At 42.4% G+C, this 144,179-nt stretch overlaps 4 protein-coding genes, 1 long non-coding RNA gene and 1 pseudogene across 14 annotated transcripts in view; 1 reads left to right on the forward strand and 5 right to left on the reverse strand.

Moving 5' to 3' along the window:
• Window positions 1-5,149: 5,149 nt before the first annotated feature.
• LOC135541458 (KAT8 regulatory NSL complex subunit 3-like) lies at window positions 5,150-15,838 on the reverse strand (annotated as a pseudogene).
• A 14,099-nt stretch (window positions 15,839-29,937) lies between these two features.
• On the reverse strand, window positions 29,938-34,773 carry LOC135541459 (uncharacterized). The gene is made up of 4 exons (XR_010455970.1): window positions 34,653-34,773; window positions 30,680-30,767; window positions 30,459-30,564; window positions 29,938-30,233 (listed from the first exon to the last, which is right to left on the reverse strand). It is a non-coding gene; the product is annotated as an uncharacterized LOC135541459 (long non-coding RNA).
• Window positions 34,774-34,840: 67 nt separating this feature from the next.
• On the forward strand, window positions 34,841-87,469 carry LOC135541460 (anthrax toxin receptor 1-like). Its single transcript, XM_064967754.1, has 21 exons — window positions 34,841-35,272; window positions 35,724-35,811; window positions 37,811-37,919; window positions 38,120-39,819; window positions 51,606-51,677; window positions 51,880-51,951; window positions 53,320-53,401; window positions 53,577-53,610; window positions 53,769-53,848; window positions 61,056-61,124; window positions 61,251-61,331; window positions 62,353-62,413; window positions 63,073-63,171; window positions 67,876-67,945; window positions 68,055-68,133; window positions 68,367-68,462; window positions 70,033-70,074; window positions 71,926-72,021; window positions 72,282-72,449; window positions 73,138-73,218; window positions 86,069-87,469. The coding sequence occupies exons 4-21, from the start codon at window positions 39,659-39,661 to the stop codon at window positions 86,525-86,527; spliced, it is 1,902 nt and encodes a 633-aa protein (XP_064823826.1). The 5' UTR covers window positions 34,841-35,272; window positions 35,724-35,811; window positions 37,811-37,919; window positions 38,120-39,658; the 3' UTR covers window positions 86,528-87,469.
• Window positions 87,470-93,144: 5,675 nt separating this feature from the next.
• LOC135541461 (glutamine--fructose-6-phosphate aminotransferase [isomerizing] 1-like) lies at window positions 93,145-108,909 on the reverse strand. Its single transcript, XM_064967770.1, has 19 exons — window positions 108,826-108,909; window positions 105,380-105,487; window positions 104,947-105,054; window positions 104,652-104,777; window positions 104,431-104,489; window positions 104,184-104,318; window positions 104,035-104,096; window positions 103,841-103,920; window positions 103,629-103,743; window positions 103,289-103,452; window positions 102,043-102,138; window positions 101,758-101,855; window positions 101,448-101,568; window positions 100,997-101,154; window positions 96,416-96,530; window positions 95,588-95,715; window positions 94,860-95,027; window positions 94,184-94,345; window positions 93,145-94,060 (listed from the first exon to the last, which is right to left on the reverse strand). The coding sequence occupies exons 1-19, from the start codon at window positions 108,830-108,832 to the stop codon at window positions 94,016-94,018; spliced, it is 2,055 nt and encodes a 684-aa protein (XP_064823842.1). The 5' UTR covers window positions 108,833-108,909; the 3' UTR covers window positions 93,145-94,015.
• A 5,241-nt stretch (window positions 108,910-114,150) lies between these two features.
• Window positions 114,151-116,870, reverse strand: LOC135541521 (NFU1 iron-sulfur cluster scaffold homolog, mitochondrial-like). 2 transcript variants are annotated; one of them, XM_064967836.1, is made up of 4 exons: window positions 116,738-116,870; window positions 115,460-115,523; window positions 115,170-115,344; window positions 114,151-115,013 (listed from the first exon to the last, which is right to left on the reverse strand). In XM_064967836.1, the coding sequence occupies exons 1-4, from the start codon at window positions 116,868-116,870 to the stop codon at window positions 114,966-114,968; spliced, it is 420 nt and encodes a 139-aa protein (XP_064823908.1). In that variant the 3' UTR covers window positions 114,151-114,965. The 2 variants fall into 2 exon arrangements, with proteins under 2 accessions (XP_064823908.1, XP_064823913.1); XM_064967841.1 differs by having other exon boundaries at window positions 116,766-116,781.
• A 6,373-nt stretch (window positions 116,871-123,243) lies between these two features.
• The window catches only part of LOC135541468 (AP2-associated protein kinase 1-like), a 38,441-nt gene continuing 17,505 nt past the window's right edge, over window positions 123,244-144,179 (reverse strand). Inside the window, exons 12-21 of one of the 9 annotated variants that reach the window (XM_064967777.1) lie at window positions 143,971-144,179; window positions 142,988-143,181; window positions 142,521-142,708; window positions 142,309-142,404; window positions 139,879-139,974; window positions 136,114-136,218; window positions 135,855-135,926; window positions 134,210-134,371; window positions 131,698-131,808; window positions 123,244-126,641 (exon numbers count right to left, since the gene is read on the reverse strand). The exon at window positions 143,971-144,179 is cut by the window's right edge and continues 7 nt beyond it. In XM_064967777.1, the coding sequence (XP_064823849.1) occupies window positions 125,824-126,641; window positions 131,698-131,808; window positions 134,210-134,371; window positions 135,855-135,926; window positions 136,114-136,218; window positions 139,879-139,974; window positions 142,309-142,404; window positions 142,521-142,708; window positions 142,988-143,181; window positions 143,971-144,179 (2,051 nt within the window). In that variant the 3' untranslated portion in view covers window positions 123,244-125,823. Of the gene's footprint in view, window positions 126,642-127,866; window positions 130,936-131,697; window positions 131,809-134,209; window positions 134,372-135,854; window positions 135,927-136,113; window positions 136,219-139,878; window positions 139,975-142,308; window positions 142,405-142,520; window positions 142,709-142,987; window positions 143,182-143,970 lie in introns of those variants that run through there. The other 8 variants (XM_064967832.1, XM_064967811.1, XM_064967785.1 and 5 more) reach the window with 8 other exon arrangements.

Genomic DNA, 144,179 nt, shown 5'->3' on the forward strand with positions numbered 1-144,179 from the left:
TCTTTTCGTGACAGACTAACCAAGTGGATCCAGGTGAAAATTATGATCCTTCTATGATTTCACTTGGTAAATCCACTTCCATCTGTGTATGAAGGGGAGGAGACACATTAAAGAAGGATTTTTAAGCCTTGAGACATGGATTGTGTATGTGCCATTCACAGGGTGATGGGCAAGACAAAATATTTACGTGCCATTGAACAGTAGTAGGTACCATGGTAGTATGTACCAGCTGCACCGTTTTGAGTGTGTCAAGAATCAAATCAAAGTTTATTTGTCACGTGCACCTGAATACAACAGGTGTAGACCTTACAGTGAAATGCTTACTTACAGGCTCTAACCAATGGGTGCGAAAAAAAAGGTATGTGTGGGTGTGTGTGTAGGTAAGTAAAGAAATAAAACATTTGAAAAAAGGATAGCAAGGCTATATACAGACAACTGTTAGTCAGGCTTATTGAGGAAGTATGTACATGTAGGTATCGTTAAAGTGACTATGCATATATGATGAACAGAGATTAGCATAAGCGTAAAAAGAGGGGTTGGCGAGTGGTGGGATCCAATGCAGTTAGCCCGAACAGCCAATGTGCGGGAGCACTGGTTGGTCAGGCCAATTTAGGTAGTATGAACATGAATGTATAGTTAAAGTGACTATGCATATAAGATAAACAGAGAGTAGCAGCAGCATGGTAAAATAGGGGTGGTACGTCGACTGCGAGCCAGGAGGCACACAATGCAAATAGTCCGGGTAACCATTTGGTTACCTGTTCAGGAGACCTATGGCTTGGGGGTAAAAACTGTCGAGAAGCCTTTTTGTCTTAGACTTGGCACTCTGGTACCGTTTGCCATGTGGTAGTAGAGAGAACAGTCTATGACTGGGGTGGCTGGGGTCTTTGAGAATTTTTAGGGCCTTCCTCTGACACCGCCTGGTGTAGAGGTCCTGGATGGCAGGCAGCTTAGCCCCAGTGATGTACTGGGCCGTGCGCACTACCCTCTGAAGTGCCTTGCGGTCGGAGGTCGAGCAATTGCCGTACAAGGCAGTGTACAACCGGTCAGGATGCTCTCGATGTTGCAGCTGTAGAACCTTTTGAGGATCTCAGGACCCATGCCAAATCTTTTTAGTTTCCTGAGGGGTAATAGGCTTTGTCATGCCCTCTTCACCACTGTCTTGGTGTGTTTGGACCAATCTAGTTTGTTGTTGATGTGGACACCAAGGAATTTGAAGCTCTCAACCTGCTCCACTACAGCCCCGTCGATGAGAATGGGGACGTGCTCGGTGCTCTTTTTCCTGTAGTCCTGCTCCTTTTCCTGTAGTCCACAATCATCTCCTTAGTCTTGGTTACGTTGAGGGATAGGTTGTTATTCTGGCACCACCCGGCCAGGTCTCTGACCTCCTCCCTAGAGGCTGTCTCGTCGTTGTCGGTGATCAGGCTGTTGTGTCGTCAGCAAACTTAATGATGGTGTTGGAGTCGTGCCTGGCCATGCAGTCGTGGGTGAACAGGGAGTACAGGAGGGCATTGAGCACAAACCCCTGGGGAGCTCCAGTGTTGAGGATCAGCATGGCAGATGTGTTGCTACCTACCCTCACCACCTGGGGGCGGCCCGTCAGGAAGTCCAGGATCCAGTTACAAAGGGAGGTGTTTTGTCCCAGGTTCCTTAGCTTGGTGATGAGCCTTGAGGGTACTATGGTGTTGAACGCTGAGCTGTAGTAAATGAACAGCATTCTCATATAGGTGTTCCTTTTGTCCAGGTGGGAAAGGGCAGTGTGGAGTGCAATAGAGATTGCATCATCTGATTTGTTTGGGCGGTATGCAAATTGGAGTGGGTCTAGGGTTTCTAGGATAATGGTGTTGATGTGAGCCATTACCAGCCTTTCAAAGCACTTCATGGCTACGGACGTGAGTGCTTCGGGTCTGTAGTCATTTAGGCAGGTTGCCTTTGTGTTCTTGGGCACAGGGACTATGGTTGTCTGCTTGAAGCATGTTGGTATTACACTCAATCAGGGACATGTTGAAAATGTCAGTGAAGACACCTGCCAGTTGGTCAGCACATGCCTGGAGCACACTTCCTGGTAATCCGCCTGGCCCCGCAGCCTTGTGTACGTTGACCTGTTTAAAGGTCTTACTCACGTCGGCTACGGAGAGCGTGATCACACAGTTGTCCGGAACAGCTGATGCTCTCATGCATGCCTCAGTGTTGCTTGCCTTGAAGCGAGCATAGGAGTGATTTAGCTCATCTGGTAGGCTCGTGTCACTGGGCAGCTCGCGGCTGTGCTTCCTTTGTAGTCTGTAATAGTTTGCAAGCTCTGCCACATCCGACAAGTGTCGGAGCCAGTGTAGTATGATTCAATCTTAGCCCTGTATTGAATCTTTGCCTGTTTGACGGTTCGTCGCAGGGCATAGCGGGATTTCTTGTAAGCTTCTGGGTTAGAGTCCCGCACCTTGAAAGCGGCAGCTCTACCCTTTAGCTCAGTGCGAATGTTGCCTGTAATCCATGGCTTCTGGTTGGGGTATGTATGTACAGTCACTGTGGGGACGACGTCCTCAATGCACTTATTGATAAAGCCAGTGACTGATGTGGTGTATTCCTCAATGTCAACGGAAGAATCCCAGAACATATTCCAGTCTGTGATAGCAAAGTAGTCCTGTAGTTTAGCATCTGCTTCATCTGACCATTTTTTAATAGACCGAGTCACTGGTGCTTCCTGCTTTAATTTTTGCTTGTAAGCAGGAATAGGAGTATAGAGTTGTGGTCGGATTTACCAAATGGAGGGCGAGGTAAAGCTTTGTACGCGTCTCTGTGTGTGGAGTACAGGTGATCTAGATTTTTTTCCCTCTGGTTGCACATTTAACATGTTGATAGAGATTTGTTAGAACTGATTTAAGTTTCCCTGCATTAAAGTCTCCGGCCACCAGGAGCGCCGCCTCTGGGTGAGTGGTTTCCTGTTTGCTTATTTCCTTATACAGCTGACTGAGTGCGGTCTTAGTGCCAGCAACTGTCTGTGGTGGTAAATAAACAGCCACGAAAAGTATAGCTGAGAACTCTAGGCAAATAGTGTGACCTGCAATTTATCACAATATACTCTACTTCAGGCGAGCAAAATCTAGAGACCTCCTTAGATTTCATGCACCAGCTGTTGTTTACAAATATGCCCCCTCCCCTGGTCTTACTGGAGTGTGCTGTTCTATCCTGCCGGTGCAGCGTGTATCCTGCTAGCTGATTATCCATGTCGTCATTCAGCCATGATTCCATGAAACATAGGATATTACAGTTTTTGATGTCCCGTTGGTAGGATATTTGTGATCGTACCTCGTCTAGTTTATTGTCCAATGATTGCACGTTGGCGAGTAATAGTTAGTTAGTTGCCTTCTGCGGGTCCTAGTTGCCTTCTGCAGGTCCGGACGAGGCATCCGGCTCTTCGTCCTCTGCGTGGCTTCCTTTTGCGAATAATTGGGATGTCTGCCCTTTGGGGTGTTTGGAGAATATCGTGTGAGTCCTGCTTGTTGTTGTTGAAGAAGAAATCTTTGTCTAATCCGAGGTGAGTGATCGCTGGCCTGATATCCAGAAGCTCTTTTCTTCCGTAAGATACGGTTGCAGAAACATTATGTATAAAATAATTTACAAATATCACAAAAAGAAACACATACTAGCACAATTGGTTAGGAGACCGTAAAACGGCAGCCATCTCCTCCGGCGCCATCTCCTTGGCAATGCCAAGTGTGTATCCTGTGTGTATCAAGAACAGTCCACAACCCAAAGGACATCCAGTCAACTTGACAACTGTGGGAAGCATTGGAGTCACCGTGGGCCAGCATCCCTGTGGAACTCTTGACACCTTGTAGAGTCCATGCCCTGACAATTTGAGGCTGTTGTGAGGGCAAAAGGGGGTACAACTCAATATTAGGATATGTTTCTCATGTTTGTTCTAATATGTTCCTAACATTTTGTTCACTCAGGATATTTGGTAACAAAACTGTTTTAGAAAATGTGATAACACAAGTTAACATGTTTGCTGTTTGTGAGGAGAAAGACTTTCATCAGGATGTGTCATGGTCATCACAAGGAGGAGACCAAGGCGCAGCGTGATAAGCGTACATTCTAATTTATTAAACGAATGCAAAACTAACAAAACTATACAAAATAACATAACAAACCGTGAAGCAATATGCCTAGTGCGAACAGGCAACTAAACATAGAATAATAACCCACAAAACCAAAATGGAAACCAAAATCCCCAATCAGAGACAACGATAAACAGCTGTCTCTGATTGGGAACCAATTCAGGCCACCATAGACTGACATACCAAAACCCCATAGATATACAAAAAAACCTAGACAAGACAAAAACACACATACCACCCTCTGACCTAACCAAAATAATAAAGAAAACAAAGATAACTAAGGTCAGGGAGTGACGGGATGTTTACCACCCACAGCCTAGCCCAGTGCAGTCATTCTGCTGGGCTGTCCTCGCAGCGCCACAATTATATTTTTGGGGGCTCTGCAGCCCTGCTGCCAACACACAGAGATGGCATGGGTTACACATCTACTCTGATCTTTTAACTTGATCTGGGTGTCAAGCCTAGTTCAGGCAGAATTTTCCCCCAGACACAGCAAAGCAGGCAACGTTCCAACTGACATTCCTGAACAGCGAGTATCCAGCAGTGTTAATCCGATGGGGGAAAAATATTTAAATCAGATCAAATATTTCTTCAAATAAAACTAAGTACCCAAGGGCGTATTTGGTGTTTGGCTGTATTTTCATGTCTGGCTTGCTTTCCTCAATGACGGGAACAGTCCATGTCAGGAGACACAGTGAGGAAAGATCTCAATTGCATACTCCTCGCATCCTCTCTCCTTCTCAAAATCCATTGGATGAGAAAGCCAGAGGTCCCTGTCCTCAAATGGGTTTTGTGTAGAGGACGCGAGGTGTATGCAATTGAGATCTTCCCATATATACAGGATTTCTACTGGAGTATGTAAGGATAAAAATAACTTGTTTTAGTCTTAGCGTAAATGAATCATCCAGGTTCGAACTTTACACAGAATTACAAAAATAAGCCTCCAAAGACAACAGCAATCCTGGGGAAGGAGTGGAAGACTTGGATATCTTAACAGCAACATCCATTTCTCAATCAAAAAATAGGAATGAAAATATGGGTTATTTTCCAGTCTTTATTGCAATGATAGAAACAGAAACATATGCCGGATGTGAATATTACTGTCTTCAACTCTTCTACTCCCTCCAAAGTGAGTCTGTGGGTCCTTGTGCGCGTCTGGAAGTACGGCTGCTGCTTGCAGGTGATTTAATTAATAATGTAACATGAAGACCATCTTTACCGAGTGGACATACGTGGTGAAGAAATTCATTCTGAACAGGGCCATTAACATATTCTGTAGTCATGTGACATTTAGTCAATATTAAAATGCACTCATTTTTGGCCCTCCTGATTCACAATTCTTGTGACATCAATTTTGTATCAAGAGTTCCATGTATTCAAAGCAACATCATGCAAATATGAACATGCCTTTGATGGATTCTCATGTCAGCATTTTGAACATTTACATTTGACATATCCGCAAGCTTCCCTTGATTCAGAAACAATAACTATTAAACTTAACTTCATCAAACTTCTAATTCCAATGTCACATCCCCCCAGATCATGGTATTCATTGATGTTTTCCTTATGGCTCTTTCAAACATTATTAGTTATTATTAGTTATTATTATAAATTAGTACAAAAACACATCCCGTACGATACAAATCTATATACTCGATGTTACACGGCTGCAAGTCTGGCTTTTCAAATACTGACAACACCTAGGATCTTCATAGATGACTATCTGCATACACATTACTGATCATGCTGTCCACTATCTGTGTCACCCATCTGTAGTGTGGCCAAAGTGAACTGGCAATAGGGCCCGTCCTGCTATTCTAGCTTTCCCGAAACAAGGGGTTAAGGAGTTAACCCTGGGCATTCAGCGTGGCCGCCTTGGTTTGGCAGTTCGAGACGTACCGGCACTCTGGGTGGAGATGTGTGGCAGGCCGGGAGGCCACTCGCCGGCTTGGCCAGCCCACCGTTGTTGAGTAGCTGGTGGATGGCAGTTGTCTTGGTCAGCCCTCCAGTGGAGACCACAGGCACTGCCCGGAGCAGAGTGCTGCTGCCAGTATCTATGGAGTTAAGAACCTGACCCTGGGGCTTCCCACCGAGGGCCTAGGGAGAGAGGAGGTAGAGCCAGTCAGTAACAATGATTCAGCACACACAGACACAAGGATACTTTTAGCAGGTTTTTGAGGCTGGGTGTACCTGAATGCTGCCCATGCTAGCTGTTGTGCTGGGCAGGCTAGGGGATTTGGTCACCATCTCCTGTAGACTGAAACTTAGGCCGTGGAGGAGGCTGCTGGCGGAAGGTGCTGCACACAAACACAGCGAGAATGATTCAGCACAGTTCACATTTAGACACAGTCAATACAGGAAGCTCAACAACACAATTGCTGGTGACGACAGTTGAGAATCACCCCTATTTGTCTATTCAAAATAACAACCTTGAAAAAACAACCAGAGACATTGCAGGGGTAACGCAAAAAGTAATCAATAACATTGTTTGCTCAGATCGGTTCTCGTGAAGTACTCAAAGTCATGACATAAAACTCCACTTTAGTCCCATTCTTTTTACATTGATTCTCTGTTCCTCTGCATTGCAACTAACAAATCTGTGAAAATATACTGTACAACATATTTGGTTGTAGTTCACAGTGTCCTGTGAGATAGATCTGCTGCAGTGCCGAGTTAGGACAGTTGTGCAGGCAGGTAGGAGATACCTTGGGCAGTAGCAGGAGCTTGCGCCTGGACTTGTGAGGAGGACCCTGACACCATGCAACTCTGCAGATTGTGGAAAGAGCTGGAACCCGAGCTCTGGGAACTAGACACCCCTGTCAGACTACCAGACCTGCATTAACACACACAATCAATCTACTCAAAGTTGCTCTGATAAACAGAGCTGCTGTGATAGCTACCCTCCCCATAGTTTATTTTCTATACAATAACTTCCAACCAGTCCAGAACTCAATCCGTTTGCAACACACACAATAGCCCACCCAATTTTACCTACCTCATCCCCATACTGTTTCTATTCATTTACTTTTCTGCTTTTTTGCACACCAATATCTCTACCTGTACATGACCATCTGATCATTTATCACTCCAGTGTTAATCTGCAAAATTGTAATTATTCGCCTACCTCCTCATGCCTTTTGCACGCAATGTATATAGACTCCCCTTTTTCTACTGTGTTATCAACTTGTTAATTGTTTACTCCATGTGTAACTCTGTGTTGTCTGTTCACACTGCTATGCTTTATCTTGGCCAGGTCGCAGTTGCAAATGAGAACTTGTTCTCAACTAGCCTACCTGGTTAAATAAAGGTGAAATAAAAATATTTTTTTTTTAAACACCGCTGCTCAACGGGATAGAGTTTGGAAAGTTGGAGATCATGGAGTGTCAGGCCTACCGCTGGGCTGTGAGTAGTCTGGAGACTTCCTTGGCTCCAGATACAGTCTGTCCCACAGTCACATTCAGGGGCTTAGCAGAGGGTCCCACTGCATTGGAAAACAGACCATGAAGAGAATAAGCCAAATCTGATTGGACAACGCCACAATATGACATTGACAATGGTTTCGAATGAGTTTTGAAATGGTGGAAATGAATATGATCCATATAAGCCCTACACATATTTAAATTAACTTGGAAACTATTTCTAATTTTTCTTTACTGAATCATTCATTTAGTGGAGCAGAAAACTGCCCACACTTAAATCTGAGCCAGTTACCTTCCTGTGCTGCAGAGCTGACAGCACCCCCTGCTGACTCTCCATGCAGGATGGTCACCTTGATCTTGGCTCTCTTTGAGGCCTTGGTGGGAGTGGGGCTGGGCGTCTGCCTTCTCTTCAGATGGGCCATCAGCTCATCTCTCTCCAGGCTCTCAGTCTGCTCACTGGATACAGGCACTGAGACACAGACAGACATCACTGACTGGGATATACAAACCAGACCACTTCAACCCTGATAAACATTCTCAAAATTGTATGACCATGTAAAAAAAATGTACATCAATTATCTGGTAACCTAACGTAGAAGGCGTAAAATAAACATCTAAAACTAGTTCCCCTACATACTGGTCTTGACGAGAAAAAATCTAAGTAAAAATGGAAGGTTCTCTTCTGCATTGTTCAACAAGTCCAGTAAATGTGGAGGAGTTCAGATGGAGTGTCGCCTTGTTAACGTCCAAAAGTAGAAGTCGCGTCATAACCGGAAAAAAGGGAACTCGGCAGAAGCTAATGATCTGGCAGTAAGAGGGAGATGGCAGACAGACGAGAAAAGAGGAGATACTTACCAAAGACACAGGAGGGAGCGCCAGGGGGCAGATTTTTCCTCACGAGCATGTTTTGTTTCATAAAAGCAGCAAACTGGGCTGGAATGAATTAAAAGGGATGAAAAGATATCAGTTACGTTCCATTGTGCCCTTCTGTTGTCGTGACTGTTCTAACAAGATTCATGTCTAAGAAAACTATTTTCACCATTCAATATTTCATTCACATTTTCCAAAGCCCACATTGGCAATGGAGGGGACTGACTTATTAGAACAAACGCACACAAACATGTGTCAAATGTGAGAGCTGTGTGTGTGTGTTCATACACGCAAGTAAGCCCACAAACCATGTGCCTGCTTGTGTGTGAGCACCGTCCCAGACCGCTGCATATGGGTCTTGAGGAGTTGTGTGGCGGTGATCAGGCTGGACTTCTGTGCCGGGGACAGTCCCGAGTTCTTTGGCTTGGGGCTGGAGGTGGGACTGCTGCAAACACTGGACATGTCCTGAGGACACAACCAGAAAACACGGTTAATCAAATGATCAGCAATGTACACAGAGTGTACAAAACATTAGGAACACCTGCTCTTTCAATGACAGTCTGATCAGGTGAAAGATATGATCCCTCTTTGATGTCACTTGTTAACCCCCTAAGGTCAATGTCTGCACCCTGTGGAAATCGAATTAGCATAATAATACAAAATCCCCATAAGAATCTGTCAGCCTAAGATAGAGATGTTTCTTTTATTTGGATGCCGTCTCAAGCCATCCAACATGATCTCACTCAATTCACACAAATATGTACAAAAGGTATTTCAGCAGATTTTGTGTGTTTGTGTGTGAAAAGACCACCCAAAATGAGCGACTTCATTCGTAGGAAAATCATTTTTTGTGGGCAAACTTCGGAAAAATCTTTTGAAAGTTAGAGCAATGCATGATGGGCAATGATGTTCTACACTGACTTTTCTTTGACCCACAGTTATTTATATAATAAAACAATTAAGTGATAACGACCCTTCGGTAAGTATTCAGACCCTTTGGCTTTTTTCACATTTTGTTTCGTTACAGCTTTGTTCTAAAATGTATTACATTGAGGGGTAGAAAAACAATCTACACACAATACCCCATAATGACAAAGCAAAAACAGGTGAAGACATTTTTGCTAATTTATAAAGAATAAAACAGAAATATCAAATTTACATAAGTATTCAGACCCTTTACTCAGTACTTTGTCAAAGCACAATCTTTGCACACCTGTATTTGGGGAGTTTATCCCATTCTCTGCAGATCCTCTCAAGCTCTTTCAGGTTGGATGGGGAGTTGCTGCACAGCCATTTTCAGGTCTCTGCAGAGATGTTCGATCGGGTTCAAGTCCAGGCTCTGGCTGGGCCACTCAAGGACATTTAGACTTGTCCCAAGCCACTCCTGCGTTGTCTTGGCTGTGTGCTTAGGGTCGTTGTCCTCTTGAAAGGTGAACCATCACCCCACCATCACCCCAGTTTCATCAAGGATTTCACTGTACTTTGCTCTGTTCATCTTTGCCTCAATCCTGACTAGTCTCCCAGTCCATGCCACTGAAAAACATCCCCACAGCATGATGCTGCCACCACAGTTCACCGTAGGGATGGGGCTAGGTTTCCTCCAGACGTGACACTTGGCATTCGGGCCAAAGAGTTCAATCTTGTTTTCATCAAACCAGAGAATCCTACTTCTTTAGCTGTCTTTTGGCAAACTCCAAGCGGGCTGTCATGTCTTTTACTGAAGAGTGGCTTCTGTCTGGCCATTCTACCACAAAGGCCTGATTGGTGGAGTGCTGCAGAGATGGTTGTACTTCTGGATCATTCTCCCATCTCCACAGAGGAACTCTGGAGCTCTGTCAAAGTGACCATCGGGTTCTTGGTCACCTCCCTGACCAAGGCCCTTCTCCCCCGATTGCTCAGGTGGCCAGCTCTAGGAAGAGTCTTGGTGGTTCCAAACTTATTCCATTTAACAATGATGGAGGCCACTGTGTTCTTGGAGACCTTCAATGCTACAGACATTTTTTGGTACCCTTCCCCAGATCTGTAGCTCACACAATCCTGTCTCGGAGCTCTATGGAAAATTCCTTCTACCTCATGGCTTGGTTTTTCTCTGGCATGCACTGTCAACTGTGGGACCTTATATACACAGGTGTGTGCCTTTCCAAATCACATCCAATCAAGTCTCATAGCAAAGGGTCTGAATACTAATGTAAATAAGGTATCTGTTGTTGTTTTTTAATACATTTGCAAAAAAATGTAAAACCTGTTTTTTCTTTGTCATTATGGGGTATTGTGTGTAGATTTATGAGTTTTTATTTTAATTTTATACATTTTAGAATAAAGCTGTAACATAACAAAATATGGAAAAAAAATCATAGTGTCTGAATACTTTCCGAAGGCACTGTTTGTGCCATCCAGAGGATGAATGGGCAAGCCTATACATTTAAGTGCCTTTGAACAGGGTATGGTAATAGGTGCCAGGCACACCAGTTGGAGTGTGTCAAGAATGGCAATGGTGGAGAGTTTCACGCCCAACAGTTTCCCGTGTGTATCAAGAATGGCCCACCACCCAAAGGACATCCAGCTAACTTAACACAGCTGTGGGAAGCTTTGTAGTCAAGATGGGCTAGCATCCCTGTGGAACGCTTTCAACACCTTCTAGAGTCCATGCCCCGGCGGACTTAGGCTGTTCTGAGAGCAAAAGGTGTGTTTTGTACAAAATGTTTTGTACAGTCAGTGTATATAATTCCTAGCATTTCCTTGTTAGTTTTCCTAAGCGTGACTGAGTGATGCAGGATGTACCTCGGAGCCTGAGGGGGAGATAGGTACTCTGAGGGCAGGGGAAGAGGGGCGGGCCCTCTCCAGGTCAAAGGGTAACTCCCGCCAGGGCTGCTTCTTCTTCTCTGTGTCCAGGTCCCTCAACTCTCCGGAGCTGTGGCCGTGGCTCTCCGCCCGCTCCAGCACTCCCGACAGGAAGTCTGCTATCTCATCCTACACACGAGAGACAACAGGTATATATCTGCATCAAAAGCATTTCACTGACACTATATGTGAAGAGTTCGATGGCCATGGTTTTAATTCTCAAAATTCTTTGAAGTTTTCGTAGAAACTCCTGCACTTAGCCAACCATTGTCTGGATAAAACAAACATGGTTCCTTTCCAAGACAAGGACAAGAAAAATGGACCAACCTGAATGCAGCGATCCACCATGGTCTGTGTCAATCCCTCTGATTTGATCTTTGTTGAGTTGATTCTGAGAAGACACCATTTAATCATGACTGAGAAATAAACTAAAATGTCCTCAAATTCTTCAATTGAATAGCCATGCAGAAAATGACTGTGAGCAATCAACAAGTTTAAAATTGCTTTCTTAAATTCCAATGTCTTCATATATATTTCAATAGCGTGTGAAGACCACTAACCCTCCTCAGAGTAAACTCAGGGTAGGCTTAACCCACCTGAGGTTGTCTTCAGCTCCCCCCACCACCACCATGCTGTTGTCGACTCTAAGTTTCTCTCGGAACTCCTCCATGGCCTCTGTGCCACACTGCAGAGCGTTCTGACCAACCACAAACAGCACTGGGGTCTTCATGTCAAGTAAGGGGTCGTCCACATCCTGCCAGTCAACAATACAAATACAGTCAATACAAGTCTATGACTCACATCCCTGACCCGTGAAAGAATGTTGAAACTGTAAGACAAGTAGAAGCATCATATCCTAATGTCTCCACACGGCAGAAAACTTTTGAGCATATTTCCTTACCCCTCTTGCCCCATTGATTGTTAGCAGAGGAAAGCCAAGACACACCACAGCGGTCAGGTACTCCATGAGGGAGACCTGGGAGAGGACAACCACGTCAATATGTGCGCCAATGTCACATCCACCCATCACACACGTCAAACCATGGATTGGTTTTCAATAACCAACAGATGTATATCTTTCTGAGTATCACAGAGAATTCTCTTAGGAAATGTGGAAACCATATATACTTAACAAAAATATAAACGCAACGTGTAAAGTGTTTGTCCCATGTCTACGCCCTCCCAGGCCCACCCATGGCTGCGACCCTGCACAGTCATGTGAAATTCATAGATTAGGATCTCATTTCTTATTGACTGATTTCCTGATATGAACTATAACTCCTTGAAATAGTTGCATGTTGCGTTTATATATGTTCAGTATAGACAGAGACAGCATTCATAAAGCAGCCTTACGTGACAGGCGATGAGAGCTCCCACATTCCAGCCAATCAAGATAATGGGTTTGTGAGGGAAGTGACTGTGGACCTGGTGCATAAATGCATTGAAAAGCAAATGAATAGAAGCAAATGAAGACAGATCAGTCAGGTACATACAAACAACAATCTCAATTAGCAGCAACGGTCAAATCCATTAGGAACATTAATCTGGATACACAACTTCAGATTCATAGAACAGCCTTACCTCCATGACTTTGGCCCTGACTGTGGCCAACATGTGCTCCAGACACTGAGCGATACCCACATTGGCTCCACTGTTTACATGGGTACTTACTGGGATGACCTGGGATAGACACATTATACAGCAAGTAATTCAATTACTTTCCCAAAAGTCTATTGGGTGTAAATAAAACACAGAGATGCTGTCACACTTGAGTATGAATAGAATAGATACAAACCTTTCCCAAGCAGGAGAGTTGTGACTGCCAAAATCTAAATCGGCGCGGGGTAGAAAGAGCAGGATTGGTGGGACCTGATGGTACAATTAAGATGAGTGGGGAGCCAGGAAGCTTGCTCTGCAATACAAACAAGCACAAAGATAGGCATCTGGTTATCATCACATCATTTGGGAAATGTAATCAAAATAGTGCAAGTCAAAACAGTGGTCAAAGTAAGACAGTTAGCCGTATAAAACAGTATAAAGATGAAACTACTAAGAGCTTTCTCTTACTGCCACAACTATCACTTTCATCCCTATTATAATTTGGAATGTGTGTTTGTTTCCATTGTCCTATTCATTCTTTGACTGCAGTGAATTCTGATTGCTCCCAGCACCACTGACAGGGATATCAGCATTAGAGACGTACCGGTTTGTTGTGAGACAGAACGCCCACAGCTGGATCCCACGGCCTCTTCAGGAGCAGAGAGAGGGCTTCTGCACCAGCCGCTCCAGTCTTTACTGACGACGTCAGCAGCATTCTGTCAATCAGCAAGGGCAACTGCACAGACAGAGAGGAATGGTGAATCACCCTGATAGAATGTATCCCTCTATACAAGAATGCAATCAGCAAGGGCAACTGCACAGACAGAGAGGAATGGTGAATCACCCTGATAGAATGTATCCCTCTATACAAGAATGCAATCAGCAAGGGCAACTGCACAGACAGAGAGGAATGGTGAATCACCCTGATAGAATGTATCCCTCTAACATCAAAGTGTAATCACATTTTGAGAGAGAGAGAGACAATGAGTACCTTGCTCTTGAGTGTCTGCAGTACGTCCAGGTAAGCAGCCAGTAAGGCCAGACTGAGAGACTCTATCAGGGTGCTGTGTAGCCACTGGGTCAGTTTGGTGTCCCAGTTGACACTGGCCAGTGCATGGCGCACCTTCCGGGCACATTTGTCCACAGCAATCCTGCGCAATACTGGCTCATTGGAGGCCTACGAGTCAGAAGGGTGGTGAGATGGTGAGACAACAGGGCCAGGAACTTTGATAGTCATTCAAACTGAAACATGTCAATGCAATATTTTCGTGTTGAATCACATTTGAAACAAAATACGCACCACATACAAAGGCATTTAGCTGGTGTTTATGAACTCACATTTTCATTGGCAAGCCGGGCCAGTCGTTCAGCTTGCAGAGCTTTCAGCAGCTTATTAAATAATTTGTTTTGAGTGACCGACCATCCAGCCCTGTAATACAAGCAGTGTGTACCAGTATTGAAGTCTGAAGATGATCACTATTTGAAATGGAGATTGAGAGACATTAATAATTTAGGAAAAAAGTGTATACAAGAGCTGAGCAAACAAGGTAACTGCACCACAGAAGTCCGAAATAATGTATATTTTGAAAAGCTCTAGGGTTATTCAAAGGAATGTTGGGTAGAGGCCACTCACTTGTTGATGCGTTCGTCCCAGTCATCAGGGGGTGGGGGACCATCGGCAACTGTGCGAGCAAATAAAACATGTCGCTCACACTCCTTCATAACACTGCGTGCTTTCTGGTTGTCATAGAGTTGGATAGGTGTAGGCGTGACAGATTCCACATCTATTGACAGATCTGATTCCCTGCAAAACACACAAACGTACTACAGTCAATGATGTTATCCAGTTTTAGCAGTCACTTAATTATTGCCTTGATAAAGTTACAAAATTACATTTGTTCTGAGGCAGAAAGATAGACATGTCTTCAGTGTTGTCATATGTGTGCATAAAATAATTTGGGCAATGAGTCATTAATGAGGATTATGAGGGTTGACACTCACGGAGTGGCATCAGGTTGGCGACGGGGTGTGACGAACAGCATGCGCGTGGGCCGGGCACTGCTGGCGTCCGGGTGGGCATTCCATGGCTTGGCATAGCTGTGGTCCAATAACACCAAGTCCTGCTCATGAACAGACAACTGGAACAGCAAGGATGTACCCATCCTCTGCGCTGAAGTCTGGCAGGCCCCACTATGGTACATCCTCTACTGAGACCCCAAGGCTCTACAGCTCTGAGAGAGTGGTCCTTTCAACCCAAGCCTGAAGGGGGAGGAACCATGATCAATATCATATACGTCAAAACATAATGGGACATCACGTCATGTGAGTTGGACCACTCATCTTTAACCCACAGCTGGTTCGTTACAAGCACCCTTCTTATGCATTGGCTTAATAACCAACTTTGTAACGCTAGCTAGCGGCATTATTTTAGCTAGCTAGATTCTTTAGAGATGTTCTCATAATGTTGATAGCAAGCAACATGCGTTTGCTTCATGCATGGCGGAAAGCGATCTGTGCGTTGTTGACATTACTTTATTATGTAGCTGGCTAACTTGCTAACGTAAGCTAGCTACATGTCTAGACAGATGCGCTAACGCCAACTAGCTAGTTAGCTACCTAACACGAAATATACATTACACTAACGTTAGCGCATAGCTTACAGAAGGGGTAACTAACAATCATACCGGGCATTACAACGTGGCTACGTAGCTAGCTAACTTGGCGTGCATAGTCGCATTAAAGCTAGCACGCGCTATTCGTATTGGCTACTTACCTTTTCATACTACTACCATTGATAGCATTATGTGATTGCAATCGAAATCTAATTAAGTCCAAATTCAGTAAAATATAAACGTCAATCTAAATTCCGTGTAAATTGTCACATTTAAGAAGGACTACTCCGCCTCGGGTTTATATAAATCATTGATTATAGCCGACTTCCTTTTGTTTTGAGTGGGCGCGTGCCACTGTCAGTACACGGATGTAAAACACCGCCTGGGTAGCTATTTCCTACGGGCGGTGCATGTACTGGGGCCTTGGCCAGCGCCTGCTCTGAACCCTGAAAAGCAGTGGCTCTATGTAAGCCAGATGGTAAAGAATGTATTAAAAATCTACTCTGTACACAATTGTCAGCAAATTAAATAAAAACTGCATGGTGTATTTCCGTACGACGTTTACCAGTGCATGCCGTAGTAAAGTGGAGTTGTTTTGTATATTTTGTCCTATGCCTAATTGTCATGATGATGAGAGTTTAGAACACATTTTATGGAACTGCTACTACACACTGTAAACCATGTTATGTAATAATGAATCCATGTATTGATGTGAAAGCTGATTTGTATTTATATGAACTATTATGATTGTAAAATGTGAAAACAGTCAATAAATATGATTTTTAAACCAATAACCCCTTACCCAAATTCAAACCCTGGTGTTTTAGGTCCCCACAAGGATAGAAGAAGCCACCCCCCAACACCACCACACACACACACACACATACACAAAAAAATAGTCTGAATGATCTGAATGATGTTTTTTATTGATATTTTACTGGCAGTAAATGACAGACAACACCAATAATTTCCCCACGCCACCAAAGTACGGGCATGGCACAGCTCGATCATTCTTCTTAAATACGTCATATTTTCACCTCTTCATATCAAGTTCCGTCGTGCAGTCATTTGGAACATTGCAGGGAAATGCAGCCCTACACCAAACAAATCAAATTAGCAAATTATATTGTACAGTTCTTTATTTTCATTAGAGCCAACAGTGAACTACTTTTATTCCAACAAACTGAAATGGTAAAGACAACGTGCCATGATTATGACCATTTATAACAACATGTTTGTATCATGTTTCTTACGCATGGCAGCACATCTCATCCACTGTTCCTCCACCTAGACCCTAGAGAATGCCATGTACCATCCAAATGGTCCTGGCAATGGATCATGCCTAAAAAGACACTGTGTGATTCATCAGAGTAGGCTTCCTAACACAGCATCAGTTTCTGAAATGTAAAACATAGTTGACATTCTTTTCATTAATTTGTGCTCTACAGGCTAATGTAGGCCTATATGTTTTGTCTTGTTTGTTGAGGGGTTGTTGTCTTGTCCTTTGCCTGGTTTCATATTTTGAAAGATGACACGCAGCATGGGACAGTGGAGGCAGAGCAAACAGGATTACAGCTAGAGCTGTACCTATAGGAAATGAGAGAACAATCAATAAACCCCACAGATAGATTTTCAGTTACATTTTTGTTCCACATTGTGTTAGCAGTTTAGTTTCTCACTCACTATATGACTTTGCCTCAAGGCCCTTTACTTCTCAGCTTATTATCTGACATACCTCAAATGTAACTGAATTAGACATTGCCATGTTAATAATAACTTATTAACCACAGAAGAAGCTCCGTAAGCTCCGGAAAACTCGGACAGCGAGTACTACAACTACAAGGGCTTTTAAGTAATGGTCCTGGAGATGTGGGAATCTTCTCATGACGCAAGTTTGGCTCCCAACTCATTGCAGGCCAGATGCCACTATCAAGGCCGGAGTGCTTGGGACCCCAAACACAGAGCCCATATGTCTTCGTGGGATACCAGGCATTCCCTCTGAGGGTAAACCTGATGTGACCATATCCAGATAAGATATGCTAACTAAACTCAGCAAAAAAAGAAACGTCCTCTCACTGTCAACTGCGTTTATTTTCAGCAAACTTAACATGTGTAAATATTTGTCTGAACATAACAAGATTCAACAACTGAGAGATAAACTGAACAAGTTCCACATACATGTGACTAACAGAAATTGAATAATGTGTCCCTGAACAAAGGGGGGATCAAAATCAAAAGTAACAGTCAGTATCTGGTGTGGCCACCAGCTGCATTAAGTACAACAGTGCATTACCTCCTCATGGACTGCACCGGATTTGCCAGTTCTTGCTGTGAAATGTTACCCCACTCTTCCACCAAGGCACCTGCAAGTTCCCGGACGTTTCTGGGGGGAATGGCCCTAGCCCTCACCCTCCGATCCAATGGGATTGAGATCCGGGCACTTCGCTGGCCATGGCAGAACACCGACATTCCTGTCTTGCAGGAAATCATGCACAGAACGAGCAGTATGGTTGGTAGCATTGTCATGCTGGATGGTAGGGTCAGGATGAGCCTGCAGGAAGGGTACCATATGAGGGAGGAGGATGTCTTCCCTGTAACCCACAGCGTTGAGATTGCCTGCAATAACAACAAGCTCAGTCCGATGATGTTGTGACACACCGTCCCAGACCATGTTGGACCCTTCACCTCCAAATCGATCCCGCTCCAGAGTACAGGCCTCAGTGTAATGCTCATTCCTTCGACGATAAACGCAAATCCGACCATCACCCCTGGTGAGACAAAACCGTGACTCATCAGTGAAGAGCACTTTTTGCCAGTCCTGTCTGGTCCAGCGACGGTGAGTTTGTGCCCATAGGCAACGTTGTTGCCGGTGATATCTGGTGAGGACCTGCCTTACAACAGGCCTACAAGCCCTCAGTCCAGCCTCTCCCAGCCTATTACGGACAGTCTGAGCATTGATGGAGGGATTGTGCGTTCCTGTTGTAACTCGGGCAGTTGTTGTTCCCATTTTCAATGTCCTGGCTGAGGGAAGGAGGTTCTCACCCAAGATTTGACGGTACATGGCCCCGTCCATCATTCCTTTGATGCAGTGAAGTTGTCCTGTCCCCTTAGCAGATAAACACCCCCAAAGCATAATGTTTCAACCTCCATGTTTGACGGTGGGGATGGTGTTCCTGGGGTCACAGCCAGCATTCCTCCTCCTCCAAACACGGCGAGTTGGGTTGATGCCAAAGAGCTCCATTTTGGTCTCATCTGACCACAACACTTTCACCGAATTGTCCTCTGAATCATTCAGATGTTCATTGGCAAACTTCAGACGGGCATGTATATGTGCTTTCTTGAGCAGGGGGACCTTGCGGGCGCTCCAGGATTTCAGTCTTTCACGGCGTTGTGTGTGGCCAATTGTTTTCTTGGTGACTATGGTCCCAGCTGCCTTGATATCATTGACAAGATCCTCCCGTGTAGTTCTGGGCTGATTCCTCACCGTTCTCATGATCATTGAAACTCCACAAGGTGAGATCTTGCATGGAGCCCCAGGCCGAGGGAGATTGACAGTTCTTATGTGTTTCTTCCATTTGCAAATAATCGCACCAACTGTTGTCACCTTCTCACCAAGCTGCTTGGCGATGGTCTTGTAGCCCATTCCAGCCTTTTGTAAGTCTACAATCTTGTCCCTGACATCCTTGGAGAGCTCTTTGGTCTTGGCCATGGTGGAGAGTTTAGAATCTGATTGATTGCTTCTGTGGACAGGTGTCTTTTATACAGGTAACAAGCTTAGATTAGGAGCACTCCCTTTAGAGTGTGCTCCTAATCTCAGCTCGTTGCCTGTATAAAAGACACCTGGGAGCCAGAAACCTTTCTGATTGAGAGGGGGTCAAATACTTATTCCCCTCATTAAAATGTAAATCCATTTATAACATTTTTGACATGCGTTTTTCTGGATTTTTGTTGTTATTCTGTCGCACAAATAAACCTACCATTAAAATTATACTGATCATATCTTTGTCAGTGGGCAAAAATATAAAATCAGCAGGGGATCAAATACTTTCCCCCTCACTGTGTGCACTCTTCTTCTGGTTGATGTCTGTTTATATGTCATGTTGTGAGCTACACATTTGGTTTTGCTGTTTGGATTTTTATGTATTTCTTATTCACATTTTACAAGTCACAATAAAGACTACTATAACGAAAGTCACTTCATCAATGTTGTTTAAGTTTTTCATCTTTTTTAGAGGCTCGACCCTCAAGACATATACCTAACCTTGTGTCGTGTGTGGTGGTCTTTCAATGAAGACTTGGTAAATGGTTATGGTAAATGGTGAGAATGGCTGTCCAGCTGTAGACAATAAAGGCTAGACCATCGAGACATTAACCTGATCTACATAACATAGGGTTGTACATGGTCATGTGTAGTGAGTGGCCTTTCAATATAGACATTCCTGCTATGGTACATGGGTGAGTATCCAGGTGTATAAGGGCAGACCCCTGAGACATTAACCTCATCTGCTTATCTCATGTACAAAGCAGTACAAATTTACTGAGTGACTAATTCAAAACAGTAATGTTTTCTGTCACAAGTACAAATAACCAGACAAATACATTTGCAGACATTTTAGATATGTATTTACTCTCACAAGAGGAAAATAGTGATATGTAAAACAACGTAATACACAGGTAAAAAGTGTGATGAAAGTAACATGTGAATAAGGAAATACAGTAAGTTTAAATATATATACTGTATATATACATTTGAAGTCGGAAGTTTACATACACCTTAGCCAAATATATTTAAACTCAGTTTTTCACAATTCCTGACATTTAATCCTAGTAGAAATTCCCTGTCTTAGGTCAGTTAGGATCACCACTTTATTTAAGAATGTGAAATGTCAGAATAATAGTAGAGAGAACACTTTATTTCAACCTTTATTTCTTTCATCATATTCCCAATGGGTCAGAAGTTTACATACACTCAATTAGTATTTGGTAGCACTGCCTTTAAATTGTTTAACTTGGGTCAAACGTTTCAGGTAGCCTTCCACAAGCTTCCCACGATAAATTTTGTTAAATTTTGTTACATAATTCCTCCTGACAGACCTAATGTAACTGAGTCAGGTTCGTAGGCTCCTTGCTCGCACATGCTTTTTCAGTTCTGCCCACAAATTGTTTATGGGATTGAGGTCAGGGCTTTGTGATGGCCACTCCAATGCCTTGACTTTGTTGTCCTTAAGCCATTTTGCCACAACTTTGGAAGTATGCTTTGGGTCATTGTCCATTTGCGACCAAGCTTTAACTTCCTGACTGATGTCTTGAGATGTTGCTTCAATATATCCACATAATTATCCCACCTCATGATGCCATCTATTTTGTGAAGTGCACCAGTCCTTCCTGCAGCAAAGCACCCCCACAAAATGATGCTGCCACCCCCGTGCTTCACGGTTGGGATGGTGTTCTTCGGCTTCCAAGCATCCCCCTTTTTCCTCCAAACATAATAATGGTTATTATGACCAAACAGTTATATTTTATTTCATCAGACCAGAGGACATTTCTTCAAAAAGCACAATCTTTGTTCCCATGTTCAGTTGCAAACCGTAGTCTGGCTTTTTTATGTTGGACTTGGAGCAGTGGCTTCTTCCTTGCTGAGTGGCCTTTCAAGTTATGTCGATATAGGACTCGTTTTACTGTGGATATAGATACTTTTGTACCTGAAGGCTCCAGCATCTTCACAAGGTTGTTTTACTGTGCTGTTGTGGGATTGATTTGCACTTTTCGAACCAAAGTACGTTAATCTCTAGGAGACAGACGCTTATCCTTCCTGAAGTGGTATGACGGCTGAGTGGTCCCATGGTGTTTATACTTGCGTACTATTGTTTGTACAAATGAGTGTGGTACCTTCAGGCGTTTGGAAATTGCTCCCAAGGATGAACCAGACTTGTGGAGGTCTACAATAGGGGTCTTGGCTGATTTCTTTAGATTTTCCCATGATGTCAAGCAAAGAGGCACTGAGTTTGAATGTAGGCCTTGAAATACAGCCACAGGTACACCTCCAATTGACTGAAATGATGTCAGAAGCTCTAAAGCCTTGACATTATTTTCTGGAATTTTCCAAGATGTTTAAAAGCACAGTAATCTGTCTTTAAGCAATTGTTGAAAAAATGACTTGTGTCGTGCACAAAGTAGATGCCCTAACCATCTTGCCAAAACTATAGTTTGTTGTGGAGTGGTTGAAAAACTAGTTTTAATGACTCCACCTTGGCCAAATACATTTAAACTCAGTTTTTCACAATTCCGTTTAATCCTAGTAAATATTCCCTGTTTTAGGTCAATATGGATCAGCACTTTATTTGACTTCAACTGTATGAGAATGACTTCAACTGTAGACTTCAACTTTAGAGAATGACTTCAACTGTATATAAACTGTATATAAAAAAGTAGAAAACTGTACATAAAAAAGGAGGAAAAGGGAGAAAAAAACACAGTAGATTACCCACCACCCTAACATGTGAATAAGAAAAAACAGTTTTTGGGGTGAGACAGAGGGCTTTGTCTCACTCAGAGGGCTCTGTCTCACTCGAGAGCGGACGGAGCGGACACACAGTACTGATCAATGTTCCTGTGAAAGTACATTGTCATGTCCCTGAGAAACGAGAGACATTGATCAGCAGGAGTCATCCATCTGCTGCATAATGTCAGTGTCCAAAGGACCACAGCTGTCTTCCTCTTCCGGCCATTGGAACTGGGTTGGGGAGATGGGGCGGAGGTTAATGGAGTTGAAGGGCAGAGATCTAGGGTGCGCCTGGACGGTACTTTGGGTGTTGGTGAGAAGGGCCTGGGCGTTGGGAAAGGGACCGGGTGTCACAACTTCTGCCGAAGTCGTTGCCTCTCCTTGTTCGGGCGATGCTCGGCGTTCGACGTCACCGGTCTTCTAGCCATCATTGATCCTTTTTTCATTTTCCATTGGTTTTGTCTTGTCTTCCCACACACCTGTTTTCAATCCCATTCATTACCTGTTGTGTATTTAACCCTCTGTTTCCCCTGTCTTTGTCAGAGATTGTTTTATTGTCAGTATAGTGTGATTGTTGCATAGGTGCGCGTCGGGTCTTCGTACCCATGTTTGGTTTGTTTGTTCATTTATTGTTATGGAGCATACTCGTGGAACTTTATTAAAAGACTCCATTTTACACTCAGTTTGACTCTCCTGCGCCTGACTTCCCTGCCAAAAACCAATTGTCCACCACAGGGGCCTCGATCTGGCTCTGATGCCAAGGAGCCAGAACCGGCTGATACCCTAATACACATTGAAAGGGAGTAAGGTTAGTGGAGGAGTGACGTAGCGAGTTCTGAGCCATCTCTGCCCAGGGCACGAACTTCGCCCACTCCCCCGGCCGATCCTGGCAATAAGACCGCAGAAACCTACCCACATCCTGGTTAACTCTCTCCACCTGCCCATTACTCTCGGGGTGAAAACCTGAGGTAAGACTAACCGAGATCCCCAGACGCTCCATGAACGCCTTCCAGACCCTTGATGTGAACTGGGGACCCCGATCAGACACTATATCCTCAGGTACCCCATAGTGCCGGAAAACGTGTGTAAACAGGGCCTCTGCAGTTTGTAAGGCCGTAGGGAGACCGGGCAAAGGGAGGAGACGACAGGACTTTGAAAACCGATCCACAACGACCAGGATCGTGGTGTAACCCTGTGAAGGTGGAAAATCAGTCAAAAAATCCACCGACAGGTGCGACCATGGCCGTTGAGGAACGGGTAGAGGTTGTAGCTTACCTCTGGGCAGGTGTCTAGGAGCCTTGCACTGGGCGCACACCGAACAGGAAGAAACATAAATCTTCACGTCCTTAGCTAAAGTGGGCCACCAGTACCTTCCTTCAAGACAGCGCATCGTCCCAGGATGACCAGAGGAGGGTGACGTGTGAGCCCAATATATCAATCGGTCGCGGACAGCAGACGGAACGTACAGACGACCAGCTGGACACTCAGGGGTAGAAGGCTCTGCACGTGACGCCCGCTCAATGTCCGCGTCCAGCTCCCACACTACAGGCGCCACCAGACACGAAGCTGGGAGTATGGGAATGGGATCCATGGACCGCTCCTCTGTGTCATACAGCCGAGACAATGCGTCTGCCTTAACGTTCTGGGAGCCTGGTCTGTAAGAAAGAGTAAACACAAAACAAGTGAAAAACATGGCCCACCTTGCCTGGCGAGGATTCAATCTCTTCGCCTGCCGGATGTACTCCAGATTGCGGTGGTCAGTCCAGATGAGAAAAGGGTGTTTAGCCCCCTCAAGCCAATGCCTCCACACCTTCAAGGCTTCTACGACAGCTAACAGCTCTCGGTTCCCCACATCATAGTTTCGCTCCGCCGGGCTGAGTTTCTTCGAAAAGAAAGCACAGGGGCGAAGCTTCAGTGGCGTACCCGAACGCTGAGAGAGCACTGCTCCTATCCCAGCTTCGGATGCGTCCACCTCCACTATGAATGGCAAAGAGGGATCCGGATGAGCCAGCACAGGCACCGAGGTAAACAGAGTCTTCAGGTGCTCAAAAGCCCTGTCCGCCTCAGCCGACCACTGCAAGCGCACCGGGCCCTCCTTTAGCAGTGAGGTAATGGGAGCTGCCACCTGACCAAAACCCCGGATAAACCTCCGGTAGTAATTGGAAAACCCCAAAAAACGCTGCAACTCCTTTACCGTGGTTGGAGTCGGCCAATTACGCACGGCTGTAATGCGGTCGCTCTCCATCTCCACTCCTGAAGTGGAAATCCGATGCCCTAGGAAGGAGATGGATTGTTGGAAAAACAAGCATTTCTCAGCCTTGACATATAGATCATGCTCCAACAGGCGACCAAGCACCCTGCGCACCAGGGACACATGCTCGGCGCGTGTAGCAGAGTATATCAGAATATCATCGGTATACACCACTACACCCTGCCCGTGCAAGTCCCTGAAGATCTCATCTACAAATGATTGGAAAACTGATGGAGCATTCATCAACCCATATGGCATGAACAGGTACTCATAATGACCTGAGGTAGTGCTAAATGCCGTCTTCCACTCATCACCCTTCTTAATACGCACCAGATTGTACGCACTCCTGAGATCCAATTTTGTGAAAAAACGTGCCCCGTGCATTAACTCAATAACCGTATTGATCAGAGGTAGCGGGTAACTATATTTCACTGTGATTTTATTAAGACCTCGATAATCAATGCACGGGCGTAAACGCCATCCCTTTTTCACAAAAAAGAAACTCGAAGAGACGGGTGAAATGGATGGCTGAATGAACCCCTGATGCAGGGATTCAGAGACATATGTCTCCATAGCCTCCGTCTCCGCTTGCGACAGGGGATACACGTGACTCTTGGGATATGCAGCGTCTACCAGGAGATCTATCGCACAATCCCCCCGTCGATGGGGTGGTAATTGAGTCGCCTTCTTTTTACAGAAGGCGAGAGCCAAATCGGCATATTCGGGGGGAATGCGCACGGTGGAGACCTGGTCTGGACTTTCCACCATAGTAGCACCAACGGAAACCCCTAAACACCTACCTGAGCATTCTCGCGACCACCCCGTGAGAGCCCTCTGTGGCCAAGAAACAGTGGGGTTATGACAAACTAACCAGGGTAGGCCTAGCACCACAGAATACGCAGGAGAATCAATAAGGAAAAGACTAATCTTCTCCTTGTGACCCTCCTGCGTTATCATACACAAAGGTGCGGTTACCTCCCTGATAAACCCTGACCCTAATGGTCGACTATCTAAGGCATGAATAGGGAAAGGCATATCCACAGGAACAATAGGGATCCCTAAACTATGAGCTAGACTTTTATTAATGAAATTCCCAGCCGCACCTGAATCTACTAGTGCCTTATACTGGGAATGCAGTGAAAAATCAGGAAAAGAGACAGAGACAAACATTAGTGCAGCAGAGGGCTCTGGATGAAAATGGTGCCTACTCACCTGGGGTGACGCCAGAATGCCCTGCCTGCCCTCTCTATTCCCAGAGGAACCAACCCGGCACCGATCAGCAGTGCGCCCTCTGCGACCATGAATGGTGCTCAAGCGGGAACCCCCTCCGGTCTCCCTGCGCACCATCCCTCCCAATTCCATAGGTTCGGGAGAGAGGGTGCGGGAGGATGGAACAACCAGACCCCGATCTAGACGTCCACGAGTAGCCAGCATGTTGTCCAGCTTGATGGACATGTCCACCAGCTGGTCGAAGGTGAGGGTGGTGTCTCTACAGGCCAGCTCCCGACGGACGTCCTCACGTAGACTACAACGGTAATGGTCGATCAGGGCCCTGTCGCTCCATCCAGCGCCGGCAGCCAAGGTCCTAAACTCCAAAACAAAATCCTGGGCACTCCTCGTCTCCTGCCTCAGATGATAGAGGAGCTCACCCGCTGCTTTGCCTTCAGGTGGGTGATCGAATACTATCCGGAATTGGCAGGTGAGCTCCTCAAAATGGTCCAAGGCCGCATCCTCCCTTCTACAGACAGCGCTGGCCCATTCCAGGGCTTTCCCGGTGAGGCATGAGACGAGGGCGTAACTCTTCTCACGGTCAGATGGTACTGGGGAGGCCGTGGCTAGATATAAGTTCAGTTTGAGGAGGAAACCCTGGCAGCCGGCAGTATCTCCGTTGTATCCCGTGGGTAGGGATAAATGGATCCTCGATTCCGGAGAGGAAAAAACGTTCACGGGAGATTCCGGTTGTGGTGGTGGTGGCGCTGGAGAAACTCCCTGTCTCTCCCAGCGATCCATTTTTTGGACAATGTGCTCCATGACGGAGCTGATACAGTCAAGCTCCCTCGCTTGTTCCTGAACGCGTTCCTCCAGGTCCATGGGCATAGTGTCCTCTCCTGCTGACTTCATATATATTGGTCAGAGATTCTGTCATGCATAGGTGTAATAGGTGGCAGGGAAGTCAGGCACAGGAGAGTCAAACTGAGTGTAAAATGGAGTCTTTTAATAAAGTTCCAAGAGTATGCTCCATAACACTAAATGTACAAACAAACCAAACATGGGTACGAGGACCCGACGCGCACCTATACAACAATCACACTATACTGACAATAAAACAATCTCTGACAAAGACATGAGGGGAAACAGAGGGTTAAATACACAACAGGTAATGAATGGGATAGAAAACAGGTGTGTGGGAAGACAAGACAAAACCAATGGAAAATGAAAAAAGGATCAATGATGGCTAGAAGACCGGTGACGTCGAACGCCGAGCACCGCCCGAACAAGGAGAGGTAACGACTTCGGCAGAAGTCGTGACAACATGTTCTAACTAGGTCTGCTAAACATAAGATCACAAACACATACACACACACTGTACAAAAGATCTCGGCTTCATGACGAGTACGTTAACAGTGATCTGGCCTACCACCGTTGTGTCGTCAGCAAACTCAATGATGGTGTTGGAGTCGTGCTTGGCCACGCAATCGTTGGTGAACAGGGAGTACAGGAGGGGACTAAGCACACACTCCTGAGGGGTCCCCGTGTTGAGGATCAGTGTGTTTGTTGTTGCCTACCCTTACCACTTGGGGGCGGCCTATCAGGAAGTCCAGGATCCAGTTGGAGAGGGAGGCATTTAGCCCGTCTGGTAGGCTCGCGTCACTGGGCAGCTCACGGCTGGGTTTCCCTTTACAATCTTTAATAGTTTGCATGCCCTGCCACATCCGATGAGCATCGGAGCCGATGTAGTAGGAGTCAATCTTAGTCCTGTATTGACGCTTTGCCTGTTTGATGGTTAATCTGATGGCATAGCAGGATTTCTTATAAGTGTCCTAGAAGTGTCAGCTCTAGCCTTTAGCTCAGTGCGGATGTTGCCTGTAATTCATGGCTTCTGGTTGGGATATGTACGTACGGTCACTGTTGGGACGACATTGTCGATGCACTTATTGATGAAGCTGGTGACTGAGGTGGTATACTCCTCAATGCCATTGAATGAATCCCGGAACATATTCCAGTCTGTGTTAGCAAAACAGTTCTATAGCGTAGCATTCGCGTAATTGACCACTTCATTTCCGTATTAAGCGAGTCACTGGTCCTTCCTGCTTTAGTTTTAGCTTTTAAGCAGGAATCAGGAGGATAGAATCAGATTTGCCAAATGGAGGACGAGGGAGAGCTTTGTACGCATCTCTGTGTGAGGAGTAAAAGTGGTCTACAGTTTTTATTTTCATCTTCATTAAAGAGCCCATGCCTCTAGGAGCACTGCTCCTGGATAAGCATTTTCTTGTTCGCTTATGGCCTTATACAGCTCATTGAGTGCGTTCTTATTGCCAGCATCGGTTTGTGGTGGTAAATAGGAAGCTATGAAATATATAGATAAAACTCTCTTGGTAGATAGTTCGGTCTACAGCTTATCATGAGGTACTCAGGCAAGCCATACCTCAAGACTCCCTTAATATTAGACAATGCGCAACAGCTATTATTGAGAAATAGACACACACACCCCCACCCCTCATCTTATCGGACGTAGCTTTTCTGTCCTGCCGATGCACGGAAAGCCAGCCAACTGTATATTATCCGTGTCGTCCTTCAGCCACAACTCGATGAAACATATGATATTACAGTTTTTAATGTCCCGTTGGTAGGATAGTCTCGAACAGAGATCATCCAGTTTATTCTCCAGTGATTGCACGTTGGCCAATAGAACGGATGGGAGAGGTGGGTCACCCACTTGCTGATGAATTCTTACAAGGCACCCTGATCTGCTCCCACTTTATCTCCTTCTTTTCTTGTTGCGAATGACGGGGATTTGGGCCTTGTCTGGGAGCAACATTAAAGAAAAATCTTTGTCCAGTTAGAGGTGAGTAATCGCTGTTCTGATATCCAAAAGCTATTTTTGGTCATAACAGACGGTAGCATCAACATTATGTACAAAATAAGTTACAAACAATGCTGAAAAACGCCCACAAAATAGCACAAATAGTTAGGAGCCCCGTAAAACAGCAGCTATCCTCTCCGGCGCCATTTTGAACATTCAAATTGTTTTTTCTACACTTGTTTTCCAAGGTGGTGTTATTCTTCCTCACACATGAAATGGCTCCTCCAAACTAGAATAATGTCTTTGTATGGGTGCAGAGGCTCCTGGTTGTGCCCAGCGTTACCAGCTGTCAGCACCACCAGCACACTTACAGCACCAAGCAGGACTGTTAACCAGGAGCCTCTGCACTTCCTTATTTCTGTGTCTTCATCCAGTATTCTTCAGCATTGAATAGAAGTTATCCGAAAGGGTGCAGTGGCTGCAGTGGAAGGCAGAGAATGCTCTGTTGCTATGAATCCAGTCTGTCTCAATTGAGTCAGGAGGCTCTCATCACTGGGTCGGGGACAAGCACAGGCTACACACACATGCACTGAGCCTCACAGCAGCGCACTTCTCTTATCTTGTTCTTTTCTTTTGCTCTTTTCTTACTGTTGGGAAGTAGGACCAGGGGAAGTGTATTCCAGGCAGCTCCAGAGAAACATATGTAATTGTGTCTAACTTAAAGTCTCCATCCACAACTCTGACTTTATTTTCTTTTTTTCACATGGTTGAAGAGGTAATGAAGACAGAGGTGAAAGAAAGGCAAACCATTCCCTTCTACTGCCATCTATTGGTGACAATCGGTGTGACAAGGTTCTATAACAGGAGCTCATAAGATCAAGTCAAATCACATTTTATTTGTCACGTGCGCCGAATAAAACAGGTTTAGACTTTACCTGATATGCTTATTGTAAAGTCTACACTTGTTATATTCGGTGCATGTGAAAAATAACATTGTATTTTATTTGATATGATGAGCTCTTGGTATGGAACCTTGTCACACTGATTGTCACCACTAGATGGATAGTTTGTCTTTCTGAGAGTTTCAGTCTGTTTACCTGAGGAGTACACTATAAAGCAGCATAAAGGTTAGCCAGCTAACTTGCGTAAATATACTGAATTAATTTTTATTGTGAAGAAAGATAGGCTTGTAATGGTCTAACTGATTTAACAAACGAAAAGACATGTACCTTTAGCTTTTTTAATCAATTAAATTAATTGTCATTTCTGGTTGCTTATCAAAGTTAGCTGGCTAACTCATTGATTATGCTTTGTAGTAAACCCCTCTGGACTTCAAACCTGTTACGTTCAGTTTCTTCTAAATTGGGAATAGATTAACTAAACATTTCATAACCACATAACAAATAAGTCAATGACCTGAAACAAACACTGTCAGTAAATGTTGTGTGTGGACTTCAGGGGGACATCTGAATTTAAGGTCCATTATGCAACGGTGCAACACTCCAAATAGCCATTTTAAGTCGTTTATTTACTGGCTTAAACTAGACCTTACAAAAACACTCTCCCATCTTTGTGTATTGATATTTTTCCAGCAGTAAATGACAGTTAACATCTATCATGATGTTCTTGAAGTAAATAAAGTATGGACACCCTAAGGTGAGGTGCTGAGTAACAGAGGATGATCTTTACAAATGAAACAGAAAGTTGCACACTAACACGTATATTTATTTTTAATTTGTATCATGATGTTTTTACCATTTCATTTCAACCCATCCAATTTGTCAGACACCAGAACATTCACATTTGACACAAAGTAAGCTGACAACATATTTCATTCATTGTATACTGAGAACACAGCGAAGTAAACAATTCACTTCCCCACAGAGCCGAAGATAGGGCATGAAATGGAGGGATCCCTCTTCTTAACCACCTTGAATTCACATGCCTTTTGGTCCCACTCCTTCATGCAATCATCAGGAAAATCTACGGGAGTCATATACCTGCAATCAAACAATCAACATCAGCAAATCATTTTGTTGTGTCAATAGAATTTCACTCTCCCAGTCTATTAATAATCCCCTGAGAAACCTTGTGTGGATATTTTGAGAAGATAACAATGGGCAGTATATTCCTTTAGTGTGATAGATACAGACTGGGAAGGCTGAGGGCCACATAGACCATGCATTTGGTGGGTGCTAGAATAAGGCTGTGTTTACTGTACTTACTCCTGGCAGCATTCTAAACAATCACAGTCCATGCAATCACTGTTCCTCCAGCGGGAACCAGCAGGATGCCATGTTTTGTCCTTGTCGTCACGACAATGGGTTTTGCCTGAACAAGAAAACAATTTAACATATTGTGTAGGTTTGTTGTCTTTTTCAATGTACTAGCGTAATTAAAAAATGTTTGTGTTTATGAAGGTGGTTAGCTTAGTCTTTTACTTTACCCGGGTCAGAAGTCATAGCTTTCCTGTAGCAATAAGCATGGAACAGTGGAAGTAGTGCACACAGAATTAAAGCTATGGCCAAGGACCTCTTCACAGGGAGAAGGGAGGGAAAACGTATGTTATTGAGGGGAATAAACAAGCCATTGGTCTACAGTTGAACCTTCTAAACATTGAAGATAAAGAACTAGAACTGACACATTTAAACATGTTAAAATAATAGTTAATTGACCCTACTCTAGAAAATAAATACCGGTAACTTTATTTTTCAGATGTCTTTTCTCTATTGTGTCATTTAAATCCAACATCCATTCAGACTTAAACAAAGGTGATTTTTTTTTATGTCCACATTATCATATCAAAATGAAACCCCATTAGGCTACTTGCAGTGCATTCGGAAAGTATTCAGACCCTTTGACGTTTACACATTTGGTTATGTTACCAGCTTTTTCTAAAATTGATCAAATCTTTTTTTTCCATCATCAATCTACACACAATACCCCATAATTCCTCTTTGGAGATGGGAGAACCTTCCAGAAAAACAATCATCTCTGCAGCACTCCACCAATCAGGCCTTTATGGTAGAGTGGCCAGATGGAAGCCACTCCTCAGTAAAAGGCACATGACAGCCCACTTGGAGTTTGTCAAAAAGCTGCTAAAGGACTCTCAGACCCTGAGAAACAAGATTCTCTGGTCTGATGAAACCAAGATTGACCTATTTGTCCTGCATGTCAAGCGTCATGTCTGGAGGAAACCTGGCAACATCCCTAAGGTGAAGCATGGTGGAGGCAGCATCATGCTGCGGGGATGTTTTTCAGCGGCAGGAATTGGGAGATCGAACATATCTGAAGAGACCTGAAAATAGCTGTGCAGCAACGCTCGCCATCCAACCTGACAGAGCTTGAGAGGATCTGCAGAGATGAATGGGACAAACTCCCCAAATACAGGGGTACCAAGCTTGTAGCGTCATACCCAAGAAGACTTGAGGCTATAATTGCTGCCAAAGGTGCTTTAACCTCTAAGGCATTGGTGTCCCTAAACCAGGACGGCTGTTGCTAACGTACGCTAATGTGACTAGCATGAAGTAGTATACAACAGCCAACTTTCCAGGACATAGACATGTCTTAAATGGGCAGAAAGCTTAAATTATTGTTAATTTAACTGCAGTGTCCAATTAACAGTAGTTAGTTTAGTTTAAAAATACCATGGCATTTAAGGAGAGTGTACAACAACAAAAAACTTGTATCACGGCAACTGTTTTGATACATTCACCTCTGAAGGTAAATAATGTACTTACGTTCAGTAATCTTGCTCTGATTTGTCATCCTGAGAGCCCCAGAGATAAAATCTAGCATTGTTTTGTTTGATAAAATAAATGTTTATGTTCAAATGTAGGAACTGGCGCCTACAGTTTGACCCCACTGCTGTCTCTGGATCCACACGCACCTCGCCCGGCCATCTAGATGTCTGAAAGTTAGTGTATAAGCGAATGATCCATCATGTATGACATTCCCGGGAGCGTGTAAACTTGAATTATTTATTACCATAGCTATTTTGTATGTTCTCTATAGTTATGTACTTGAAAGTGTATCAATTGACCAATTAGGTACATTTGGGCAAACTTCTAGCAGACACAATACAAAATATTGTGCAGTAATGTAATTCTTCACTGGATCAGTCTGAAACATTGCACACACACTGCTGCATCCTATCTAAAAATATGGCCTTTCTCTTGCATTTCAAAGATGAGGGAACAAAACATTTTTTGAAAACGCATGTTTTCTTGTTTGCACAGTATAATATTTTACTGTGAGGACAGACGCTAGGAGACGAGAAGTAATGTGCGTAATGATGGTGACAGGTGTGCGTAATGATGGGAAGCCTGGCACCCTCGAGCGCCAGAGAGGGGGAGCGGGAGCATGCGTGACATTTACCTGATATAATATGTTATATTCTCCTACATTAATTTCACATTTCCACAAACTTCAAAGTGTTTCCTTTCAAATGGTATCAAGACAAAGGAGATGATTGTGGACTTCAGGAAAAAAAAGCACGCCCCCATTCTCATCGACGGGGCTGCAGTGGAGCAGGTTGAGAGCTTCAAGTTCCTTGGTGTCCACATCACCAACAAACTAACATGGTCCTATTAACAAAACCTATTCCCCCTCAGGAGACTAAAAAGATTTGGCATGGGTCCCGAGATCCTCAAAAGGTTCTACAGCTGCACCATCGAGGGCATCCTGACTGGTTGCATCACTGCCTGGTATGGCAACTGCTTGGCCTCCGACCGCAAGGTACTACAGAGGGTAAAGAGAACGGTCCCGTACATCACTGGGGCCAAGCTTCCTGCCATCCAGGACCTCTATACCAGGCGGTGTCAGAGGAAGGCCCTAAAAATTGTCAAAGACTCCAGCCACCCTAGTCATAGACTGTTATCTCTGCTACGCCATGGCAAGCAGTACCGGAAGGCCAAGTCTAGGTACAAGAGGCTTCTAAACAGCTTCTAACCCCAAGCAACAAGACTCCTGAACATCTAATCAAACAGCTACCCAGTCTATTTGCATTGCCCTCCCCTCTCCCCCTCTTTTACACTGCTGCTACTCTATGTTGTTATCGTCTATGCATAGTCCCTTTAATAACTCTACCTACATGTACATATTACCTCAACTAACCAGTGCCCTCGCACATTGACTCTGTACCGGTACCCACCTGTATATAGTCTCGCTATTGTTACTTTACTGCTGCTCTTTAATTACTTGTCACTTTTATTTCTTATTCTTATTTATTTATTTATTTCACCTTTATTTTACCATGTAGGCAAGTTGAGAACAAGTTCTCATTTACAACTGTGACCTGGCCAAGATAAAGCAAAGCAGTGTGACCAAAAAACAACACAGAGTTACACATGGAATAAACAATCATATAGTCAATAACACAATAGACAATCTGTATACAGTGTGTGCAAATGAAGTAAGGAGGTAAGGCAATAAATAGACCATAGTGGCGAAATAATTACAATTTAGCAATTAACACTGGAATGGAGGTGACCAAGAACCCGATGTTCACTTTGACAGAGCTCCAGAGTTCCTCTGTGGAGATGGGAGAACCATCCAGAAGGACAACCATCTCTGCAGCACTCCACCAATCAGGCCTTTGTGGTAGAGTGGCCAGATGGAAGCCACTCTTCAGTAAAATACATATGACAGCCTGCTTGGAGTTTGCCAAAAGACACCTAAAGAAACAAGATTCTCTGGTTTGATGAACCCAAGATTAAACTCTTTGGCCTGAATTTCAAGTGTCACGTCTGGAGGAAACCAGGTCCCATCCCTACGGTGAACCATGGTGGTGGCAGCATCATGCTGTGGGGATGTTTTTCAGTGGCATGGACTGGGAGACTAGTCAGGGTCGAGGGAAATATGAACAGAGCAAAGTACAGAGAGATCCTTGATGAAAACCTGCTCCAGAGCGCTCAGGCTGGGGCGATGGTTCATCTTCTAAGAGGACAACGACCCCAAGCACACAGCCAAGACAATGCAGGAGTGGCTTCAGGACAAGTCTGAATGTCCTTGAGTGGCCCAGATGGAGCCCGGACTTGAACCCGATCGAACATCTCTGGAGAGACCTGAAAATAGCTGTGCAGCAACGCTCCCCATCAACCGAAGAGAGCTTGAGAGGATATGCAGAGAATGGGAAAAAACCCAAATACAGTTGTGCCAAGATTGTACCGTCATACCTAAGAATCGTTGCCAAATGTGCTTCAACAAAGTACTGAGTAAAGGGTCTAAATACTTATGTTAAAAAAAACTCAAGGGGTCTGAATACTTCCCGAATGCACTGTATGTTACTGGAGTTACAGTAAATTACAGTAAATTAGCAGGAACACAGCTTCTGGTGTTGTTACATATCATGGAAAATCAACCAAATATAAGGCCTTCACCTTCAATATCCTGAAAACGTAACATGCAAAATTACCTACCATGATTCACACCAATGTAGACTGGATTGTAATGTAATTCTACAGGAGTTCTTGTAGGGAAGTACATGCTTTTAAATAATGGGTATTTTGGAACTGCTAATTCACCTTTAGAATTAAATAAAGGGGTGGGGATGGGGAAAGAGTAAACACAGGAGGAGTTAGCTTCAGGGTTAGGTGTTAAGATTAGGGTACGGGTTAGGTTTAGGATTAATAGGAGTAGAAGTTTGAATGGAAATACATTTTAGGTCCCCATGAGAATAGAAGAACAAAACATTTGTGTGTATTTGTAAAGTCTGGGTTGAGCCAGTAAACAAGGAACTTCATAGCTTCAAAATATGTCCAATAAATTATATATTTTTATATATTTTTTCTCTGAATTAATTTTACAACTAAATATCATACACACTAAGGGCTACTTTTATGTTGCTTTGTTGCGTAGAGGACCTTAAATTCTGATTTACCAAAAGTCACGTGCACCATTTACTGACAGTGTTTGACCCAGCCCTTGTTGAATTCCAAAGGTAAACTACATCCAAAAGACCCACAAGCCTGTGAAGTTCACTACCCTGAAAGATCCCTAGAATTACTTTAGTATCCAGTCTACATTCTTGTGAATTATGGTAAGTTTCTTAAAATTTGGCATGATATGTTCAAGTTAGTAGGAATTTGGAGGAGCTGGAACCGTCCTTGAATTTGGTTGATGAAGCTGTGTTCTTGTTCTAACTCCTAATGACAAATAGGTGATGGGGTTTCAGTTGCACATTTTATAATTTTATCACAATGTGGACATAATAAATAATGCTGGCAAAATGAATCTTTTGAACACCCCCACATATGTGTTTTAAGTCGGAATGGATGGTGGATTTAAATTACATAGTAGAGGAGGGCATTGTACAAATATTACGTTATTGTATAACCTAGGGTAGGGTCAATGATAAGCTCAAAATGTAGAAATGTGTCAGTTTGGTTTTGATAGTTGTTTATCTAGAATTGTTTTGAAGGTTCAACGCCAGGCCAATGGCTGTTTATTCCCCTCAATAACATATGTTTCCCTCTCTTTTCCCTGTGAAGAAGTCCTTGGCTCTAGCCTTAATTTTGTGTGTGCTGCTTCCACTGTTCCATGCTTTTTGCTACATGAAGCCTATGACCGTGAAGCCAGGTAAAGAAAAAGACTATTACCCCCCCCCCCCCCCCCCTCTCTCACTCACATACACATGCACACACACTATATACAGTGCCTTGCGAAAGTATTCGGCCCCCTTGAACTTTGCGACCTTTTGCCACATTTCAGGCCTCAAACATAAAGATATAAAACTGTATTTTTTTGTGAAGAATCAACAACAAGTGGGACACAATCATGAAGTGGAACGACATTTATTGGATATTTCAAACTTTTTTAACAAATCAAAAACTGAAAAATTGGGCGTGCAAAATTAGCGGTTAGCTAAGCAAGTTGTTGTATTTTGAGGCTTAGTCTTTTGGGGTTTTTAAAGCTAATTTCCTGCAACTCTACAAATTTTGCCATGGGGAATAAAGTATGTTTTCTGCAATTCTACACATTTTACCATGTGTGGGAGAAAAAACGTAGCAATTTTATAACAATGCAATTATACTAATTTTGCAATTGGGCAGAGAGACATTTTTTTCAGTTTTACAACACATTTTCTGGTGGTTGAGAGCATTTTTAGCAGTTTCAAAGATAATTTCCTGCAATTCTACACATTTTGTATCCATGTTAATATGATATCTGAGTGAAAATGACTAACAAAATCAATGCGTCCCAAGTCGGGATTTGGCCATGATTACTACAAGTTAAGATGGCTGATTAGACTAACTACCAATCTAAAAATTGTTAGCTGACATGGCTAATTGAGTGACTGTCTGTGACTGAAATAACAAGACAAAAAGTGCTGATACACAACTAAATTTCGAAATTACACCTGGTGTATTCTACTATTCTTACTTTCAATAGTAAGTTTAGTAAGTTCCTAAAATATACAGTACAAGTCAAAGTTTGGGCATACCTACTCATTCAAGGGTTTTTCTTTATTTTTTATTATTTTCTACATTGTAGAATAATACTGAAGCCATCAAAACTATGAAATAACACATATGGAATCATGTAACCAAAAATGTGTATTCTTAAAAGTAGCCACCCTTTGCCTTGATGACAGCTTTGCACACTCTTGGCATTCTCTCAACCAGCTTCACCTGGAATGCTTTTCCAACAGTCTTGAAGGAGTTCCCACATATGCTGAGCACTTGTTGGCTGCTTTTCCTTCCCTTCGTGGTCCAACTCATCCCAAACCACCTCAATTGGGTTGAGGTTGTGTGATTGTGGAGGCCAGGTCATCTGATGCAGCATATGACCTGGTAGAGAAATGAACCTTCAATTATCTGGCAACAGCTCTGTAGGACATTACTGCAGTCAGCATGCCAATAGCATGCTCCCTCAAAACTTGAGACATCTGTGGCATTGTGTTGTGACAGAACTGCACCTTGTAGAGGGCCTTTTATTGTCCCCAGCACAAGGTGCACCTGTGAAATGATCATGCTGTTTAATCAACTTCTTGACATGCTACACCTGTCAGGTGATGGATTATTTTGGCAAATGAGAAATGCTCATTAACAGGGATGTAAACAGATTTGTGCACAAAATTGGAGAGAAATTAGCTTTTGTGCTTATTCCTGGGATCTTTTACTTCAGCTCAGGAAACATGGGACCAACACTTCACATGTTGCGTTTATATTTGTGTTCAGTATATACCGTTTGAGAATTTAGACTTGAGCTAGCAATTTTTGATAGACTGGTTTTTGTCTGGACAACAAAAATGGTTGCTTAGCAACCATACACCAACACTGGAACATCCATCTGTGGAGAAAAATAGAGATAGAGTTCCAATTTGCATAAATTTATGATTGATGATAGCTATGGGGGTTACCAAATCAGAATCAAATCCCCTGATCTCCTCAAGCTCATTAATGACAGAATGGTGATATTTGAAGATTAAAGAAAGGCCAGTCTCTTTGCAAATAACAGGATTGCTAAGGAGTGGAATGTTGGCTAAAAAGAATGATGCGCAGGCTACATCAAATACACATGCACATTGAAAAAGTCAATAAACATATACAGTATGCTATGCTATTTTCTTGTTTAGGCATGATCACCCATTGTCGTGATGACAAAGATGAGACATGGCATCCTATTGGTTCCAGCTGGAGGAACAGTGATTGCATGGACTGCACTTGTAATTCATGCTGCTCGGGGTACAACTTTATACTATCACCTACAAAATGCCCTCAGCCTTCCCAGTCTGTATCTATCACACTAAAAGAATATACTGCCCATTGTTATCTTCTCAAAATATCCACACACGGTTTCTCAGGGGTTTATTAATAGACTGGATGAGTGAAATTCTATCTATTGATTTACACAACAAACTTATTTGTTGATTGTTTGATTGCAGGTATGCAACTCCTTTAGATTTTCCTGATGATTGCATGAAGGAGTGGGACCAAAAGGCATGTGAATTCAAGGTGGTTAAGAAGAGGGATCCCTCCATTTCATGCCCTATCTTCGGCTCTGTGGGGAAGTGAATTGTTTACTTCGCTGTGTTCTCAGTATACAATGAATAAAATATGTTGTCAGCTTACTTTGTGTTAAATGTGAATGTTCTGGTGTCTGACGAATTGGATTGGTTGAAATGAAATGGTAAAAACATCATGATACAAATTAAAAATAAAGATACGTGTTAGTGTGCAACTTTCTGTTTCATTTGTAAAGATCATCCTCTGTTACTCAGCACCTCACCTTAGGGTGTCCATACTTTATTTACTTCAAGAACATCATGATAGATGTTAACTGTCATTTACTGCCGGAAAAATATCAATACACAAAGATGGGAGAGTGTTTTTGTAAGGTCTAGTTTAAGCCAGTAAATAAACGACTTAAAATGGCTGTTTGCAAGGTTGCAGTGTTGCATAATGGACCTTTCATTCAAATTTCCCCAAAAGTTTAAACAACCTTTACTGACAGTGTTTATTTCAGGTCATTGACATATTTGCTTTGTGGTTATGATATTTTTAGTTAATCTATTCCCAATGCAGAAGAAACGGAATGTAACAGGTTTGAAGTTTAGAGGGGTTTACTACATAGCAACCAGAAATAACAATTGATTTTAAGATTGATTAAATGTTTTTTCGTTTGTTAAATCAATTAGACCATGCCCATTTCAAGGTTATCTTTCTACACATTAAAAAGTTAAAATCAGTATATTTATGCTGGTTTATAGTATACTCACTCCTCAGGTAAACAGACTGAAACTCTCAGAAAGACAAATAAGCCATCTAGTGGTGACAGTCAGTATGACAAGGTTCCATACCAGGAGAATATCAAATAAAACTGTATTTGTCACATGCACTGAATGGTAAAGTCTACACCTGTTGTATTTAGTGCATGTGTCAAATACAATTAGATTTGATTTGATCTGATGAGCTCCTGGTAGTGATTGACACCACTAGATGGCAGTAGAAGGGGATAGTTTGTCTTTCTCTCACCTCTGTCTTCATTATTGCCTCAACCATGAGAAAAAAGGAAAAGAAAGTCAGTGAGTCGTGGAAGGAGGCTTTAAGTTAGACACAATTACATAGGTTTCTCTGGAGCTGCCTGGAATACACTTCCACTGTCCTACTTCCCAACAGTATGAAAAGAGCAAAAGAAAAAGGCGAGATAAGAGGAGTGTGCTGCCGTGAGGCTCAGTGCATGTGTGTGTAGCCTGTGCTTGTTCCCGAGCCAGTGATGAGAGCCTCCTGACTCAATTGAGACAGACTGGATTCATAGCATCAGTACATTCTCTGCCTTCCACTTCACCCTTCTGGATTAGTTATGTTCAATGCTGAAGAATATTGAATGAAGATACAGAAATAAGGAATCCTTTGTTCTCCACTTGTTTTCCAAGGTGGTTGTTAATCTTCCTCTCATGTGAAATAGCCTCCAAACTGGAATCATGTATTTATATGGGTGCAGAGGCTCCTGGTTACCAGTGCTGCTTGGTGCTGTAAGTGCGCTGGTGGTGCTGACAGCTGGTAACGCTTGGCACAACCAGGACAGAGGTCAGGGTGAACCATCCTGCTTCGGGGGCTTTGACCTCTACTTCGTTCTGGACAAGTGAGTTTGTCATTCAACCTTCTATTTCCACCTCACCTTTGCTGCTTGTCATGTCTATTGGGGGCAGAGTTCAGTTGGGGAACTGTTGGTTGTTGAGTGCACCTTGTAAAATCTGTAAACTTCGACTTTAAGGGTAGGTAGATAGTGACCATCTTATTTCATATTTTACCAAAGCACAATTAATGTTTAATTTGCAGAAACATCTCGTTGTCACATCTGTCGTTGCCAGTCTCAGTGTTTTCAAATTCTGTCATGATGTCATACTTAGACACGTTCAGGAATGTCATTGTTATTATCATGCCCCCTGGGGCCATATGCAGCAATTTACATTTTATTTTGCCATATGCTGGTAATAATGCCCATGAAAATATCACAAGCGTTTTCTCAATGGTTATTACACTTATCAAATAAGCAATCTGATATTACATAATTGCTATATTTATTTATACTTTATACAATGTTGAATGCAGTCTGACTAGAAATGTAATATAACCTAATGGGGAAAACATATATTTTTGGTTCCTGTTGTCACGCCCCTCTCCTTGTTCGGGCGACGTTCGGCGATCGACATCACCGGCTTTCTAGCCGTCGCCGTTCCATTTTTCATATATCCATTTGTCTTGTCTTGTTTCCATACACACCTGGTTTTCATTTCCCCAATTAAGCTACTTGTATTGAACTCTCTGTTTCCCATCATGTTTTGTGTGTAATTGTTTTCATTTTAGGTAGTGTTAATTTACGCGTTCTACTTTTATGGTCTGTTTGTTTCATGTAGTGCTCTTGTTTTTTGGAACTATAATAAAAGTGTGCCTGTTCATAATATTTGCTCTCCTGCACTTGACTTCGCCTCCAATACACTATCCTGACACCTGTATCTTTGACAACCAGTATCTTATACAAGATGAGTATGATGGTGGGACAATGATCGAGCATTTGGTCCAACTATCTGTATTTGTCTCTTGTGAATTTTTGGTAAGCATGGGTAAAAGGCCAATGGAATTCCCCTTTGGGCCGGGATGAATGATGTGAGCTGATGCTTTCTTGTAAAGTTCTAAGGCCACCCTTTGTGGTCCATGATAGATCTGGATTGCTGGTGAACAGTGGCACATTTGATACTCCATCTGTCACATACAGTAAACATGTATAAGTTGTGCAGGCTGAGCTCTAGTTGAATCACAACAGTCAAATCAACAACAAAAAATAATCCATGCTTTACTACAGTTGGGCAAAGAGGCTGAATTTAGCTAATCCAACTACAATCATTGGATTGTATCAATCATTTATGCTACTCTGAGGTTCTCAAATTCAGTGGAGTTTCCCTGTCACTTCTACAGTAGTGTTAGTTCACCCAAATTACATATTGGTTTCCTTAACCCCCACTAAAAAGGCCTGATTATTGTGAGCAAAGACAAGACAGACCTAATGATTGGGTAAACAAATGGAGCGTCATCTGGTTCTAATAGATGTTGCTACCTTCTGGACTTCAATACTTTAAAACTATAACTTATTGTTTGGATGATTATCTGTCTAATGTGGAAGAGCAGGCTTCAGCTTCTTCCTCTTTCATTTGGGCCTGCCTTTTCCTCTTCAATTGTTTAAAAAGTCTCTTACTCTTGGATGATTGATTTTCAATTTTCCCCTTAAATCAGAATGCCAACTCTAGGCAGACATTTCTGTGGTGGCACAACATTTAGCTAAGTGGAACTTCAGACAGATATGGAATTGTAGGATCCAAAAGACAGATGTAGAGAGTATGATGAACATTTACATACACTACCTACTGCTGTGTGTGTGTGTACACATTGTTTTAGCTAACAGAAGAATACATGTGAATACAAGAAGAATATTAGACACCCAGCACTGTTACTCTGTGCATTCGCTTGGATTTGTACTTGCTGTCCCCCTAATTCTGTTGTAGTCATTCCTCTGCTGCGCTCTTCTACCTGCTCTTCCTTTGTTTGAATTGATACCTGCTCCCCCCCCCCCTTTTTACCAACTGTCCTTCATTCTCTGTCTGTTCATGACTCCTCTGTGTCTGCAGAACCCTTTTTCCATTAGGTCCAGATGTTTCAATGTTTCAGCCTTTTGGCTGCGTTGTCTGTGCTGAGACTTGTATCCTGTTAACAATGGAAAAAGAGATAATAGGGCAGTGAAATAAAGACAGTAATTCAAACAATGACAAACACACAGACAGAATGAAAGAGTATCTAACCTACCGTCTGGCAATTTGATGGTGAGAAATGTTTTCTTCTCTATGATCATTTGCAGTCAAAAATGTGATTTTCATGTTTTTATATACATTTACACACTATGAGTTTGGAATAATACTACTGTGAAATTATGATAATTCCTTTTTAGTGTAAGCGGCTTGAAAAGACTGCCTGAAATTTTAGCCTGTTATTGTGGGATGGAGTTGTGGCCTGCCTGGTGACATTATCAGGCGGTAAATTACACTAAGAGACCAAAAAGAAAGAGTTCCAAACCTGTCTGCCAATAACAGCTAGTTTTCAGTTTTCCCCTCCCAACTCAGACCACTACCAGACAGTCCTAGCAAAATTCTTGCTTGAGAAATTTCTCTTTGCTAAGAACCCAGCTAGCACATTTAGTTCCTTGGACGTTGTGTGAACACACGTTTTTGGTTTTGGGAACGGAAGTGAAAATATAGCCTTTTCTGATCCATTTTTTTTTTTTAGGTTGTAGGGAGGTTCTGAGAACGTTATACTCTGGTTCCTTGACCGTTTTCCTGGGAGGTTTTATGAACAATCTGAGAACAGAAATGATAGATTATTTGGAAGGTTTTTTTAAATAACTTCCTTAAATTTTCCTTGAATGTTTCAATAAGACTTTTAATAAAACTGCTAGCTTATTTTGTGTTAACCCTTTTAAATTCCAAGCACAGATAAAACACATGGAAATTAATCACGCAAACACATTTTTTTATTATTGTGATTACGGCATCAGTGAGATTCAAACCGATAATCTCTTTTCTCTATCCATGGACTTAGTACACTGTGCCAACAGGATGGAAACAAGCACTAATTAAGATCAGGTGTGGCCAATTAATGGGGGAGGCCAACACACCTGAACACACTTAACAAAATAGAGGATAGAGAGTTTTGTTGATGCCGAGAATGGAATGTATACGTTTTTAAATAATATTTTTAAATAACATACTTAGAATGTTACTAAAGTGGTCTTAATATCCTCTGAACAATTTGAGAACATGACTTTAAATACAGTCATGTGAAGAAAAAAAAAGTACACTTCCTGGAATGTTGAATTTTTTTGTACATATTTGGACAGGTGGCTATGTAATCTTCACTTCAACACTATTGACAGATAAAGGAAAACTAATTTAACAAATGACACTGAAAGATTATACTTTGCAATCATTCATTCATCAGATCTACAGAAATGCAATTCCATAGTGCGGAAAAAACAAGTGAACCCTTTGGCTGAAATAACTCAATGTAGCCGTTTCTTGGAACAGTATCAGTCTCTTACATCGACTCAGAGAAATTTTGCCTATTCTTTACAGTACTGCTTCAACTGTCATATTTAAGGGCTTTGTCTTGCATGCAAGTCTCCCCATAGAATTTTGACAGGATTGAGATCTGAGCTTTGACTCAGCCATTACATAACCCACCATTTATTTGTTTTGAACAATTCTGTTGAAGCTTTGCTTTTGTGTTGTCCTGTTGCAATATCCATTTTCGGTTCAGCTTCATCTATTTGACAGATGGCCTCACCTTTTCCTCAAGAATTCTCTGGTACAATGTTGACATCATGGTTGACTCAATGATGGCAAGTTGGCCAGGCCCTGAGGCAGCAAAGCAGCCCCAAACCATAATGCCACCGCCTCCATTCTTTACAGTTGGTATGAGGTTCTTCTGTTCGAAAGGAAGTATTTTGTTTTTGCCAAACATGGCATCTGGCATTGTGGCTAAACAACTACCCTTTTGACTCATCTGTGCCGAGCACATTGTTCCAGTAGTTTCAGTCTTTACCCAGGTGTTGGCAAACGTCTGGCAAATGTCAGTCGTGTCTTGGTATTATTTTTTGAGAGCAGAGGCTTCTTCCTTCCTGACCTCCCATGTAGGCCAAGTCCCTTTCCGACAGTTGACTCATGCACATTGATTGTGGTAAGAGAGGCATGTTGATCCCTTCATGTTACCCTGTGTTTTTAAAGACTTCTATGACATCTTTTGGTCAGCTCTTTGGCTGAATTTGGTGGGATGACCTGTCCTAGGTGTTTTGTATTGGGATTGTAGCTTAGTGGGGTGTTCTAGATAAGTCTATGGCTGTCTGAAGTGGTTCTCAATCAGAGGCAGGTGTTTATCGTTTTCTCTGATTGGGAACCATATTTAGGCAGCCATATTCTTTGAGTGTTTTGTGGGTGATTGTCCTTATGTCTGTCGTGTATTAGTTTGCACCAGTATTAGGCTGTTTCGGTTTTTTATTAAACATGGATCGTAATCTACACGCCGCATTTTGGTCTGACTCTCCTTCACACATAGAAAGCCGTAACAATTGTAGGATTTTTAATGAATTTATTTGCAAATTATTGTGGAAAATAAGTATTTGGTCAATAACAAAAGTTTCTCAATACTTTGTTATATACCCTTTCTGGGCAATGACAGAGGTCAAACGTTTTCTGTAAGTCTTCACAAGGTTTTCACACACTGTTGCTGGAATTATTCTTGTACACCATTTGTTTTTACATAGTATTTGAGGTATCAGTGTGTATTATTTAGTCATTAAGGGTGGATTGTTGATGGAATTCATGTTTAAATGAATGATTACAATATTCCACCCTGAGATCATATGGTATGAAATTGATTAGAATCATAAAATTATTATTAATGATGGGTGTAGTTTTAGTCAGTGAAATTATAATAAATGTGTAGTTTTAGTCAGAATTAGGGTAAAGCAGTAGATCTGTACAATATGTCTTTATAGTAACTTAAACACAGGCTGTCTAAGCAGAATTCGGTGCCGACCTGGCTAGGGGCCTCTGAGAGATTGGGGAAATGACAGAAAGTACTTCCCACGGTCTCCCTATCTTGTGGGAGGACGGGGAGGGATTCTCACGGCCTCCCCTAATCTTTGTCGGCTGGGTAGTGGAACAGTGTGCGTAGGATACCGTCTGTTTGTGTGCGTAAGGAGTCTGTGTGTAAGGAGCTAGTATAAAATGAATGGTTTTGTACAATGAACCAGCGCTCTCGTGAATAAACATTTTGACTATCGTAGCTGGGACTCCGTCTGCTTCATTTCAACCAGTATCTTACAAATTCTGGATTGCAGACTGCGTAGTTTAATTGAATTGGGTTATGAACATTGATAATTCTCGTAACAAGTACACATGTCAATCAGGAGCTCTGCCTGGGCAGTCCCAGCAGTTGTCCTATATGCATACGCTACATACGCATACATAAGCTGACAAGTTATATTTGCATAATTAATCATTACCATTTTCTTTCATTCATGTGACCAACCAATACTGGTTCATAACATGTGACAGACCAATACCTCACAAGGCTTCTCTAAGCTGAGACCTTATAACTGAGATCTTTCATTCTTGTTCTCAAAACAAGGTCTGGGTGATGACCTTACCCTCAACCTAAAAGAAAACAACCTTCATCGTCCTTATCTAGAGCAGGAAATGGTGGCTCATCCAGAGTTGGCAGCTCATTAGTTTCACAATCCTCTGGAAGAGCAGAAAACTTACCAGCCAGGGAGGCACAGGTTACAGCATTTTAAGAACAATTCACAGGGAAGAGAGCGAGAACACATGTAATAATCGTTTTACACCAACCTTGCTAAGAAAGACCCTCACTTTCCTCATCACTTGTGGTAATGACAGATTGGTATTTTAATGCATTCTTAGTCTAAATTAGTATACGTTTCGCAGTCTGCAGACCTCCACAATCAACCTGATATCCCAAATAAACAATTTTGAATAAGCCTAAATCAATTAGGTATTTTATTAGGATCCCCATTAGCTATTGCAAAAGCAGCAGCTACTCTTCCTGGGGTCCACACAAAACATGAAAAATGATAATACTGAATATCAATAGACAAGAACAGCTCATGGACAGAACTACAATTACGGGCACGGTTGACCAACCCCCTCAGTCCCCGGCACTCATCCTTCCTTGGCATTTATTCATGTTCTTCAGATAGACTTCACACTGTTCTCGGCCAAATTATTTTCCATGCATCTAGATACCATCTGTGGTCACCTTCGCCATAACCTCGAGGGGAGTATAAGCTGTCTGCTGTCTGGTTGATCGCTGCTAGTTATCATCTTCATCTCAACTAATTTGCGTCTTAACGCGCTGCTGCAGGCTACCTCCTTTTTCTCCACTACCTGTACTGCCACTGCCTCAATTGGTGGATCAGGCAAATGTGTTCATTCATTTACTGCTTTTCTCGCATTGATAAACTGAGATCGCCTATTTTTGTTCACATACTGTAGGTATATTCTTTGAGATTTTCTCATTTTGTCTCGCTTTATGTTGATTCTTCGCTGGAGATATTTTCAAACAAGGAAGTGCTGCGCGGCACATGAGGTATTTTAACCAATCAGGTTTCCAGAAAGGGCCTGTAAATGCCAGTAACCAATCAGATGTCAGGATATTACTAATCTTTCAGCACGAAGCACTACGTCTACAAAGAGTATAAACTTGTATGGACTAGCTAACAATATGCACTGGGAAAACAAGCTTTTGAAAGATGTACAGTTGAAGTCGGAAGTTTACATAAACCTAAGCCAAGTACATTTAAACTCAGTTTTTCACAATTCCTGACATTTAATCAGAGTAAAAATTCCCTCTCTTGGGTCAGTTAGGATCACCACTTTATTTTATGAATGTGAAATGTCAGAATAATAGTAGAGAGTGATTTATTTAATCACATTCCTTGTGGGTCAGAAGTTTACATACACTCAATTAGTATTTGGTAGCATTGCCTTTAAATTGTTTAACTTGGGTCAAATGTTTCAGGTAGCCTTCCACAAGCTTCCCACAATAAGTTGGGTGAATTTTGGCCCATTCCTCCTTACAGAGCTGGTGTAACTGAGTCAGGTTTGTAGGCCTCCTTGTTCACACAAGCTTTTTCAGTTCTGCCCACAAATTTGCTATAGGGTTGAGGTCAAGTCTTTGTGATGGCCACTCCAATACCTTGAACTTGTTGTCCTTTTAGCCACAACTTTGGAAGTATGCTTGGGGTCATTGTCAATTTGGAAGACTCATTTGCGACCAAGCTTCAACTTCCTGACTGATGTCTTGAGACATTGCTTCAACATATCCACATACTTTTCCAGCCTCATGATGCCATCTATTTTGTGAAGTGCACCAGTCCCTCCTACAGCAAAGCACCCCCACAACATGATGCTGCCACCCCTGTGCTTCACGGTTTGGATGGTGTTCTTCAGCTTTCAAGCCTTTTTCCTCCAAACATAATGATGGTCATTATGGCCAAACAGTTCAATTTTTGATTCATCAGACCAGAGAATATTTCTCCAAAATGTACGATCTTTGTCCCCATGTGCAGTTGCAAACCGTAGGTTGGCTTTCTTATGGTAGTTTTGGAGCAGTGGCTTCTTCCTTGTTGAGTAGCCTTCAGGTTATGGCAATATAGGACTAGTTTTTCCTGTGGATACTTTGGTACCTGTTTCCTCCACCATCTTCATAAGGTCCTTTGTACTTTTCGCACCAAAGTATGTTCATCTCTAGGACTCAGAAAGCGTGAGGCTTCTTCTCTCTAAGCTAAGACCTTGAAACTGAGATCTTTCGTTCTCGTTCTCAAACAAGGTCTGGGCGTACTGCCAAATTGCAGCAACTGATATTGGGGATTTGTTCAGTCAGCCACTCGCATGAACACAGAAATTGGTTTATATAACAGCACATAAATAGAACACATAAATTAGTTACATTAAAATTCCATGACAGTTGTTTGCAAAATAACGACAGGACAACCACGTTCTCACCAAGCTCTAAGAAACATATGGTTCTCAGAACATTATGTGCTTGCTGGGAAGCTATTTTAATTTATTTTTGACAATTTGAATATAAAACAATCACACTAAGGTACCCTGACATGATTTGATCTTGAGATAAAAACGGCTGCATTGGACCTTTAAGTTAATAACTGTGTGTAACTGTAATGAATCAAGAAAAAACCATGCACTGTAATGACATGAAAAGAAACAGTATGTGTTTCATTTTGTCAGCCATGCATACACAGTGACGTAGAGCAACCGTACATTGCTACAGCCCCGTCAGACTGGCCTAATTTAAAATACACGGTCACTCAGGCATGTAGGCATAATGACTGATCATTTACCTGACTCCAACAACACATAACGACTGTTAATTTACCTGACTTCAATAACACATAATGACTGATAATTTACCTGACTCCAGTAACACATAACAACTGTTCATTTAACTGACTTCAAAAACACATAATGACCGATCATTTACCTGACTCCAAAAACACTGAGATCATTACTGGGACTGTATTATAAACACATTGACATGTAGGCATTATGACTGATCATTTACCTGATTCCAATAAGTTCATTACTGGGGCTGCATTACAAAGACATTGACATGTACAGTACCAGCCAAAAGTTTCATTTCTACTATTTTCAACATTGTAGAATAATAGTGACGACATCAAAACTATGAAATAACACATATGGAATCATGTCGTAATGAAAAAAGTGTTAAGCAAATCAAAATATATTTTATATTTGAGATTCTTCAAAGTAGCCACCCTTTGCCTTGATGACAGCTTAGCACACTCTTGCAATTCTCTCATCCAACTTCACATGGAATGCTTTTCCAACAGTCTTGAAGGAGATCCCACATATGCTGAGCACTTGTTGGCTGCTTTTCCTTCACTCTGTGGTCCAACTCATCCCAACCCATCTCAATTGGGTTATGTCGGGTGATTGTGGAGGTCAGGTCATCTGATGCAGCACTCCATCACCCTCCTTCTTGATCAAAAGCCCTTACACAGCCTGGAGGTCTGTTGGGTCATTGTTTTGTTGAAAAACAGATGATAGTACCACTAAGTACAAACCAGATGGGACGGCGTATCGCCGCAGAATGCTGTGGTAGCAATGCTGGTCAAGTGTGCCTTGAATATTAAATAAATCACAGACAGTGTCACCAGCAAAGCACCCCCACACCATCACACCTCCTCCTCCATGCTTCATGGTAGGAACTACACATGGGGTAATAATCCGTTCACCTACTCTGCATTTCACAAAGACACGGCGGTTGGAACCAAAAATCTCAAATTTGGACTCAGACCAAAGGACAGATTTCCACCGGTCTAATGTCCATTGCTCGTGTTTCTTGGCCCAAGCAAGTCTCTTCTTCTTATTGGTGTCCTTTAGTGGTGGTTTCTTTGCAGCAATTCGACCATGAATCAAATCAAATAAATGTATTTATAAAGCCCTTCTTACATCAGCTGATATCTCAAAGTGCTGTACAGAAACCCAGCCTAAAACCCAAAACAGCAAGCAATGCAGGTGTAGAAGCACGGTGGATAGGAAAAACTCCCTAGAAAGGCCAGAACCTAGGAAGAAACCTAGAAACCTAGAAACCAGGCTATGAGGGGTAGCCAATACTCTTCTGATTGTGCCGGGTGGAGATTATAACAGAACATGGCCAAGATGTTCAAATGTTCATAGATGACCATCAGGGTCAAATAATAATAATCACAGTGGATGTCAAGGGTGCAACAGGTCAGCACCCTAGGAGTAAATGTCAGTTGGCTTTTCATAGCCGGTCATTCAGAGTATCTCTACCTCTCCTGCTGTCTCTAGAGAGTTGAAAACAGCAGTTCTGGGACAGGTAGCACGTCCGGTGAACAGGTCAGGGCTCCACAGCCGCAGGCAGAACAGCTGAAACCGGAGCAGCAGCACGGCCAGGTGGACTGGGGACAGCAGTCATCAAGCCAGGCAGTCCCGGGGCATGGTCCTAGGGCTCAGGTCCTCAGAGAGAAAGAAAGAAAGAAAGCGAGAGAGAATTAGAGAGAGCATACTTAAATTCACACAGGACACCGGATAAGACAGGAGAAATACTCCAGATTTAAGACTGACCCTAGCCCCCGACACATAAACTACTACAGCATAAATACTGGAGGCTGAGACAGGAGGGGTCGGGAGACACTGTGGCCCCATCCAACGATACCCCCGGACAGGGCCTAACAGGCAGGATATAACCCCACCCACTTTGCCAAAGCACAGCCCCCACACCACTAGAGGGATATCTTCAACCACCAACTTACCACTCTGAGACAAGGCCGAGTATAGCCCACAAAGATCTCCGCCACGACACAACCCAAAGGGAATGAAGGCCTGATTCACACAGTCTACTGAACAGTTGATGTTGAGATGTGTCTGTTACTTGAACTCTGTGAAACATTTATTTGGGCTGCAATTTCTGAGGCTGGTAATGAAGGCTCTAATGAACATATCCTCTGCAGCATAGGAAATTCTGGGTCTTTTTTCAAGTGACGGTCCTCATGAGAGCCAGTTTCATCATAGCGCTTGATGGTTTTTGTGACTGCAATTGAAAAAACTTTCAAAGTCCTTGAAATGTTCCAGATTGACTGACATTCATGTCTTAAAGTAATGATGGACTGTCGTTTCTCTTTGCTTATTTGAGCTGTTCTTACCATAATATGGACTTGGTATTTTACCAAATAGGGCTATCTTCTGTATACCACCCTACCTTGTCACAACACAACTGATTGGCTCAAACTCATTAAGAAGGAAAGAAATTCCACAAATGAACTTTTAACAAGGCACACCTGTTAATTCACATGCATTCCAGGTGACTACCTCATGAAGCTGGTTGAGAGAATGCCAAGAGTGTGGAAAGCTGTCACCAAGGCAACTTTGAAGAATCTCAAATATAAGATTCTTCAAAAACACTTTATTTGGTTACTACATGATTCTATATGTGTTATTTCATAGTTTTGATGTCTTCTTTATTATTCTACAATGTAGAAAATAGTTTAAAAAATAAAGAAAAACTGTTGACCGGTACTGCAGGTATTATGATGGATCATTTTCCTAAGATCATTACTGGGGCTGCATTATAAAAACATTGAAAGTAATCTGAGAAGAATGTCACTGCTCTGCATCAGTATGATATCATTGGGGCAGTCCAAAGATGGCAACTATCTAATAAATCAATCAGAGTTATACATTACTGTACACTGTTGCTCTTCAACCAAGGTTATGTGTTCAAATGGAATGTGTGCTTCCGAAGCTATTTTCTGGTAGGAAGAGCATACAGGCTGCAGTGTTGCTACAGTAGTGAAGCCAGACAGCTTGAGGAACTGTATAACAATTACACACAGGGAGGGAAAGACTGCATGCAGCCAAGATAAACATCATCAAAAACTGTAATGGTTGGATAGGATGAAGTGTGTACACTAGGTGGGGATACAGCATGATGTGCAGAAGAAGTAGCACAAAGTAGAAATATGCTTTCTGTTAGTTGATTAAAGAAAATACTGTAGGAAGTGCAAAAGCTTGGTGTTCATATTTGATGCACATTCAAGCCTTTGCGTCAAACACTCTGACTGTAGAGAAGGATCCACATAATAGTGAAAATGTTTAACGGCAGATGCTGCCTTTCTACAGATAAAGTACAATTCGACCCCCCTGACTCCCTTTCACAATCTGGTACCTTAACCTCTCAATTTCCTCCAGACTCTGTTATGCAAACTCCTCATCGACATGTCATCTCACTTCACAGATCTGGGAGTGTGCAGCACCACTGGGTTGAAATCTATCACTTTGTGGAACATCTGGCTCACAAGTTCATAAGGTGAGAATACTTTGTCCCACATTGTTGAAATACCCTGTAGTGAATATAAACTTTAGATAAATTCAATATAAACACAAATATTAACCATTAACCACACATGGTGTGGGTATGATGTATTTCACTGCTTGTTGTGATTGTTAGTGAACTGACAACAGAGATAACATTAATATAAATGGTCTGGGTATTGTTCATTTCTCTCCAGTCCACAGCTGCGCATGTCCTTCATTGTGTTCTCTACTGAGGGACGGATTTTGATGCGGCTTACAGAGGACAGGTAAGGGAACAATCTTTTTTTTCTTATGATTTGGGTATTACGTCTACACAAGATGTCAGCTATTTGCTGATTCTGAACTGAGTTGATTATCAAGAACACAGAAACCAGATAAACATGCAGGATTTGTTAAATTGAATTAGAGACATAAAAAAAAAAATCACAATACCCTCACATTGAGCTCAACTGACAATCCTTTGGCAAACTGTATGCTTCAGCATGTGTGTAACGGTTCTCGTCTGTCGAAGGAGAAGCGGACCAAAATGCAGCGTGGTGGTTATTCATGTTCTTTAATGAAAGGGAACTCAACATGAAATAACTAACAATATAAAACAACAAACGGACCGTGAAAACCTATACAGCCTATCTGGTAAACACAGAGACAGGAACAATCACCCACGAAATACTCAAAGAATATGGCTGCCGAAATATGGTTCCCAATCAGAGACAACGATACACACCTGCCTCTGATTGAGAACCACTCCAGACAGCCATAGACTTTGCCAGATAACCCCACTAAGCCACACACCCAACACCCCACTAAGCCACACACCCAACACCCCACAAAACCCCAAGACAAAACACACCACAATAAACCCATGTCACACCCTGGCCTGACCAAATAAATGAAGACAAACACAATATAATACGACCAGGGCGTGACAATGTGGCTTATAATATATCATGTGTTGCATATGTGTCTAATCTTTCTTCAGGCAGTTTCCACACAGGCACTGAAACTTTTTAAATGTTTATGGTCTTCCTGCTATCTCATTTTACACAAGACTCATTTCCTTACTCTCTGCTGGACAGTGTCCTGTGGCAATAGATCCCTAAATCTAAGCTTGATCTCTTAAAACCTGAAGCACACACAAAGCCCATCAATACTCTCTGAAATGGAATGCCACTTCAATAAATAGATTGTTTCTGTGCTTATTAAAAACAAGTGTCTTTGTCATTTCATATCTGTCTGTCTGTCTGCTTTTAGTTTACAAATAAGACTGAATTTCACAAGAAAACAGTAAAAAATCAAATCTGCTAAATATTAATTCACAGTTCTATTTTTTGGGCTTAAAGCGACTCACTTTTCATTCAAGATTATGTGCATGCATGCACGAGGTTTAATGCTGTACCCAATGTTTTAGTTTGACAGTATGATTTAATAGTAGCATATCAACCACATGTATCACTATGATGACTCTATTTACATCAATACCTATAGCTACTTCTTCTTTAAGGTCTTGCAATTTACGATTTTCATAGCTTTATAGCTGCAGTTATATCAATGAGATAGGTACTTCTGCAGGGTGAGGGGTGATACATGATGAGTATGAACTGCCCTCTCATCTGTCTTTTGGTCTGCTCGCTCAGGGAGCAGATTCGAAAAGGTCTGGAGGAGCTCCAGAGGGTACTTCCAGGTGGAGACACCTTTATGCACGAAGGCATCCAGAGGGTGAGCTGTCTGCTTTTAGCTGAGCTCTGAGCTGGAATCTATCGCCACACTGGCTCAAGAACAAAGACCATGGCTCAGAGACAAAATGGCACCTGTATCAGTATGAATAGTTGCTTTATTCACAGGACAGATTTAGCCAGTGTCCTTTTTCAATCCAATTCCTCCTCTTTTACAGGCCAGTGAGCAGATATACTATGGAAACTCTGAAGGTGTGTAGTTCAATAAAAATATTTCAATTTATTCCTGTTGTACGTCTTGCATCATATATTAATTTCTCAAGTATATCTGTTCGTCTATTATTATTATTATTTGAATAGCTCTGTGGAAGCATTTAGATCTGAATCAAAAGTTTTGTGTCTGTTTATAGGATACCGTACTGCAAGTGTCATTATCGCTCTCACAGATGGGGAGCTGCATGAGGACCTCTTCTACTATGCTGAGAGGGAGGTAAGCACAACCTGTCTATTCCATTTGCTTTGGCAATGTTAACATATGTTTCCCCTGCCAATAATGCTCTTTGAATTGAATTGTATTTAGTTGTGTAAAGGGAGAGAGAGAGAGCGAAAGAGAGAGGTCTGAAGGCATCTGCCTTTGGCCTAAAGAGCAGGAACCCAGACATCATCAAATAAATTGAAAATACAGACATTGTAATCCTACAGGAAACATGGTATAGAGGAGACTGACCCACGGGTTACCCTCTAGGTTACAGAGAGTTGGTAGTCAAATCCACCAAACTACCGGGTGTGAAACGGAAGAGACTCAAGGGGTATTATAATTTGGTATAGAGCAAATCTAACCCACTCGGGCTAGAAAGTTCATATGGAAATGATCTCCACAGAGAAAAATGACCTCATGTGTGCTACCTACACTACCGTTCAAAAGTTTGGGGTCACATAGAAATGTCCTTGTTTTCCATGAAAACATACATGAAATTAGTTTTTTAGTATATATACTTCCGACTTTGCTGTATATATGTATTCCATTAAAAATCAGCCGTTTCCAGCTACAATAGTCATTTACAACATTAACAATGTCTACACTGTATTTCTGACCAATTTGATGTTATTTTAATGGACAAAAAGTGGGCTTCTCTTTCAAAAACGAGGACATTTCTAAGTGACCCCAAACTTTTGAATGGAAGTGTATATCCCCCCAATAGAATCCCATACTTTAACAGATTCTCCAACCTAGAGGGGGAGATCAACCATTTCCAGGCCCAGAGACATGTACTGGTCTGTGACGACCTAAATGCCAGAACTGGACAAGAACCTGACACTCTCAGCACACAAAGGGACAAACACCTACAGTTGAAGTCGGAAGTTTACATACACCTTAGCCAAATACATTTAAACTCAGTTTTTCACAATTCCTGACATTTACTCCTTGTAAAAATTCCCTGTTTTAGATCAGTTAGAACCACCACTTTATTTTAGAATGTGAAATGTCAGAATAATAGTAGAGAGAATGATTTGTTTCAGCTTTTCTTTCTTTCATCACATTCCCAGTGGGTCAGAAGTTTACATACACTAACTTATTATTTGGTAGCATTGCCTTTAAATTGTTTAACTTGGGTCAAACGTGTTGGGTAGCCTTCCACAAGCTTCCCACAATAAGTTGGGTGAATTTTGGCCCATTCCTCCTGACAGAGCTGGTGTAACTGAGTCAGGTTTGTAGGCCTCCTTGCTCGCACATGTTTTTTCAGTTCTGCTAACAAATTTTTCGATAGGATTGAGGTCAGGGCTTTGTGATGTCCACTCCAATACCTTGACTGTTATCATTAAGCCATTTTGCCACAACTTTGGAAGTATGCTTGGTGTCATTGTCCATTTGGAAGACCCATTTGCGACCAAGCTTTAACTTCCTGACTGATGTCTTGAGATGTTGCTTCAATATATCCACACAATTGGCCATCCTCATGATGCCATCTATTTTGTGAAGTGCACCAGTCCCTCCTACAGCAAAGCACCCCCACAACATGATGCTGCCACCCACGTGCTTCACGGTTGGGATGGAGTTCTTTGACTTGCAAGCCTCCCTTTTTCCTCCAAACATAACAATGGTCATTATGGCCAAACAGTTCTATTTTTATTTCATCAGACCAGAGGACAGTTCTCCAAAAAGTACTATCTTTGTCCCCATGTGCAGTTGCAAACCGTAGTCTGTCTATGTTATGGCAGTTTTGGAGCAGTGGCTTCTTCCTTGCTGAGCGGCCTTTCAGGTTATGTTGATATGGGACTCGTTTTACTGTGGATATAGATACTTTGTACCTGTTTCCTCCAGCATCTTCACAAGGTTCTTTGCTGTTGTTCTGGGATTGATTTGCACCTTTCGCACCGAAGTACGTTCATCTCTAGGAGACAGAATGCATCTTCTTCCTGAGCGGCATGACGGCTGCGTGGCCCCATGGTGTTTATATTGCGTACTATTGTTTGTACAGATGAAAGTGGTATCTTCAGGTGTATGGAAATTGCTCCCAAGGATGAATGATACTTGTGGAGGTCTACATTTTTTTCTGAGGTCTTGGCTGATTACTTTTGATTTGCCTATGATGTCAAGCAAAGAGGCACTGAGTATGAAGGTAGGCCTTGAAATACATCTACAGGTACACCTCCAATTGACTCAAAATATGTCAATTAGCCTACCAGAAGCATCTAAAGCTATGGCATCATTTTCTGGAATTTTCCAATCAGTCAACTTAGTGTATGTAATCTTCTGACCCACTGGAATTGTGATACAATTAATTATAAGTGGGCGGCAGGGTAGCCTAGTGGTTAGACTGTTGGACTAGTAAATTGAAGGTTTGCTAGTTCAAACCCCCGAGCTGACAAGGTACAAATCTGTCGTTCTGCCACTGAACAGGCAGTTAACCCACTGTTCCTAGGCCGTCATTGAAAATAAGAATTTGTTCTTAACTGACTTTCCTGGTTAAATAAAGGTCAAATAAATAAAAAGTGCAATAATCTGTCTGTAAACAATTGTTGGAAAAATTCCTTGTGTCATGCGCAAAGTAGATGTCCTAACCGACTTGCCAAAACTATAGTTTGTTAACAAGAAAATTGTGGAGTGGTTGAAAAACCAGTTTTAATAACTCCAACTTAAGTGGATGTAAACTTCCGACTTCAACTGTACATGGAGGTGACAGCATTCCCGCCAAAATATGCCCCCTAGACACAATTATGACAAGACAACTAACACAAACGGGTCACAACTCCTGAAGCTCTTTCACACATTGGGTCTGTACATAGTGAATGGTAGGCTTTGTGTGGACTCTTACAGTAGGTACACCTACAGCTCATCCATTGGCAGTAGTACTGTAGATGACTTCATCACTGGCCTCAACCCAGATTCTCTCAGAGCGATCACAGTTAGCCCACTGACAAACCTATCAGATCATAGCAAAATCACAGTTTACTTGAACAGAGCAACACTCAATCATGAGGCATCAAAGCCAAAGGATCTGCATAATATTAAGAAATGCTATGGATGGAAGGAAATTGTTATATAAACCTACTAAAAAACAATTAGGCAACAGCAAATTCAATCCCTTTTAGACTCATTCCTGGAAAAAACGTTTTACTGTAATAGTGAAGGTGTAAACTTGGTATTAGAATGCCTAAACAGTATACAGTATTTGACCTCTCAGCTTCCCTATCAAATCTAAAAATGTCAAGCAGACAACCTAAGAACATTAACAGCAATGACAAATGATTTGATGAAAAATGTAAAGGTTAGAAATAAATTGAGAAACCTATCCAACCAAAAACATAGAGACCCAGAAAACCTAAGCCTACACCTTCACTATGGTTAATCACTAAAACAATACAGAAATACACTACAGAAAAATAAGGTACAGCACATCAGAAATCAGCTCAATGTAATTGAAGAATCACTAGAATTGTCACGGATTCCCTCAGGACTGCTGCTCATTCCGCGCACCAGCTCCAGAGGTCTACGTCACCGGCCTCTAGGCGTCACTGAATTGTTTCATTACGCACACCTGGTTCCCATTCCCCCTGAATAGTAATTGTATATATGTGCCCTCTGTTCACCATTGTTTTGTTGGTTAGTGTTCCCATGTCTGTTGGTATGTGAGTACCTATGCTTGTTATTTTGTGTACTTGTTATTACGGTTCGCATCCTGTGTATTGTTGTACATTTGCTATCGTGGGTCTCGCCCCGTGTAGTGTATTGCAGGTTTTTATTAGAGGTTTAACTCTTTTGTTCAGGTTACATCCCTGTGTTTTTGTACGTGTTTGTTTTGGGCTTTGTCACCATGCCTTTTCATGGCATGTTGTATATTTTGGGTGGGGAATTAAACCTCCTTATCACAAATTCCTGTGCCTGTCTCCAATCATTTATACAACGTGACAAGAATTAACCACTTCTGGGGAAATTGGAACACTCTAAACAAACACAAAGAGTTATCAAACAGAGATGTATGGATAAACCACTTCTCCAATCTTTTTGGAAAAACATGTATAAATAGAAATGATACATGATCAAATACAAATCTTAGAATCAACAATTAAAGATTTCCAGAACCCACTGGATTCTTCAATTACATTGACTGAACTACGGGACAATAAATATATATATATATATACCCTCCAACTCCAAAATGCCTGTGCTGTTGATGGTATCCTAAATGATAAAATATACAGACCACAAATTTCAATTGGTTATACTTAATCAATTGGTTATACTTAAACGTCATCCTCATCTCTGGTATCTTCCCCAATATTTGGAACCAAGGACTGGTCCCCCAATACACAAAAGTGGAGACAAATACATTCCATCAGTGAAAACAATGTACTGAGCAAATGTCAAATGGGCTTTTTACCTAATCACCTTGCACACCCTAATTGACAAACAAAGAGACCAAAACAAAGGCAAAGTCTTCTCATGCTTTATTGATTTCAAAAAAGCTTTTGACTCAATTTGGAATGAGGGTTTGCTATGCAAATTGATGGAAAGCAGTGTTGGGGGAAAAACATACAAAATTATATAATTTATGTACACAAACAAGTGTGTGGTTAAAATTGGAAAAAAACACATTTCTTTTCACAGGGCTGTGGGGTGAGACAGGGATGCAGCTTGAGCCCCAACAAATAGGAGAGTACACTAGAACAGTCTGCAGCACCTGGCCTCACCCTACTAGTATCTGAAGTAAAATGTTTGCTGATGATTTGGTGTCACGCCCTGACCGTAGAGATCTTTTTATTCTCTATGTTTGGTTGGTTAGGGTGTGACTCGGGTGGGACACACTATGTTCTGTGCTTCTATGTTTTGGCCGGGTATGGTTCTCAATCAGGGACAGCTGTCTATCTTTGTCTCTGATTGGAAATCATACTTAGGCAGCCTTTTTACTTTTGTATTTTGTGGGTAGTTGTCTTTGTTAGTGGCCTGTACAGCCCTAGTAAGCTTCACGTTTGTTTTTTGTTTTGTTGGCGACATTTATAATAAAGAAAAATGTACGCTCACCACGCTGCATCTTGGTCCGGTCATTTCCACGAAATCGACGGCAATCGTGACATCTGGTGCTTCTGTCCCCAACCAAGGAAGGATATTCTGCACAGATTGTGTCAGACCTGGGCGCGGACAGTGAATCTCAGTAAGACAAAAATAATGGTGTTCCAAAAAAATTCCATCTAGACTCCGTTGCCCTAGAGCACACAAACTGTACATGCCACAGCCTAAGCATCTGCGCCACAGGTTCCACAAAGCTGTGAACGATCTGATAGACAAGGCAAGAAGGGCCTTCTACACTATCGAAAAGAATAAAAAATTCTACAAACCAACTAGGATCTGGCTAAAAATACTTGAATCAATTATATAACCCATTGCCCTTTATGGTTGTGAGGTCTGGGGTTTGCTCACCAACCAAGAATTCACAAAATGGGACTCTGCATGCATAATTCTGGAAAAACATACTCAGTGTACAACGTAAAACACCAAATAATGTATGCAGAGCAGAATTACGCCGATACCTGCCTATTATCAAAATCCAGAAAAGAGCCGTTAAATTCTACAACCACCTAAAAGGTAGTGATTCCCAAACCTTCATAACAAAGTCATCACCTACAGAGAGATGAACCTGGAGAAGAGTTCCCTAAGCAAGCTGGGCTCTGTTCATAAACACAAACAGAGCCGCAGGACAGCAACACAATTAGACCAGATCAAATCATGAGAAAACAAAAAGATAATCACTTGACACATTGGAAATAATTAACAAAAAAAACGGAGAACACCAGAACGCTATTTGGCACTAAACAGAGAGTACACAGTGACTGACACAAAATTAAGGAAATTGTTGTCTATGTACAGACTCAGTGAGCATAGCCTTGCTATTGAGATATGCTGTTATAGGCAGACCTGGCTCTCAAGAGAAGACAGTCTATGTGCACACTGCCCACAAAATGAGTTGGAAACTGAGCTGCTCTTCCTAACCTCCTGCCAAATGTATGACCATATTAGAGACACATATTTCCCTCAGATTACAGACCCACAAAGAACTCGAAAAACAAATCCATTGATAAACTCCCATATCTACTGTGAAATACCACAGTGTGCCATCACAGCAGCAAGATTTTTGACCTGTTGCCACAAGAAAAGGGCAACCAGTGAAGAACAAACACCATTGTAAATAAAACCCATATCTATGTTTATTTATTTTCCCTTTTGTACTTGAACTATTTGTTCATCGTTACAACACTGTATATAGGCATAATATGATGTCTCTATTCCTTTGGAACTTTTGTAAGTGTAATGTTAACTGTTTATTTTTTATTGTTTATTTCACCTTTGTTTATTATCTATTTCACTTGCTTTGGCAATGTAAACATGTTTCTCATGCCGATAAATCCCTTTGAATTTAATTTAATTGAGAGGGAGAGAGAGAGAGAGAGAGAGAGAGAGCGAAAGGGAGACAAGACCACAAATTGTAAACAGAACTTGCACTACTGTGGGCACAGATCAAACACCAGCACCATATACTGTACATCACCTCAGTAACACTTTGATCCCCTCTTTCCAGAGAAGGGAAAGGAGGTCAAAGTGTCTGTCAGATTTATATCTCCCATCTGCCCGGTGAATTAAAAAGGCCCAGTCATTCGCCACACATCTGCAAAAGGAACCAACCAAAATGTGTGGGGAAAGTGTCACTTAACAGGGAGCCTTGCAACAATAGTTTAAAACGTCCTGTCACTCAAATTGAATAATATTGTCAGCGTAGCTCTGTAGGGCCTTCTTTCAGATGTTCATGAAATGTAACATTTGGCTCATGGGCTCTGTTGGCTCTAGTCTACAGGCTTTTGCTAATAAATGGTTTCCTTCAACGTCTAATTATTTTTATTGAATATCAGTCAGCCAGAGGTCAATGCTCTTAGCTATTTGTCAAATCTACACATCGGTGTCACGGAGTACACTCTTAGAGAAAAGGGTTCCAAAAGGGTTCTTCGGCTGGAACAAAAAATAGTTCTTCAAAGGGTTATCCTATAGGGACAGACGAATAACCCTTTTAGGTTCTAGATAGCACTTTTTTTTCGAAGACTGTAGCTATCTGGAGTGTTGTCAGTGTATGTGTTTTGATTGATGTAGTGCGATTCAAGGTGTCGACAGTCTTTCCTGTTTTTGCTCCTCTGTGAATACCTGACAGGCCAACCGATCGCGGAGTCTGGGTGCCTCAGTATACTGCGTGGGGGTGAAGGACTTCAATGAGACACAGGTGTGTTGACGCATCTTGCTTCATTGTGCTCTGATTTGACTTGGTCTCAAACTGTATCCCAAACGTCATTTGGAAAAGAGGCTGGTGGCTGTGTAGAACTGTATGACACTTTTTTTTCTTCCTCAGCTGGCAATGATTGCTGATAGCAAGGACCATGTCTTCCCAGTGAATGATGGCTTTGAAGCACTGCAGGGGGTCATTGATTCGGTAAGAGGTTCAGACTTGACGACAAACATAAGGATCCCACTGGGCAAAAACTCAACGTTGTTTCCACGTCATTTCAACAACAAAAAATTATACGTGATAAGGTTGAATCAATGTAAAAACTGATTGGATTTGCAAAAAGTCATTAAGGTAAAGGAATTTCATATTTATTTCATCCAGCTTTTAACATAAATCAAATGTTATTGTGACACTTTTGGAAGATAACCAAAAATAGACGTTGATCTGACGTCTGTGCCCAATGGGAAGGCTAGAATAACATCATCTTTAATGTACACTGCACCATCCATCCAGAGATTGTGTTCAATAATTCTCACTACAGTACATATCTAAATCCATTAACACATTAATCAAATAGGAAACAAGGGAGAATAGGATTAAAGAAAACAATAAACAGAAATATTCCATCCATCAAAACTCACCAGAAACAGAATTTCAGGAAAACCTGCTGTGACTCTGACCTCCCAGCTTTTGATCCAAGCTAGTGGAGTCTACCCAAACAGGATCAAAGTGTATGCATTCGTTCATTATAGCTTCCACCTCAAAGGTTATGACTTATATTTTTGTATCCGCTCAAACTATTTCAATAGCGGAGGAAGGAAGGAAAAGGAGAGTTGTGGAGAGGCCATTGTCACCCGGGCACTGAGTTCCTCTAACAGAGCTAGAGGTCAGTCAGACAAGTTGACTGGCATCTGGAGCCCATTAACAGCATGCTGAAAGCTGCTGGCTCAGACTCAATAAAGAAGGACACCATGCAGTAAATCAAACCGATCTTCAGGCTTACAACACATACTTTCTCTGAACAGTGGGGGTATAGAGAGAGATGTACACCCAGAACAAAAACAGAGAGGAGCACAGAGAGGAGAACAGGAGACATTAAGCAGACCCTATAAATGAGGTGCACAGGTACACACTGATACTGTAATTGCCAGTAAAAAGAGTATAGGGATTATATTATTAAACCAATACCCTCAATAAAGCCCACATGTCTCTCTTACTCCCACAGATCTTAAAGAAGTCCTGTATTGAGATCCTGGCAGTGGAACCCTCCAGTATCTGTGCAGGAGGTAAGTGTACAGACCTCTGGCCTGTATTTATCCTCTCTAGCTTCAGATCAGATCATTAAATCAGACATTTTAAAGGCCCCATCATATTGGAGCGCACAACAGGATGAGACTTGGCAAGGCCAGCAGACTGGTGTGCAGTAAATATCTCCTACACACAGTAGCAGCAACTTATTTTGTCATGAAGGATTCAACCTGGACCTAGTCCCAACAAAACTATTGTACTAAGGACACAAATAATTGCTTTCTCTCTTTTATCTGATGTGTAATGCTGCCATCATTGTCCATTCTACAGTCTTACAACACACCACTTTCCTCACTGTAAAAATAAGTATTTACGCTTCAGGTTTTCTGCGTTATGTGATATTGGCTCCAGAGAGGCACTAAATCTCCAAATGTCTGGACAACTGCAGTTGAAGTCTCATTGACAGCAAAATCTTAATTCTTAAGGTATTCAGAAAAAATAGTTTATCTTCAACAACCACTATGGTCAGGGCATGGTGGTTTAGAGTTTGTTGGCTGAATGTGACCAGAGTGTGAGATGCTGAGATGATAGACTCAGATGTTAGCTTGAACACATGGTGTGACAAATTCAGTTCAGTTTTACACTCTAACTGGCTGTATGCCTCCTCAGTCATTGTGTTTCTCTATTCCCTCTCTAGAAACGTTCCAGGTGGTGGTGAGAGGAAATGGCTTCCTCCATGCTCGGAATGTCCATAAGGTCCTGTGCAGTTTCCGAATCAACGACACACTCACCAAGAGTAAGTGGAGCACCAACTCAAAATGAATAAACAGTGGACCTGTGTTCTGATTGTTTTAAAGATTTGCTAATCATGCAATAGGACACACAAAGTTGTATTTACTGCAGCTGTAAGTGTAAAACTGCTCAGGAAATGGATGACAAACGTGGTGTTATGAGTTAGACACAGTAAAAGTCAATGTTTTCTTATTGATGTCTCTTAATGCCTCCCAAAAGTTACGTTCAGGAGATCAGTAGGGGTTCTCTATGCCCAAACAAGTGCCTATGCCATTTGTTTCTGGTATTACTGGTTTTTGATTTTAAAGGGTACATTTGTACTTTAACGGCCTAGGACTGCACCAGAGCTAGAAGATCAAGGGAAACAGTGTCACACACAAGGCAGTCTGGGGAAAAGCCCTGGAGGCACATCCAAGTTCCCCCTGTGGTCTTGAAGTGGCTTAATGGATGTGTGAGACCAGCCCCCTCCGATGCATGCCAACATATAGCTGTGGGAGGGCATGCTCTAATTACAAACAAAGATAAAATATAGTCTGGGCCTGAGAGGAAGAGAATGAGGGGATGTTTAGGCCATGAAGAATTGAAAATATGGAATTTGATAGCAGATCAAAGTACAGTCTTCAGCTGCGTTCAATATTACGGTTTTATACCTTTTACAGTATGGTGCTACTTAGCAGGAATGACCTGAGGACTGCTAACAAATGTCTTCTACTCTGAATTAGTGTTGAAGAGAATGGTTTACGGTGACCCAAAATGTAAATTGTTTGTATGTAATTAAACATCCAACTCCCCAAGCGGAAGACATGGAAAAAATGTAGGAAAAAAAGGATACACCACCTCTTTGTTTACTTCCCTCCTCCATCCCTTCTTTCAGATGTAAACCCAAGGATATGTGTACCAACTGTCCAGTAGAACGTTTACCCCTAAACAGCTCAGTCATTTCAGACACAGCAGGCGCCATGCCTAATTGGCCACTGTTGGCTCATTGTTTCTTGTGGTTGAGTGTCAATGGCCTCATATGATTGATTCCAATCGTCCTACAGTGCGCTCTTCTGTAATCTGCAGAACTCCCAATGCGCCCCTTGACCATCACCACAGACACCACCACTCCTCTACCGCCTCTCCACATTCTCCAAAGGCTCCAGCCCTCGTAGGAAACTTTACTCAGTACTTTGTCTAAGCACCCTTTGCAGCGATTACAGCATCAAGTCTTCTTGGGTATGATACTACATGCTTGGCACACCTGTATTTGGGGAGTTTCTTGCATTCTTCTCTGCAGATCCTCTCAAGCTCTGTCAGGTTGGATGGGGAGATTCACAGCTATTTTCAGGTCTCTCCAGAGATGTTTGATCGGGTTCAAGTCCCGGCTCTGGCTGGGCCACTCAAGGACATTCAGAGACTTGTCCCGGAGCCACTCCTGCATTGTCTTGGCTGTGTGGTTAGGGTCATTGTCCTCTAGGAAGGTGAACCATTGCCTCAGTCTGAGATCCTGAGCGCTCTGGAGCAGGTTATCATCAAGAATCTCTCTGTACTTTGCTCCATTCATCTTTCCCTCGGTAGTCTCCCAGTACATGCCACTGAAAAACATCCCCACAGCATGATGCTGCCACCACCATGCTTCACCGTAAGGATGGTACCAGGTTTCTTCCAGACGTAACGCTTGGCATTCAGGCCAAAGAGTTCAATCTTGGTTTTGTCAGACCAGAGAATCTTGTTTCTCATGTTCTGAGAGTCTTCAAGTGCCTTTTGGCAAACTTCAAGCGGGCTGTCATGTGCCTTTTACTGAGGAGTGGGTTCAGTCTGGCCACTCTACCGTAAAGGACCATCGGGTTCTTGGTCACCTACCTGACAAAGACCCTTCAATCAATTTTAGAATAAGGCAGTAACATAACAAAATGTGGAAACAGTCAAGGGGCCTGAATACTTTCCTAGGGCACTGCGTTAAAGATGAGAATCCACCACTTGTGACATGAGACTTTATTCTTTAGAAATGCCCAGGAACCGGAGTAATCATCATTTCATTGGGATTGTATAGTTCTCCACAAATCTTACTTGACAGACAGCAGTGCAGCCATGTTATTGTATTCTCAGAAGCAATGTCATGTTAAATTGTCTCAGTATTGGTTAAATAGGCTGGTCTGCACTGTTGGAGCTAGGAACACAAGATTTTTGCTACACCTGCAATAACATCTACTAAATATGTGTATGTGACCAATAACATTTGGCTGTGATTTATTGAGTAAGCTTTAACAGTGGGCACATGTCTGCACTCAGTAGTAAAACTTTACATGACCTTTTATCATGTGCACAGCGTAAACTGTGTAACAAAGTGTTGTGACATGAAGCAAAGCTGTTGGCGGCAGCATCTAGATCCCTATGGTATTAAATGGTAGAACCCTTCACCTGAGAGAGGGACCAGAGAGCCCTTTATAGTCAGCCAGTCAACCAGTCTGCCTGTCTTCAAAGAGACCCTCAACTCTCTCAGTCCCCTTTGATAGCTTAGTATAAGGTGGGTGACTGCTGACTTGAACTCTGAATGGGATATCTGGCTGAGTTTGTGTTGGCTCTGAGCTCAGCTTGGCAGGCTGCAGTATTGATCTCCCCCTGGTCCCAATTCCTCCCCTCCGTCCTGCAGGGTGTTACTGGAGAGGAGAGGAGCGGTCATCCGTTTGCTGTGGAGCGCTCATGTTGATTTCCTCAGTGCAGGGGTATGTTAACCCTGAGCCAGGATAAACAAGCAGTCTTGGGCGATGACCATGCTCACTGGATCTGTTTTCCAACATTTCATAAGTTGGACACAGAAAGACTAGAGGTTCTCTTTAAAAATGAAGGCTATCATTGTCTTTGTCTCTGCTCTGTCAAATGGGTGTCAGGACTAGGGTATTTAAGTATGGTCCTTAAGCATCTCTGTATTATATTAGATTGGTATGTTAAATGAGTTACCATCAAGATAAATTACAACTGCTCTCTGTTGTGAACACTAATTATGACACAGTACAATACAAAAAATCCAATAAGATGATGTAATTTCATGATCATTAGTCAATGAACTCCAGACATCAGTTGATATACAGTGCCTTCAGAAAGTATTCATACCCCTTGACTTATTCCACATTTTGCTCCATTATCACGACTTCCGCCAAATTCGGTCCCTCTCCTTGTTCGGGCGGCGTTCGGTGGTCGACGTCACTGGCCTTCTAGCAATCACCGATCCACTTTTCATTTTCCATTTGTTTTGTCTTTGTTTTCTACACTCCTGGTTTCAATTCCCCTCAATTCCCCTCATTACTTGTTCATTATTAACCCATCACCTACATTCATTATTATTCCCCCATGTTTGTGTGCGTGTTTGTTTTATTGTTAGGCTGTATCTTACGGCTGTTATTATTGTTGCCGGGTTTTGTTGTTTTGTACTGGTATTTTCTTGTATTAAATACCTTGTCCATGCATCTCAGCTCTCCTGCACCTGACTCCTTTCACCAGTTACCCACAGCCTTGACATCCACATTACTTCCTGAATTCAAAATTGGTTAACTATATTTTTCCCTTACCCATCTACACACAATACCACATACGACTAAGTGAAAACATGTTTTTTTAATTTGCTAATTTATTGAAAATAAAATACAGAAATATATAATTTACATAAGTATTCACACCCTGAGTCAATAGTTTGTAGAAGCACCTTTGGCGGTGGTGATTATAGCTGTGAGTCTTTTTAGGTAAGTCTCTAAGAGCTTTGCACACCTGGATTGTACAATATTTGCCCGTTATTCTTTTAAAATTCTTCAAGCTCTGTCAAGTTGATTGTTGATCATTGCTAGACAGCCATTTTGCTAAAACTGAATCATTCAATGTCGTCTTGGTAAGCAACTCCAGTGTAGATTTGGCCTTGTGTTTTAGGTTATTGTCCTGCTGAAAGTTGAATTTGTTTCCCACCATGGCCTCTTGGTGAAATCCCTGAGCATTGTCCTTCCTCTCCGACAACTTGAGTTAGGAAGGACGCCTGTATATTTATAGCGACTGGGTGTATTGATACATCACCCAAAGCCTAGTTAATAAATCACCAAAGGGATATTCAGCGTCTGCTTTTTTTCTTTTTACACATATACCAATCAGTGCTCTTTTGTGCGAGTCAGTAAAAAAACTCCCTTGTCTTTGGGGTTTAATCTGTGTTTGAAATTCCCTACTCGATTGAAGGACTATGGATATTTGTATGTGTACGGTACAGAGATGGGGTAGTCATTCATAAATCATGTTAACCACTATTGTTGAACACGGAATGAGTCCATGCAATTTATTATGCGATTTGTTAAGCACATTTTTACTCCAGAATGTATTTAGGCTTACCATACCAAAGGGGTTGAATGCGTATTGACCCAAGACATTTCATCGTTACATTTTGCATTAATTTCTAAAATTCCCTACAAACAAAATTCCACTTTGACAATATTTGATGGAATCCATTTTAAATTCGGCCTGTAACACAATTTGTTTTTGAAAAAGTAAAGAGATGTACAATGGCTTCAAAAGTATTTACATCTAAGCTCCTGATACATGTCTGCATCTGCGCCACTTCTCCAAAGGTCAATGGATTCGGATGATTGAAATGGAAGTTTGATCTGTGCAGTCTGAATTACACTCTGACTACAGCAGAACCATTATGGTTTGTGCATGGGTGACCCTTCGTTCTCCTCTACTCCTCTAGGTGTGAAGCCATTAATAGTGGAAGATACATATCTCCTCTGTCCTGCCCCTATTCTACAGGAAGAGGGAATGTAAGTACTACCATAACTGAATGAATATCAGGTTCTATCTTAATCTGCCGATATTTCTGTCACCCATCCTCACCACACTCTATCTCTTTACACTCCATCTGTGTTCCAGGGCAGCCAACCTCTATGTCAGCATGAATGAAGGTCTTAGTTTCATCTCCAGTTCAGTCACCATTACAACTGTGAGCTGTGTAAGAACAAAATGCACCACACCGCTGTGCAACACAACTATGTGTTATGCAGTACCCCATCAACGATTCACGGGAACCAATAACTGCCTCAAACGATGCCTTATTATGTTATTCCCCTGTAGTTACACAATAACAGGCACTTGAACTTTCTGATGGTTCTCAGCCTTTGCACTGTTGTGCAGCTCAGTAGAGACTGAGTGTGACCGGTGTCCCTCACTCTCTGTCTGTCCCAGTCTGATGGAACCATCCTGGCCATCGCCCTGCTCATCCTCATGATGCTCTTAGTCTTCATGCTGCTTTGGTGGTTCTGGCCTCTCTGCTGCACTGTGGTGAGTCACATACACTATCTGTCACATTCACACTCATGGACAGTGTCTTACAAGCTGTAACATTTTTAAATGAAACACAAATTGCCCTATACGGTAGGTAAACTTATGTGTAGCTTACAGGATTTCCACTAAGTCTTTTCTGAGACAACTCTTTATACTGTTTATACACTGTGATCATGGATTTATTTTCCAGAGTTCTTTTGTCTGACCTTGGAACACTCAGAGCACCTTACTTACCTGAACAACATTCCCATGGTGAGACGGTTATGAGTTAGTGAAGGATGACACTCCTTGGCCTTATTGGCCTCCAATTGATTTTGTTAGTCCATTATGCCCAGAGGTCACCAGAGGTCAAAGCCCAGTGGTAAATGTGTGCTGAAGTAATTAGTCCCTCTGTTGAAGTCATTTGTTCAACTGGAGGTCACAGAACCGCTGCCCCCTCAGCTCATGAGGTCAAGGGCAATGTAGCTTCTCGGTATTGTTCTAGTATTTAGACAAAAACATTGAGAGGAGAGAGGAAACTTACGCCATCATCAAGATATGGGAAGTAGGTTACACAATCACACAGTGTTCATGTTTGCCAAAGCTCCTAAAACAAATTCCATGAGGTCACATCTTTTTCCCAGAATACATAGGTTAGTCATTCTCAGAATAATTCCATGCCAACTCCAATCTACTGCCTCTCCCTCCCAACCATGCCTAACAAAATGTAACACTTCTGGTCTATGGTGTGTATTGCCCTTTCAATATCTGTTTTACCAGCCTGGAAACAGAAAAGTTGGAAAGACGCAGAAAAACATGCCAGTTTTTACTATGTTACTCTCTCTCTCCTTACCTTTATAGTTCTTGTCAGTTATTTTCGGTGGAAATCCTTGCCCAGCACTGTTTAGGAAAGTGATGCTAGGTTACCATGGGAAATCAGCTAGTATTCCAGGCTTTGGGAAGCACAGAGGAAAATAAGTATCATTTCAAGTCATGTATATTAATTGTCTTGGCCAGGTTATTTTCTAAGTGCTTACAGTTATAGTTGCTCAACATTTTGTTGGCCATAGACACACCACAAACATGTATCTTGCTATAGATTGAGAAGAGAATCTGAGGAAAATACAGTTTTATCTATATTTACTAAACATTTAAATTATTCTAATATTCTACTACATCATCACAGTGCTCTGCCTAAATCCAACAGGAGGAGCTGGTAGTCAAAAGCTGTCTGTAAAATGTTTTAAGATGTCCTTTTCCTGCAATACGCTTTACACAGGTTTCCTTGAATTTCATCACAGTTGAAAACAGAAAAACAAGTGCGCATGGAGCATACAATCGCATGCGCTTTACTCTCCCCCACCCCTCTTCCGCTCCCCACCCAACCAACATCCCAGGTTTAGGAATCTGGATGGCAGATTTCTAGGTCAGTCGCTTGTAAATAGTTGAACAAGGGAGAGAAAAAAACTATTCCTGAGCCATGTGATTTCATGTAACCCTGTTTTTAAATGTGTATTTTGAAGTACATGTTTGTTTTCTTTCATTCATGAATGTAAACTCTGTCTCTTCATCCCCCCCCCCACGACAGATGATCCATGAGCCACCACCACCAGTACTGGAAGACAGTTCGGTAAGAAGAAATACATGAACAAAATAAACCCCTCACTTAATTACTGTTGGAGTGTGGGTTAGATTTTCCACAGTATGTCTGACTTTATAGTTAGAGATTGTCTCTGGAAGGGTAGAGAAGTCTCTGTCCACTCACCGTAGCAAAATGATGTGGCTCTAAATGTAATGGCCATTAAGCAGAAGAGAAATACACTTTCAGCCATTTGTTTTATAGGTAAAGTAATAATACTTTTGGTGGATAGTTTTAGTGAAATAGAGAGATACACTACTGTAGGCTACCAGGTTATAGTTGACTGACTGGCATGTAGCAAAACCATTTAGAATGTTAATAGGTGTTGGAAACCATTGCTTTTGGTCCATTTTCTTCAATTATCACAAACCTCACTGACCATTTAGAATATTCCCCATGATTTTATAGACTGACATATGACCAAGATATTTATTCCGCCCAATTGCTGTGGTTTTGTCTTTGAAGTAGTGTCATGATAGATTTGTAGTACTGTATCCACCAACCAGAGCATGGTCAGGACAACACCCTCCCACTATGAAGACCTGTCTTTTTCACACCTCATGTAGACCGAAACCACCCCTTACTCCCAGCAAATACATTCTGATAAAAAAGGCAGGAGATCTTCTTTGAACAGCCCCTTTCTCTGGTCACTGTACAAATTGATAATCAATTTCTATACCCCCCATGTACAGTGTGATAAAAAGGAAAGCTGAGAATAATTATCCCTTTACTTCACTGTATGGGATTTTCTTCAAGTTTAAGGTTTCAACTAAGGCCTTATTAAAGAGCCATCTGTTTGGAATCCTTTCCTTGAAATCCCTCCAGACCGCTGGAAATTCACTGACTAATCAGATGAAACTATCAATACTTCACAACAATAAATACTTTCACAGTGAACAACAAACAGCACCGCAAATGACTCTACTTACAAACATTTTCAACTGTCAACAGAATTCTATCAAATGTGACTCAGTTAAACGTCATAAAGCTTTTTTACAGCACACATCTTTTCATAAATGTTGCAATTAATTCATTTTATTATAGACCCATTTTTTTGTGTGTGGGGGGAGGGGGGGGGTACGTGTCTATGGTTGTCATCAGGAAAGAATAGAGAGGCAGGTGTATACCGTAGTGACACAATCCAAGTACTTGTCTTCTCAACTGATATCATTATGATTATACCAGTGCTTCTTTTAGATGTTGATTTTGTAAGATATCGATTGTCGTAAAATCACCTCATTAACCCGGCACATGGAATGTCCACACAAAATTGGTGAAGTAAGCATCTCCCCCACTCCAATTCAATTAGATCATATAGGAGGTATCTCCTCATTTTTTGTGTGAAGCTCTTTGCCCATTGTCTGTGTCTCTCTGAGGGTCAGTGAGGGTGATGGTGTCAGCCTATTGTTATTGCCACCTCCTCCATGGCAGGCCCTGACCATAGTCCTGATGGATTCAATTAGTCTGAATCTGGGCCTGTGAAAGAGCTGAAACATGAGGAGGTGGGCTGTGGAATCTGTCATTTCCACTGATCTGACGCACGCCACGGACGGGACTGGAGGTAATGTGGCGAGGGGGAGAGTGAGTAGATGGAGACTGACTTAGAAAATAAAGGAAATCATACCCAGGACCTGAAATATTAGACAGAGTAGTGTATATGAAAGATGGAGAGACAGAGGGCTTGGTGTTTAAACTGTATCTCAGAACCAACGGTACCAGTGTGTGTGAAATTATCAATCATCTCAGACCTACATTTTTATTAACCCTGTCTTAGATACTGTGAACCAAATGTGCGATATTGACACCTGTCTTTAACACTCTCTCTATTTCCCCCCACTTCAGGATGAGGAAGAAGATGGGATGCCCAAGAAGAAGTGGCCCACGGTTGATGCTTCCTACTATGGGGGCAGAGGTGTGGGTGGAATCAAAAGGATGGAGGTGAGCTTCCCTGGAGCCCTGCTGTGTTTAAGTTCTGACAACCAGCTTTCATTCCCACTACTGTACTTCATACTACTGTAATGAACCTACCCTCCCTCACAATCTACAGCTGTCCTCTCCATGCTATTTGACATAGGAAGACTCTGTTTGAAAGAACAGCAATGGCAAACAACCAAGCACACACTAAGTGGTTGATCCGACTGCTTGAATGTGGTTGAAATTAAACTAGACAGCTCTGAAAACCTCTTGTTATTTGTCAGGTGCGTTGGGGTGAGAAAGGCTCTACTGAGGAGGGAGCCAAGCTGGAGAAGGCCAAGAACGCTAGGGTGAAGATGCCCGAGCAGGAGTTTATACAGACCCCGACTCGCATCCTCAACAATGGCACGCGCAAGCCTCCTGGCCCTCATAAGTGGTACTCACCAATTAAGGTATTGACCTGGACAATACATTGCACACACAGTTGTCAAGTTCAATCACATACTCAACATGGGTTCCTTTATATATGGCCATGTATTTGACTGATAGGATGGGTTGAAGCTCGAGTTTATTATGTAGGCATTTCATATTTTAGTGTTGGGGTCCCAGTCCTTACGTGACCACTGGTATGGAGCCTCTACACACAGGGCCAGGCACAAGTTAAAGGCATGGTTCTATATGTCCTGACAGTCAGCAGGGGATGGCTAATTGAAACCAGATACACCCTGGACTGAGCTCCAGGGGACAAGGGCTGCAGAACCAGTAGTTTTGTGTAGAAAAGCAGATTATTTTTGTTCTGCCCCCTTCCCCAACCTCTCAGCAATGGCTGGGTCTCTGCAGAATTCACAATGAGCAAATATCATTTGTTCAGGTTCTGGCTTTGATAATAATTTGGGTCAGCTGTTTTATAATTAAATTGAATTTCAATCTACAAAGTGAAAACTCTAATTGGTAACAGATAGACATGCATTGAGAAAATGAAGAAGTTATGGGTTTAGTTCGAAGATAATCCCTGGAAATTCATGTAAAGTATTAGTATAGTGTGTCAATGTATGTCGCATAGCGACTTATAATCACACCAACACAAAACCATGCACAAAACACATCTTATTGGTATTGTGTACTGCTTTGTGATTGCAGGGCAAGCTGGATGCTCTGTGGGTTTTGCTGAGGAAAGGCTATGACCGTGTGTCTGTGATGCGACCACACCCAGGAGATAAGGTAAGACCCAACAAGCTGGATTACATGTAGGCAGTTCAAGGTTCATGTGAGGCCCCCTTCTCCAATCCAACTCTGCCTGCGTCATATGGAACCGAGGGCTCTATGAAACACGTCATAGTTTCCACTGGAGGAAAATGGAATTATTTTTGCAATTTTCCTGATCAAGCAACCTGTAACTAACCGGCGTATAGTTACACAAGTGTTCTGTACAGAAGTCTCTAAAACATACTGTAGCTACACTATTATATCGCCACATGATGTTCATTGGCCAATCTATCAGAAGTTGTGATTTTCAACTATTAAACAATAAGGTTTTTAAATAAGTTATACTTCAATAGGGAACAATAAAATCCAAGCAAAAAAAATCTTGTGTTAACATTTTTACTTGTAATTTACTAAGGGGTACAGTCCATTATTCCATTAGAAACTCCATCACTCCCTCCTCCTCCTCCCCCTCCTCCATAAAGCCAGTCTGTGTTTTTATTTGGTGACGCATGAATCAGGCTTTGCATGATGAGTACATTTTGAAGCAACAGAAAATGTAGCAACATAAATGGGCACAGCTGCCAGTAATAAAACACACATACTGTAGAAAGAGAGGACTGCTGGGAAAACTACAGTAGTAGTGAGCTGGCACCCATGACTTTAGAAACCCCCCGAGAGTTACAAGCTGTGTGTTGAGAGTTACAGGCTGCGTTGAGAGTTACAGGCTGCGTTGAGAGTTACAGGCTGTGTTGAGAGTTACAGGCTGCGTTGAGAGTTACAGGCTGTGTTGAGAGTTACAGGCTGCGTTGAGAGTTACAGGCTGCGTTGAGAGTTACAGGCTGCGTTGAGAGTTACAGGCTGCGTTGAGAGTTACAGGCTGCGTTGAGAGTTACAGGCTGTGTTGAGAGTTACAGGCTGTGTTGAGAGCTGTGCATACGTAGGTTGTTGGTGGCACCTTAATTGGGTAGGATGGCCTCGTGGTAATGGCTGGAGCGGAATTATTGGAATGGTATCAAATACATCAAACACATGTTTGTCTGATTCCATTCCATTTGCTCAATTCCAGACATTATTATGAGCCGTCCAGTAGACTCTACTTCCTCCTTCACAGGAAGTTCAACCTGAATTAATGTGTAGCTATTCAGGGTGGATGGAGCTAAAGTGCATTGTCAGCAAAGTTCTTTAGTCATGTCATCTGAGGGATGGGCTCAAACAAATAATTATCCAAAGATTTTAGCATTTTCCAATGTGGCTGATTTATTAGTTTTTCCTTGTACATAAAGCTATGTGGTTAATTGTGTAACTTGTTGATGCGAATGTGAAGATATTACAGTAAAGTACACAGCAGGGCGAGGGGAAGCATTGTGCCCTTGCGGGGAGCACATGAAAGGCCTGTTGCACTGACTGAACACAAAATGTCCAATGAGGCTTTTTATTCTTAGGTACAACAGCTTACTGCAGCTCCATTGGTCTGCACACACCACTGTAAGATGATGAATAGAGACAGTGGAAATTATAGAGACATCAGAAAACTTGGAATGCTGTCATGAATTTACCTTTGCCAGCACATGAGGGGAAATAAGACTTAAAAAGCAAAAATAAAAACTAGCATACTCTATTCTAATGCCTATCACACTGTAAATGACTGCTGACTTTAATAACAACTAAGCCGTACATAATTAAGAGTAGGAGTGAAACCTCGTCTCCATAAAGCTGTTAGTTCATTAGTACGCAGAGAGCTCTCTAGTTTTCTTGTTGACTCTCAGTAAACAAGCCTGCTCTGGTTGCAATTAAGATCTCAAATTAAGGCATTGTTTTTATAGTTTCCTCCAATCCAATGCAGCTGTGGGAGGGAAAGAATCTGGCCAGGATTCCAGCAATACTCCCACTAAACATCACATACTCAGTCCGATTCCCTTTATCCAATGTTCCAGTGCACTGACAGGGCTAGTGGGGAGAGAGCTGAGCCCCTGCTTCCTCTCCTCTGCCCCTGTGTTGGTGCCAGGAGAGAGCAACTGCCCCCTCTCACTGAAGCCACGGAAGTTCAAGGCCAAGTGCAGAACTGCAGAAAACAGGATCCCAAGTCAATGGAAAAATGTAAATCTCTGTGTAAACAACAACATTTTTAGAAGACAATCATGGTACCAATAATTGCTTCTAATATACCAGATGTATGTCCTTGGACCAATTTTAAAATCACACACAGAACAAGTTATAAGGACAATATAGTTGCTAATGGCAGACTGAGGACCCTGGTTGGCCTTCAACTAGAGTTATTCAATAAGAGGGGGGAGCACTGAGCTAGCCTGCAACATCACTTCCTGGATTAGCTCAAACTACGCATGTTATGTATCCTTGAGATGCCATCTTAACCAACTTCATTTGGCTTCAATGTGATATTGAGTCTTCACATAGGAATGAATGGTGTCACATGATCAATGGCTTTGTCCATTCACATTGGTTGGGGCTCTAATGAGGAGCTGTACTGTTTTCAATTTAAGACACAAAGAAAACATAATGGTGTGGTGGCACACAGCAAGGGTTGCATCAGTTGTAGATATTTCATCCACATTTGGTATTCATTGTTTGACGTCTTAGTTTGTGCTTTGAAGTCAGAGAGCTGAACTCAAGAAGTAAAACCTATTTGTATTCCTTTCAGGTAGTCTTTCATAAATGTACTATTTGTCAAAGGTCAGGGGGTAGTAAAATAAAAATCTGCTCTGCTACATGAGTCAAAGGAACAGGAGTGTTGATTTGAATTAGTGGTTCAACAACAGCAGTCAGTAAAGGTCTCACCAGCCTGCCTCAATGCTCCTACAGGATGAGGCTCCTCATGCTCTCTCACTTCAGTCCTCTCTCAGGCTGCTCTACAGGGACTAAGATAGATCCAGACAACTGGTAACCTATCCACTGTAGTTGGATTGCAAGGAGAGAGGTAGGTAGACAGTTTAACCGATTTAAGCACAAAAGAGGGTATACACGCAATATTGTCACTGACAATAATCCTGACCAGAGGAAAGCTCGCACAGAATGCAAAGCATGTACGTAGGGTTATTGTTTAATATTCCAAAACATAAGCCAGTGTTCCAAAACACTGGCTATTGTTTGGAATAAAAATGCATAAATACATCCAAACTAAACTGCCTCCTCTTCCTAGTATCCTGATGGCTAATGTCCAATTGCTGGAAAATAAACTTTGTGAACTCACAGCAAGGCTTCAATTGTAGAGGGACATCAGGGAATGCTGGGACTTTGTTTTTACTGAGACATGGCTTACGGACAATACAATCGGCTCTGCTATTTAACCAGATGGCTTCTCCATATTTTGAATGGATCGAATGGCGGCTTCTGGTAAGAGTCAGAGAGAGAGGGGTATGTTTTCTCATAAACAATTTTCTCATAAAAAAAGTTGAAAACATTGCAAGCTCCTGTTAACCCGACCTGGAGTTTCTGATGCTAAAATGCCGACACCACTATATGCTGAGGGAATTCACGTGTGTTATTATAACAGCTCTGTACATACCGCCACAAGCGAACACCAAGACGGCACTCAGCAAACTGTACAAGATCATTAGCCAACAAGAATACTCTCACCCGGAAGCAGTCTTTATTGTCGCAGGTGACTTTAGTGCTGCTTTTGACATTATCGGTTATAGTCTGCTGCTGGAAAAGCGTACGTGTTATGGCTTTACACACCCTGCTATAATGTGGATAAAGAGAGGGTGTTCTTTAATGGAAGCCTCTCAGATATAATCCAGTTAGAATCGGGAATTCCCCAGGGTAGCTGTTTAGGCCCCTTGCTTTGATAAATCTTTACTAACAACATGCCACTGACTTTGAGTAAAGACAGTGTCTATGTATGCAGATGACAACACTATATACGTCAGCTATTACAGCAACTGAAATGACTGCAACACTCAACAAAGAGCTGCAGTTAATTTCAGAGTGAGTGGTAAGGAATAAGTTAGCCCTAAATATTTCTAAAACTAAAAGCATTGTATTTGGAACAAAACAAACACTAAACCCTAAACCTCAACTAAATATTGTAATAAATCATGTGGAAGTTGAGATGACTAAACTGCTTGGAGTAACCCTAGATTGTAAACTGTCATGGTCAAAACATATTGATGAAGTAGTAGCTAAGATGGGAAGAAGTCTGTCTATAATAAAGCAATACTCTGCCTTCTTAACAACACTATCAACAAGGAAGGTCCAACAAGCAACATCAAGTTACTGACGCAAGCAGTCAAATTTGGTTTAAAAAAACAGATAAAAAACATCTTATGGAACAGCGGGGACTGTGAAGCAACACAAACATTGGCACAGATACATGCATACACACACACACACGATAACATACTGTAACGGCTGTCGTGGGAAGAAGGTGAGGACCAAAGCGCAGCGTGGTAAGTGTTCATCTTATTTAATGAAAAAACTGAACATTGAATAACAAACAACACAAACAACCGAAACAGTTCTGTCTGGTGCAGACACACAAAGACTGAAAATAAACACCCACAAAACACAATGGAAAACAGGCTACCTAAATATGGTTCTCAATCAGGGACAACGATTGACAGCTGCCTCTGACTGAGAACCATACCAGGCCAAACACAGAAATAGAAAATCATAGACAAACTAACATAGACAACCCACCCAACTCACGCCCTGACCATACTAAAACAAAAGACAAAACAAAGGAACTAAGGTCAGAACGTGACATATACATTATATACATACACCTGGATTTAGTACTGTAGATATGTGGTAGTGGTGGAGTAGGGGCCTGAAGGCACATAGTGTGTTGTGAAACCTGTGAATGTGTTGTAATGTTTTCAAAATTGTATAAATTGCCTTAATTTTGCTGGACCCAAGTTTCAGAAGAATTTTTTTCATTTCTGGCAATTTTGAGCCTGTAATGGAACCCACAAATGCTGATGCTCCAAACACTTAACTAGTCTAAAGAAGGCCAGTTTTATTGCTTCTTTAATCAGAGCAACAGTTTTTAGCTGTGCTAACATAATTGCAAAAGGGTTTTCCAATGATCAATTAGCCTTTTAAAATTATAAACTTGGATTAGCTAACACAACGTGCCATTGGAACACAGGAGTGATGGTTGCTGATAATGGGCCTCTGTATGCCTATGCACAGTAGATATTCCATTAAAAATCAGCCGTTTCCACCTAAAATAGTAATTTACAACATTAACAATGTCTACACTGTACTTCTGATCAATTGTATGTTCTTTTAATGGACAAAAAATGTGCTTTTCCTTCAAAAGCAAGGACATTTCTAAGTGACCCCAAAATTTGGAATGGTAGTGTACATATACAGTTGAAGTCGGAAGTTTACATACACCTTAGACTCTGACAGTTTAAATGTATTTGGCTATCTAGAAGATAGCGAAGGAGTCAGGCGCAGGACACAGGTAAGAGTAAAAAACACACTGTATTTACTCAATCCAAGAACGTAACAAAAATCCCGTTATCAAACAAGGACAAAACAGGATAGAACTCTAACACACGAAAGACAATCACGCACAAACAGAAAGGGAAACAAGAGGGTTAAATAAGGAACATAATATTGAGATGGGAAGCAGGTGTGTAAACAGACAAAATAAAAGTAAAAATGAAACATGGATCGGTGGCAGCTAGAAAGCCGGTGACGACGACCGCCGAACGCCGCCCGAACAAGGAGAGGAAATAACTTCGGTGGAAGTCGTGACACTACCCCCCCCTTGACGCACGGCTCCAGCAGCGCGCCGACACAGGCCTCGGGGACGACCCGGGGGACGCCTGATGGCCCTTTGCAGTCGCACATGGGCAGCGTCCCATGTCTCCTCCGAGTGCCGGAACCATTCATCCACCGCAGGAGCCTCAATCTGGCTCTGATGCCATGGTGCCAGGACCGGCTGGTAACCTAGCACACACTGAAAATGTGACAGGTTAGTGGAGGAGTGGAGGAGGGAGTTTTGAGCCATCTCTGCCAAGGGAAGAAACACCGCCCACTCCCCTGGCCGGTCCTGGCAATAGGACTGCAGAAACCTACCCACCTCCTGGTTGACTCTTTCCACATGCCCGTTGCTCTCGGGGTGAAAACCTGAGGTAAGGCTGACCGAGTGTAAGGCTGACCCCCTCAAGCCAATGTCTCCACGCTTTCAGAGCCTTGACAACAGCCAACAACTCCCGGTCCCCCACATCATAGTTTCACTCTGCCGGGCTGAGCTTCTTCGAAAAGAATGCACAGGGCGGAGCTTTGGTGGCGTAGCCGAGCGCTGAGACAGCACGGCCCCTATCCCTGCCTCAGACGTGTCCACCTCAACTATGAAAGCTAAGGAGGGATTAGGATGAGCCAGCACGGGAGCCGAGGTAAACAGAGCCTTCAGGTGACCAAAAGCCCTGTCCGCCCCAGCTGACCACTGCAGTTGCACCGGACATTTCTCAGCCTTGACGTACAGGTCATGCTCCAACAGGCGACCAAGCACCCTGCCTACCAGGGACACATGCTCAGCGCTTGTAATGGAGTATATTAGAATGTCATCTATATACACCACTACACCCTGCCCGTGCAGGTCCCTGAAAATCTCATCTACAAAGGATTGGAAGACGGATGGAGCATTCATTAACCCGTACGGCATGACGAGGTACTCATAATGCCCAGAAGTGGTGCTAAATGCTGTCTTCCACTCATCTCCCGCCCGGATACGCACCAGGTTGTAAGTGTTCCTGAGGTCCAATTTTGTGAAGAAGCGCGCCCCTTGTAATGACTCGGTCATACTGGCTATAAGCGGTAGCGGGTAACTGTATTTTACAGTGATCTTATTTAAACCTCGATAACCAATACACGGGCGCAAACCTCCATCCTTCTTCTTCACAAATAAATAAACTCGAGGAGACGGGTGAGATGGAAGGCTGAATGTATCCCTGTCCCAGAGATTCGGTGACATATGTCTCCATAGCCGCCGTCTCCTCCTGTGCCAGAGGATACACGTGACTCCTGGGAAGTGCTGCTTCTACCAAGAGATCTACAGCACAATCCCCTTGTCGATGGGGTGGTAATTGAGTCGCCTTCTTATTACAGAAGGCGAGTGCCAAGTCGGCATATTCGGGGGGAATGTGCATAGTGGAGACCTGGTTTGGACTTTCCACCATAGTGGCACCTAAGGAAACACCTACACACCTCCCTGAGCACTGACAGGACCATCCCTTGAGAGCCCTCTGTTGCCACAAAATAGTGGGATCATGCGAAGCCAACCAGGGAATCCCCAACACAACAGGGAACGCAGGAAAGTCGATTAGGAAGAGACTAATTTGCTCCCTATGACTCTCCTGCGTTATCATAGTGAGCGGAGCTGTGACCTCCCCAATTAGCCCCGACCCCAAAGGACGACTGTCTAAGGCATGTATAGGGAAGGGAACATCAGCAGACACAATAGAAATCCCTAATCTCGTAGCAAAGGAACGGTCGTTAAAGTTCCCAGCTGCTCCTGAATCTACTAGCGCCTTATGCTGGGAACGTGGGGAAAACTCTGGAAATTCAATTGACAACCACATGTGTGCAACAGGGAGCTCTGGGTGAGTGGTGTGCTACTCACCTGGGATGACCCACCAGAAACATGGATCGGTGGCAGCTAGAAAGCCGGTGACGTCGACCGCCGAACGCCTCCCGAACAAGGAGAGGGAATAACTTCGGTGGAAGTCGTGACATAAACTCAGTTTTACACAATTCCTGACATTTAATCCTAGCAAAAATTCCCTCTCTTAGGTCAATTTGGATCACCACTTTATTTTATGAATGTGAAATGTCAGAATAATAGTAGAGAGAATGATTTATTTCAGCTTTTATTTATTTTGTCACATTCCCAGTGGGTCAGAAGTTTACATACACTCAATTAGTATTTGGTAGCATTGTCTTTAAATTGTTTAACTTGGGTCAATTGTTTTGGGCAGTCTTCCACAAGCTTCCCACAATAACTTGGGTGAATTTTGGCCCATTTCTCCTGACCGAACTGAGTCAGGTTTGTAGGCCTCCTTGCACTTTTTCAGTTCTGCCCACAAATTCCCTATAGGAATGAGATCAGGGTTTTGTGATGGCCACTCCAATACCTTGACTTTGTTGTCCTTAAGCCATTTTGACACAACTTTGGAAGTATGCTTAGGGTCATTGTCCATTTAGAAGACCCATTTGCGACCAATACTTAACTTCCTGACTGATGTGTTGAGATTTTGCTTCAATATATCCACATATTTTTTCCATCCTCATGATGCTATCTATTTTGTGAAGTGCAACAGTCCCTCATGCAGCAAAGCACCCCCCACAACAAGATGCTGCCACCCCTGTGCTTCACGGTTGGGATGGTGTTCTTCGGCTTGCAAGCTTCCCCCTTTTTCCTCCAAACATAACAATGGTCAATATGGCCAAACAGCTCTATTTTTGTTTCATCAGACGAGAGGACATTTCTCCAAAAAGTACGATATTTGTCCCCATGTGCAGTTGCAAACCGTAGTCTGTCTTTTTTTATGGCAGTTTTGGAGCAGTGGCTTCTCCCTTGCTAAACGGCCTTTCAGGTTATGTCGATATAGGCCTTGTTTTAATGTGGTAACTTTTGTACCTGTTTCCACCAGCATCTTCACAAGGTCCTTTGCTGATGTTCTGGGATAGATTTGCACTTTTCGCACCAAGTACGTTCATCTCTAGGAGACAGAACGCGTCTCCTTTCTGAGCAGTATGACGGCTGCGTGGTTCCATGGTGTATACTTGCGTACAATTGTTTATACAGATGAACGTGGTACCTTCAGGTGGTTGGAAATTACTGCCAAGGATGAACCAGACTTTTGGAGGTCTACAATATTGGCTGATTTCTTTTGATTTTCCCATGTTATCAAGCAAAGATGCACTGAGTATGAAGTTAGTCCTTGAAATACATCCACAGGTACACCTCCAATCGACTCAAATAATGTCAATTAGCCTACCAGAAGCTTCTAAAGCCATGACATAATTCTCTGGAATTTTCCAAGCTGTTTAAAGGCACAGTCAACTTAGTGTATGTAAACTTCTGACCCACTGGAATTGTGATACAGGGAATTATCAGTGAAATAATCTGTCTGTAAACAATTGTTGGAAAAATGACTTGTGTCATGCACAAAGTAGATGTCCTAACCAAATTGCCAAAACTATAGTTTGTTAACAAGAAATTTCTGGAGTGGTTGAAAAACTAGTTATTGAGTGTAGGGGGCAGTATTTTGATGTTTGGATGAAAAACGTACCCAAATTAAACTGCCTATTTCTCAGGCTCAGAATCTAGAATATGCATATAATTGTCAGATTCGGATAGAAAACACTCTAAAGTTTCCAAAACTGTCAGAATATTGTCTTTGAGTATAACAGAACTGATATTGCAGGCGAAAACCTGAGGAAAATCAAAACAGGAAGTGGCCTCTATTTTGAAAGCTCCATGTTCCATAGCCTGCCTTCGCTCCATTTAAAGGGATATCAACCAGATTCCTTTTCCTATGGCTTCCTCATGGTGTGAACAGTCTTTAGACATAGTTTCAGGCTTATATTTTGAAAAATGACGAAAAAGATCACATCACGTCAATGTATGGCTGGGTTCCAGCAGAGTTTTGTATGCGTAACAGCTTGGAGCATCCATTTTCTCTCTCCTATTGAAGAAGCTCCATTCCCGGTTGATATATTATCAATTATATATTGTAAAAACAACCTGAGGATTGATTATAAAAAACGATGCTATTTGTAATTTTCGTCTGCGATGTCATGACCGCTGGAGCCTGTTGATTTCTGAACATAACACGCCAACCAAATGGATGTATTTTGGATATAAAAATAATCTTTATGGAACAAAAGGAACATTTATTGTGTAACTGGGAGTCTTATGAGTGCAAACATCCGAAGATCATCAAAGGTAAGCCATTTAATTTATTGCTTTTCTGACTTTCGTGACCAATCTACTTGGCTGCTAGCTGTTTGTAATATTTTGCCTACTGAGAGAGATGTGCTTACATAAACGCTTGGTATGCTTTCGCCGAAAAGCTTTATTGAAATCTGACACACCAGGTGGATTAAAAACAAGCTAAGCTGTGTTTTGCTATATTGCACTTGTGATTTCATGAAAATTAAATATTGTTAGTGATTTAATTTGAATTTGGCGCTCTGCAATTCAGCGGTGGTTGACGAAAATGATCCCGCGAACGGGATGGGTGCATCAAGACGTTTTAATGACTCCAACCTAAGTCTATGTAAACTTCCGACTTCTACTGTAGGTAGAGTTAAAATGACCATGCATAGATAATAACCAGAGAGTAGCAGCAGCATATAAAAAAGTGGAGGGGGCGGGGGACAATGCAAATGGTCTGGGTAGCCATTTGATTAGCTGTTCAGGAGTCTTATTGCTTGGGTGTAGAAGCTGTTAAGAAGCCTTTTGGACCTAAACTTGGCGCTCCGGTACCGCTTGCCGTGCAGTAGCAGAGAGAACAGTTTATGACTAGGGTGGCTGGAGTCTTTGACAATTTTTAGGGCCCTCCTCTGACACCGCCTGGTATAGAGGTCCTGGATGGCCGTAAGCTTGACCCCAGTGATGTACTGGGCCGTTCGCACTATCCTCAGTAGTGCCTTGTGGTTGGAGGCCGAGCAGTTGCCATACCAGGCAGTGATGGTGCAGCTGTAGAACATTTTGAGGATGTGAGGACCCATGCAAAATCTTTTCAGTCTCTCGAGGGGCAATAGGCTTTGTCGTGCCCTCTTCACATCCGGCTTCTTCACCTGCGGCATCGTCTGAGATCAGCCACCCACATAGTGGATGAAACGGTGGGTTTGCACATCCGAAGAATTTCTGCACAAACGGTCAGAAATCGTGTCAGAGAAGCTCATCTGCGTGCTCGTCATCCTCACCAGGGTCTTTACCTGACTGCAGTTCGGCGTCGTAACTGACTTCAGTCGCAAATGCTCACCTTCGATGGCCACAGTCATGCTGGAAAAGTGTGCTTTTCACAGTTGAATCCCGGTTTCATCTGTACCGGGCAGATGGCAGACAGCATGTATGGCGTCATGTGGGAGAGGGGTCTGATATAACATTATGAACAGAGTGCTTCATGGTGGCAGAGGGGTTATAATATGGGCAGGCATAAGCTATTTTAAACTCATAAGCTCATTTTATCGATGGCAATTTGTATGCACAGAGTTACCTTGATGATTTAACTTGATGAGATCCTGAGGCCCATTGTTGTGCCATTCATCCGCCACCATCCCCTCATGTTTCAGCATGATAATGGGGCGGCAGGATAGCCTAGTGGTTAGAGTGTTGGACTAGTAACCGGAAGGTTTCAAGTTCAAACCCCCGAGCTGACAAGGTACAAATCTGTCGTTCTGCCCCTGAACAGGCAGTTAACCCACTATTCCTAGGCTGTCATTGAAAATAAGAATTTGTTCTTAACTGACTTGCCTAGTTAAATAAAGGTAAAAAATAAAAATAATAATGTTTCGGCATGATAATGTTTCAGCATGATAATGTTGTTGATAATTTTGCAAGGATCTGTTCACATTTCCTGGATGCTGAAAATGTCCCAGTTCTTCCGGCTGGCTTGCATACTCACCAGACATGTCACCCACTGAGCATTTGGGATCGACTTGTACGACAGTGTGTTCCAGCATAATTTTTGCACAGCCATTGAAGAGGAGTGGGACACCATTGCACGGGCCACAATCAATAGCCTGATCAACACTATGCAAAGGAGATGTGTCGCCCTGCATGAGGCAAATGGTGGTCACACTGACTGGTTTTCTAATCCACGTCCCTACCTTTTTCAAAGGTATTTGTGACCAACAGATGCGTATCGGTATTTCCAAGCATGTGAAAACCATAGATTAGGGTCTAATGAATGTATTTCAATTGACTGTTTTCCTTTTATGAACTGTAACTCAGTTCATAAATTGTTACATGTTGCGTATACATTTTTTGCTTCAATTCAAGCTTCACACACATCACAGCTGTTGCTACCAGACTTTTATTACACTGCTCAATTTATACACTCGCCCCCCCCCCTACATTTGGAACTATGAATTGCACCTTCATACGTTATACTATTGCTAAAATCTATTATTCTATTCTATTGCAATTTACTTTATGTTTGTATTCTTATCTTTTATTATTTCTTATTGTTGTTGCATTGTTCTGAAGGAACCTGCAAGTAAGCATGTTGTTGGACACTGTCTGCCATGTGTATCCCGTACATACGACTAATAAACTTGAAACTACATGAATCTTAAAGCATAGGCCTATGTACTCTCTGTTCTTTGCATTGATATTGTTTGGGATAGCATCACAAACATCTTCTTTTGAGTAAAGGTTTTGCAGCAAGGATTTTTCTTTGGATTTAGCACTGACACTATGCAGACATGAATCGTGATGGGAAATCACAGCATGTGTGTTGGTCTCCCTAACCCAGTCATTTTGAAATAGAAATGTCGATGGTGGACAGTGCGCACACACTCTCTTAAAAAGGTTGCCATGCTGTAGGAACATGTGGTGTAGCAATCAATCCATTCAGTTTGTAACAGTTCTAAGCAAGAGACATTTTTATGCCTCCAGCTAATTCAACTGACCAGCACAACTGACAAAGCAATACAATAGCATAAAATAAAATCTCCTCACTGGTGTCTGTGAAACATCAATGTGACTGACTTTCCTAATTTTTATCATGAGATCTGTGTCTCTTAGATATGAATAGAGACTGGAGAATGTATACATGTATTGCTTTTTACTTTGAACCACACCACCTCTACAACTGACCAGTGGATTCAGAAATAATACATTGTGTTATTCTAACCTTGTCGCTCTCTTACATTTCAGGGCCGATGCATGAACTTCACCCGGGTCAAGTCCAATCCTCCTCGCTACCCCCACTACAACCATTACTCAGCCCCCATCTACACCCATCCAAGAGGCTGCAACCCACCACCTCCCCAAGGCAAACTTCCCCTTCCCACCGGCAGCCCCCCAGCCTCCCCCTCCCCATCTTCCACCTCCACACTGCCTCCACTGCTCTTAAAACCCCCTCCTTTTTCTACCACTCCTCTTCCTCCCATTACTCCACCTCCTACCATCACACCCCCACCTTACACTCCTCCTCCAACTCCAGCCCTCCCTCCAACCACTCTGCATATACACCCTCCTCCTATGTGCCCCCCTTCCTCTCCACTTCCTGCATCCCCAACCAGCTCCCTGACCCCACCCGCTCAGGCCCCTCTTCCAGGACAAGGCCCCCTGCCCCCACCCCCTGCCCGCCCACCACCACGCCCCTCTTTGTAAATCCTCAGCAGTGATTGGGAGGGCAGGGGTTGACTAGTACTAGTAAGATCAACAGGAAAAAGGAAGATCAACAGGAATCACTCCCCTCATTCTACTGCCACCCAGGATATCTATGTGGCTCACACACTTGTCAGCTATTTGTTTACAGTGGCCCATGTACACATGTAGGTCAAGAGTACAAAGAGAAGTTGTACTTGATGTTCCACGGATATCTCATGATGGACAGCTTTCCTTATAGACAGATCTATGTTGTCCATAGCTGGTCAGGTCTGCACAAAACACTGTTACCTTGTCATGGCAATAAGGGCTAAGCCCATCTGTCCATTCTACAACCAACAGAAGAATGGATCGATATCATCGTAACAAAGTAAAGCCAAGTGTTGGATGGTTGCCTGTTTTAAAAAATGAACTGAGGCTCTTGAGAGATGGCTGAGGTATTAAGTTCAGAAATAAATTGAGAGATATCTCCAAATGACATTCCAATAATGTATCAGTCTGAATTTTCCACATGCAATATTTGTTTTTCACTGACAAACAAGTTATTATGAGCAGCAGAAGGATTCTTAGAATCACAAAAATGTTCCAGTGTCAATGCCCTGCTGCATTGCACAACTACTGTCAAGTCGAGGACAATGTTTCTTAATGACAGCATAAAGGATGATTTTACGCCTTAAATGTGCCTTTAATTAAAAACAGAATGTTATTGGAGAGCAATTACATTCCAGTGGTTTAAGTAATTTGTTCATCCATGTGACAGTTTGATTCATATGATGGGTCTTGGTTAGTTTATAGCATTCCTAAAATGTTTTATACATATAGCGTGTATAAATATGTCTTACTTTTTGTCTTTGTATTGTCCATTCAGTGTTGGATAACTATTTTGCAGAGTATGATTGCTGTGGTGAACAAAATAATCATTACGAATAAATTACAATAAATGTGTGCATACGAGTCCTCACAATTATGCCAAATTCCTCAGAATCAGCACTATCAATGGTTAATGTTATATAGTTGGGTTTACAATGTTGTATTTCATCTCAAAACGTTATGAAGTATATATCCTTGGCCTTCCCCAAAAAATGTTTAAAAATGTTTTCGTCATTGCTGCTCCTGTGGTTCAATGTGGTTTATTGAAGTCACATTTTAAAAAAAAATCGAATTACATATTGTGTAACTGACCAAAGAATATCATAGGTTAACGATGGTTAGCCTCTGAACCAGGCCATGACGACTTCAACTATTGATGCTAAATCTATAGGCAGCCTATGGGTCAAAATATTCCAAGCACAAGTTGGATTATGTAATGCTTTGAGTTGCCCATAAAACAGGATGAGTTTTATGTAAACACACTTGAACAAACTATATGTCTTACCACACCCAGACACACATGTTGGCATGTGTGGTTCTGTGCCAGTGACTGGCCACACAATGGATCAGAATCTCCCCTGCAGCATCAGACACTTTACTATACCTCCAGATGAGGTGTAATATAGACCAGGCCTTCTGTCTGTCCATAAGAGGAAGATTGTAGACAATCATGGAAAGTTGGCTTTGTATTGAGTCAAGTTCATGAAAGTGCATATTGATGTACAGATGTCTGATTTTGTATAGTTAAAGGCGCATCCAAATATTTAGCAATCTGAATATGTGTAGCAAAGGAAGGTATTTTATGTTGGGTCTAGAAAACTTGAAGTGGGTTTACTCTGTGTTCCTTTGTGAAGGAATCATATTTTCATTACAGACTTATTGACTTGACATGCACCTGCCAGGCTCTCAGGTCAGAAGAATTGTACTGGAGATTGGAAAGCAAGGCAGTTTAAAAGCAAGTACACATTTAGCTGTCATTGCTATGTAACCAATTGTCATTTAGAATTTATGAAGTAAACGTTGAATCCTTTAAGTAATTTCTTCAAATTGTGTCTTTCTTATGATTTGTTGTTATGCACACATACACTGAGTATACAAAACATGCTCTTTCCATGACATAGACTGACCAAGTGAATCCAGGTGAAAGCTATGATCCCTTACTTATGTCACTTGTTAAGTCCACTTCAATCACTGTAGATGAAAGGGAGGAGACCGATTAAAGAAGTATTTCTAAACCTTGAGACAATTGAGACATGGATTGTGTATGTGTGCCAATCAGAGGGTGAATGGGCAGGTACCAAAGATTTAAGTGCCTTGGAACGGAGTATGGTAGTAGGTGCCAGGTACACTGGTTTGTGTCAAGAACTGCAATGCTGCTGGGCTTTTCACGCTCAACAGTTTCCTGCATGTATCAAGAATGGTCCACCATCCAAAGGACATCCATCCAACTTGACACAACTGTGGGAAGCATTGTAGTCAACATGGGCCAGCATCCCTGTGAAACGTTTTCAACACCTTGCTGCTCTGAGGGTAAAAGGGGGGGAGCAACTCAATATTAGGAAGGTGTTCCTAATGTTTGATTTGCTCAGTGTATTACAATGCTTGTTTGTGACATTTGAAGCAGCAAGAGCAAAGTCTTGAATTGAAAAACACTGATTTAAAGCAGATTGATACAATTCTTGACCTGTGAAATGTACTATTTCGATGTACTTCATGGTGCTCCTAATGACAAGGTGCAAGCAGGCAATGTCCCATAGTTTAAACACATCACCAGAGACTTGTAAAGAGATTAGTAGACTTACCTCACATTTCATAAAGCCACCCTCTTCTCCCCGAATCCCACCCAGCTGGGTCATAGGCATGCTCCAAACTCATTCTGGAAGACATCCACATGCCATTATTAGTGGACCTATTTCAGTGCCTCTTTTAAAAATGTTCAAAACTAAAAGCATACAAAAGAGAAACATTACATTTACCAGCTGGTTAGACATAACTGAAGCAATATTTTTTCAGCCCCCTTCTTTTGAATATCTTGCACCTAATGTTGTTAAGGATGTTGGAGTCACTGGGTTCACCAACTATGCACCATTTACTAACAGTGCACAGACTGTACCTCCCTGCCTCAATCATAGAAAAAAAAAATGTGATTCGCGGCTAACAGCATCCAGATGTTCATATGTTGAATTATGTCACATCTACAAATGGAGTGAGCTATCTAGGAAAATATTAGACATCATCTAATCTGCAAGAAATTTGGAAAGACTGGAGGAAAGGCGTGCCAGTATTAATTATACATTACATAATTGTGTTTTGGGCATATAGTGGGAGGGATATAGGGGACATTTGGACCAAATAAAACAATTGTTCACTTGAATCCTCAAACTGAGGAATAAATATATACCAAATATTACTATGTATTAACCAAATAACTCAGAAGAAACAACCTATAGACACAAGGCTTTGGTTGCTTTAAATGGTATATAGAATATTATCCTTTATGTCCCTAGATCACAGAGAAAGGAAATATAATGCTCAGCTGCTTTCTTTGACCCCTTCCATAGCAGCCAAACACAATGCAAGAAATGTCTTGGCAGAAGTTGCACACTTTCCACTCCTTATTTCTTCCAAGCCATTATGACATAGTGTTCAAATTCACTGTGTCGTCCTAAGGAGGCCAGCCCTCATCCATCTATAAAGCACGGTTAACGCTGTATCTGGTGGCCCCTCACACTGGATTCAACAGAAGGCAAATAATAACTCAAGAACATTATGACCCAGTAAATCCAGTAGAAAGCATCTGGTTATTCTTTCTGGGATCTAAATGACAGTCAAGTATTCTTCAATTGTGATAAAAGTAAAAAAAGACAAAATGCTCCGTTAAACTCCTTAGTTGAACACACCCAGTCAGTAAACTGATAGGAGTAGGCATCAACAGTAAACACACAACAAAAGCTGTCAATGGACTATACAATAGTCTTCATAATGAGCAGAAGAAATTAGTGCAGATGGATGAGATGAGGCAAGGAGAGGAAGCCACTTTAAACTGTTGAGATGCACCCGTGGCTAGGTGTGGCAGCTGCAGCAGCTGTTGATAGTTATTCGAGATCAGAGGTAATTGCACTGTTTGCCACTATATTAGAAGCCTTGCCCTTGTGAGTTTATAATGAGGACTGATAAACCCAGAGAATTGAACGCTTATGCAAAAAATGACGCTATGACACTGAAATGGTGCGTAACAACGAAGGACGTTTACAACGCCTGCTGTCGTCTTTTTGACAGTGAAAGATCTTAAAGGACTAAAACGTATTTTCAACAATGTTCACTGTGGTGAGAGGCTTTAGACTTTTTGGCTGTGTGTATAAGGCTATGGTTGCCTTTAGTGATTGCACAACTCCTGCACTTGAGGCCATTTTAGCACTAAGCCAATGCAATGAAACAATTCTGGAGGCTGCTCTTGTTTTTACCAACTGTTGTGCATGTTTTCTTTCAGCCATACTGAAGTTCAACACAGCTTTTAGGTTGATGCTGTCAGTTGTCATTTCTCATCAGGACATAAATGTGTGTTCAAGTGTCAATGATCGCTGTTATACCTCCAAGGCTATTGGTTCCAAAACTGGCCAAACTGAGAAAGACTTCAAGACCACCCAATCAATTCTGCAGGCTTGTTCAACTCTTTGTCAGTGCTCCCTGTCACTTTGCTCAGCCATCTTGGCTTTCAACAGATGCATTGCACCAGGTGTCTCCGCCATGTTGGTTCTACCGGGGTACGTGAGACCAATGTTCTTCACCATCAGGACTCTCACTGGATACTTTGAAGAGACACTCGCCTTCAGTTGGGACTTGATTCATTGCTTCAAGGAAGCGCTCTTCTCTCAGCAGTTCCTCCTAAAGAAAACACTCCTGTTTCTGTCCCAGTTGGCTCTTTGCATCTTTACCTGACCACTTTGTTTTGAATGAATATCGTTTATGACTTTTCCTCCAGTAAAGTAACTTGAGTAATGCTTTTCTTACAACATCCTTAAGGAACTGTGCATCTTAGGACTATTGTGTCAACTTCCCTTCAAGTGTTTGTATTTTCAATTGCCATATTAACTATTAAAATGTGTCCTTAATTCCTAGTTGAATCATTGTCCAACTGCATATTTGGAAATCTTGGCAAGTTACAGTATCTGCCATAATGGCAGTTTTATGGATGAGATAGGGACGTCATTAATCCATAAGCATAATTGAGTACTTAATCCTACTGTACACTGTCAAAGCCCATTTTAAAAAGACAGGTAAAGTACTAGACACTATTGCAACTGTTATAATAGTGCCCCACAAGTTTCCAACAGATGTTCCAGGGGCTGAGTGTTAGTGCAGTGGCCTTGTCCATACTTCGAGTCTGAGACTGTCAAAGGCCTGCATTTTTCCGAGTTACTAAAGCACCTCGTGTAAAACATGGTCTTTGCTAGGATCTTTCAACGTAGGCAGATACAAAGGGCTCAGTAAATGTAATACCATGAAAACACAGATGCAAAGACAGGTAACTCTTTACTTGAGGAAACCCCCCTGTCAGGTAATTAAGGCCTGATCTTAAAGTGAAATACAAATAAGCAAAGAACCTGCCTAGTTTTGTCAGTGATTTTGTCAGTCTTTTGCATTCAAACTAGCGTACTGCTTTACTCCTTGGCTTATAACGACACATTTGGGAGAGCCCACAGCTGTTCTAAAACAGCAGCTACATAGTCAAACAGGCTTACCACATTGTTCTAAAACAGCAGCTACATAGTCAAACAGGCTTACCACATTGTTCTGTAGGTGTCTTGTAGGCAGAGCCCACAGCTGTTCTAAAACAGCAGCTACATAGTAAAACAGGTTTACTGCATTGTTCTGTAGGTGTCTTGTAGGTAGAGCACTTACAAACCCCTATCAACAGCGTCTAACACACCTTTGTTTACTCAAAGCAAAATGAACATAGCATGGTGTTTTGTTGATAGCATAACCCATAGTACAGAGACCTCTTGAACATAAGTTGCTGTATACAAAACCATTACATTGAAAGGAAAACCATGGTCCCAACCATGGTTTCAATCAAATTGGTATGGTGACAGGGCATGGGTCGACAAAACGTTGGCGCAGATTACGCTCATAAGCAACTCTATTTCTCTTGTAAAAGGAGTTATTGTAAAACATAGACCCAAACTGAACCCGTGCAACAAAAACAAAAAAAAAATGGGCCAACAAGAACAGAAGAGTTGAATATTGCTAAACTGTCAAGTCACAATGCTAGTAACATATGCCTACAGAGTAATAAATGTTGATCATTGGTCCACTAGTCTTCATTGTCCATCTTCAGGAAATTGATTGGGTAGATGATTAAATTGTCACTTAGAATTTTACTGACGCATGATTATGCCAGGACAGTCAATTATTCAGATGACCAACTTGGTTTAAGCAAGAGTTTAACCCTCCTATATGTCTGTCAAACCACAATGAGTGAATCATTGTCAAGTTGCTTTTGTAACCTCGCCAATGATTCAGAACAAATAGGTGCACAGTAGTGAACACAAGCAAGTCTGTAGCAAGTTTCATATCGCCCTTAACTTGTATAGGAGACAAATTCTATTGATTTGTCATCATGGTATTTGGAGTATAACAATGGAGAGTTCTCAATAGTCTCTGGAACAGGTCAGTAGACTAAAGCATGACTTACGACACCTTCTTGGAAGCACTTCAGATGTAGTCAGGCCTATAGCTCAGAAACATGCTTTAAATCAATCACTGATTTATTAGACAATGTACTTAATGAAAATCACATTTATCATTTATGTCCCTGAGCCTCCATTGACCCTTGAAATGCTAAGTCTGATCACGTGGGCATTTATATATCTGATTGTCTGGTCTCGAGCCCACCCTTTACCCAGATCAACAGTAATTGCTCTATTATCAATCAGATCATGATGTGGGTAAAAGGTTCCAGCTCAACTGTACAAGCTGAAATTCCAGGCATTATTTCCCAAAAAGGGTGTTTTCATTTTCACAATGTGTCATTTCTACCTGTGTTAAAAAAAAAAAGATGGTGACTTAACTGCCCTGCCCCTTTAATAATTTACTCAACACACACCAGCGTAACAGATAAACATTTCAAACGACAGCTGTTTCTCTAGCTGCCAAAGAAAACAGATCAGACCAAATTATTGCACCAATGAAACACAAAAAGAAGCAGAAACTTCAGTAAGATTTTCATGTGCAGACTTGACAACAGCTGAATTAAATGTAAAACCAGCAGCAAGTATCCAACATTTAAGTTATGAGCACTGTTGTGTATCATCCAAAATGGATACAGCGCAGTCTTTTCTTCAGTTCTTCAGTTCATCATTAACTGCCTACAGTCCAGTAACCCATGGTAGCACCCAAATGCCAACATTTACTGCCAACCCTTCCCACCACTGACCCCCCCCCCCAAAAAAAAAAATTATATCTATGATATAACAATGTCTTCAGATGTGTGTTTTGAGAAAAGAGACAGATACAGTACATGTTTAGTGTACCAGAGTAACAATTGCATTAAAAAGAGCCATGACACACAAAACAGGAAAGTTTCTGAAATGGGTTTTTGGATCTTCAAAAGGACGCGTTTCACTCTACAGTCACAGACTTGGCCAGGTTCCTTGGGCAATCCACCTGTATTGAGAGAGAAGAGGCAGACATTTCTACATTTACCAAGAAACAACAACCCTAAGAAATTAGCTCCCCATTATGAATGCCTACAGTAAGAACCCAAATCAGTGGCAGTGCAGTACTCACGTCAAAGCCCCTGAGCACAGCCAGGTGGAAGGAGAGCAGCTGCAGGGGGATGACACTCAGGATGCCCTGCAGACAGTCCACACAGTGCGGCACTTTGATGGTGCGGCTCGAGCTCTTGGCAGTCTCGTAGTCATCTTTGTCACAGATCACGATGGGTCGGCCCTGTAAACCAAACAAAAGGTATTATGCTTCCAGCACAACATTGTCATAACCTTTAACCTGGAGTTGTGTTGAAATGTGAAACTTTGGTCCTTCCTTGAATAATAGCTTTGTTGACTCATGTCTCAAACCCAAAGCTTATGTCCACATCTGTGGTAGATTAGTGAGTGTGGTGATGTCATGTAGAAAATAACTCCTCCCTTGCACTTTGTGGTGAATGTGAGGACCATTTGATATTACTGCATTGTGAAAACAAATCTAATGTTTAAAGTATGTGTGCATGAAGCACTTAATATCCATGTCTTGGAGTTGTTATATTTCTTTTTAACCTGGGAGGTAGGTGGTGGTCACTACAACAACTAGCAGACATATCACTACCAGAAAACAAAATGTTTATTGAAAGTGAGTTTAACAACCAGATAACGTCATTGGCTATGCTTTACTGTGGTTCCAACCTTTCAACAGTTGATGGGGTGGAAAGCTAAATGGTGTTGAGATATCGTGCGTCAGTTCTTACCGCGCGGGCCACCACCTGCTGCAGTGCATTCTGACACTTGGTGTAGGTGTGGTCTCTCATGATGATCATGATGACGGGCATGAGTTTGTCGACTAGGGCCAGAGGCCCGTGCTTCAGCTCCCCGGCCAGGATGCCCTCTGAGTGCATGTATGTGATCTCCTTGATTTTCTGGAGAGAGCGACACACCCAACACCTCATTCAGATAGGAAACCACATTCCCATACACATTCAGGGACACACAACCACAATCAGAAAAACACCATGCCAACACGACATAAGTTGAGTATGTATATCTTATCTTCTTAAATTCTAAAGGGAACAGTAGACTGGCCAGGGAACACTAGATCAGATCCAGGAGCACAGCACCCTGACCCAACACTGTGTGCCTCAGATACTGGAGGATTGGCAGTCAACAGAACTTGAGAAATCCTTAAATAGTGTGGAGTGTGGTTGCAATTATGCAGAGAGACATTTCTAAATCAGTCTAATTAGTTGCTGTGATTAAAAACACAATTCCAGCAGGCTAGACTCCGTTAGGTCTTGCGTGAGGCTGAGGCAGAACAATTATTGTGGGCTATTGGAAAGTGAAACAACTCTGGGCCAATCTTCTCCTGAAGTATCTTAACACACGGAGCAATCTCATTTAGGAGTGGAGATTCCTGTAGAATACAGTTCTGAAGAGACAACATTAAGTTTCAGGAGGTGGAGATCGAGGTGGGCATGCTGACCAGTGCTCCCTCAAGGCAGGTGGCATAGTGGTAGCCTCGGCCCATGATGAGAACACTCTTCTGCTGGTACAGCTCTGCTGCCAGCCTCTGGATCTCATCATCCAGACTAAGCACCTCCTTTATCAGATCTGACACAGAGGGGGGAAGGAAGAGCAGCAGGTAAACACAGAGATAGCGAGACAGGTACAAAGAGGAAAACAATGAGTAATCTTAGTCCAAGGTTATGAAATGAGATACCCCTACAAAATATTCCTCTTCAATTGGTCGGTACACTTGGGAGAACATGTCAGAAAATCAATTTCATCAAACCAAACTCCTGGATGAAAGACAATAAAGTAACACCCATCCTATTACAGTTCAGCAGACCAATGTTAACAGGTCCTGGAGAATGGGGTCAAGGGGGGGGGGGTTGGGTCAGGGAGAGGAGGGAGAACATTTAACATAAGGCTTTGGGTCCAGAGGAGTGTGCCAGGGCAAACAGTCAGGACAGAGCCAGCTGCTGAAGCCTCCCCACTGTACACTCTCGTTCCCTCTAAGGATACCACCACAGCACAGTCATTGCATTAGCTCTCTGACAATGCATATTGTTCAAACAAAAACAGCCCAGTTGGAGCAATATGACAGACCGAGGAGGCCCACTACAGGCCTCCACTTTCCCATCCCTCGCTCTGGCTGCGCTGACTGTGACCATTACTTACTGTGGTCTATACTACAGTAGGTCAGTGTGTCGAATAATCTACACATCCCTTTGAGCATCACATACAAAGGTTTATGGTCATTAACAGCACAGTGCAATGTCTTGGTAGATGTGTGTAGGGTCTGGTCTACCTGGCAGAACTCTCAGGCCCTGGATGATCTCACATCGCCGTGGCTGCATGGAAATCCTGTCGTCGCACATCAACAGTGCAAACATGATCAGAGCCACAAATTGACTGGTGTAGGCCTGCAAAACAACAGACACAGCCAGACATAATGCATGCTTATTAATGCTCCAGCAAGAAGCAGACAGTACAGAACACAGAGGTCCCAGGTGTCTCCTAGATGCTCTTCTCTCTTCTGGTTCTAAACAAAAGGAATCAGTCTTCCCTCTCTCCATCCTGGGCCAGAGACAGCAGAACCCTTCGTTTAGCAAAGGGCCTGGGTTGCCTGATCCCAAGGTTACTTTGCAGTACAGTTATTGGAGAAGTAAAGTCTTGTCCGGCTGCTCTGGTTGCCAGCTCCACAGTAATAATGTGCAACAGATGAGAAGTGGAGCAGCTGGGCTGCAGGATGGGCTGGACACAGATCGGGCCTCTATTGCAGAACAGGAGAGAGCTAGCAGTCTTATGAGGACACAATCTGGCAACACTACAGATGAACACATCCCCTGACAATAAGACACTAGGGCAGGAGGTAGCCTAGCAGTTAGAGTTTTGGGACAGTCACCAAAAGGTCGCTAGTTTGAGTCCCAGAGCCAACAATGTGAAACATCTGTCTATGCGCCCTTTAGCAAGGCACTTCACCCTAATTGCTCCAGGGCCACCGTTTATAAAATGGCAGACCTTGGCCGTAATCCCACGCCCGAGGGTGTCTAAGGGGGAGTTGGGATCTGCAAAAAAAATACATTTCAATTGCACAAGTATAAGCCCCCACCAAATTATGATTACTAACAAAACAGCAAAGAAAGAGTCAGCCCCAACTACAGTAGAAGTAGAACCATGATGCGCTTGTTTTTCACGCTTCTGAAAAGTATCACCACCACTCACACATATGTTAGAAGGCTCTCCGTACCAGTTTAGGATTTCTAAAAATCAACTTTTTTCAAGAGCCCAAGCCATTTGACGGACCTACTGGACGTGGTCGTAATAGCTTCTACACCTGCATTGATGGCCTTTTGGGGTTTAAGGCTGGGTTTCTGTTAAGAGGTCGACCGATTAATCAGGAATGATTTCAAGTTTTCATAACAATCGGTAATCTGCATTTTTGGACACTGATCATGGCCGATTACATTGCACTCCACGAGGAGACTGCGTGGCAGTTATTCGAGTGCAGCAAGAAGCCACGGTAAGGTGCTAGCTAGCATTAAACCTTAAATCTTATTAAAAAAACAATCTTAACATAAATCACTAGTTAACTACACATGGTTGATGATATTACTAGTTTACCTAGCTTGTCCTGCGTTGCATATAGTCGATGCGGTGCCTGTTAATTTATCATTGAATCTTAGCCTACTTCGCCAAAGGGGTGATTTAACAAGCGCATTCGTGAAAAAAAGGACTGTCGTTGCACCAATGTGTACCTAACCATAAACAATGCCTTTCTTTAAAATCAATACACAAGTATATATTTTTTAAACCTGCATATTTAGTTAATATTGCCTGCTCACATGAATTTCTTTTAACTAGGAAAATTGTGTCACTTCTCTTGCGTTCTGTGCAACAGAGTCAGGGTATATGCAGCAGTTTGGGCCGCCTGGCTCGTTGAGAACTGTGTGAAGACTCTTTGCTAGGAAGAAATAAAGCCAACTTCGCCAAACAGGGGATTATTTAACAACAAGCGCATTTGTGAAAAAAGCACAATCGTTGCACGAATGTACCTAACCATAAACATAAATTCCTTAAAATCAATACACAGAAGTATATATTTTTTTTTAAACCTACATATTTAGTTAAGAAATCCAGGTTAGTAGGCAATATTAAACTAGGAAAATTGTGTCACTTCTCTTGCGTTCATTGCACGCAGAGTCAGGGTATATGCAACAGTTTGGGCCGCCTGGATCATGCGAACTAATTTGCCAGAATTTTACGTAATTATGACAGAACATTGAAAGTTGTCCAATGTAACAGGAATATTTAAGACATATGGATGCCACCGGTTAGATAAAATAAGGAACGGTTCCGTATTTCACTGAAAGAATAAAATGTTTCGTTTGCAAAATTATAATTTCCAGATTTGACCATTTTAATGACCTAAGGCTCGTATGTGTGTTATGTTATAATTAAGTCTATGATTTGATATTTGATAGAGCAGTCTGAAAGAGTGGTGGTAGGCAGCAGCAGGCTTGTAAGAATGAATTCAAACAGCACTTTTGTGTGTTTGCCAGCAGCTCTTCGCTGTGCTTCAAGTATTGAGCTGTTTATGACTTCAAGCCTATCAACTCCCGAGATTAGGCTGGTGTAACCGATGTGAAATGTCTAGCTAGTTAGCGGGGTGTGCGCTAACAGCGTTTCAATCGGGACATCACTCGCTCTGAGACCTTGAAGTAGTTGTTCCCCTTTGCTCTGCAAGGGCCACAGCTTTTGTGGAGCGATGGGTAACGATGCTTCGAGGGTGTCTGTTGTTGAGGTGTTCCTGGTTTGAGCCCAGGTAGGGGCGAGGAGAGGGACGGATGCTATACTGTTACACTGGCAATACTAAAGTGCCTATAAGAACATCCAATAGTCAAAGGTATATGGAATACAAATTGTATAGAGAGAAATAGTCCTATAATAACTACAACCTAAAACTTCTTACCTGGGAATATTGAAGACTCATGTTAAAAGGAACCACCAGCTTTCATATGTTCTCATGTTCTGAGCAAGGAACTTAAACGTCAGCTTCCTTACATGGCACATATTGCACTTTTACTTTCATCAACACTTTCCCCACCATTTTCTAAACCAAATTGAACATGCTTCATTAAATATTTGAGGTTCAATTGATTTTATTGATGTATTATATTAAAATAAGTGTTCATTCAGTATTGTTGTAATTGGTATTATTACAAATAAAAATTGAAAATTCGGCATCGGCTTTTTCTGGTCCTCCAATAATCGGTATCGGAGTTAAAAAAATCATAATCAGTCGACCTCTAGTTTCTGTACAGCATTTTGTGACATCAGCTGACGTAAGAAGGGCTGTATAAATACATTTGATTGATCTAAAGCCAAAGGCATGGTTGTAAAACCGTCACACAGCTATTTTCCTTGACAACACTGGAACCACAGTCCCTCACAACTGACAGTCCTAGCCATCTACTCAGATTTGTGGCAGTGCATTTAATCCGTTTAAAACCCATCACTCCATCCAGAATGTCAAGAGGACAGAGGCGCACACTAGCCTGTGAAAACACACTGACGAAACCATGTCCCAGAGAGGCCTCAAATGTGCCACACATCCTCCTCAGGCAATACGGCATGATGAGCAGTTAATTTTTTATATTTTTTATATAAGGGTACAAGTATGCGCCAGGTTCAATTCAGACAAAGACCACAGATGGCTCTCATTTGCTTACGTTCCCTCCCTCAATATCTATTGTTTGGCTAAGGGGGAGAAGCGTATTCAAGACGTGGTGCCGTCTCAACTCCAGCAATCCCCTTCATTCTCCCTGACCTTGTTGAGCAGGCATAGTTGTGGAGAGCCCCAATTCTGAAAACAAGACAGACATCACCAGAGTCATCCAGTTTAATGTCCCCCGGAAGGTTCATCTGAATAATATTATGAAACGATACAAAACGGAGTCAGCAGGAGCGTGTATTGAGCAGAGGGTGAAATACATAATGTCCTCTGATATGCTGTGCGTGGGCCAGACAAGCAGTAAAGGACAGCGTCTTTGAGGCGTGCTCGCCAGGCTTTCTGCACTGTGCCGGGGCCTTGGAGCTGCCGGAGGGTCCCTGAGCCAAGCTCGAGAGCCAGAGCAGGGAGGGACCCCCCCCTCACCTGCTGAGTGGAACCCACTCCAGTCATCTGCAACCCCACTCTGGCAATCCGTAGGATCAGTGCTCATAGTAGAGGGAAACCATGGATCCTTACTTTTTACAAGAATACAGATGAGAATATCAGGCACTATGGGTTCTGTGTAGAGCAGTGGAATATAGCAGTTTAAATAACCTCTTACAAAGGGATCCAGACACTAATTTCAGATGAAGTTCTCTAATTTCAAGGGAGAGAGGGGTTAACCACATGGTCATCACATCACAAGGTCATCATCTATGTATTGAAATTAGCACCCAAGCGCTTCAGGGTTTGCCTTAACTATACAGATACCACCAGCAAAGCATATTGGCGTGAACCTCATGTCCTTGCAATAATAAGTATACACGGGTGATTATATAGACCAAGCGAAACTGCCTCTGGACTTCGTAACGCCGCTCCGCCTAATTAGGAAGGAGACCATTCCATTCATCTCCAACAACCCTACTGCAGTCTGACCAACAAACACTCTGGAGAGGGATAGGAGGAATTCCCCCACCCTAATTGGCTACCCTGAAGGGAATTTTTTTCCACCCACCACAGAAGTAAAAGAAGTTGAGAAAGCAGAGTATAGTGAATGGAAGGTCTTCTGTTGCAACAGCTGAGTGTCTACAGGACAGTACACTACGCGAGTCAGTATGGGAAAAGAATCAGTCAGGAGAAGTGCTACACAGAGCAGCAGCGAGCCGGTCCCCTCACCTTGGTGCTGGCCACTCCTATCTCTGGCCCAGCGTTGATGTGCACCCCACAGTCTGTCTCTCTGGAGATGGAGCTGCCCACTGTGTTGGTGACGCCCACCGTCAGGGCTCCTCTCTCCTTACAGTAGCGCAGGGCCATCAGGCTGTCTGCTGTCTCGCCTGCACACAAAAGGTAGCAATGCAAATCAGCACTGAGGATAGATACTGGAACAGGTTGGACTATGTGTATATACTGAATACAATATCAGATTTTATAGGCCGCAATAACTGATATCATCAGGTCTTTACGTTCAGCATCAATACATGAAGAGCGAAAGCAATTGCTTTGTGTGCATTGTCATTGGGCTGAGCATGTACTTGTACGAGACATTGCTGAAGCTGTATTGTGTGGGGAAATGAGTACAGACAAAGAAGCAATGTTCAGGTCCTTGAGGAGATAGCGATCCTCCCACCTGATTGGCTGATGAAGAAGCAGACGTCGTCACGGAACACTGGTGTGTTTCTATCCAGGAAGTCGCTGGCCAGCTCCACCATAACAGGCAGCTCTGTCAACTCCTCCAGTACCTGGCGAGTCTGTGGGGAAAGATCAGCACTGGATCACACATGACATCCACACTGAAAAACATGTTTCCATGTACAAACCAGAGTAAGAACTTACTCTGTGCTTGTTTTTCCCAATCTTGGAGCCTTAGGCTCCAGTTGACTCCATTTTATGCTGGTGATATCATTCCTGCCTTATAGAAAAGGTCATCAGTTACTCACCGCCACCCCAGCATGGTAGCTGGTGCCACAGGCAATGAGGATGAGCCGTCGACACCTCTGGATCTCTTTAATGTGATCCTTCAGTCCACCCAGGGTTACTAAGGATACAAACAATCAAAATACAGTAATCATGTCCCTTTTCTTGGTATGTATTCAGATAGATATTGATCATGAGGATACCACCTTGATGGGTATAATGACAGACATGAGAGGGGCATAGTGTGCATTGTGGAGCAAATTGGAGTGTTTTGTGACTTGACTATTACACAGGAAAGGTCATCTCACCTGTGTTGTCATTGAAGTTGACCCTTCCTCTCATGGTGTTAACCACAGACTCTGGCTGTTCAAAGATCTCCTTCTGCATAAAGGAGCTGTAGTTCCCTGAAAAATGTTCCAAAAAACATTAGATCAGAGTCCTCAACAACATCACTTAAAGTCTGTTGACTTTGCATTTTTATAAAGTGTTAGGCATTTTGTAAAGGTTACTGTTGACGCATAATTACTACCGGTACTAAAAGGAAGCCAGTCTGGAAAACATGTTGTTTAGTGCTCTAATTCAGTCTTTTATTGCTGTTGGGAGGTAAATAACACAGGAGATAAATGACAAGAATGATTGTGCTCTTTAATAGAGACATTTATCAGGCATGTCTTGACTAAATAAAATAAGCAAGAGCCTACAGGGAGATTGTTGTTTCCTCACACGGCCCTTTGTGACAATGAAATACGAGAGGGTTTTGCAGCCCACCTCTGCGGAGACAGAAATTTAGGTCATATGAATTAAGTTTATTTCAGCAGAGCTCCTGGAATCGAGGCTGAGGAGAGAGCGATGGAGGCAGAGGCTTTAATGATTGGACCACAAAGGCTTGTCTCCTAAAACTGATTGGTAGTGTATTAACACCCTCTGCTGGAGACATGTGGAGCAGCAAGCTCAATATAAAGTCCTGCTAAAGACCCAGGTACTGTACTCTACATTGGTGATTGATGTGATCTCCATGCTGGGGCCAGTGTGTCTGAGCCCCTAAAGTACCTTTGATGTCAGCCAGGCAACCCCATAAACACCTGGCTGTGTACGCGTGGTGTGTGCGCGCGCGATTGATATTAAAGGTGTGCCTGTGGCTGCCACTCAGCCAAGGTGGAGAAAATAGGATTATGCTCCATTTTTCAAGCACTGCCATCGTTATTGACCAATTACAGTAGAAAATGAAGCCTACATGGTGATACGGCAACAAGTACGTCCAACAGCAGGACCAGCTAACATGCCCACTCCAGCTAGCTAACATTATCGGTTTACAGAGTCACGTTTAACAAGAAAAAGTATTATTTACTAATTTGTTTTTTTAAATGAATAATTCCTGTTGCATTATGCCGCCCACAGTAAATATGACCCTTGTATAGTGAAATTATTCTGACTGTATTGACAAAGATAATCAGCAATTCTTGGGTTCTCAAAGTCCTAGTAGCACCATCAACATCTTTACAGAGGGTTGACCCATGACAGTGCTGTACCCCCAGCCCTTACCCTCCCCCTCACCCTTCATGATCTGCTGCAGTTCCATCTGCAGGGTCTGGATGGCGCGGGCAGGGTGGTCTCCGGCTGTACGCTTGATGCGGTGGATGGTGAGCCGTCCGGCCGTCACTGCTGCCACGTCATCATCCTCCAGGAAGATCACACGGTTGGTGTGCTCAATCACTGCGCTGCCAGGACAACAGAGCAACAGCGAATCCAAGTTAATGATGTTGTTAATTGCCACTTTCCTAGGAGAAAACATTCACCAAACAATTGTCTAGACTGATTCTAAAAGTACAGTTTATCTAACGTTGCATGAGTGGGATATGAGTAATATAGAGAACAACAAGGTGAGGAGTCTGACCTGGCATCAGAGGCAAAGTAGTACTCCACAGACTTCTTTTCCTCAGCGAAGAGCGTGTGGCAGGTGTCCTGCTCCATCCTGGGCAGGGTGGGGCAGCCCTTCTTGTCCTTGCCAGCTGGGGAGATACAGTAGTGTACTAGAAATAAAACAGCTCCCGGCTGCTCATATTCCATTCTGACTCACTGGTAGAGAGCAGTTAACTAATAACTTACATGATCGGTACAGGATAGGAATGTGATCTGTGGACAGCTTGTGGTCACTTTTCACCCCAATAAGCAGAGGACCTCCCCTCCTATTTACATATAAACAAGTACAATGATTACATAAAATTAAAAGATGCATGTTTAATGGATATTATTCCTTAACAACAACTCAAGGAGTATGTAGAAATGCAGTAGCAGTGTACCGGGTGCCTACAGCCTCTCCTGGGTAATGGACACTCTTGAAGACCAGGACAAACGCTCCTTCCTAGGAGACCAGATAAAACCATGTTAATCACAAGACAGGTCAGAGGGCCTTGTTTCTGGACTGCTCTGTAGATGAACAGGCTCCTACCAGCTGCTGGGTCACTCTCTCCACCAGAGTAGCAAAGCTGAGGTCTTCACTCTCACGGTTGTCATACATGTACTTTACCAGCTTGGCAATGGTCTCTGTGTCCGTCTCAGACTCAAACTCATAACCCTTGCTCTCCTGTGGAATGGGGAGAGTCAGTCATGGAAGTCTGATAACTCTCGCTGATAGCCTTGGCTAATGAAAGAAACCGACTGCCTTGGGAAAAATGTTGAAATGTTGCTTTGCTCACCAGGAATTTCTGCAGGTCTTTGTAGTTTGTGATAATTCCATTATGAATGACAATGAACTCTTAAAAAAAAAAAAAAATACACACATATACACTTTAATAATAAACGTTCCTCTCTATATAGTCAGTCAACGTGAGACCACTACATCTAGCAGAATGTGATGCCTATACAGGAAATATGCCCTAACAGTCCTACAAGTTTAAGAAATGTCTATGGTACTGACCGTTGCTCTTGTCAGACCTTTGTGGGTGGCTGTTGACAGGGCTGGGGGCACCATGGGTAGCCCAGCGAGTGTGGGCAATGCCAAGGTGGACATCAAACTCCACATCCATGTCCATGTCCTGCTGCTCTGTGGGACCAACACAAACACTGTTGAAATGCAAGCCTCAAAATCAACTGAGGTGTGACCAACATAAAGTAGGTTTGAGTCATTGGTATTGTAGACATATTTATTTCTGTACAATCCACTTATCTACTCAGTAAACATCCTTACTGCTGACAACGGGTGTAAGTCTTACTTGTGAGCTCATCGTCAAGAGCCTTCACTTTTCCGGACTGCTTGATCAGCTGAATAGACCGGGCATTGGCCTCCCATTCCTTGCTGTTCCCTCCATCAATTCCAACACCTGGTAAAAATAGTCTCATTGCTACAGAGTACACAAATATGCCTCTGTTGTGTGATTTTGTAGCGGTTATCTTACACATGCTGCAGTTTGATAGCAGACAGAGCATCAATGTAAGCGTGATTAGATTGACAGACCTGCTCAAGACAAGGGCATACAGTGAGGCCAATGGACAGTCATTGTTCTTAATGTTAGGAGAGAAAACAAAAACATGACTCCTGTAAATAAGCAGAATAACTGACTCCTGCTGACAGGCCTACAATGAGGAGAGGGAAAGGCAGCTAATTCACATGCAGACAGTGTGTTGAGACAAGCGGTCTCATCTCACCGGCAGAGTCATAGCCACGGTACTCCAGACGAAGCAGGCCTTTGAGGAGGATCTCCAGGATCTCCCGGCGAGTCCGTGGCACATGGTAGTTCAGATAGGCAAAGATTCCTGACAGAAGGAAGGAACAGGGAGACAGATTTCAACTAGAAGGTCAAACAATGATTTGCAACAAAGGAATTTCACTACAACTCTTTTAAGGGATTAAGTGAACAAATCCTAATAGTGGGTATTACCGTTTGCTTTTGGTGGTCTGTGATTAGGTCAATAGAGAGAAAATAAAGCATGCATGCTTTCTGTTCATATATGCCGGTTGTGTTAGAATCGCGGAAGGTTCCATTGGCTAGCTAGCCTAGCTGATGTAATCTGCAGGCAGTTCAATTATTGGCTCACTACAATTCACAGCAACAGCTTCCCCAAGGATTTCTACACGTGAAAAGTTTCAAACGTTAACACAAGTAAAACATTTAAAAATGCTCTGGTGCCATTTATCATCATATAGGAATTGGAAACAATGGTTCTGTGTGTAACTAGAGTAGTTCACACACCCATCTGTTCCTGAGGGCACAGCCTGCCCTGGATGTTATCTGCAGTTTTTACATGAAACAGGGAAGTCACCTTGAGAAATGGACAGTGGGAGACACAGTGGAACAGGGTGTTCTAGTGTTGGGGCGATATGCTGACAGAAGGACCAGGTGCTCTCTAGGCTATGCCTTTGTGCAATTCAGAACTCATCTGAGAAGAATGATACCAAATGAAAACAGTGCCATTTATTACAGACATACCTGGCTGAACAGAGGTTGGCCTACATACCATCACTACCTGGTATGGCAACTGCACGGCCTCCAACCGCAAGGCTCTAGAGGGTAGTGCGGACAGCCCAGTACATCACTGGGGTCAAGCTTCCTGCCATCCAGGATCTATATACCAGGCGGTGTCAGAGGAAGGCCCTAAAAACTGCCAAAGACCCCAGCCACTCTAGTCATAGACTTCTCTCTGCTACCACATGGCAAGCGGTACCGGAGCGCCAAGTCTAGGTCCAAAAGGCTTCTACCCCAAGCCATAAGACTCCTGAACAGCTAACCAAATGGATAGCAGGACTGTTGCATTGACCCCCCCCACACAGTTTTACTCTGCTGCTACTCTCGGTTTATTATCTATGCATAGTCACTTTAACTCTACCTAAATGTACATATTACCTCAACTAACCTGTGCCCCTGCACATGGACTCTCTACCGGTACCCCCTGTATATAGCGTCGCTACTGTTATTTTATTGTTGTTCATTAATTTTATTTAGCCATTTAAAAAATTTCAGCTTATTTCTTAAATACTTTCTTCACACTTATTTTTTCTTAACTGCATTGTTGGTTAAGGGCTTGTAAGTAAGAATTTCACTGAGGTCTACCAACACCTGTGACACCATGTGACCAATACAATTTGATAAGCCTATTCGTGCCCAATTTCCTGTGCCCTGCCCCATTTTCTTCATGACAACCATCAATCACCCACATAAGCTCACAAATAGAACAATGGCATAAAGTTTCAACAAACTAGTCAAAATAAACAAACCTAAATGATGAAGGCCAAGAGACAATAGCTATTCTTAGGATAACAATAATCAATGACAAATTCCCAATTAGATGAGGATATAAAGGGGCGGTGATAAAATAGTGACCATGAAGAGGCACTGCAAAGGAAACAGTGCATCCATTGAGAGCAGACTGGCACATGGGGAAATCGAGGAAGGTATTGAGGGGGGATCGAGGAAGGTAGCGGGGGGGAAAATCGAGGAAGGGAGCGGGGGGGGAAAATCGAGGAAGGGAGCGGGGGGAAATCGAGGAAGGGAGCGGGGGGGGAATCGAGGAAGGTAGCGGGGGGGAATCGAGGAAGGGAGCGGGGGGGGGGAATCGAGGAAGGAGCGGGTGGGGGGAATCGAGGAAGGGAGCGGGGGGGAATCGAGGAAGGTAGCGGGGGGGAATCGAGGAAGGTAGCGGGGGGGATCGAGGAAGGTAGCGGGGGGAATCGAGGAAGGTAGCGGGGGGGAATCGAGGAAGGTAGCGGGGGGAATCGAGGAAGGTAGCGGGGGGGGAATCGAGGAAGGTAGCGGGGGGGGAATCGAGGAAGGGAGCGGGGGGGAATCGAGGAAGGTAGCGGGGGGGATCGTGGAAGGTAGCGGGGATCGAGGAAAGCGGGGATCGAGGAAAGCGGGAGGGGGATTGAGGAAGGTAGCGGGGGGGGGATCGAGGAAGGTAGCGGGGGGGAAAATCGAGGAAGGAGCGGGGGGGGGGATCGAGGAAGGTAGCGGGAGGGGGGGATCGAGGAAGGTAGCGGGAGGGGGGGAATCGAGGAAGGTAGCGGGGGGGAATCGAGGAAGGTAGCGGGAGAAGGGGGGGCTCAGCTTTCTTCAGAACGAGGGTTAAACAGACTAGGAAAAATAAGGCTCTCGTAAAATTCTCAGTGCATGTCAGCATTACCACATTATTTCCTTAGGAATTAGCCTGCAGCAGTTCAGTATAAGGAGCATTGATTTGGGGAATTTTTCAGACGGAGACGACAGTGTCTTATTGTCTCTTCTACTAATGGAGTTCATAGTGCTAAGTTCCCACCACCCTTAAAAAGCGAAGCATCCACACTATTTATACTGGTTCTGGATGGCTTTTCAAAACAGAGCTGGGCGCTTCAGGAACTTGTTGTAGAGTCAGCAGATGAGAGATGAGGGGAGAACTAATCCATCACTATTCTAATATTCAGACACTGACAGGTTAAAAAAGTAAACACAGCTTCCCATCATTTTAAATCCCCCTACCTCATTCGAATCGATGTGGAATAATCTCTGTCTATCATCATTACCAGTAGTGGTCTATATTCTAGCAAGGAATGAAACTTTGCGCAGTGCGTGCGTTCTGTCAGTCCTGTAGCAAGCTAGTATGTAACCTGATGAAAAGAAGGGTAGTTAGCCAATGGTCGCTAATGAATCCAAGTATAGAGTATAACGTGACATACGGTAACATCAATGACAGGAATTATGGAGCGATAAACTGTCAATCAAGTAGCTAGCAATGGCTAGCTGGCTAGTTAACGTTAGCTAGCTACGCTAAATTAGCTAGGTACTTATTGGAAATGAGTGTGTAGCACACGGTTAAAACACATCAAAACGCTTAGTCGCCCTCAAGACAATTTGTCTGATAACATTGTTAGCTATAAAACATCTGATCCAGCCAATTTACAAGTTCACTTAAAATATATGAACTCAATATTTTTATGTTAGTAATTTGTTTTGTCTGGCAAACAAACTAAGCTCTCTTTCTTTAGATGGAAGCTCAGCTGTCTGACTGAAAACATTGACATCTCCCCAAAACCAGTTCTGTGTTAATCTCACAAATTGCATGTGTAAACCGTTGCAAATGTACACCTATTTAATTTATTATATCTAGCTAACGTTACTTACCACACATGTCAGCGCTTCTCTTGCAAACCAGCTAGTTTTACACCAGGCTCAGCTCAGTTCCTCATCTGATGAGTCAGATGGTCCCGCCCCCTTTAAATCCATTGAATGGGATCCAAGTAGCCTCAGCAGGCTTCCCTTGTTGGTGCAACGGCTGTCAATCCCGAATTTTACCCCCGACGCACGTAGCAGCAGGATGGAGATAGGATATCCATGGGCGCGAGTGAGGAATGGAAAGTATTTCTCCCCAAAATCTCACCAGAAGGAACAGATTGATGGTTTCAGCCATGCTATTCTCATTTCCCTTATATTGTTTACCTAACAAGCATCAGGTGACTATTTTTCGGGAATACTCAGATACTTCAATTTATTAGTTTGTTCTTGTATGAAGACCTATTTTGTTTACAAACTTACGAAGAAGACTGAAAGCTGTATTTACTTTTGATGTATACAGTAACTAAGATACTGGTTTAAAGGGCATACAGGTCTGCTTTGATTTTACATGGGTATTGTTCTATTTAGTTATTAATACTTATTTCCAAGTGAAAAAGGTCTTAGGAACATGTATATGTAAAACATTTTTGATTCCATTTTTTTATGATGACTTTTCATATGCACTTAAAATAGTAGGTACCCTTTTATTTAAATTATTATTTTGTATTTTATTTCTCAGATTAGTTCCTGATTACACTAGTCTCGGATAGCCTGATAACGTCTAGCTCAAAGTTTATGGAATAAGCTATTTTTACTTTAAATTGACTTAAATGGTGCAGATCTCGGTTCCTTATGTTCACTGCTCCTACGTCTTTGACTCATCCTGTTACAGTTTATACTTTTATATAATCATTGTTGTTTTGTCTTTGTCTATAGTTTCTCTTAATGCTTGGGGGTTACGAAACAATGTGAAGCGCAAGACCTTATTTTTATTTGCTAAACAATTTCGAACAGATTTTTGCTTTTTTCAAGTCTCACTCAATTTCAGCTGATGCCAACTTCTGGAGGTCGCAGTGGGGCAACGATATTTGGCTTTCCCATGGATCTGAACGCTCCGTTGGTGTCACTACAAAGAAAAATACCTTTGGTGGTAATGTTATACACTCGGAATGTGACCCCTTTGGTCACTTTATTTGTCTTGTGATTAGTTACAATGACATTACGCTCATTACTGTCAACTTCTACGGGTACAACACCAAACATGAGAATGATGAGTTGCTTGAATCTATAGAGAAACATATTGAAACAACATTCATTGGTTATCTAAATTTCCCTATTCATTATTATTGATAGGAGGGGACTTTAACATTACTATAGATAATTCAACTGATAGATGGCCCCCCGGTAGGCTAACCAATCAGAATTTGGGTTTAATACTTTTTATGGAAAAGTTTGATCTTACTGATATATGGAGAGAGACGTTTCTGGCCGAAAGATCATTCACTTGGAGTAACAAAACAGGCTCCAGACAATCCAGGATAGATTTTTGTCTTATATCCAAATGTATTGATAGTGAGTGTGTTACTACAAATATTTGTACTACTCCCCTCACAGACCATAGGGCCATTTACATTGATATCAAAATATTTACCCCTGATACTAACCATGGTAGAGCATCCTACTGGAAGCTAAATAGCTCATTATTAAAAAATGATATAGTTAAATTTGAGGTTAAAGATCTGCTCTCACACTTTTGAGAAAGGGCTTGTGAAGAAAAATCTTATTGCAAGAACTGAGAGCTCTTTAAATTTGAGGTGTCCAAATACCTTAGAAAATATGGTAGTAATCTTGCTTAGACCAGAAGAGCTGAGGAGGAAAAGTGATCATTAAGATAACTTCCCTTTCTCAGAGGTCCCCAGCCGGCCTCTCGGGGGAGGAGAAGATGGAACTAATTGAGTTACAAAATAAACTGGATAATATATAAATATTAAAAGCAGAAGGAGCCTTTATTAGATCTAGGAAAAAATGGATTGAGGAGGGAGAACAAAATTCATCCTATTTCTTTAGTTTTGAGAAATTTCACTCTAAAAATAACACTATCCATAAGTTAAACATTGATGGTGTTATTACAGATGACCAAAAATGAATCGCTAAATACTGTAGCAATTTTTACAGTATTTCTACATACAGTCAGGAATCCACAGGTATGTTTTTTAACTAACTGAACAATGTTCACTCTATCAGTGATATAGAATCTAAGTGTGATGAACCCATCAAAGTTGAAGAGTCTATCAAACATCTAAAGAACAATAAATCACCAGGTGTTGATGGAATTACATCAGAATTTTACAAATGATTTTCTGAACAAGTAGCTCCCTTCCTATATGAAGTCTTTTTAGAAAGTATTAAAAACAATGTTCTCCCTCCTACAATTAGTCAGGGGTTAATAACACTGATACCTAAGCTTAAAAAAAAGTGCTGCTCATCGATAACTGGCGTCCAATTTGACTTCTTAATAATGACTATAAGATATTAGCCTTAGTACTTGCAAAAATAATTAAATAATTCCTGGATGCAATCATTGATGAAGCACAGTCTTCATGAGGAACAGACATATTTATAACAATGTCAGACTAGTATTAGACATACTTGACTACTCAGACCTAATAACCGAGGATAGCTTCATATTATTTATAGATTTTTATAAAGCATTTGACACAGTAGAGCATCAGTTCCTCTTCCACTCCCTTGAGAGACTTGGCTTTGGGGATTTTTTTCTGTAATGCTATTAAGACTCTATGCAAATGATAACAGCTCTATCAAATTGAAATATGGCACCTTACCAAGATTTGAGTTAAAGAGAGGAATTAGGCAAGGTTGTCCTATCTCTCCATACCTGTTTTTATTAATCACCCAACTTCTTGCAAATTCTTTAAATAATAGTCCTGTACAAGGTATTTCCATAGCTGGTAAAGAAATTATTATAAGCCAGCTGGCTGACAATACTACACTTTTTCTGAAAGACGTTAACCAAATTCCCATATCAATCAATGTGATACAATCCTTTTCCAAAGCGTCTGGTCTATATCTTAACATTAATACATGTGAACTCATGGCTGTCAAATAGTGTATATTGTCTTATATCCATACATATTATGGTATTCTGGTAAAAGAAGAACTTACATATTTAGGCATAACCATTAAAAGGATCAGGAGTCTAGAGGCTTACTAAATTTTAACCCTCTTATTAAAAAACCCAGAATAAGCTATATCAATGGCTACAGAGGGACTTATCTTTAAAAGGTAGAGTACTAATAACCAAGGCTGAAGGTATCTCTAACAAATGGCACTCTATCTTTATATCTTGACAGTTAAATAAGCAAGGAGATAGACCAGATGCTTTTCAACTTTCTGTGGAGAAACCGTACCTATTACATTAGGTAAACTGTTGTAATGAACACTTATGAGAATGGTGGGCTGGACTTTACTACCGTAAATAACAATTTTAAGATCAATTGGATAAAACAATTCCTAAGAAGACCCACTTCTATCTGGAATTTTATTCCTCATCTACCTTTGGTGGCCTTAACTTCATATTGCTTTGCAATTATAATATTGACAAAGTTCCAGTGAAACTTTCTGCTTTTCATCGGCATGTTTTCTTGTCATGGTGTTTAATTTATAAACACACATTTTCTCCACACAGATATTATATATGGAATAATCGGGATATATTGTATAAAAATACTGTAATACTATAAAAATACTGTTTTTAGAATATTGGTTCCGAAATAATATCCTATTGGTGAGCCAACTGGTAAATGCAGAGGGTCTTTTACTCAGTTGTAAGGAATTCTTATCACTTTACAAGGTCCCTGTAACACCTAAAGATTTTACAATTGTTTTAGATGCCATTCCGTCATGTGTTGCTCTATTATTCAGGAACGTGTCAGGACCTGACCCTCAGAGCCTACCTTCTATTGACCCTGTTGACTCATCAGTAGGAAAGATACAAACCTTGTTTCAGCAGGATGTTGTATCTATCTATACCTTATGTCATGCCTTATTGGAATGGATTTATTGATAATATCTGTTGGAAAAAAGTTTGGATGTTGCCACACACATACCTACTTGTTAACAAAATTAAGGAAGTTTCCGTTAAAATGATTCATAAATATTATCCTGCCAACCACTATATGAAGAAGTTTAAGGAAAACATCAACTCAAATGGCTCCTTTTGTAATGACCTCCCAGAAACAGTGTTGCATCTTTTTTTGGCATTGTATTCATGTAAGAAAACTGTGGCAAGACATCAGTAGATTTATAATTGAACACTTTTATGAAGGTCTTACACTATTGTGGAGATATGTTCTGCTTGAATTCTTTACCTATGATAGAAATAAGCTGAAACATTTTTATTTAATTAATTTCATTATTCTTTTGGCCAAATTCCATATTCACAAATGTAAATTTACAAACAAAAAAACACTTTCTTATCCTACAAAAATAAATGTAACTGTATTTTAAGACAATTAAATACTCTACTAACAAAAAAGCTGTTAGAATTGTAAGTGTATGCATGTCCCTTAAGATCTTTGTGTAATGTGATATTGTACCCCCTAGGTCAATTGTCCATTAATCTATATATACTTGTGTTCCCTCATGTACTCTCTGTATTGATTTGTTGTTAATCATAATAATAAATAAATACCAAAAAAAGGAGATGGAAAGTAAATTTGTGAAGTGTCAATCATCCAACCAATATTTATTGGTGGCTATATTATCGTAAAAAAAATCATGTAAACTAACATTTGCTGTTTTGGTCTTAATATAAGGTTTAGGTTAGGCATAAGATTAGCAGTTTGTTAAGGTTAGTTTTAAAATCACATTTAAAAATAAAACATTGAAATAGGTGGGGTTTATGTCTGTGGTTACTCGTACTAACTGTATTTATTCAAAATAACCATATTTATTCTCAGTTTAGTTTGATAAAATGTTTGTCACCATATTTGTTTGTTACTTTAGATCTACCTTATTTTAACAGACCGTGGAATGGACAGAGATGCGTTAGTGGATGATAAATTCCCCCCCAAAATGTATAATTTATAGAGGTGTTTTTAATTGCTTATTATACATTCACATAATAATAACAGACTTAAAAACCAACGCAAACTCAAGCTTTCCTCCAGACCATACTCCATCTGTGCACCATTTCCCTGTCAGGTTGACAGATTATTTGGTTGGCAATTTCAAATCATATCAAAGTGTCACATGCGCCGAATATAACATGTAGACCTTACTTGAAATGCTTACTTACAAGCTCTGGACCAACAGTGCAGTTCAAGAAAGAACTACATTCAATGCAGTCAAGAAAATAATTTCATACTTAATTCAATGCATTTTATTTATTTACATTATACAGTGTGCACATTTGTGTTGTATATGGATGGAGTTGTGCTTTTTAAAAGGTGCACAAGTGCAGTCAAAATGTATATATTGAACAACAGCTGATGAACCAAACACTGTAAAGGAGTGAAACAATTTATCAGTGTTATTTCCTGATAGCTGCTGGTTGAAAATACAATCTAACAGGACCTTCTAAACAGCAGGTTTGCATGTGTGGGAGTTTCGGCTTTCCATGGTGACATCACCATGCGGTAAATTAATAGACCAATAAAGAGCTTCAAACCTCTCTGACAATGACAGCTAGTTCTCCATTCTCCCCTTTGCAAAATCCTTACTTGATGTCGTTTTTTGCTAAAAAGCTATTTTGCCCATTTGAATGGAAATCTTTTACAGTAAGGTATTTAATTGTTACCCAGAAATGAGGTGATAATCATATACAAACGGCTGCATTGGGCCTGTAATAACCAATACTTACTGAGTTATATGGTGTGATAATACTAGAAACTGTAATAAATGAATCGTCAGACAAGCTGGAATCCTTCACCTTAGAAGCCTTTCAAAGCAAGCAGTAGGACAAAGACAGTACATCTTACCCACTGAAACACATAGCCAGAATGACTTAACAGCTGACAATCTCTGAGAATTGCTATGAAGTTCAATGAGAAATCTCTTCAAATAACCCTGCAGTTCTTCTTTACCACTGCTGTGCTTTAGACAGGACTCTACGATGCTCATTAATCCGCTATAGGATGGAGTCAGGAGTGGGTGCTGGAGGGGAGAGGGTAAGAAGAATGTCTGTAGAGTCAGTCGATTCCATTGGACTCAGCCTTGACAACTTCCTCTTGCTCATCCTTCACCCGGGAAAGAACATGACATATTAGGTTAGTCTTGTGAAAACAACATGAAATGTTAGGTTAGTCTTGTGAAAAGAACATGAAATGTTTAGGTTAGACTTGTGAAATCGAGAACTGGACCGACAGGCAAGTTATTTTGTACAGGCTACAAACCTGCTCTACCCCTTCCACTTCAGGGACATAGAACTGCAACATATTCTGGATGCCACTCTTCAGTGTGACCATGGAGCTGGGGCAACTGGTGCAGGAGCCCTGCAGCTTCAGCTTCACAATGCCATCCTCAAAGCCGCAATACAGGACATCTCCACCATCCTCCTGCACTGTGGGCCTGGGGGAAGCCACATGAGTTAAGACTGATACATACTGATACTGCAATGAGCAAAGAGACACTTCTGAGAACAGGGAGATGTCAGAAAAAGGCTACATAGAACAACTAATAATACCTGATTCGGGTATCCAGAAGCTCTTTGATCATAGTAATCGCCTCATCATCATCATCTGAGGTTGCTGTGAAGACAAAGGGAACAGTTCATGCAAACATATACTTACAGAACAGACAGTGCCTTCGGAAAGTATTCTGCCCACTTCAAATTTTCCACGTTTTGTTACAGCCTTATTCTAAAGTGAATTAGTTTTTTTGACCTCATCTATCTACACACAATACCCGATAATGACAAACTAAAAACAGGTTAAGAAATGTTAGCGAATTTATAAAATATACATCACATTTACATTAGTAATCAGACCCTTTACTCAGTTTTTTGTTGAAGCACCTTAGGCAGCGATTACAGCCTAGAGTCTTCTTGGGTATGACACTACAAGCTTGGCACACCTGTATTTGGGGACTTCCTCACATTCTTCTCTGCAGATCTTCTCAAGCTCTGTCAGGTTGGATGGGAAGCGTCGCTGTGCAGCCATTTTCAGGTATCTCCAGAGATGTTCAATCAGGTTCAAATCCAGGCTCTGGCTGGGCCACTCAAGGACATTCAGAGACTGGTCCCGAAGCCACTCCTGCATTGTTTGGCTGTATCCTTAGGGTTGTTGTCCTGTTGGAAGATGAACCATCGCCCCCAGGCTTAGGTCCTGAGTGCCCTGGAGCAAGGTTTCATCAAGGATCTCTGTACTTTGCTCCACTGATCTTTGCCTCAATCCCGACTAGTCTCCCAGTCCCTGACACTGAAAAACATACCTACAGCATGATGCTGCCACCACCATGTTTCACCGTAGGGATGGTGCCAGGATTCCTCCAGACATGATGCTTTGCATTCAGGCCAAAGAGTTGAATCATGGTTTCATCAGACCAGAGAATCCTGTTTCTCATGGTCTGAGTGTTTAGGTGCCTTTAGGCAAACTGCACTGAGGAGTGGCTTCCATCTAGCCACACCCATAAAGGCCTGATTGGTGGAGTACTGCAGAGATGGTTGTCCTTCAGGATGGTTCCTCGGTTTTTGCTCTGACATGCACCAACTGTGGGACCATCTATAGACAGGTGTGTACCTTTCCAAATCAATGGAAACAGGATGTACCTGGGCTCAATTTGGAGTCATAGCAAAGGGTCTGAATACTTACAGTACAAGTCAGTAGTTGACACACTTTTTTCTTTTATTTATTATTACCATTTTCTACATTGTAGAATAATAGTGAAGATATCAAAACAATGAAATAACACCTATGGAATCATGTAGTAACCAAAATTTTATGAGATTATTCAAAGGAGCCACCCTTTGCCTTGAAGGAGTTCCCACATACAGTATGCCAAGCACTTGTTGGCTGCTTTTCCTTCACTCTGCGGTCCAACTCATTCCACACCATCTCAATTGGGTTGTTGTCGGGTGATTGTGGAGGCCAGGTCATCCGATGCAGCACGGCCTCCCCTGGTCAAATAGCCCTTACATAGCCTGGAGGTGTGTTGGGTCATTGTCCTGTTGAAAAACAAATGATAGTCCCACTAAGCTTAAAGCAGATGGGATGGCGTACTGCTGCAGAATGCTGTGGTTGCCATGCTCGTTAAGTGTGTCTTGAATTCTAAATAAATCACAATGTCACCAGCAAAGCACCTCCACACCATCACATCTCCTCCATGCTTCACAGTGGGAACCACACATACATTTACCTACTCTGCATCTCACAAAGACACAGAACCAAAAATATCAAATTTGGACACATCAGACCAAAACACAGATTTCCACCCGTCTATTGTCCATTGCTCGTGTTTCTGCATCGGTACCGGATTAATGCTAAGAAAAGGGAGGTAATGAAAAGTGAGCTTATTTATTACAGAATGACATGGCAAAACCCAGTAACAGCTCCTGGAGTTTCCTGTGTATTCTCGTTCCTAATGCTGACGGTATGTCCCGCTTATGTATGGACTATCGTCGCGTAAATGCCGTTACGAAGTCTGATTATTTTCCTTCTACCACGCTTAGATGACTGCATTGATAGAATTGGCTCTGCTGTGTAAATTAGATTTGCTAAAAGGTTACTGGCAGGTGCCTCTTCTGACATCTCGGTTTTCGTTACACCCGATAACGTCGTACAATACAATGTGATGCCATTTGGAATGTGTAATGCACCTGCTACTTTTCAGTGGCCAAGTTTGAGTTTGGGAAGGCTACTGTGAGACTTAGGGAAGCAGGTGGGACGAGGTCAAGTGCGCCCAGTAACTGGCAAAGTGGAAGCAATTGTTGCTTTTCCTGCCCCCACGACTCTCCGCCTGTTGCGCAGATTCCTGGGGATGGTAGGGTACTAGATACATTCTTTAATAATTTTTGGACGGTAGTAGCTCCCCTTACATCCCTGCTTAGTCCCAAAGTACCATTTAAGTGGTACCAGGACTGTAACTATGCTTTTGAGTTTGCCAAACCGCTACTTTGTAGTGCCCCAGTGCTTGCCACGTCAACTTTAATAAGCCTTTTAAGTTGGAGGTTGACGCTAGTACAGTGGGGGTGGTTGCAGTTCTTTTGCAGGAAGATGAAGAGGGAGTGGATCGGTCCGTCAGTTTCTTCTCCCGTAAGTTCAAATCGTGTCAGTCAAGGTACTCCACCATTGAAGAGACGCTGGCTTCATTGCTTGCCTTACAGTTTTTTGAAGTATATGTGGGCTCCAGTGCCTTGCCTATACTGGTCTTCATGGACCATAATCCTTTCGTGTTTTTGAAGCAAAAGTACAAATCAGAACCACCTCCTTATGCGGTGGTTTATGAAACTGATAAGAGCTCCTATAGCTAGCGGCTTACTTACTAATTAGTTGAGGAACACGAAGTGATAGACATAACGTGAAAACATGCATTCCTACAGCTTAATAGATATCTTCAGTACTCAACGAATCCACAGAGGAAAACTTAGAGAAATACACAACAACCTCCTGACCTCCTGTAAGTCACCATGTTTGTGATGTTTCTAAACAGTGACTCAATTTCCGTAAACTCCGCTGAGGGCGGAAACCGTCCTTGTATTTTTATGTAAGTAAATTGTTTATTGCCTTCCTATAATGATACACAACCACAAGGCAGATGAAAGGTGCATCTTATAACATTCATTACATATGGGCGTGTCTCATGATCATAAACAAATGCAACAAATTAAAACTATTAAAATGACTTGCTTTTGCATTCATTTATTTATCTTTACATAAGGACATACAACATTCGTGTTCATCAAATGCAAGCTTTGCATGATATGGGTGCTTTGATTTTGATATGGGTGCTTTTAGGTTTCAGCAGGTGAGGCTTGCTGTATAAAATAAGCCACTGTTCTTTCCTATACAAGTCAGTCATAAATCAAAGACAGTCAAAGACTTGATATTATGTTCAGGAATTGACATACAAAAGAACGACTAACAACTAAACTTCACACAATAGCAATTATCTGGCAAACAAATGTTAGTCAGCCGGAAGACAAGTTAAATAAAATTCAATTTCAACTTACTCTGTCGATTGTTTGTAGGCATAGTCTTTATGCAAGGGGAATTAAAGAACATGAATTTAAAGTATAATTAAAAAGCATTTCCAAACGTGGGTCTTTGTAGACCCGTACAGTTCCTTGGAGGTCAGTTCCTCTCTGCTTACCTCATGTCAAAATAAAAAGTTACCCACAAGTTCATGCTATTTTTGTGTGCAAGTGTGGCAGCGCACTTGCAGGAATTATATTTTGACATAAGGTAAGCGGGTCTACTACAACATACCCACGTTTGGAAAGTCTTTAAATGTATGTTCTATTTGATGTTTGTTTTTTGTTGTTGCACAATGACCAACCTTATGGACAATTGGCAGAGTAAATTACAATATCTAACTTTTTTGTTTGTTTTTTTGCAAGCTAATTCCTATCAAAGCTACTGTGTAAATACTATAGTTGCTAAAATAAACTAATTGTCAAGTAAATTATTACTGCTGATGCAGTGTGCATTCTTCATTTGCACTGCAGATTAACAAACATATACAAGTGTTGTACAAAGTAATAAAACAAATAATTAACAACTAATTTTAAGACAGCGGTTCTTACTTTGGATCAAGTAGTTTAAAACCTCTATTGGTCCCCACCATGACCAGGTAATATGCAGAGTCGTGGATAGCAAACATTGAAAAGTGCTTCAAGATTATTGAATAGTCAGCAGAAGACCATATCAGCATTTCATATGGCTATGGAGAAAACAAAAACAGAAGGAATGCAAAATCTGGTGCAGAAGAGCAAAAAGGTAACCCTTACAGGTTTATGATGAAACCATGTGTTGACCATTTACTTGGAAGTGTATTTTGAGCATGTGTAGGCAGGTGTCTGACGCCACAAGTGAAAGTTACAGTTCAACTGTGTTTCGCTTGAGGTGCTTGACAAGGGTTGTAGTTATTCTGGTATGTTCTGCTAGGGGGTGCTGATTCTAAAAGGTAGAAATAGTGTGAGGTGCCATCATTCTAAACTAAAGCCTTGTTCACACTGGTAGTTTGAAATGACTCAAATCCTATTTTTCGGCATATCCAATTCTAATCTTTTATTTTTCCTGCAGTCTGAACAGCCAAAAAGCACATGGAATCATATTTCAAGCCACATTTGAAAACACCTTCGTAGCTGGTTTGAAATCAGATACAAATCTGATTCCTGTCCATGCGAATTAAGTCAGAACGGTCAAATCTAATTTGCCATCAAGTGGTTTTTACTGTTATTTGGCATATCTTGTTACTTGCTAGCTACTCTTGACATGACAAGAATGTGGTAGCTAACTAGCTTGTTGTTTACAAACAAATGAGTGAATGTACTAGAACGCTAAACAGCTACCTAGCTGACTGCTGTGGCTAGCCAAAAAGGACTTGTTTGAAAGTTGGTTCATCTTATATCCTTTGCAGCTCTAAAATTATTCCTACATTATGATTAACATTCAAAGTAATGGGAAATGTTAATGGCAGGCTTACATGCAGTAAATGAGGTGATTCTACTGGTGTGTATGTACTGACATGTGTGTAACTGATACACTACATGTTAATGTTTTTAAATGTATGTATATTAATGACTTCTTCTTCTTTCTTTATGTGTCGGACCCCAGTAAGACTAGGTGTTGCCATTGGCGTCGGCTAAGGGGGATCCTAATAAATCAAATAAAGTGTGGGATCTTTCCCCCACGGCATCCCCCCTACGCGTTTTCCATTGTTTTGGTCGAATTCTATTGGTCTCTTTACTGCATCTATTGTTGTCACCTTAGCTTGGCTACATAACTTCTGAGTGATAGGAAGCACGAGCAGCACCAATCACCCTATAACACTGTGCACTCACACACTTGCATAGCCATGTCAGGAAATAACTTATCTGAACACATCGTCACTTGTAACTTGCTGTTTGGACAGTCCGTATTCCAAAACAGTATTCCAAAACTATTTGAGCATTAAGTCCTGCAGTGTGAACAAGGCTTAACTACATCACATTTACAAAGCGGTGACTCAAGTGCAGGTATAATGTAGAAGTGCGGATTGAGAACATGATTGTGAATGTATAGAGTTCCAGTGAACGTAGCATTTGATGCTGATTGGGAGTGTAGCATTTGATGCTGATTGGGAGTGTAGCATTTGATGCTGATTGGGAGTGTAGCATTTGATGCTGATTGGGAGTGTAGCATTTGATGCTGATTGGGAGTGTAGCATTAGATGCTGATTGGGAGTGTAGCATTTGATGCTGATTGGGAGTGTAGCATTTGATGCTGATTGGGAATGTAGCAGAGGTGCTGATTGTGAGAGTGGAGGACGTAAGGCTTCACTTCTACAGCATTAGCAACCTGCTCAGTCCAAAATTAAAGTAAACCAACAAACAAATACAGCAGAGGCACCTACAAGAAAGGACAAGCGTAAGGAGAAACTCTGACCTTTCACTTCTAAAGGTATGTTCTGTACTGTATGCCCTGCATGTAGATACATAAGGCTGACTTTTGTAGCACTGACAGTCACGTGACCATGTAAAACAACTAATAGTGACTAAGATAGCAATCAGTGAAGGATCAAAAAAAGGCTAAAACTCAAACAATCCAGCATCTGATTAACATTATAATACATGATCAAATATGACCGCACTGCTAGAGGTACATTTAACCTACCTAGTAAAAAAAGTGTACACCGCTCAATGGGCCAAAAGGCTCATCAGATTACTTCCAAAATATCAGAAGTATAAGACACAGAGGAACCACTAAAGGAGGCCTTCCTCTAATCACCCTGAGACCAGAGCTGTCATGGGAATTCTTACTGGGCATCTCAGAGCAATGGGGAATGGACTAAGTATAAGAGCAGAGGGTCAAATTTGAGCGGTTGAGCCCAGAACGGGATATGCAGTATACAGTTGAAGTCGGAAGTTTACATACACTTAGGTTGGAGTCATTAAAACGTGTTTTTCAACCACTCCACAAATTTCTTATAGTTTTGGTAAATCGGTTAGGACATCTACTTTGTACATGACACAAGGAATTTTTCCAACAATTGTGTACAGACAGATTATTTCACAATCACAATTCCAGTGGGTTAGAAATGTATATACACCAAGTTGACTGCGCCTTTAAACAGCTTTGAAAATTACAGAAAATTATGTCATGGCTTTAGAAGCTTCTGACATCATTTGAGTCAATTGGAGGTGTACCTGTGGCTGTATTTCAAGGCCTACCTTCAAACACAGTGCCTCTTTGCACTGAGACATCAGAAAGACAGAAAAAAAGACTTCCACAAGTCTGATTCATTCTTGGGAGCATTTTCCGAACGCCTGAAGGTACCACGTTCATCTGTACAAACAATAGTACCACGCATCGGTCATACCGCTCAGGAAAGAGACATGGTCTGTCTCCTAGAGATGGACGTACATTGATGCGAAAAGTGCAAATCAATCCCAGAACAGCAGCAAAGGACCTTGTGAAGATGCTGGTGAAAACGGGTACAAAAAAGTATCTATATCCACAGTAAAATAAGTTCTATATCGACATAACCTGAAAGGCCGCTCAGCAAGGAAGCAGCCACTGCTCCAAAACCACCGTAAAAAAGCCAGACTACGTTTTGCAACTGCACATAGGGACAAACCTTGTACTTTTTGGAGAAATGTCCTCTGGTCTGATGAAACAAAAATAGAACTGTTTGGCAATAATGACCATCGTTATGTTTGGAGGAAAAAGTGGGATGCTTGCAAGCTGAAGAAGACAGTCCCAACTGTGAAGCACGGGGGTGGCAGCATCATGTTGTGGGGTGCTTTGAAGCAGGAGGGACTGGTGCATTTCACAAAATAGATGGCATCACGAGGGAGGAAAATTATGTGGCAAAATTGAAGCAACATCTCAAGACATCAGTCAGGAATTTAAAGCTTGGTCGCAAATGGGTCTTCCAAATGGACAATGACCACAAGCAGACTTCCAAAGTTGTGGCAAAATGGCTTAAGGACAGCAAAGTCAAGGCATTGGAGTGGCCATCACAAAGCCCTGACCTCAATCCTATAGAAAATGTGCGGGCCGAACTGAAAAAGCGTGTGCGAGCAAGGAGGCCTACAAACCTGACTCAGCTCTGTCAGGAGGAATGGGCCAAAATTCATCCAATTTATTGTGGGAAGCTTGTGGAAGGCTACCCAAAACGTTTGACACAAGTTCAACAATTTAAAGGCAATGCTACCAAATACTAATTGAGTGAATGTAAACTTCTGACCCACTGGGAATATGATGAAAGAAATAAAAGCTGAAATAAATAATTTTTTACTAAGATTAAATGTCAGGAATTATGTAAAACTGTGTTTAAATGCATTTATTGTATGGTTGTGTCAGAAATATGAACTCAACTTGGACAGAAAAGGTAAGGAATGTATTTGGCAATGATTATGATAAGCCTATACACCGAGTGTACAAAACATTAACAACACCTGCTCTTTCCATGACAGACTGATCAGGTGAATTTCAGGTAAAAGCTATGATCACTTATTGATGTCACTTATTACATTTACTTCAATCAGTGTAGCTGAAGGGGAGGAGACACGTTAAAATGGATTTGAGACATGGTTTGTATGTGTGCCATTCAGAGGGTGAATGGGCAAGACAAAAGAGTTAAATGCCTCTTAACGGGGTATGGTAGTAGGTGCCAGCCCAGGCGCACCAATGTGTCAAGAACTGCAACGCTTCTGTGTTTCACACTCAAGTTTCCCGTGTGTATCATGAATGGTCCACCACCCAAATGACATCCAGCCAACTTGACAACTGTGGGAAGCATTCTTGTGGAATGCTTGACACCTTGTAGAGACCATGCCCTGACGAAATGAGGCTGTTCTGAGGGCAAAAAGGGGGGTGCAACTCAATATTAGGAAGGTGTTCTTAATGTTGTGTGTGCTCGGTGTATGCATGTTTATAAATGAAATTTTGTCTACCCGAGAAATTTGACAGCACAGTATTCAGAGGTAGCCTACAAACGTTAATGGAAAAGGAACCGTCTCTTCTACCGTTAAACTGAGCTTCACGCCGGATTGCATAGAGCAAAATACTTGAAATAGCTAATCTATTTACTATTGTAAAGTGGGTTTAATTAATTGAGAAATGGGATAAATTGTAGCCTATAATAACTTGCTTTAGGCCTATAGGCAATTTTGTGAATATGAAGCCGTTAGTCAGAAAAGGTGAGGAATTAATTATGAAATTATCATGGAAATGAAAAATTACTTTTCTAATATTTTAGAATGCAAAGAAAATAGATCTTTGCTCATCTCACTAATGACAAATTACTGTATCTTGTTATATTTAGCAACCTGTTTTTGTTATTAATTTGATTATTATTATATACAGTGGCTTCAGAATTCACACCCCTTGAATTTTTCCACATTTGGCCATTTTATTTTACAGCCTGAATTTAAAATTAATTAAATTGAGATTGTCTCACTGGGCTACACACAATACCCCATAATGTGAAAGTTGAATTATGTTTTTAGAAATGTTAACAAATTAATAAAAAAATGAAAAGCTGAAATGTCTTGAGTCATCTCTTTTATGGCAACCTAAATAAAATAGTCTCAAGTCACAAGTTCCATGGACTCACACTGTGCAATAGTTTAACAGGATTTGTTTTAGTGACCATCTCATCTCTGTACACTACACATACAGATAAGTGTAAAGTCCCTCAGTTGAGCAGTGAATTTCAAACACATATTCAACCACAAAGATCAGGGAGGTTTTAAAATCCCTCGCAAAGCAAGGCACCAATTGGTAGATGGGTAAAAATAAACAAGCATTGAATATCCCTTTGAGCATGGTGGATCAACATTGTAGTTACTCCACAAGACTAACCTAAATGACAAAAGCCTGTACAGAATAAAAATATTCCAAAACATGCATCCTGTTTGCAAGAAACTGCCAAAAATATGGCAAAGAAAATTTACTTTATATCCTGAATACAAAGCGTTATATTTGAGGAAAATCCAACACAACACATCTGAGTATGACTATATTTTCAAGCATGGTGGTGGCTGCATCATGATGGGTATGCTCGTCATTGGCAAGGACTAGGGAGTTTTGGGGAATAAAAATATACTAGAGGTAAGCGCAGGCAAAATCCTAGAGGAAAACCTGACTCAGTCTGCTTTCCAACAGACAAATTCACCTTTCAGAAGGCCAAGACAACACTGAATGTTCCCGAGTGGCCTAGTTACGACTTACCAATAAAGACTCACAGCTGTAATCACTGCCAAAGGTGATTATAACATGTATTGACTCAGGGGTGTGAATACTTATGTAAATGAGATTTCTATATTTAATTTTCAATAAATAACCAACATTTCTATAAACATGTTTTCACTGTCATAGGTTATTGTGTGTAGATGGGTAAACATCCATTTTAGAATTCAGGCTTCACATAATTCACTAAATGTGGAATAAGTCAAGGGGTATGAATACTTTCTGAAGGCCACTGTATTCATGCACAAGGCTACTATGCTACTTTTCCCTTAATTGCATTGCAAAAATTCAACCACTTGAAACTGCATACGCATGGAGGCAGGATAATCACATTCTCACGTCAAGTTCAGTTTTTATAAATGACAACTTTTGCTTAAACTGCTGCATGCATGTTTTGGGGCATATTTTGTGTATACACAGCATTTATAAATGAGGACCCACCTCAATTCTGCTGTAGCAAAAAAACACATTGATGACCTTGCTCAATATCTAGAATGATCGAAGTTTGTAAGGACAAGATCTTAAGAGTTCTATGCTGCCTTGCAGTCCAGCCCCGGTGCAGGTGACAGCATGCAGTGTGTATGCCTTAGTGTAGTGTGCACAGGTGTGGGCTCCAATGTTGGCTCCGCTTCCCTGTAGGGAAGGATGGGATCTTTCAGGGCTTTTCTTGTGGGGCCTTGATGTGAAAGGGCGCAGAGACAAAGGGGTCTACTGAGTTCACCTCTGAAGTCCAGGAGTGTAAGGGGCCCACAGCAGCTTGCCTGCTCACATTGGATACCACCCTCTGAGCTGTCACAGGTTGGTGAGGCAAGGGGCCCTCAAAGTGTCGGGAGTACTTGGCCAGGGCCTGTGGGCGGAAAGGTTGTGTGGCCACCTGGCTCAAGAGGGCTGGTTCAGGGGCCACAGGGTGAACCACAGCTGGGTGAAGGTTATGGGTCTTGGGCTTCACAAAGGGGGCCTGCAGGAAGACGTCTGGATGCTGTTGAGCCACAACAGGGGGACGTTGGAAGGGGGCATTTGCGAACACGTCGCCTGCCTCCTCTTGTTCAATCCTGAAGGGGGATTTGAAGAAGACAACAGGGACAACTTCAACCACCCTGGCTTGCTGTGGCATCTGGTGGGAATGATTCAGGGATGGGGCACAGAGGGATGGGGTAGGTTGGTGGGAGGAAGTGGAGAGTTGTGGGTGTGATAGGGATGGCTGGGAGGATGGGAGGAGTAATTCAGACCCCTGCTCCTCCTCTTCATCTGAATCCAGCAGCAAAGGTCTGGAGCCAATGCAGTCATGAACCACATGAACCACGTCACTGGCCCTCCTGCCCTGCTCCTCCTTCACTCTCTCGTCTTCCTCCTCCTCATCATCATCGCTGGAGTGGATACAGCCTTCGTTTGCTCTGTGACCTTCTCCAGGCAGCTCAATTTCAGAACCCCCCTCATCCAGCACAGCGTAACCATTACTCACCCCTTTCAGCTCTGCAGAGGAGAGAAGGCACAGAGTAATGGATAAGACTTGAGATGTGTAAATGGAGACAAGATGATACAGCAACTGAGTTGACATTGAGAAACCTCTCGCAGCTCTGAACACTACGGTCTGTGGTCCTTTGGTCTAATGGACCATCAATTAGGTCAATCCCAAAAATGACAAGTACTACAGCTCTACTGCAAACAAGTAAACACCATGGAAACAGAAATAGCAGCACAATGGTCCAACAGCAGCAAGCCAGCACGACTACATCAAAAACACATGTTCTACTCTGTACAACACAATGTGACAGACAAAACTATTCAGCACCATCACCACAACAAAATACATTTACATTTCCATTAATTGATTTCAGCAGACCTGCAACATTCTCTAAGCATATACACTCAATACCTCATCAAAACAATTCCATGTACCATTACAGAGCAAGTAATGATGTCAGATTTAGGGTTGTAATTAGTAAGTTATATAAATATATAGGGACTTGATAAGAAGGAAGTGGAGCTATGGAAAGAAGGAGTGAGAGGACTCACAGGAGCAGACACAGAAACAAAGAGAGAGGGGGGCAGAAACAGGGGCAGTCTTACCTTGGTAGTGCAGGTAGCAGGAGTTAGCCGGCAGCTCCAGAGGTATAGGGTTAGTGGCAGCCATTGTAGGGCAAAGTTCAAAGTCATTCAGAAGGCAAAGAGGTGGGCAGGGTGTGAGTAAGAGAAGAGGTAGAACTGTAGCTCTAAAGCATCTCAACCTCCCACTGGATTGAAAGGCAAGAAGCTAGGTGTGTGAGTTCTAGTCAGTGAGAGCCCTCAACCCCATGTAAGAGTGCAGTGTGTTAATTAAGTGTGTTAGTTGCTTAACTGAGTGAGCACCAAGGTGTAATAGGATGATTGGGCACTTCCATACTGTAGCGTCAATGAGAACTGTGTTTCGATCAATAGGGCAAAATTATTTATTTTTGTTTCAAACTGCGGAGGCCTCTGAAAGCCATTAGCGCATTTATGAGCTGCCTTACTGACAGCATTCACTGTCTGAAGTGTGAGCCTTGACATTGTTAGGGAAGTGAATTATGTGGGTGTGTGACTAAGCAACAGACTGTGTTGACCAGCCAAAGGATAAATACTGTGCCTATAGCTACTTGCTCGTCCAATCATCTCATAACACTAGCATATATTGAACTACATTTCCTACTGGTGAACTGAAAGACATCAAGAAGACTAGTTATGTCCACATTTACATGTTTATTTAAGGTCCCTTTGTTTTCTTTTTTTCTTATTTCATAAAAATAGAAGGTACACACTAGATAACTCTTAAATTTCACATATTAACATTTGCTGTTCATGTCAACAGTTTAGATTTAATCAAATTATACTTGTCACCGTTTCCCCTAGCAAACACACTCGGTACAGCTGTTTCACAGCAACACAATTGAAACTCTACTGGCAAGGCTAGACCTCTACTGAATACAACACTGTGGTGTCTAAGAACAATATGAGCACTACTGTAGAATTGCATAGGTTAGCTACACTAAACCTGCAGAAGACTGAACTGTACAACAAGTAGATCAGAGAGAAAAATTAATAAAGAGTAGCTTTACTGATTATCTGTCCATACACTTCAGATTCCACAGGCCAATTTCTGTACAATATATGGTTTGGTGAGGAGGGGTAAAACAATGTTTTATCGCAAAGATACTAGCAGTAACGTCAACGGAAATGTATCATTTTGCTTTGTATACTTTCCAAGTATGGAAACAACTTTTTGACATGCATTATACGGGTTTGCATTTCAGTTTCTGAAATATTGTATCATTTTGATATGCCTCAGAATATCAATCAAGGGTGGGTACAATGTAGTGCATCACATCCACTGATTATGCTTGCTGGGAGGAGGATAAAGATGAGTCAAGATACATTTTGGTTCTGTTTCCAACAAATTATACTAATTGCACTGTAACTTGTAAGTAGGTAGGCTAGATAGCTTTTGTGATACATTTAGGGGTTAACAGTAAAGGAGTAGGACAATAAGGGACAGCGATATCAGGAAGACCCTTCCGTCATACACCCCGTTTTCAGCGGGAGGGCTCAAAGAGTTGGAAGAAATATATTCCCTTCAAGCTATTAAATAAGCTACAGCTCAGATAAAGAAAATCAAACTAGAAAAAAGTCAAAACCAGGGATGAGGTGTGATGACAATACCTCAATAAGGTACAGTAAGTAACAAGCACAGAGCTATCTTCAGAAACAACCAAATTAAGATAGGGAAGCAACTAGACCCATGGTTTTAACTATGCTAAAATAGTCTTCCACAAGACCAAGAAGGATAGACAAAAATACTGTGAACAAAATGGTGGGACAGGATGGTAGTACTCTTAAATACAGCTTCATAAATAATACACAGAAATACATTTTTTTTCATTCAAATATATGTACTTGTTATGAACTTTATATATTTCATATTGACTCACTTCATACATACATTCATTCTATAGTACTATCAATAGTCACATTTATTCATAACATTTTTTTTAAATATTAAAACACTTTCAAAGTAGTAGTTACAGTACATTTTTAAAGGGAGAATGAGGACATTGAAACAAGTGGTTTTATATACATAAGAGTTGGTGGGGAATGGAGTTGTCCAGATTTAAGTTGGACATTACATCATAGGCAAGCAACATCAAGGTGTGTGTGTTTGTGTGGTATGGATGGATGGGTAGATCGGACAAAAGGGAGGTGGATATGAATGATTATGAACATGTGCAACAGAGGCACATGGAACAAATAGAGAAACGGATTGCCTGTACTGTATGGCTACACCAGCACAACACAAGCAGACAGACAAAACCCAAGCTGCAGCTAGTTCTCGCTCTGCTGGCTCACTGGTGAATATGAACCGACTCATTAAATAACCATTGCACATTTCTGTTGTACCTGCGAGTCTTATTCTCGTGCTTATTCCCATGCTCAATATGGCACCCTTTTTCTATCCCAGACTCTGACTTTACAGCTGCTAACCTTGCCAATGTGCCGAGGATAGAAACAAACAAACCCACATATACCCAATAAAGCTCTTATTGGAATACACATGATCAAAAGACAAGGGCATTCAAATAAATCACACACATTTAGAATAATACCACGATTGCATCAACCTTTCCAGACAATTCTTAGACTTAAGGGCATAGTGGAAGGGGAAAAAATGCACCAGCTCAATATAATCTTAAAGGAGGACGACAGGAAATTCACAGCACAGGAACAATAATCCCAGGAGACCTTCAGATAAACAGATTGTAGCTCTTACGTAAAGCACAGCCAAGATAAACATGGTTGCACAGTAAAGGAGATGGTTGTTGTACCAGACCTGAATATCAGCGCCAGTTTGGGGGCAGCTGGCGACGCCTGTAGAGATCAGATGTCTACTGTAACGGTGCACGTTGCACAAGCGTTTATGAGATTACAATGGCAGACATCTTACAACAGGCTGCCAAACATTCCCAGGGGGCAGCAGTGGATCACAGCAGTTTGCTAACAGTTAAACACACCGCAGAAGACCAAGGACTGACAGCTTATCATCATTATTAGTCCCCCCTGTATGCCCAATGCAAGCAGCTCTAGATAGTTCAGTCAGCATATGCTTTTCTTAAGGGCAACTGCTTTGCTCTATAGACTATACATGGTCATAGCTGCTACAGGAAGAGTGCATACAGATAACCAGGAGAGCTAGAAGCACTGTACAGTTGTGTTACATGGTCAGACCTGTGACAAATAGGTATGCCAGGGGTGGATTGTATAAGTGATCAAACATTGTAGAACCCAGCAAAGACAAATCGGGTTATGGGCAAGCCAGGCAGTATGTGCATGAGGTGGGGTTGAATCTGCATGGAAGGACAATTTGGAATGTTGACAGATTGTTGAAAGCGTGATAATGACCCTAGTGCAGCCAAGACAGAAGCAGACAATGTGTCAGGGTGGGGGGTTAATGCAAAGTTGTTACACCAACATGGGAATGCCAACGGCCACCATTGTATCAGGCAAGCAAGAGATGGTGGGGGGGGGCAAGGAGGCACACCGGAGAAAGTTTTCACTAGTCCATTTCACCTCACAAGGTGCTACAGAAGTGCCTCTGCTGCCCCCTCTCCATCCCCTACGTGTTACGATTGCACGCTGCCCCTTCGACCTCTCTCCCAACCCCCCTAGAGGTCGATGAGCTGATCCACCAGCAGAAGGGAGCGGGCCATGTTGGGGATGCTGGACTCTGAACTGCCACTGTTGCTGCGCGAGTGACCACCTGAAACGTGCCAGAAAGAGAAAGAGAGGGAGACAAGGACATGGGGGGAGCAAGGAAGAGAGAAGAGGGAGAAAGGCGAACAAGCGGGAGTGAGAGTAATATTCAGAGAAAGAATTTAACAGAGAACAGAGGCCAGAACATATAATGGCAAATAATTGAGAATCGGTGAAAGAGAGCAGAGAAGAAAGCAGAATGACAGGAGCAGACAGGGGTGAATGAGGGACAGGGAAGAGAAGAAAATAAATATACAGAAAGTAAGCTGAGGTTATCTATATGCAGCCGCAGCATTTCAGGGAAAGCGTGCTGGGAGGACATATTGTAAGTCGTCCTACCCTCTAGAAGAAGTACTCCTTCAAGCTCTGCCTTTGGTGCTTCTGTTCTGACAGACTACAAAACAACTGCAGAACGGTGCCTCCCTTTGATCGGAACTGCCAATTCTTATTGACAACGTTCAACCAATGAAAAGTGAATGAGAGAAAGCTAAGAGAAACCCACCGATGTGAGAGCATGCTAGGATGAGGGCTAGCTGAGGTTACAGCACAATCCAGCTATAGTCGCTCTCATCAGGTGTAAGTGATGAACTAAGTTGTTAGCTAGGGTCTTCTCAGCGATGGCTGTGCTCATTCATGGTCACCTTGGGTTATATGGGTTGAGGGTGACAGCTCATACAGGACAGTACTCTGGTCTTCAGAAGAAATGTGTGGATCAACGAGACACGTGGATCCATACCCTATCTACATTCTGCTGGTCTACCTTACATACCTTGGTTGTTGGAGTTTTTGGAGATGAGCACAGGGATGGGGTCAAACTCGTCCTCAGTGCCCTTCTCCCCAGCCTCGGGTGGCTGGAAGCCCGACATGAGGTAAGCAGAGTCTGCAGGTGGAGGAGAGGAGGTGAAGGGGTGATGGAGGGGGAAGGTTAGCGCAGCACAGAAGAGTGCGAGTGGGGGGAGGGTGCAGGGAGTACAGAGACAGATGCGGCCAGAGCAGTCACAACGTTAGTACTAAGCCATGCATCTGATGTGGCTTTTGTAAATGAGTCAAGGGTCTGCAGAAGATCCCACAATGCTGTGGCTGCTGTATAGCGCTACAAATTAATACCTTACTGTTTGAACTATGAAGGGCTGTTGATACAGGCTGCCGACAGGTCAGTCGACTTATCTTGATATTACTAATATGATAGATACATTCAAAGGTCACTTGCCTTTGAACGTGTATTTCAGTGTTTTGACTGGGCGTTAAAGCTGAGAGATATTGCAGGCGTGAGGTTTAGTTTTGGCTGAACATAAGTCGGAGGTCAGACTTGCTGAGGGGCTTTACACACAGGTAACACACTGAGTGTACAAAACATGACAGACTGACCAGGTGAATCCAGGTGATGTCACACAATCCACTTCAAATCAGTGTAGATGAAGGGGAGAAGAAAGGTCAAAGAAGGATTTTTAAGCCTTGAGACAATTGAGACATGGATTGTGTATGTGTACCATTCAGAGGGTGAATGGGCAAGATCAGGATTCATATAGACAGTACAAGTCAAATTCAGTACTTTTTCAAGCACTAATATTTACTTTCAAGGATCATCAATTTGTTATAGTTCCCATTATTTGCAATTGTTTTTAGTCGCAGTCATCACTTCCTTACAGGTACAGCTCAATAATACGAGTTTCACTTTATTTACTATATGATTGGTCATATAGTAATTACTGATGATGTGGTCAGTCATTACTGATGATGTTGACTGATTTCCTTATATGAACTCTTAACTCAGTAAAATCTTTGAAATTGTTGCACTTATATTTTTGTTCAGTATACATATTAAAATTGTCTTTATATTTCACTAAATGACATGAAAGTGAATTTTGACAGTGTAAAAAGCCATTCGTAGACTCAAAAATATTGTATTCTATACCCATTAGAGAGAAGAAAATTAAATTGTGCGTTTGATAAGATCAAAAGACACAATTTACATTTCTGGGGACCCCAAGTTTGGAAACCACTGTACTACTAACCTCGCTCCCTGCTTGCTTCAATGCTTCCCCCTCTCTGTGTATCTCCTTTGCAGCTTGACACACCACTGTCTGTCTCACTACTCTATAAAGAAAAGGTATTTCGTTATGAGAACTTTAAGTAGCCCATCTTTGGATTACAGCTACCGGTAGCTTAATTTCAGTCAACTGCCCCTGCTGAGGTCAGGTTTCATTCAACATTAGCTTCTAACTTCATCCTTCTAGCCAGCTAGCTACCTGGCTAATAGCCAGAGCCTTTGAACTACCTAGCTAGCTAGACACCTGACTGAAATATAAGCGACTATTTACCAGTTGTACACTATAAGCGACTATTTACCAGTTGCCACTATGTCTGGGCTGAGGTAGTTCGTTTCACCTCTCGGCATCATACATCATAGGCGGAGTTTCCCGTTGGACAGAGTAGTGAATGAACGCGCTGCTAACAAGGCAAATCCGGGAGATTAAACGCCATTTCCCAAATATAAAGGTAAGTAAACATCCTTGGTTGAGTCACTCATTCATAAACATCAATATCCTGCCAGGCAGGAGGAATCTATTGTACATTTGACCGGCATTTTAGCTATTGATGTGACGTTTGGTGGCACCTAATCAGTCAGTTCTGCACCGGCCTGGCTGAGTGGCAGTGTAGGTAGAATGGGCGAGCTCTCCTGGCAACGAGAGTGCAAAACTTGAGGAAATAAAACTCAGTAGACTGCCTGGAAATTAATTTGCACGACCAATGGATTTTCTAATATTTTTAATATTAACATAATTTATAATGTTTTCATCTCATTTTAATTAAAGTACTTTGTAAGTACCAACTTGAGAAAATGTTTGATTTTCAAGGTATTCCAGTAGTTGAATTTCAGAGTGCCAAATTCATGTATTAAGGACCTTGTGCAAAACCTACAAAATCATTTTTTAAAGTGCCTTTGAATGGGGTTTGGTAGTATTATGGTAGCTAGGCGCACAGGTTTTAGTGTCAAGAACTGCAACACTGCTGGGATTTTCACACTCAACAGTTTCGGTGTGTATCAAGAACGGTCCACCACCCAAAGGACATCCGGTCAACTTGACAACTGTGGGAAGCATTGGAGTCAACATGGGCCAGCATCCCTGTGGAACGCTTTTGACACGTTGTAGAGTCCATGCCCTGACAGAGGCTGTTCGTTCTGAGGGAAAAGGGGGTGCAACTCAATATTAAGAAGGTGTCCCTAATGTTTTGTACACTCAGTGTACAGTATATGACAGCTGGTGAGAGGGTCTTACCAGCAGGTGCTTGGGCAGTGCCAAATGAGACAGAAGCCAGCTCATCCAGACAGGAGGCAGAGGAGCAGGAGGATGGAGGTACACAGACAGTTTGAACCCCAGGGGTGGAGGTGTGAGACAGCAGAGAGCAGCCCAGCAGAGAGTCCTCCACAGCTAGAGGGTCTGAGGGAGGAGAGGCCAGGGCACAGGGGCCAGGATGTAGGGAGGAAGAAGGAAAGAAAGTAAACAGGCCATTAGCCCAAACAGGAAAAAAAGCATTGGGTTAATAAGCTTGCTCACCCTCTTCCCACAGAAAAAAAGTTCAGACCAAAAGTAAATTTGAGCCTCCTCTTATAAACAGAGTATACAAAACATCTGCTCTTTCCATGACAGACTGACCAGTTGAATGCTATGATCCCTTATTGATGAAACTTGTTAAATCCACTTCAAAATCAGATCAGTGTATATGAAGGGGGGAGACATGTTAAAGAAGGATTTTTAAGCCTTGAGACATGGATTGTGTATGTGTGCCATTCAAAGGGTGAATGGGCAAGACAAAATATTTAAGTGCCTTGGCACCTACTATCATACAATGTTCCAGGTACACCGGTTTATGTCAAGAACTGCAACGCTGCTAGGTTTTTCACAATCAAAAGTTTCATGTGTGTATCAAGCATGATCCACCACCCAGAGGACATCCAGCTAACTTGACACAACTGTGGAAAGCATTGGCAGCAACATGGGCCAGCATGCCTGTAGAACGCTTTCGATACCTTGTAGAGTCCATGCCCCGACAAATTGAGGCAGTTCTGAGGGCAAAATATTAGGTGTTCCTAATATAAATTTATCCAAGTACTACCCTGCTCAAACCCCAGACTAGTAATGGTACTGTGCTGTATGTAGTAGTTGGACCAATGACAGGAGCATGGTCCATTAGTGTCCTCTAGTGGAGCAGATTTCCACTACAACCAAAAGCTGAGCAAAATAAAACTGCCCACTGAATGATCAAACCCAGGGACAGCAGACATGCTCTGTTGCTCAGCAGTAGCTGCCTTGTCCCCAGCTCCAGCCTATTTTCACTGGCTGTCGGAAATGTCATCCATTACACAAACATTCACACTCTGCTCATGTTCATCTGGAGCAGAACAGCACTGCTAATCAACAGTGCACTGCAAATGTTTTCCTGTTCACCCTTAAGAGTACGTCATAGTAACGGTTCATTGCGATGAACCGAGACGCTCGCTGTCACAACCATTCCAGACAGTCTCGTTAATTAACAGCAATAAAAGAAAATGGTGACAGGGAATCATATTCTGCTGCAAGCAAACCTGTCAGCACAGCCTGGCAGGGCATGTTTGAGCAGGCTACTGATATATGACCCGATCCTTTCAACACCAAGCAATAGTTAAAACAAAGGAAACCACAACTAAGCTCCTGAATCAAGACTGATATGCTGGTATGACATTGATGGCAGAAATAACACTCACTCAATCTTAGTGAAGGCAAATCCCTCTGTGTTATCCCAATGCATTGTGGCCTCACACACAGAGCACACACACAGACCTCACACACAGTGTTCATTCATGCACACCAACTGATGTATGGCAACAATGTAATAACACTACCTATAATTCAAGGCTGATACAGAGGAGTGGTAAAAACTAACCTGGCAGGCTGGCTGAGGCTGTGTCCAGACCCAGGATCAGAGAGTCCACATACATATCAGCCTTAGCTGCAGCTGAAAATGGAACAGGAGAGATGGTCGGATAAAGAAATGAACGAGAAGGACAGAAGGAATTAAAAAAGCTCCAGGTAATAAAGTATATGAGACTGATCTGAGTTCATAAACAACCAGAAGCATCTCTCATATCTGGAGAGGATACAGGAAGGGGAGAGACAGGCATGCAGACAGGATAGCCTGATACCATTGCTATTGCCCTCTCCACAGCTGCTGAAGGGGTCAGCCAGGGGCAAAAGGTCAGGGAGCAGCAGACAAGTCTCAGGGGACTTCAGTCCCTCAATCAGCTTCTCTGTGAGCCATCCAAACAGAGGGACAGGAAGAGGAGAGGGAGGACCAGGAGTGAGAAAGGCATAGAAAGAGAGGAAAGGAAGGGAGAATTTGCATAAGCAAAGTTGGAGTAGAGGGAGAAAAGAGATGAAGGCTCATTTAGGTACCACTTAGAACATGGTAATTAATTATGCTATCAAAATGAGCATTAGTTGGTAAAGGGTAACGCTCACAAGGGGTAGTAACGGTTAGTTCTTGGATTTGTCACTTTTCTACTGGCTGCATCATGTTTTGCCATGAGGCAGCCCTGTCCCTCCTGCTTTCCTATTCAGCAGAGGGGCATAAAAAAAGATGAGGAAAAAATAAAATCAACCCTCGTGTGATATTAGAGATCACAGAGCATGCTTGAGTAGAGGACAAGTTTATTTCAGCTGGGCCCACTGTATTAATACCATTCATGTCAAACTGGTAGTGAAGCGAAACAGCATGCCTTCAAAAGGGAGTGTGTACCCTGATCGTCTTAAACCATCAAAACACAAATCCATCCAATCAAACAGACAAAGATAAACAACTAGCAGCTAGTGTCATTATCTCATCTGTATTTGGCCATTAGTTGACAGATTAATTTCAATATGGCAGACAAGCATTGCCAAACAGTCTCAAAGAGCAAAATGTCAGCTTATACACAAAAACATACCAGGGGTTAGCTACCATAGCGCCGTTCCAGACTAGGCCGACATCACTGACTGTCCTTACATGACTCTTCAATTTCATCACTGAAAAAGTGTTGGATCACCCAGCACTATCGGACTGATGGCATCCTTATTAAGTCAGCTTTGCTGGGTGTGCCAGGTGTGTCACAGACAAAGCAGGAGAACTGTCTTCAGGATATATGCCTCTCCAGCAGGTTAGTACATCCAAACAGCCTGAGTGCAAACCAGGTGCATGCGTGTGGGAGTATCTTCTGGGTCAAAACCTCCTCTCCATACATACTTACAGGTGACTGGCTGCTATGGGGGGACAGAGGACCTTGGGCAGGGGGTGTGGGCTCAGAACATGACACAGCACAGCTGCCCATTTGCCCCCTTCACTAAGGGATAAAGGTCATAGGTCAATGCTAACAAACTGCTATGACACAACAGCTGTGCATTCCAGAGCCATTTTAGATGTATGGCTCTGGTGTACTCCTCGTTTGGCACCATAAGACAGCAGCATGCACTGATCTGTGAGGAAACAGATTCTCTTTCTAATCCCCTTTAAGAATGACATATTATGAAAATTGAATAACTAGACAATAGGACCATCCCTTCTGAAATATGCTGTGGCGCAACAGGCTTGGAGGTCCTTACATCTGGCCTGTGGTTATGTGAACTTCTACAGACACTGTGCAGTGCTCTCCCAACAGAGACATTTGGGCTTCTGAGTGGCGCAGGGGTCTAAGGCACTGCATCTCAGTGCTAGAGGCGTCACTACAGACACCCTGGTTTGAATCCAGGCTGTATTATTGGGAGTCCCATAGGGCGGTGCACAATTGGCCCAGCGTCGTCCAGGTTTGGCCGATGTAGGCCGTCATTAGAATTTGTTCTTAACTGAATTGTCTAGTCAAATAAATAAAAGGTTACAAAAGCAGTGATGCAGTTCCTGTTGTTGACTCTTCCTTAGGGCACTGATGGATAGAGAACACTGTGTAGAACAATGTGTGAGTGGGGAGAGGACAGAGAAGATTAACCACACCCTGCTTATGTAACAGCCACAGGCTGCCTTTTATCCCCTCAGTCCCCACTGACTGACTGTCACTGGAGCCACTCTGTGGGCCTTTGCACAGACCAGTCTGAGCTAAGACAGTGTATTGCTCCTGTGCCATTTGGAAAAGCAGTCAACTACCAACTGAAGGAAGAGCTCAGATGTGATGGTAAACTTTCCCACTTTTGTCAGTGACAAGGGCATTCTGAAGCAGGCACCTCCAGAGGTAGGCTACAGTACAGCAATCCAATTAACAAAGAAGAATGTGTCCTTCTGGTAAGCAGGCAACAGTGCAGTTAGAGGCACGGGTCCACAAGTGTGAGGCGATCCAGTCTCTATTCATAGGAGCTGAAAGGGAATCAACGAGTGCGTTTACTGCGCTAACAGGACAGGAACAATAGCATGACAGAGCAAAGCCATGTAATCTCAGAGTCATTATATAAACAATGGCTTTAAAAGGACATGAGCTATAGGACATACACTACATGGTCAAAAGTATATGGATATCCCTTGAAAATAGTGATTCGGCTATTTCAGTTGCTGACAGGTGTACAAAATCAAGCACACAGCCATGCAATCTCCAGACACAAACATACTGTTAATGGTATTTTTTATTTTACCTTTATTTAACTAGGCAAGTCAGTTAAGAACAAATTCTTATTTTCAATGACGGCCTAGGAATAGTGGGTTAACTGCCTTGTTCAGGGACAGAACAACATTTTTGACCTTGTCAGCTCGGGGATTCGATCTTGCAACCTTTCGGTTACTAGTCCAATGCTCTAACTACTAGGCTATCTGCTGCCCCAACTGAAGAAGACCTGTGACTTTCAATCAAGTCAGTTAATCAAAACTGCCTTGCTAGAGTTGCCCCGATCAACTGTCAGTGTTGTTATTGTGAAGTGGAAACGTCTAGGAGTAACAATAGCTCAGCCACAAAGTGGTAGGTCACACAAGCCCATAGAAAGGGACTGCAGAGTGCTGAAGCACGTAGCGCAAAAATCAGTTCCAACACTCACTACCGAGTTCCAAAGTGCCTCTGGAAGTGATGTCAGCACAAGAACTGTTCGCCGGGAGCTTCATGAAATGGTTTTCCATGGCCGAGCAGCCGCACACAAGCCTAAGATCACCATGCGCAGTGTCAAGCGTCGGCTGGAGTGGTGTAACGCTTGCCGCCATTGGACCCTGGAGCAGTGGAAATGCGTTATCTGGAGTGATGAATCGCACTTCACCACCAGCCAATCCGACAGACGAATCTGGGTTTGGCGGATGCCAGGACAACAACTACATGACTGACTGCATAGTGCCAACTGTAAAGTTCGGTGGAGGAGGAATAATGGTCTGGTGCTGTTTTTCCATGGTTTGATCTAGGCCCCTTCGCTCCAGTAAAGGGAAACCTTAATGCTACAGCATACAATGACATTCTAGACAATTCTGTGCTTCCAACTTTGTGGCAATAGTTCGGGGGAAGGCCTTTTCCTGTTTCAGCATGACAAATGTCCCCATGCACAAAGCGAGGTCTATACATAAACGGTTTGTCGACTGGCCTGCATAGAGCCCTGACCTCAACTCCAGCGAACACCTTTGGGATGAATTAGAAAACTGACTGCGAGTCAGGCATAATTGCCTAACATCAGTGCCTGACCTCACTTATGCTCGTGGCTGAATGGAAGCAAGTCCCCACAAAAATGTTCCAACATCTAATGGAAAGCCTTCCCAGAAGAGTGGAGGATGTTATAGCAGCAAAGAGGGGGAACAAATTCATATTATTTTATATTGAGATGTTCGACGAGCAGGTTTCAATACTTTAGGCCATGTAGTGTATACAATCCACTAACATGAGTGTCTCAGGAACGTCTATGTGCAAGAATTGAAAAAGACAGACAACTGGAACCTGCCACTTCATTCCACAACAATGTTGCATGCTGGGAAAGGGCGTTACCTGGGGTGTCAGAGAGGGAGTGTGTGTTAAAGGGGTCCGGGCCACTCAACATCTCTGAGCCTGCATCCAAACTCAGGATGTCAGCAGATCTCTCAGCTTAACATCACACAGGGAGAAAGAGAGAAAGAATGAGAGCTATCAGGAGAATAGGGGGAGGATGGATGTTGATTTTTTTTTATTTTTTTTTTTACAGTTATTGATCTAATTGAAGTCAACAAGATGTCATTGAGGACAACAGAGCTGAGGATAACACAATAAACAACATTATTGAACACTAGTTTCTGATGGTCGAGAAGGGCTTTCTAGAACACAAGACAGTTGGATGTCTCTAGGACCTATATATTTATTTTTATTTAACCAGGTAGGCTAGTTGAGAACTAGTTCTCATTTGAAACTGTGACCTGGCCAAGATAAAAGCATAGCAGTGTGGACAGACAACAGAGTTACACATGGAGGAAACAAACAGGTCAATAACATAGTAAAATAAATAAATCAAATAATCTATATACATTGTGTGCAAAAGGCATGAGGCAGGCAATAAATAGGCCATAGGAGTGGATAATTACAATTTAGCAGATTAACACTAGAGTGATAAATGATCACATGAACATGTGCAGGTAGAGATTCTGGTGTGCAAAAGAGCAGAAAATTAAATAAAATAAAAACAGTATGGGGATGAGGTAGGTAAATTGGGTGGGCTATATACCGATGGACCATGTACAGTTGCAGCGATCAGTTAGCTGATCAGATAGCAGATGTTTAAAGTTGGTGAGGGAAATATAAGTCTCCAACTTCAGCGATTTTTGCAATTTGTTCCAGTCACAGGCAGCAGAGAACTGGAAGGCGGCCAAATGAGGTTTTGGCTTTAAGGATGATCAGTGAGATACACCTGCTGGAGCGCGTGCTACGGGTGGGTGTTGCCATTGTGACCAGTGAACTGAGATAAGGCGGAGCTTTACCAAGCATGGACTTGTAGATGACCTGGAGCCAGTGGGTCTGGCGACGAATATGTAGCGAGGGCCAGCCGACTACAGCATACAGGTCGCAGTGGTGGGTGGTATAACGTGCTTTAGTAACAAAACGGATGGCACTGTGATAAACTGCATCCAGTTTGCTGAGTAGAGTATTGGAAGCTATTTTGTAGATGACATCGCCAAAGTCGAGGATCGGTAGGATAGTCAGTTTTACTAGGGTAATTTTGGTGGCGTGAGTGAAGGAGGCTTTGTTGCGAAATAGAAAGCCAACTCTCGATTTGATTTTGGATTGGAGATGTTTGATATGAGCCTGGAAGGAGAGTTTGCAGTCTAGCCAGAGACCTAGGTACTTATAGATGTCCACATATTCCAGGTCAGAACCATCCAGGGTGGTGATGCTAGTTGGGCGTGCGGGTGCAGGCAGCGAACGGTTGAAAAGCATGCATTTGGTTTTACTAGCGTTTAAGAGCAGTTGGGGGCCATGGAAGGAGTGTTGTATGGCATTGAAGCTCGTTTGGAGATAAGATAGCAGTGTCCAAGGAAGGGCCAGAAGTATACAGAATGGTGTCGTCTGCGTTGAGGTGGATCAGGGAATCGCCCGCAGCAAGAGCGACATCATTGATATATACAGAGAAAAGAGTCGGCCCGAGAATTGATCCCTGTGGTACCCCCATAGAGACTGCCAGAGGACCGGACAACATGCCCTCCGAATTGACACACTGTACTCTGTCTGCAAAGTAGTTGGTGAACCAGGCAAGGCGATGGTGATTGACAGAGTCGAAAGCCTTGGCCAGGTCGATGAAGACGGCTGCACAGTACTGTCTTTTCTCAATGGCGGTTATGATATCGTTTAGTACCTTGAGCGTGGTTGAGGTGCACCCGTGACCGGCTCGGAGGTGCACAGTGGAGAAGGTACGGTGGGATTCGAGATGGTCAATGATCTGTTTGTTGACTTGGCTTTCAAAGACCTAAGATAGGCAGGGCAGGATGGATATCGGTCTGTATCAGTTTGGGTCCAGGGTGTTTCCCCCTTTGAAGAAGGGGATGACCGTGGCAGCTTTCCAATCCTTGGGGATCTCAGATGATACGAAGGAGAGGTTGAACAGGCTGGTAATAGGGGTTGCGACAATGGCGGCGGACAGTTTCAGAAATAGAGGATCCAGATTGTCAAGCCCAGTTGATTTGTATATATACGGACACCTAATCATGACGCAACATAAAGCACACCGTACTTGCTACAAAGTTACAGAAGCTAGACCAACAACTACACAAACCAATATTAATACATTGTAAATGAGGAAAAATGGAGAAAACATTTGTCTTAAAGATTTAGAGACTAAGCCAACACCTAAAAACACGAGGACACATCATGGGAAATATGTAGAGATGAGGGAGGGATATTAACGTAGGTATGACACAGAGGGAGGGAAGCTGTTGAAAACATGGACAGCCTTACCTGGGAAAGCCTTGCCTGTAGCACCAGCAGCAGAGACAGGCTGCAGACCTGGAATGAGGTTCTCTGTGGAGAGGCTGGCCCTCTCCCCTGTTGTAGCTGTCATAAAGACATACACAATTAGGTAAAAGAAAAAAGCATCACCTTTGTTCAATCTACCACCTATCCATTGCACTTTCAGATGTGTATACGCAGATTGGGCATTGTGGTCTTACTCTCGACCAGCTTGGTAAAATCCTTGTTGAGTAGCTCCTCAGCAGTGAGCTTGGAAAAGTTGTCATCACCAAACGGGTTCCAGCTGCCAGACGGTGCAAAAGGAGCTGTCTGGGCACCGCCCTCACCTGGCTGGTTCACACTCTGCTGGGAGGAGCAGGGGGAGCCAGAGGGGGTGGTGCTGGCTGACCTACAACACACATACGGAAACACAAAAGGTTACAGAGGAAATCATCCATCTCATTTATCTTATGTACAAATGAGTCTGTGCAAATAAGAGCATGTAAGCAAATATGGGCGAATTAAAAGTCTATTGAGTTAATTGTAGATTAAATAGACAGTTTATTCCTGTGTTAAACTGGGCTATAAAGGGGATGTTTATACAGTTGCCTGTTGTATATTCATTGGCCTGAATCTCACTCTCTGTGTCAGTAGAATAATTGGACAGTTGATTGTTAATTCAGCTTACTTGGACTTGTTGAGGCTGGCCTCGGCTGCAGCCGCCTGCAGTAGCTGGGTGGACCTGCTGACTGGGACCCCAAACACAGCACTGTGGGTGACATCGCTCAGTATGCGCCTGTGGCCACCCCGGGGGCCCATCTTTGGGGAGGAGGGGGGCGTCAGGGAGCCAACCTTGTGGAGCCCACGGCCAGATGCCAGAGGCTGGGGAGGAAAGACAGTCATGAAGATTAGGAAAAATATCACACGGAATATGAAAATCAGAGAGAGAAGGAAGAAAATTACAGGTGATATACAGGTTGATTAGCCATTCTCTAAGAGAGGATATTATTTCATTGCATCCCAAAATACAGAACAATTGCAAAACCACATTGAAACAACTTCTACTGGTTAGTGAAAAGACATGGTTCATTAGTGGCAAAGCGCCAATGTAGGGTCTTGAGGATGATCAGTTATTGATTATATTTGTTGTTGTTCAGAGATTGGATTTAGAAGATTCAGAACAATAAATAACAAAACACTGGAATCAAGAGACGGAACTGAGTGGTGACAGGTTCCAGGGACAGAGATGTTTCATGACAGCCTTAGACATTAACCATAGTGAAAGGAAAAGCAGCCAGACAGCTACTAAAACTCATCTTTTTGGTTGGATATCTTTGAACACGATGCAAAGCATGAAATAGGTCTTTGATAGAAAAAACTACAAAAAATATTAAAAGATGACAGTCTTTACATGGTTTGTTTGCACCTTATTACAGCCCAGATGTTTACAGGATACAGGACAAATCAAAGAGCAAGTATTTCTAAAATCTTTGACATGGATCAATAAAACATGCAGTTATTTTAAAGGGAACTAATCCAATTCAAATGTAGAATGTATACAAAGTCAGTGTTAGGTGATTAGCTAGATTCGAAGCCCCCAGACAGAAGGACAGGGCCCGTTAGCCCCCCTGTCCCAAAGAGCAGCAGGCTGCCAGAGGGGAGGGAGGTTACCGTGGGCTCAGAGTCACAGTCAGAGTCGGAATCAGGTGCAGCAGGTCCTGTGGCTGCAGGCTGAGGGGGAGCTGTTGTTTGGGGGGAGGGGGGCACAGGGCCGGCTGGTGGCTGCAGAGGAGCAACAGGGCTAGCTTTGGGCTGCACAGCCACAGAGCTCTGGGGGGCCAGCATGGGAGGCTGCTGCAGTTTGTAGAGGGTCTGCACCA

Source organism: Oncorhynchus masou, chromosome 1, assembly GCF_036934945.1.
Source record: "Oncorhynchus masou masou isolate Uvic2021 chromosome 1, UVic_Omas_1.1, whole genome shotgun sequence".
Lineage (NCBI taxonomy): Eukaryota > Metazoa > Chordata > Actinopteri > Salmoniformes > Salmonidae > Oncorhynchus > Oncorhynchus masou.

Bases quoted from the DNA above. Each gene is read 5' to 3' on its own strand.
- LOC135541460 (XM_064967754.1), top strand. From the start codon at position 39,659: ATGTATTTATATGGGTGCAGAGGCTCCTGGTTACCAGTGCTGCTTGGT. The intron at 61,125-61,250 runs GTGTGTTGACGC...TTTCTTCCTCAG, and splicing joins AGGACTTCAATGAGACACAG to CTGGCAATGATTGCTGATAG. The intron at 67,946-68,054 runs GTAAGTACTACC...TCTGTGTTCCAG, and splicing joins ATTCTACAGGAAGAGGGAAT to GGCAGCCAACCTCTATGTCA.
- LOC135541461 (XM_064967770.1), bottom strand. The intron at 104,490-104,651 runs GTCAGTACCATA...TTTTTTTTTAAG, and splicing joins AAGGTCTGACAAGAGCAACG to AGTTCATTGTCATTCATAAT. The intron at 94,346-94,859 runs GTAAGAACTGAC...TTTGGTTTACAG, and splicing joins AGCAGGTGGTGGCCCGCGCG to GGCCGACCCATCGTGATCTG.
- LOC135541521 (XM_064967836.1), bottom strand. From the start codon at position 116,870: ATGACCTGGCCTCCACAATCACCCGACAACAACCCAATTGAGATGGTG. The intron at 115,345-115,459 runs GTATTATTAGTT...GGCTTCCCCCAG, and splicing joins CTTCTGGATACCCGAATCAG to GCCCACAGTGCAGGAGGATG. The intron at 115,014-115,169 runs GTTTGTAGCCTG...TCCCGGGTGAAG, and splicing joins AAGTGGAAGGGGTAGAGCAG to GATGAGCAAGAGGAAGTTGT.